Below are 142,675 nucleotides of genomic sequence, written 5' to 3'. Positions count from 1 at the left end.
AATCAGTACATTCAAACTATCGGAAGTATTCACTGTGTGTTGAGGAAGGATGTCTCCTCAATCAGGGGTTTGAAACCAAGGACTTTGAATCTCAAGTCATGATGTTATATATTAATAATACTTATATCTTAAACTGAAAGCGAAGATTGTGGGTCTGGAAGATGATTTCCAATGAATTGGGTCTGTGGTAAAGGATGAAAGATGTCATTTCTGACATTGTTCTTTGAAACATTCCTGCAACTGTTTTGAAATCCATCTGAAAAGAGAAGCCAAATCAAGATGGACTGGTACAGTACAGTAGTCCACATCAGCAGAGTACTCAGTGTCTTTGCTTGTATTCCTCAGTGATGCACCTTGAACTCAAAACCGTTTGAGTAATACAAACTGTGTTAGTACAAGCTGGTCATTCTTTTGTAGGGACATCCTATAACGTACCATTAAAATAGTGACTTTAAAGCATAAACTACACATGCCACCAGATTAACTCTAATCTCTTGGCCTGTAAGCATTTAGTGCTATGATATGATTTAACATTAATCGGGCCAAATGCCATGCTGTTGTTACATTTGATTACGTAAAGTTTTCTCTACGTCTTTAATGGACACTACAATTTACAGTACCAGTCAAAAGTTGAATTGAATGGGAGCATGTGTCCAAACTTTTGACTGATACTGTATATTTGACTAGATATTACATTTTAAATTACATACATTTTATCTCAGGAGTTGTAGATTGCACTGTGCAGTTGCCAGGTAACTGCATACTGGATATGGAGTGACAGAGTGAAACAATGGCTACTTTCCGAAGGAATATTAAGGACATCAAACCACTCTTCTCATCAACTAAAATGTCATACTGTACATATTAAGGGTAATTGTGATCATAGCGAAACTCAATCATTCATCTTGAAGTAATTTTTGCAAGCATTAGGAGAATTGCAAATTGCAAATTTGGGCCAAATATGCAGAGAATTGTGATAGACATTATACAGTATATCACTACATTACAGATTTCAGTGTACTTGCACTGCAATCGTTTAACTTACAAAAGTGTGTTAGACGTTTCTTTAATACTGTACTGGTGGTTTCATTATTGACAAAGAAGGTTCTCTGCGTCAGGACCAATCTTATTCCAGTATATCTCTGATGGGATTATGTGCTATCCAGACCCAGTCAGTGGTAGCCCTTCAGTAGGACTTGGTTTTGTAGCCCCCGTAAATTCACTCAGCTTGAGGCATCATTGGCACGCCTTCCCGCCTGCTCGCTGACACCCTCTCTCTCTCTCTCTCTCTCTCTCTCTCTCTCTCTCTCTCTCTCTCTCTCTCTCTCCCTCTCTTTCTCTGTCTCTCTTTTCTCTCTCTCTCTCCATAGTCACACCTCTCTGTAATTTGTCTCTTTGGTAGGCATTATGTGTTCTCTGCTATTCTCTCATCAACTCCCTTCTCTCTCTCTCTCTCTCTCTCTCTCTCTCTCTCTCTCTCTCTCTCACACTCTCTCTCTCTCTCTCTCTCTCTCTCTCTCTCTCTCTCTCTCTCTCTCTCTCTCTCTCTCTCTCTCTCTCTCTCTCTCTCTCTCTCTCTCTCTCTCTATCTCTCAATCTCCTTAGTACTGATGTTTTGACTGCCAGGCTGCTGGGCTCCACCTTCCTTTTTTTTCTGGGTCAAGTGCAAAATGAAATACAGTGTGGACCTAGTCAGAGATGCGCCAAAGCTGGTTTCTATGGTAACAGTGAGCCTGTATTTAGTGCAGTTGTTCGCAAGGCCTGGTTCGCTGTTTTCCACCAGGCAGGCGGATGCAGTGAAGACCGTCCCCAAGGGTCCGGGGCAGAAAGTGGGGCAGCATATCCCATCACTGAGCATCCAACTAAGTCTCATCGCTTGGAAAAAAGGATAATGTCGTGAATTCCCTGTCTTATTGTTTACACTGAACACATTGAGACAACAGGCTACTGTGAACCAGTCATGATGAAACATTTAATAGAAACATGTAGAAACAAGTTATCACAGGACTGTTGACATCCTCAATTACAATTATGACCCAAACTCATAAGAGAGTTCCTATAGGCATTGTTGTATTGCTGGGCTTGGCCATTGTAGTAGTAAAGTACTGTATCTTGTAATAAACCAGTAATAAAACTTTCAAAAAAGCTTTTCCACCACTGAAGTAGCATTAAGTGGACATGCTGTTGTTCCATGAATCCTCTTTGACTTGTCCAGGAGATTCCTAGAAAATAAAGTCAGTGAGTAATTTATGAGAAGTGAATTTGTTGCAGAGTAATCTACTAGTGGGGAGTTTGAGGCCAGAGCAGTAGGACTGAGAATAAAACCACCTCCAGACTGCAGAGATGCTGTTAATCAGCGCTGCATTCCCCTCAGACACTCTGTTACAGAATATTTATGTTGATTGTATTTAGACCCCCCCCTCCCCTCCTCCTCTCAAACCATCCAGTTTCTTCTGTCGTTAATTAAAAGTGTGTAGAGAGACTGAAGTCTCGGCTCTCCTAAAACATGTGGTAGTTTCCCCATCGGGCTCTGGTGATGTCACAGACAACTGGGACATCAGTTAATACACAAAAGCCACAATTCCATTCTCTCACCGTGACACAAACACATTCCTGACCTCAGCTGCCATGTCAATTAGTGTGTTTAACTATGGCTGAGAGACTAACTTGGTATGCTTTGATATGGACCTGGTCTAAAGACATTGAACACGCCACACCGTAATTACAGTTGGAACAACGCGGCTCTTGAAGAGTGATGAAGTTGGTGTAGATTAGGGTTGGGAAAAAGGTGCTTTTTGAGACACAATTCCACTGGACCAAAATAGCTGACTAAGAACGTAAGATGTTCAAGTTCACAGCCTAAACTAATTAAATTGTGAACTGAAGACTGCTTCTGTGTTAAAGGTTGCTTGTTATAGCCTAAACTACATTCATGTAATGTACCTGTAGGTTACCCAAAAACAAGCCTGACATAAAACGATTTTTATGTTTGTCAGTTTTGATCAAATTATCGTAAGAAAAGAACTATTAACACACTTTTCTGTTTGTTGCCTGTTTCCTTAGTCATTTATAAACAATGACACAATTAACTGATTAGACCTTCATTTTGAGGTTTGGGCGCAGCTGTGAAATCAGGTACACATTTCAAATGCTGAAACTGTCAGGGACCGTGAAGGTTTCCTTTCGAGACACCAAGTAGTCCCACGTGTTTTAAAACTGGTGTCGGAACGTGGCAAAGAATCTTGATTCTGTCGCAGACAGATGCCAAGTCGATCTCTTTTATTTTCATCAGACAGGGAAGACTCCGTAGACAGGATATAAATTCAAAAACAGACTGTCAAGACAAGTCATCTCCAGAGATGTTGGCGTATAGAATATTATAGTGACACTCACACCCTCAAAACACCTGTCTGAAAGTTTTATCTCTTAGGGTAGTTCAAAAGAGAAAACACTTGACGGACATTGTTTATTAACCCAACACTGTAGAAGATAACAATATTAATATATGAGTGAAGGTTTTTTGGCGTGTCCTGCTGATTTATGTCAGGATAGAATTTCCTTTTTGCTTGTCGTCTAAAAAACAACAGCAAAATCAAGACGATTTATAATTACTGTTTTTGTTTGTTTTATTTGGATCCCCATTAGCTCCAGCATAAACTGAAGCTAATCTTCCTGGGGTCCTACAATCTATCTCATTCAGTTCTTGAAAATAACACCTGTATGCACTTGCATTGCATAATGACACCAAGGAGCTAGTCTATGGAGGTGAATCTTTATGAGAAGGTAGGTGTGTTGACGATGTGGGTGGGGAGGTTTGCCCTTAGCGATGAGCAATAAAAGCATCAACAAAACGCACAATATTGTCAAAGCTGGCAGATTTCCAAAGGTTTTAGTGCTACTGAGTAGGATGTTTTTAGTCTGGAAAAAAACATTCTTTTGTAGGAGTGGTTGGATTTATTAAGCGTCGAGTCTTTTCAGGTTTAAGTCCCATAGTCAGTTATATTGGAGCATAAGCTCAAACAGCAACCCATCCAGAGAGTAAATTAAGCCTGATAAATTCCCACCACAGGCGGTTCAGTTGAATGCACAGGTCACTAAGACAGTTTCTCAGGGCCATATTAAAGCCAGATGATTTCCCCCAGTTCCAACTCATCCTGTAACCAGTGGTTTGTGTGGTGGGTCATGGTTGTATTTGCGGTTGTATTCCCTCTCTGAGAGCCATCTCAGGATGGACGCTGTTGTTAGGAGGATGTGACAAGCTCCAGGGCTGTTTCCCTGACAGCCTCCTGTCAACGTAATGAGGCCCCTGGTTCCATTATATAAGGAGCAAGGATGTCAAAAATAGCTCTCAATTACTTTATGAGCTGTTTTTGATCTGTAGTCTTTATATGTTGGAAGGTGGAAAAATACAATTAAATGTGTTCTCAATTCAATATTTCAATGTTTGTTGCAGGATAAAAACATTTGGAAAAGCTAACGATTAATATATGATGAAGAATTCTTTAGATTGGGAATGTTCCTTTGATGAAAAAAGCATTTAGCAAAAAGCCAGCATTTGATCTGAGTCTACAGTACATCTGAAAAGTCTTGTAAAGAGCCTCATTGAACTGTGAATGGCGCCTGGTGACAGGGGCCATGCTAGATGCCTGCTGTCTGGGTTATCAATCTCTGACAGCCCACTGCTCTCTGATGCCTGCTGCCGTCACAGGAGCATGCATCACGCACTTGTCAAACCACCTCTTCCGCTCTCCTCCACCCACCCTGAGTCTCTGCATGCCAGTGACACAGTCCCACCACCAGCACTACCACACACACACACACACACACCATTTCCATTATGGTGACAAATCCTGCCTGATCTGGTATCCATCTGTGAGTCATGGGGCCGGCATGCTGCGCGAGTCAACGTCCCCCATCATCTGCCTTTCACAGATGGATAGGCAGGCCCTCCAGGGGGCTGTCTGGTGGCCCCGTGGCCAGGCCCGGGGCCCCGCTGTTATGGTTGAGGACAGAGGCACACAGCCCGAGCCCTGGGGTGCAGGGGCCAGCCCCTCTACAATGGTGCCAGGTTAATGAGAGGGAGCTCGGCTCTCTGCTTAATCCATTAACCTCTGAGCTCGCCCCACACACCTCCTGTTCTGCACGGCTGGCTGGATTTCCTTACTGATCCCATTCTTCAAGTATATGCATATCCTATCTTCCCACCCTGGCTCCTTACAGTGTGTGTTCCCGTGATGGGATTAACTGCAATGACTACAATCTGAGACCTGGCTTTGAACTCAATGTGCTGAGTCTCCTTTCACTGTTTATTCCCAGAAGGGATGAAGCCTGGCTGGGGTTTCATAGTTAGCACAGTCTATCACCCAAATGGAAATGATGACAGCGTAATGACAAACAACGCTGTGTCTCTCCCTCTCTGTCTACCTCAGAGCTCGCTCTGCTGCCTGTGTTTCGTAATGCAAATAGCTATTACCAAGGATTTTATTTGTTGTACGTGTTAGATGGACTGCTTTTGTGGTGCGCTAATTGAGAGATTCATGGCAACCAACCGGACGACCTATGTAACAGTCTTTGAACGTATCGTTAGTGGGTCCTGGCGCTTACAGGAGTTAAAGAAAACAGATTTTCTCCCTCATATAATTGAAATCATATTTAAAAAGTCAAACGCTTCGGCTTCTATTTGTCTGTTTTCTCAGACAGTTGTGCTACTGTCCTGTTTGTAATTTGTGATTGCCAGTGACTAAGGTAGCTTATTGTCAAGCTCCTTTACCCCTCATAATCGAATCAATGTGGAACAATTGACCTTGACAGACTAGAAATCCTTTCACCTTTGTCCGCCTAGCTCTCATGATGCAACAGGGACATTACAAAGCTTTTTCATTGCTGTCTCTCTCATTCCTCCAGGGGCCATTAACAATCAACCGTCCCTTTTCTCTATATATCCCTGCTTGTCTGGTCGCTGTGTTCAAAAGCATGAAAATGCCTTTACAGAGAATACAGAGATTGTGTTGCATCACCGAAAATAAAGGTGTTGTTTATTATCACTAGCAGGGGGATGCAATTGACTGTAGCTAACCAGTCATTACCAAAAATAATTAATGCTTACAATACACTCTGTATATGCTGTTAATATATCATGGGGGAAACATGGAAGAATTAAACATTTGTTTTTCTATAAAGACAATTCTCCCTGTTTTATGTTTAGTCATTGTTGGCGGAAAATACTGATCTAAGTATCAATTACACAAAGACCAAGAGCGGGTATTTATCATTCAATATTAGACCAAGATCACATAGACTTTGGTCTTTCGTTTTGTTGATGAAAAATATTTGTATTGCTTTATACTAATATAGAATCCATCTACATTATGTGACTCTGTGATTGGGTTTGGGGAAGGGGGTGTTGGGCAGAAACAGGCCCGGGCCCTCAGACATGGATGAACGAGCAGCTGAATCCACAGCTACATGTTACATCCCTCTCATGTTGCTGCTCTGAGGAGACGAGTGGGTAAAGAAGAGAGAGTGCTGCTGCTCAGCCACTGCGCCACATCATGGTTGGATAACAGCTTTGTGAGCTATAGGTGATCTGCAATGTTTAATTGGACGAAAGCAGCATTGCTCGGAGAATAGAGACTGCTGTAAGTACAGCAGTACAGGGACCTCCATTAGCTAGCTGAGTCATGGGTCTCCATTATCTTAGCTGTGAGTTGGAGTCTGTTGCCTGGATGACTGCAGCATTAAAATATACTCAAGCAGGTTGAATTGTGATTCATCATCATTGTGTTTATGTAGCCTGGAGACGATGTGTGAAGGCTGCCTACTTCTCTAGGTCCTTACATTTATTTCAATTGGGAAGTCAGTGCCGAAGATTTCAGAATCTCAAATTGTGTCCATAAAGTAAAAATTCTTCATGGGTAAAAATATTGAGATTCTTTTTGGGTGTTCAGAATGTGAAGGAGACTGTTGTGTAGGCGACGGTACCTCAGGGAGTCTCTGCTTTTATCTGAATGAAAATCTGCTTTTGTTGTGGAACCGTGGTTATAAGCACAAGGTTGTATCGCAGGTAGTTCCAAGATGACTTGAAGGTGCTGTACAGCAAAGTAGGCAGGGGCACGCCACTGAGAGTGTTAAGCGAAATGTAGTGTGACATATTTCTGGAACAAACCCTAGCATCGGTTGATAACATACATGCACTCCATAATCACTAGCTTCAGTGACCCTTACTACGCATAGGAAAGTACAGGCTACATCCATAAATATTACAGCCACAGGAGCCAGTAGCAAGGTTCAAACAGAAGTCTCAGTTGTTATGGAGCTTCAAAGCTTTCACCATAATCTGTGTTTTTTTCCATGTGAAACAGGTCACCATATCTGTGATAATTTTTTTGCAGTCATGTTAGGTTTTATCTTTATGTTTTATGACATATTTTCATTCACAAGCATATAAGATACTCAGAGCCATTACGGAATTTGGGCATCCATGGTAACTAACTGTTATTCATTCTACAGAGAGAGTTGTGCTGAGGATGTTAGGCATTAAAGAGTTGTGTTTTTCATGGGATTATCTGTGAGGGAGGACTGTCGTATTCAGACAGAGCTGGCTGGCACTGTGAGATCTCCCTCCAATCCAAGTAGAACACTTCTCCAGGCATGCAAAACATGCAGGCTTAAGTCACATAATCCCTTCCGATATCTGCTAGAATGTCAATATGCTGACAAGAACACTCACGGTGCAATGTATTTGCATGCTTATACTATTTAGTGACACTTCAAATAGCAGTCTTTTGTTGTCACTGGGAAAGGTGAGAATTCTTAGGGCATTGACTGTTTTCTTTAGTGTTATTTTAACGTTTTATGCAATGCTATACTATATTTTAAACAACAGCAACCAATGTTTTATTGGCAGCTGACTTCAGCACTAATAATAGCTTATGGGAGAGAAAGATCCTCAACACTTCTCTTCCCTCTACACACACGCAGTGTTTGTCCAGGGCCTGAAGATATTGAGGCAAATAATTGGAAACACAAAACAGACCAGAGAGCATCTCAAAGGCTAAGCAAACAATGGTGCTTCTTCCACAATCGGGGTCTCGGCTGAAATGAGACTATGACTGTGGTTTATAACCGGAGGTTCCTGTCGAGTTCCTGTCATGGTAGTTTCCAGGGTGTATGCCATTGGAATAAATAAGTAAATTTAACTTCGGAGGACAATGACAAGTTTGGGAAACTTTATTTACTTACTCGGGTGTTTAATGTATGCAATGAACTTTGAATGTGCTGTTTTGTGACACAATACTTTGCTCTTTCTCTCTATACTGTATGTAAACAATCTTTTCAAGATATCTTGACAGAATCTGTTAAATTTTTGGGGTTTCATCCTTTACTATCACATTATGTCCAGGACACCGTATGGGGATAATCCTAGTGCACCTCTGAAATAGTTTCAAAACCAGAAATCCCATCAAATCTTCCTAACGCATCCCAGATTAAGGTTGATCCTTCAGGTCACTTGACAAAACGGAACAGAATCAGATGGGATGATATAAATGGAAGTTACTTGTGCCTCTTCTTGGTTTCAAAGACCTTAGCCAGGCACTCCAGCATAATCAATACTGCTGTAGCCTCCCAGATGTAGCACCCTCTAATGCTTTCTTATACTTGTTTACCCCTGCATTAAGAACCAGCATTAACTTTGTTATGACATAGGACTTAGCTGCGGCATATCAGCGCATTATAGAGGCAATAGACACTGCAGATGGAAAGATAGAAAGAGAGAAATGGAGAGAGCGAGAGAGAGAGAGAGAGAGAGAGAGAGAGAGAGAGTGAGAGAGAGAGAGAGATACATAAAGAGAGTAGAATAAGAAAGAGAGAGAGAGAGAAAGAAATAGACCGAATAGAGACTGGAAAAGAGGGGTAAATAGGGAATAAGAGAGTTTTGGAAGTGGGTAAGAAGTGCTGTGTTAGAACAAACTTATCCTTCATGGACACTGTCTTTCATACCTACTGATTATTTATGTGGTGCCCGTAAATGTGCTGAGCACAGCTAAGTGTATAAATAGGAGCGTGGTCATCATCATAGCCAGCAGCTCACATGGGAAAGGAAGGGGAAAGGGCACATTATCAGAGCATCAGATCATGAGCAGCTGAGACCATCTACACTGATTCATCAGGAACCGAGGGAGACTCTCTCAGACACACGTGCAGTCTGCATGTTATAAAGCTTAGCGTAGGCATCCTCTGTAGTCACTAGAGCGCTGTGTTTTGTGTTTTCCTAGTGCGTAATCATTCAAATGAATGAATGGGTGATTCATCTAATTCCATATTTTACTTGGTTCAGTGCCTGATGTATATGGGAGAGTATTTGGGTCAACTCAGACTTGCAAATCCAACTAATTTGTTATCATTCTAAATAACCAGAGAATCCGAACATTTATTAGAGCATACATTATTTGATCAGATATTCTAAGCCTGCATGTTTTACCTCTCAGTGTCATCTGTCTAAACAAGGGGCAAGTCACTCCAGTGCAGTCATCAGACCAGTAACATTTGCAACAGTAGTCTGAAAGTTTTCATTTCAAAGCGGTGGTTTGGTTTGGTCTTAATGGTTTGTTTGGTTACCCAGAGAACATTTAACCATTTTAAATGAGAAGATATATTAATCTATTAATATGTCAATTATCTATTTACCAAGGACTCATTTATTAATAGAAACCAGGGTGTGATACATTATACATGTATCACATTGCATGTTCCTTCTTTTCATGCTTCATCCTCTGCCTATCTGCTATGACTTCTCCTTGGCAGACTACAGTGCATGCCAGCACAGTCGGCTACTCTGGGGTTTTTGTCTGTCTCTGGAGCGGGTGTATCTCTGGAGGTCACATTGGCCACCCCAGAGCTATGGGGACCGCCAGTCTGCCAACTGTGGAGGCATGCTTGCGAAGCCATATGTTACCAGTTAAGACACAGCCAGTGGAGGCTGTGCTGCAACCACACTGACTGGTATCTAATGAAAACCATGTCATGGTCGACTGCCTTTGTTTTTAATGATGCAGCAAAATGAGGAACATTGGAGTAGACAACAGTAACTCTGTGATCAAACCTTCAAACCTTCAACCTTCATGCAGAGCATTTATAGTGGCATTTCTGAATTCTGTGGTATTCTAGTAATGCAAATACATATTTTACAGTCCATGACTATTACTCCAGGAGAGAATTTAAAGCTTCATATAAAAGCAATAGATTCAGGGGGTATTTTATAGGGATCAATAGGTTGGTCTGGACTCTTCCCTCCATTCTCTATCTGACTAGTCCAGGCCACCACAGGCCAAGATCAAATATGTTCTTTTCATTATAGAGGGCCATGTCCGGGCCATGGGTGCTGCCCTTGTAATGTTTGTGTTAGCCTTGTGGCAAGTGAGTTGCTGGGAAGACAGATGGGCTGTTTACAAAGGTTCTTCCCACATCGACGTGGACATGGACTTAAACATGTCTCCTATCTCTTCATTTAGAATTCTAGAACTTGTTTGGACAAGGAAGGGATAACAACAGTATTGACAATGCTGGTTCCTCTGTCGGGTACGGTTGATGAAGAACAATATCTGTTGAAGAGGCGATACGCCAAAACACCTCAATACCACCATAGGTTATCCAGTGGCACGCCTGTCCCTCAATATTTGAACAGATACTGTACAGATGATACTGTTGCCAGGCTTCCTGTGCACACAAAGTGGATCTATTCTCTTCAAGCTTCAGTGGAACAAGAAACACAACTATCTTTCTGTCCTGAATTAGGGTAAAAGTTGCCTGTGAGCGTTTAGAACCCAAACAAGCTGGGGTTCCATGAGGTAAACCGAACCACCAGCCATGTGATGTCATAGCAAGCTAACTAATCATTAGCCATGTAAATCCTCCTCCGCACGGAAAGAAAATGTTACGGTGTAAGGTTTAAGCCTATGCACATTTGATTTTCTGTGCAACTTATCACCTGAAAGTGTATGTCTTCTTTTCAGCAGCCATTTGTTACTACCAAGTTAGATGCATTCAAGCATCGTTAGAGTGCTGATGAGTAACAGTTGATGTTTTGAACCAAAGCACTAGTGGTATTTTCTTGGTGATGTAAGGTGTTGTAAATGGTTATTTTCCTCCCACTACCAGCCCCCTTCTCCTGTTTCCTCCAAGGTCATTGTGATTTGTTCCACAGTTGGGAGAGCAAAACGCCTTGGAACCAGTGTAGCCATACTAATGCAGATTTACGAAACCATTTAATGACACAGTTTTTGCAAATAGACCCATGAACATCTATAGTCTGATGTTTTGTTACATAAGACTCTTGACATCTTGACAAGTGTTGTATAAAGTATGTATGGGGTGCGCATGTGAAATGGTAGTTATATAGGATTACTGTTGGCATGAAATCCACAGATGTTTCTGGTGAAAAGAACATCAATTGATTTCTTAAGCTTTTGTTGCTGCAGGGCTCATGGATGGGGGTGGAATATTCCTGTAAAATGATGCATGCATGCTTTAATTTGCCACATCATTGTCTTGGGTCAGTTTCATGTTAGCAAATGGGCATTCATTATTTATTTTTTACTGTATTATAATTCTGCTGCACACGTCTTCATCATCATGGGCCAGCATGTTGATTGTCTGCATTGCAATCGACCTGGACAGTGGATACGAGAAACAGGACACTCAGCATACAAGAGTGCCCATCTTATGAGTTCCAATCTGATCGATTTGCAGGGTGCAAACATGAGCAAAAAGATACAAATAAATAACGACAGGAGACTGTCCTTGTGGGTATAATGGATGGCTTCTGAAGGCCTGAAGGACGTCCTCGACTCTGCCTAATGTCACTGTTAGTCTGATTGACGGGTTAGTTTCCTGTCTTAAGAAAGAGTCAGAGGTAGGATTTGGTTGGTCAATCAGTAATGATTGGACACAGAGCTGGTATTTTTATGGCAGGTGCTGATAAGAGAACTGTTGAGATCATAATCAAGATTGCTGCTTTGCCAATTAAATGTGATAAAGGAGAAGGGGAGCGATGCCTGAGCTATCACTATCCATATGAAAGTGAGAAAGGAAAAAGTCCTTGTTTTTTATCTCACATACCTTCATTATGGGTCTTAGAGAGCTACGGGATCCCTCTCAACCATACACTGGAAAGGCAGGCATTGAAGACAGCCGAGGTTCAGATTCTCTTGATAGTAACAGCAAAAAGGTTAAACTAGGAGTTTTGTAGAAATAGATGTTTCAAAAGATTATGAATGAAATATTTATGAATTTTTTTATGTATGGTTTCCCACTGTCTTATATTATACTAATATATTTACTGAGATCTAACACTATTGGTTCAGTTTGTAAAATGTAAAATTATTTAAATGTGTTTATATTTATTCAGAGGAGGGTTTTGTCGAAACTCAATTCCACAGAAGATCAAATGTCAACTTAATTTGTATTGGGGTTGGGATGGAATAAAAGATTGAACTTTAAATTGAACCCTTCTACTGATGGTGGTGTCTGCTCTCTGGGTTCTTTGTTCCCTCAAATGAAGTTCAGTCAAGACACTCTCATATTAGATTTGAGCATTTATTGATAACCATGACATGGACATAGGTTTGGCTTTGGCAGAGTGAATGATGTAAAGGAAGCACTCGCTGCCTCCTGAATGCGACACATACATACATGAAATATGATGCAGGGAGCAATAGAGATATTATCCCCCTGAAAGATAGAACAAACAGACAGCATGGGGGAGAAGGGGACGGTGGAGGGCGGCAGCAGCACTGATCATACAGCAACCGGGGGTGAGTGTGTACGTATCCGTGCGGCCTTTTAAGGCCGTCTCATCGGACGTGGCCCAATGGGCTCTTGCTGGCTAACACAGGTGTGGTAATGAGCGGAGGACGTGCGCTGCCCGAGTGCCATGCCTGAACTAGCTCCCCTCATGTGTGACTGTTTGTTGTTTTCTACAGGCAGGCTGCTTTGAAGCTAATACTTTGAGAGGCTGAGAAGAGAAGACATCCTGGTGAGTGCTCCCTTCGTAATTAAAAACAATTCCTTATTTACACACAGTACAGGACATAATATAGGCTTGCACTGGAGATGGTATACACATGGTTATGAAAAACCATGCATAACTGTGTGATTGCACTGTATGAGTGATTTTAATAACCTGTTTTGACTAAGTATGCATGACTGTAGTTCAGCGGATACCTGCATTGAAAAAACATGTTCCCTCTTTCCCTTTTCAGACGAAATGTTTATATAAAGGCATTATGCACACACACGCACACACACACACACGCACGCGCACACACACACACACACACACACACACACACGCAGACACACACACACACATTCACTCATACACACAGACACATACAGGAGTTCCACACAGTGACACATTCCTCGTTCCTAGTCCTGCTATTAGGCAGCATTTGTTATCCCCTCACATAGTCAGGGCAGGGCAGGGCTAGCGGCTGCCTGGCGCCACGCCTGTTTGCCTCCCAGCCTGCGCAGTGGGACTCCGCTCCATTATCAGAGCCTCAGCCCCGCCACCCTGCAGCAAACCAGCATCCTCTGCTCCTGCAGATTTAATTTCTTATCTCGATAGGGAAAACAGCCCCTCTGATGAACAGCAGAAAACACCCTGGGCAGTAGTGTACACAGCACTGCAATGCATACCCTAGATGGGCTGATAAACTTATGAACAGGGAAATCACTAATACTCCTCTCAGGACTAGGGGGAGGGTAATAGATATTCTGAGGGATTTTGCTGTATAAATTATCATACTGGGAAGGAAACCTCTCTCACACATTAATCCAAGAGAAGATGCACCCGAAAGCGATGTGTCATAAGGGTCTGTCATGACGTATTGGAACCATAAACAGTTTCCTAAGTAGATGAATATCTGTAATGTGTGGCTCGTGTGTCCTCTCTCTATCTCGAGACAAGCGGAGTAGGCGTTGTGTTATTGATTGTCAGCGGTTGAAGGGGAGACAGGCAATACTTTTAAAAGAGGATTAGTGAGGTCCCTTACCCATAGTGCTTTAAGTCACAAGGTATGTCCATGCCAACATAAGACATACTTTACAATGGCTTACTGTGGCTTACAGTGCAGCATGGCCAGTTGGATGAGAGAGCTTTGTGGTCGTGTTTCATATTTTGGATGACAAATGTATTCAGAAATGCTTCGGTGGAACAAAATATGCAAGCTCTGTGCCACGAGTCTGCTGTGGCAAATTTGTCTTTCCTGGTTTTTGATTCATTTTAATTGTATTACCACTCAAAGGTTTGGAGCAGAATCAAAGGCAAACATTTGTTGCGGTTCAATTCAATCACAGGTATCTTTTATCTGACTTATTTTTTTGACTTATTTTGTTTTGTTCGTTTTTGCTCACAGCTTCATCAATGTCATCCCCGGCCGGAGGAAAAGTAATTGTGTGTCAGATTCTGGAGGCCTTAAAACATTATGTGAGCAGGAAGTTGTACAACCCGATACACCTTAGCTTAATTAGTTTTTGTGAGTATGTAAGGGCACCAGTTGGTAAAATTACATGAACAGTCATTGGGTATTCTATCATGATTACAACAGCAAGCTTGGAAAGGGGATGTCAGAAGCAATGCATTCACTGTGCTTGAGGCCTCAAGAATTATTCATAAAAACGATAAAACTTAAATGAGGTGAATTCCTATGTTTATAAAGGGAAGGTTATCTTGTGAAAGCCTAACAGAATTATGCACCAAATCACAATGGGAGCTCATTGTGTGAACACACAATGTCAATAAACATAATGGCCCACCTGCTCCCTGTGACTCTCCCACCCTTACCACCATGGTATATGTTTGCACAAGGGAGGGGTACATATTTAAATATTCCATAAACTGACATTGTCAGCTAATATGACAACTAGTCTTCTCTATGCCTTCTTGTAAAAAAAAAAAAATTACCCAATGATAACATTGTACACGGTAAGACTTTGACAAATTCGAAAAATCTTAACTAGGTGAAACAAGTGATTAACTCGCAGCTGAATTATTTTTAATTAGATGTAAAACCATTCTTTGATATAATTGAAACATCAATGAAAAAACGATGTCATATGCTGATGCACAGAAAAAGAGATGAGTTTTAGTATTTTCTCCTTCCGGTAAAGAATTACCTTTCTGGTAAGTGACAACTCAAAGCTTCGTCTTGGAGATTTTATTAAGATAACTATGAAAGTGGATAAGCTGGTCATTCAAAATGAGATCACTTTATCCACACGTGTCTTGAGAAAGTGATTATGGTGTCTTTTGGTGATGAATTGAGTGTAGGAAATGAGACCGACACCTCTGACACCTTATTATGTCTTACTGTGACTCGATAGTGATGGCGTTTGAGCACCAACTCGACGCACTGTAACAGAGGCTTCCAGACCAGGCTAATAGAATTTGTTTTCTGATTCATCTTTCTCAGTGGGCTGATCCTAATTTATCTGTTGTTTTTGTCATGCATCTCTGTCGTTGCGAATCCAACAGTGTAATGCAGCTCTGCGTGGAAGAAGCGGTTTTAACCAAAGACGCAGATATGTTCCAGACAATGTGCTACGTGTTACTATGTAATCAAGATATAACATTAGTAAACACAAACAATTATTTTTTATTGGATACCTTATAAGGGTCACTCACTGTACCTTTTGAAAACAGTATGTTTGTTTTTCTTTCACCAGTAAATGGTACGCATTCTGCCTTATTTGGTGCACCCTGAGTTGACGTGTGAACGTTTTGGATTTCTTGGGTGAACTTTGGTGTAGAAAGGAATCAGGTTGTTCAGTTTTGTTTGTAACCAAACACGTAAGTAACAAGGAAAACAAAGCAAAACATATTTGGGTGAGATTACTCTGGTCACACTTTTTGTTGGCAGCTTTTCATATTACAACCAAAAACTAACTCGAAAAGCCATTTTTCTAGGATGATAATTTAACAAGAATATATCGCATTTGAATCTTTGCCATTTTGTTTCAATATGAATTACAACTCACCAATGAATGTCAAACAACAGCCATGTTACTGGCACAAAGGAGTTAACTTTTGAAAATGTGTGGACTTCATGAATGAATCCCCATTATTTCAATGACATGCATGTCTGCAACGCACTGGGGGACCTGTGTGTAGAACAAATTACAAGAAAGCACTGTGATAACAACGTTATTCACGGAAGATCATTCATAATATGGCTGCAAATGCTGACTATTTCTATAAACTATCACACTTGAGGATTACAATATTGTAAAATATTCTTCAATTTGGACTTCACAACCAGCCCTGCCAGTTCATTTAAATACATTGAGTCAGTGGACTGTTCTCAGTACAATAATCTACAGCAGCTACAGGCCCTATTAAAAGTAAACAGAACTGATACAAAGTCAATAGTCTGTTGAGGTCAATTTAACTGAATGAATTCATTTCAAGCACCTTTTACCTGCTCCTACCTTTTCTTAAACAGGCACTCCATCACAGCAGCCATAATTTGTTGAAATTATGTGCTTCTTTGGACTTATTTTCCACGTGTCAGTGCCTCGCCTTGCGCTTCAAGACGCATCCTGAACCGACATCATTCCCTCCTGATAAGTCTCGTTTGTCATCATTAAAGGGAACAGAATTAACCATTTTGTCCGAGTTTGGTTCATAATCCGGAGACAGTCATAGAATGGATACCCCATAAAATCCTTAGTGTCTTGGACAACCATCATACTCACCCAGTGGTTAACTCAGTGGATAATATACAGTAGGAGCTTATTGGTTCTCTGTAATGGAGAAGTACAGTCAGCTGACCCTAAAGATTTGTAGTTCATTAGTTCATGACTAATAGCAAAAGGGACACATTCTTACTCAACATAAAATGCTTTTCATTCTGAGCTTTTGTGTGCGTTTCTGGAAAATATCAGATAAACAGCCAGTTCATACAACAGATAGACTAATTCTACGGTATGTTATTTCTCTCTGTGAGATTTCACAAAATTCACAAAATTCATAAGGACCCAATTATGCAAATTCTAATCTACCTGGCTTTTCCAGACCTTAAAATGGACCTCCAATAAGAGGTTGTTCTGTAGATTGCTGAGGGAAAGGTCTGAGGCAGTTAAGATGAAAAGGTATTAAAAGCTGCTTTAGGAAGAGCTTTTAAACTTCGCAATCTTTGTGGTCTGTTCAAAGGCTTTGTGGCTCTCATGCACAAACCAGACCAAGGGTTACACGACCGATGGGTATGTCACCAGTCATTCAGTGCTGTGTAATGCTTTTGAGCAGTTGGAAAGAGAGACTGTAGGTACTGTAGACTGTGGTGTTTCTGTGGTGTATCAAGCTCCAGGATCGGATTGTTCACAATCCCTGAGATTTGTTTTTGGAGCTAGACAAGGACCAGACAAGGCCCAGGTAGGACAAAAGACAGGAAATGGCTGCAGTCAGCAAGACAGGAACCTGCTATATTGGCGAGGATGTGAGTAGCATGCTAAAGTTACAGTGTTATTTTATCTGTGCAGTGACGCTGTAATTAAGGGGAGATGGTCTGCATTACAAGTGAGAGGTGTGTTATTCCACTGTGTAGGAATTGCCAAACAAAATGTAATCGATTATAATTACCGTTTGTAATGGATGGCTCGCTTTATAAACCATTGTTGTTCCCACGTAAGCAGTGGCAACATCACATTTTATCTGTGGTGGGCATGAGGGACACCTAAAGACGATTACAAGCGGTGCTTGTTCTTTGATGACACTGTGGAAGATTCCTACTGTGAAGGCTTGTCAGACTGGGATCCCTTGAGACTGGGTTGTTGGCACCTGCAAGACATTTGCCAAGTGTTTTCCCTGATTAAGAGCCCAACAGTGGTTAGTGCTTACTGGTTCCTGACTCCGGCAATGCTGCTGTACTGACACCAGGAACCACTGACAGTTGCATTCATTTGAAAACACATGTCGGGGGGGGGGGGGGGGGGAAACAAATCCAGAATAAAGTGAAGTCAATCTGATACACATGCAAATGAGCAGAACAAACACAACAGGGTGAATCTGTCCACTAGAGACACGGTGCTCCCGAGTAGAAATAAAGGATTCTTAATGTGCTGCGGAACAAGGGGCATCATAAATGATTCAGGGCCTCTCTGATGGCTGCCTATTTACTGTAAGGCTGCTTTCATCGGCTGGACACATTCCTGCCTCCCTGTTTCTCCATAGTCTTGACAGCTTTAAAATGGCAGCAAAATGCACGTGTCCACTGACTGGAACTCTGTCTTGACTCTAATGTTTAAGGTGCACACTACACACTGCCTATATCAGGCATGCTGCATGTAGCCTCTAATAGCAAATGGAATGGGAGTATAAATGTGAGGAGGTGAATAATGGAAGGGGGATTATTGCTGCAGCATGTAAATAACAAGAGAGTTCCAGCCACTCACTAGCTATGGTGCAAGTAGAGGACGACAGATAACAGTTCAGCACTCAAGTATAATGTTATTCTTTTCTCCTTGAAGGACGTTTTCCCTCACACTGGCATATCTTCCTGTCTCTTCTCTTTCATTCCCGGGCCAGAGTGAGAATTGTGCTGAGTGTCAAGTTTTAGCAATGACAATGGTTCTGTTTCTCTCAAGACTCCCAAGATTTTTTGAGGGCTGAAGTTCTCTCACATCATAGTTTGGCTTTCTTGGAAAATGTTGAGTTCTACTAAGTGCTGGGGGGCTTCAGTTTGGGACTGGTTGGCAATTGGTAGTGAGCAGGTGGCCCATTTGCACAAGCTGAATCATTGACTCAGCAGCAACACTTCCAATGCCTGACTTGTGTTTCAGACTGTGAGAAGAGATGGATGTGTACTTCATGATACAACTCTATGACGAAGTAAAGTCTCCAACTTTTGGAACTCAAATACATTCCCGGCGTGCACACCTTTCAAATAGTACGTTTTTCTATCCTTTTAAGGAATAAATCAATCTCTTGTAGAGATGGAAGTAATATCGTTTAAGATTAGAATTTCTCAGCCGTGGAAATAAATAGATTTCAGTTTTTTAGAGGCTACAACATAATGTCACAACAGGATTGTTTGATTTCCCAGGTGACAATTTGACAGTGGATGTGAATGAGTTTAACTCCCAGTTGACTCAGTTGTGTGGCTTGTTAAATTAAATAAACATTTGCTTTCGGAAAGCTTCCAACCTTCCATTTTCCTGATTTCTATACAACCACATGTATGCAACTGAACAAAACGGTGTTAGGTAAAGAAATGTTCTAAAAAGTTCACAATAATGCTCGCAGTGTCTTAACTAACTTAACTTTCATTGTGCGAGTAGTCCGAGTGTATGTTTGTGCGAGTAGTCCTAGTGTATGTTTACAATCTTGTTTGTCAACATGATATCTGGAATAACATGGAATCAGCAGAGGAGGATCCAAACTGAGGTGAAGTCCACTCACTTTCAGCTGTTAGCCCAAAACACAGATCAATCATTTCTGTAATCACTTTGCCACTGTGACGTTTTAAATTCTGTTACCAAAGACTTGTAGGGTGAGGAAGGCGCGTCCGTCACTCATTTCCCTGTAGGCTTAGCACTCAACAATATTATCTGTACTGGCGTCTGATATAATAGAATAGAATGATATCCCTTTCAAATCAAAAAAGCTAAATTGCAAATTGCATTTACTGTAAGAAGGCACCAAATCCAAAAATCGATCGACCTCGCCCTAATCTCTTTTCTGAAAACCCTTTCATTGACAACTTAACAAATGCCTGCTCAAAATTGCAGGGTTCCTTCACTGGTAATTTGCCACGCACCAGAGCCCCCTTTAGAATGAGCATGTCATGCTGAAACCTGCTGCTAACAGAGCAGAACCGGGTTTCTGCATCTGGGTCTGAGACTGATTAAAATCCTAGCCCGTGTCACGTTACCTCATGTCCTCTCCTTTTGGGAAATATATTGGAGCGAGCTGACCTTTCATCAGATATGCATGGCAGACTTGGGTGTTTAGACTTAAAGAACCAGGGACGTTAGGTTCAATTAATCAAATGAACGCGGGTACTGCAACCGTTACCTCCCGGATACTTCATTACCGTCACCAGCTGTCAGCATCTTCTCCCGCAGCATCTTACTTGGCTGCATGTGGCCCTGACCTCTGACCTCTCGGCACTGGCAGGTAGATTACAATAGGAGGGCCCATCTGCCGTATTACTCAGGCCTTGTGAGTGGAGCAGTCGAGTGAGAAATGGTCAAATTAATTTCTGAGTTATTGAAAAGTAACATGCCTCTTTAGAGCAGAACTCACCATAGCCTACTTTACTCTTCAGGAAGGCAGTGAAGTGAGAGTAACTTGGGACTAGCTTGTCTTCCTCTCAGGCTCTTCCAGTCTGCACGCACCAGGAAACGCCTGTGAAACGTGTTGGAGCAGGAATACTGTAACTAGATGCTTTGGGACTTGTGCCAACCCATTATCAAATACAAGAATGCAAAGCAGACAGTTGTGATACTGTTAAGAGCTCTTACAGAGTCTGAAGCCCTTTCATCTCTTGAATTAACATTCACAATGTAAAGGATCCTTGAAATTATGCATGTCGTGTTATACTGTCTATAGGATTCTGAAAAGGCCCATGAAGTCTTCAGGGCTTGGGAGCAAACATATTATGATTTAGCACATCCCCAAGTCGGTGAAAACCCCTGATACCATGCAATTCACATTGGTTTTGGACACTTGAAATAATACATTTCATCTGGATGAAGCACATATTTCCCCATCGCTTTTCAAGGGGATCATTGAAAGGCTTCCAAAGAGTGATTGCCATTTTGTATAGTTCTCCTGTGTGGTATTTCTACTGGAGAACCAATAAACATATTCAAGGAGATCCACTTTAACATTTCATGAAGTCCCATGGTGTGTCACCAAAGGTGAGTTCCAGCTTGTGCTACAAGCCCAGTGTTGGTGCCTGGCTCGCCCGTGCATGGTACACATGTTTACAGCAGCTCAGCTATACCTGCAGGACCTTGAGTAAGGAGTTCTGCAGAGATATCATTGAGTTCATTGCAGTGTGATATTCCAAGTATATCAATAATACATAGAGAGATAAGTGTGCCTGAGTGCATTGGATCAGGAGTGGGGATACAACTGTGTTCTGACAAAGAGGTTAGTTGTTGTGATACCCGGAAAACATTCTGTGCGCACACAGCCACAAATAGAGCACATTTTGATGTATACAGACACATTGGTTATGCATCCCATATGGTAAAAGTAAAACTCAAAGATTGTCTGCCGGCTTGCAACCTGACGTGTAGTGCCATGCACAACACAATGAGCAGATGTAATGACATTTTGTTTTATTTTTCCAAGCCAGTTGTTTTGTGTGTTTATTTGTTCCTTCTGTTGTTGCTAAACTAATTGTGGCTGGACGTTAAATGGAAATACGAAGCAACTGTGACAAACATGAAAGTTCCAACGGCCCAATTAATCTTAGAGGAATGCACCCCTTTTCAAGCTATTTTTTTTATTGTTTTCTGTATTTATTCATACCCTAAAAAATGTTGCCATATTAGGACACTTAGGGAGGCAGATGATTATTTTCTTTGTAGTGCATCTTGTCCAGTGTAATTAATTGTTGATGTTAAGGAGAAAGCCTCTTGAATAACAGAAGCATTGCTGTTTTTCTCCTGACATCAATTGCGCACATGAGCTACATGTTATGCACTTTTGGAATCAAGAATGTAGAAGAACAATAACTATACTTTTATTAGGCAGTAAATCACACTCTCCTTTTTCCTTTTTCAATGGTGTTTACCTTGTAACGTGAAATAGTCTTAAAACATATTTGTTTTCAAACCACCTTTGCAGCACTTGTTCGACAATATCATGAAGCACTGGAGGAGTTAAACTGAGGTGGAAGAAATTCATAATGGTAGTGATAAATAACCAAACTTGAGAACAACAAATACAAGGCAGCAGAGATGCTACTAATTCTTTGCTGTAGTGAGCAAAGATGTAGGCAGGGAACAAGAAAATAGATCTAAATTGGCTCTTTTGGTGTATTGCAAATTAGAGGATCAAATCTCTGTTCTTTTTAGTCAGTTCATTCCTCTTGTCTTGACAGAAATAAACCTTATATGCTCTTGTGAAGGGAAAAAAAATCCCAATAAATGAAGAAATGGGACTCCAAATTACAGAGCCCATAAATATCTTACAGCCGCAACAGAAGTTGCGGCCTTTCATGAAGACAGGAAATGAGAAACGTGTTTTTCAACCTAGTTTGTTTTAGGAGCCGGGGGGTGGGGGAGCGGATGTTGGGCATATTCTGTTTTCACCAGAACTTACAGCCTGACAGCTTGACAGGCCTGAAGGAGCACAGGAGCAGGTCTTACTGGGTTTTACGGATGGTGAACACAGAGGAATATCTGGCTTCGTCAGCCACAAGGGATTCATCGATAGCTCCGGTCTGTGTTCACAGGCAAGTTGTCACATTCATTTGGTAGAGCACGGCCACGCTGCGAGGAAGAATACAGTAGAGTGTACATTGTACTATGAAAGATTAGAGAGGAGAGGAGAGGACAGGAGAGGAGGGGGGAGGCGCCTTAAAATAACTTGTCCTTCTGTGGAAAACCTGAAAGTCACTTCCTTACTGATCCGCTCTGTCTATGAGCTAGGACTTATAAGTCCTTCTCATTGATCCATGCCGGGGGATTACTTGAGGAATGCTTTCATACTTACACTACATATTTCATACCATAGCAGTTTTTAATTATTCAGTTAATTTAATGAAAATGTTCAACCAATCAAAGGTGTCTCTGTTTCCCAGCCCGTGTTTCCATGCTAAAAGAATGCTATGTAACTGGATATGTTTAATACTATCCAGTACTATACAAATAGTGCCGTTTTAATCTCTATACATGTATTTCTGAAAACAGCAGTGTTATGGGTGCTCTATGTTATACATAGACATTCAGATGTGAGATAATTCCTTGTAACATGCAGGTCTTTTTTCGTTGCTTATAATGAAGCTCTTGAAGAGAATGCAGGTCACTACAGCACCATTAATGGCTATCTGTGATTGAATGATTAGAAAATAAACATCTACACAGTAAATCATGATGCATTTACTCCCAGAAACAAATATATTTTCCTCAAAATGGAAGCATCACACCATGTGATTACATAGGCCGTCACTGAACCACAAAATCACTTAGTTATTGTTGAAGCACAATTGTATCGTCAGGTTGGAGCTCAATCTTCCAAATAAGGAAATCATAAAGCTTTGTGCATTGTATCAAGTCGCTCTGGATAAGAGCGTCTGTAAAAAAAAAAAAAGACTAAATGTATCAGAGCGGTGATGGCCAATTAGACCATGCTGGAGGAATCTGAATGTGTTTTATATTTACTGAGAACAGATTGCTCGCCAATGCAGTGTAACAGACAGTACATCTAGACAGCAAGGCCACATAGAGCCTGGGAAAGGTTTCTGTGAATCAACCCCCCTCCCTCTATGTGAACTCATCAGATCGTTCTCATTCGCTCAACCATCAGCGAATACAAATTTGAATTGTACGATGAATCTAATTTCATACGGCTCTTCATCTTGACCTATTTTGAATTTATGGTGTTTGGCGCTTCACTTCTTGCTGAGTTAATGGAATGCAAAGGGAATGTTAAGTAAAGCAGGCCTCGATTTTTTTTTTCTGGGGGAGAGAGCATAGTGGAGAATAATATAACTGCACTGTCCAATAAATTTGCTTCATTAGTTCGGGATAATAGGAGTTGATTGCAGAAATGGGGCTCATTTATTGAGAACAATAGAAAGCATATTGGTGAGACAGATCTGTTCTGTGTGGAGGTTGCCATTCCTTACATTAGTCCTTGTTATCAATACGCTAAGGGTACAGCCATCCACTGAGATGTCTCATTCTTAATGATCCGTACAAACCTAATTAAGAGCTCATAATTCTGTTAGAAATATCTAAGATCCCCCCGATTCGTTTTTTGTTATATTGGATGGGTACAAACATCTCTTACTTAGTGATTCCCAGTGTCCCAGGTATCATGGACCGAGCGAGGAGCTCTACAACCAACCACTGTCTGACTCAAATGTTCACAAAACCTCCCAGTTGTAAAGATTATACACGTAATCTGTTGGAAATTACAAAAGCATCTTCAGGGAATTAAGCAAATGTAAAATATAATCCTTTCAAGGAATTTGTTTTAACATCAAAATGCTGTTTTATTTTATTCAGAAAGGCAGGAGTGTTAATCACTAAAATACTGTGTTTTTAAGTTTGTAACTCACCCAGGGAATAACCTTACTGTAAACTAGGCAAAGAGTCATTTTGGAGGCATGTTCAATCATGTGCCAATTTACAAGGCCAAAAAAGCAATGCTTGGAGAATTCTTCAGAGTACACTTTTAAATCTGAAAACACAACAGGTTAAATCTTGATCAGAATCCAAATCCTTGCCCTTAAATTCCACATGTCATGTCGCAAGGGTCTCTTCTCACAACACAAAAATCAAACATAACTGTAAAGTTGATCTTATATAAACATTAAACCTACTGCTGCAATGATCCACTCAACTGCCAGTTGTTTTGGATTAGCACCATGAAAAGATGGCTGATGTTGACAAGTATTTCGTACAATATTTTTTTCAAGGGCAGTGGGGCTGATAAATATTATACAAACTCTTCAACTCAAGAGGCAGCCAATTCACTTGGAAGAACTAACTGTTTTCCATAATAACAGTGCATGACACTACAACCTTTTCACCATACTTTACACATAAAGAACAACCTTGTCTCAGAATTGTGTCTGCCTTGAGCCTCCTCTTCAAAACCCTGGACTCAACATGAGATTCATGAGTATTGACTTGCTTGCACACTGGGCATTTATCTGAGACCTGACCACTTGTGCCAAAGGTTGGTAAAAGCTAATAAAAAGCTAATTAGCCAATCAAACCACCTATACAAGCAATTTGGCCTGAACACATCTTCCACTATCCCAAGTAAAGAACTCAGATAGCAGACTTTCTGTTGGGATCCTGCAATTAATTAGTGACTGTGATCTAGGTTATTACTACAGGTACCACTTTTATCATAATGGTTGCTTGCCTTGGCTAATCCTCTCATTCGTCAGGAATGGTTGTCTGGAAACTGGAATTGAACACCTCAGATAACATGTAGCATTCTGCCACAGGGAAATAATCAGGAGGTGTTGATTGAAATGATTAAAAAATCACTTAAACAGGTTTTTAGTATTTTAACAGATTGGACCTAATATCAGTGGCATCCTCTCAAAATGCTGACAAATTTGCATCATTAGTCTGAAGCCCTATTTGTTTGTTGTAATTAAACATTGATAGAGGTCACATTATATAACAGAATATCATTAATACTTAATGTGATTGATGTCCTGTCACATTTTGTGATGCGGTTGCACAAACATTAATCTGCAGTCAGACATGATGAGTAATAGAGACTAAACGTGTAGTAACTGCCCCTTTGAAATGGCGTCGCTATGACGGCGTGGTGAAGCTTGCCTTTAAAGCTGATACGACTAGAAGGCTATTGTACACCACTCCACGACACCACCATTTCCCGATCAAATAGCTCAGTCTGTCCACTGCTGAGTCACATAATGACTTTGAGAGTGTCCTTACAGGAGCTTGTTACAGCTCGAGCAGCTTCATTGCTTGTCTTCATTCCAGGCAGTCATCAGTGCAGTTAGAGAGAGGAGACACCTGCTGAAATATGACATTCTCACCAGGACCTTTATTCCACTGTGGCCATTCTAAAATAATTAAAGTCTGTGATTAATACACAATGTTCCACGCCTGGCTATTGTGGAATTGATTTCCCATATTGCTAGGGTTGGTTCATGGGGAAGGGCCTATTATACATGATGGCAAGCTTAGGGCTTACCGATACCTGGATAGGATAGCTCTCAGGGTAGAGACGATATGCAGTACTGTATGCATTGAGTGAAGCCTATAATTGATTTGAACTCAGAGGCATGTTTTTGTCTCCTACAATGAGGTCAGCAGGATCTGATGCAATAAGATGCCTGAAGGGGTTAGCAGTACTTCCCTCCTGTAGGACAAGCCAATCTCCCAGTGGAGAAAAACAGCAGAGGCCAGTATTCTTTTCAGGTATAATGCAACATGCATCGTAGCATGTAAATGTTCCAGTCGTACATCAACGTCTTTGATCTGAATACCAGATTACATTTACAGTTACATTTGTGGAATGCATACATTTTCATCAGAATTCATTCATTATTATGCTTATTTTATGCAAAAACCACCCTTCAAAGATGTGAACAAAAAAGCATGGTTCGTAAAAGAGATGTCTGTTCATTCATTGCTTGTTACTTTTTAGTTGAAAAAAAAGGAAGAGCAAATCCCATTAAACTTATTTTCTTACCTGCCTGGTCAGGCTGTTTTCCTGACACTCCTATGCCAACCTCGGTGCGATTGACAGTAGAAATGTAACAACTTAAGGAAAAGTGAAGACAGACTCCAGCGTGTTGTCATATCAGAGTAGTCTAAGCAGCAGGGCTGGCGGAGGAGGAGAGCCAACAACTGTCTCTCTCTAATGACGCCTTTGTCTCACTCCCAGAGACAGGAATCACAGTGATGGATAATGACTTGACAGAATCTGTCCTTGGGCCAATGTTGCCCAGCGTTGACTTATTATTTATCTTTTCCCTTCATGTGAGGAGCTGGAGGGAGAAGCTGAAAGGTGACAACTTGGGTCTGGGAGAGGGGGAAAGGAAGAAGGAAGCTCCGGACTATTCAGTGTAGTGAGGTCAGCAAGACCACACAGAGCCAACATCTTGCCACACCTGAAGAGTGATTCAATCACATCAGCCAAACCTAATCAGCCCTTGTGACACCCTCAGTATGCTGATTATCCACCAAATGCCGATGCAAAGGAACCATAGAATTGGGGGGGGGGGGACCTCCCCAATCCCAGCCCATTTGTGTCATGTTTGTTACTTTGTTTTAATGTTGTGTCGACTGAAATCTTGATTCTAGTAACTACAGAAGAACCAAAAATGCAAAAATTTTGACTTGACTGAGATCCCGCAGAATCAGTCACATGCAGCACAGCTGCGCTTTGATTCAGATTCTTCAAATGGACCTTTGGCGCGAACAGGCCTCAATCTCATTGATCAACCCCTGATCAAACGTAACTTTGGCTAACACTCTTTCCTCCCAGACATGGCATTGGCGTGAGCTCTGTTATGATTTGTAAGGATGCAATTATTGGCTGTACAATTTATGTCTTTCGTTAAGTTAAACCATTTTATTCTGTTCATTGAAACCAATCTCTCATATCAAACCCATAAGCTAACTTGTTCATAAGATCTGTTTACCTTACTTGAATACATTTATTGTAAAGATATTTTGAGGTGCGTCTTCACAAATGTTACGATTGCTTCTACACTTGAACTAATGAACTAATGAACTAATTCCTAAAGATGAGACTGATTATTAAATATTAAATATAGGATTCCCTAATGTCCTAAATCAATATTAGGGTGGTGCCCACGAAAATGTATGATAAATTATTTCTGTTAAAGTATTTCTATTTGAACACGAGGAAACCCCTCAACATCAGAAAATGTGGGCTTGAGATGTGCAGCTTGCTTGTCCTGAGTCGACCCTGGACTTATCAGCACTGGCCAGGTGATGGACCTGAGGTTACCAGACTCAGATAAAACTGCAGAATCACTTGTTAAGCCTTGTGAAAAATCCAAGGACATCTTGTTCGAATCTTAATTACAACTTTGTTCCTTTCCCAAGGCCTGCACTTGCTCCATCTTTTAGACTAGCAGGCTGTTAAAGACTGCCACAAGATTCAAAAAAATGATCTCAATCAGGGTATCATAATAGGGATCTATCCATCATTCTTATAGTTCCTCTACACAATACTTCCACCAGAAAAATACATATGGGTTAAGGTCATGGTTAAGGTCATATTTTCTGTGTCCCCTTATCATCGGCTCCAAGTAGAACTGGACTGAAAAAAGGAAGAAAGGTTTCACTATGAAAGAGCTTCCATCATTAATACTTTATTGGATGGATGAATTGCCAGAAGTGACAACCTTAGAACACCTTACCGAAAACAAATAGGTGTAGGAGAACTTGAGTGGAGAATTCTGTTTTCATGCATGAGGACTCTGCACAGACGAATGAGAGTGATATGGTAATCTCTGTAGCACTGCATGCAGCCTCCCCATTGGTCAGGATGTGTGGCTTCAGCTTGTTTGAATTTTTTTTGTGACAAGTGCGAAACTGAAGACATGTGACCTTGCCTGAAAATTGTTGTTGAAGAACCGATACAAAGAGAAAGGAAAATTGAGAAAAACATGGACAAGATTACTCCTGAATTAATCACTGTCCATGGACGTGTTTCTTGTACAAAGATTGTAGAATGACTTTGGGGATTTATTCATCCTGATTTTCTTCCTAAAATTCATCAAGAGTGAGGAATTTGGTGTGTTTTGTTGCATAAAGATAACTTCCAAAGCTCTGTCAAAATATGATTAATTTTTCATAATGCTCCTCTTTACACTTTGTTCTTCCTCAGCTACAACGATGCAATGAAATATTCATGATAGGATACACAGTCAGTGTCTCCAACTCAGTTTTCTCTCTAATGTATTTCCTGCTGTTTGTGCTTTCTTCTGTTGTTTTATAATCAGATCAGTGTTCATATCTCACCCAAAGCTGCCAAGTGGAAAAGCAGCTAGCTATCAGTCAATTAGATTATGAATGTATGAATGCTCTTCTTTGGAGTGCAATCCTCCCCAAAGAATATTGATAATCTTAAAAAAAAAAGCTGTCCTCAAATAATCTGTTCAGTCAAGCGTTTTTCCATTGGCGTAGCTCCAATTTCGTATAGTATTTTTCAAGCTTCGGTTAAACTATGTGATATTTTCTGCAGAACAAACTAAACTTCACCTCTGCCCTCCTGGCCTCTAGGTGGAGCTGTTCTTCTGATGCAGGCATCTTCCTCCGTGTGTCGTCGCTGTCAGTGGGTCAGGATCCCCATGTGAGTTCTACGATGGAAACCAGGGCCTGAAATCTGGTGAGTATGGTGTGAGACCCTCCCTAGTCTGTTTTCCGACCCACTGCATATTGACTTGACTAGCTGCATCTGTTGTTCTCTCACCCGGGGCAAAATTCACTGTTGTGAAGCAATGGAGAGGAGGAGGGGCAAGTGTTTCAGGCTTGCAGATGCAAAATTATGTAGATCACTGGCACTTGGAAACAGCTGGCCATTTGGCGCCAAAAAACTGCAACAAATAAATACATTACAAACTAAAGAAAGAGTCCTTCAGAGCCACCAGTGAGTAACCAATTATTCCAATGGCCCGTTCTGCATCAGTAATTAAGCCAAAGAAACACCATCGAGTTCCCCTCTTTCCAAAACAAACCCCCAAACAAAGCAGAGATGGGAAGCCATAGTGATCCACTAAATAACATGTAATTTGAGGCGATTAATTAAAAACAAAATACACAAGAGGATACAGGGTAATCATCTGTGCTGTGTCTTCAGAGTGAAGCCAATCTACAGCCCTGCTGGTGTGCTTTGAATTATACAGCTACCTGTATCCCCCCCCTAACATCTGTCATCTGTAGCTGGACCATACTTATTGCCTGGAAATGTCAGCACACTATATCTACAGGGTCAAATAAATGATGATGCAGAGCTACTGTGTTGCCGGCACCAGTGTTGGCTAAGGGCTTTGTGTAAAGAAAAGGTGTGTGTGATTCCCACAGGGGGTGGTGGGCATGGTGGATTTCCCTGCGTCTCACTAAACCCCTGTGGTCAGGACCCCTGTGGTTTCTGTGGTCAGGGGGGTCGCACAGTGCTTGGAACAGAGAAATATGATGTCTTCCTCATGTGTGCCTTTGCTCAAAGGGAATGAGAAGGCAATGCTAATTACACAGCTAGTAATACTGAGCCTAGCTCAGCTGTTATCCCCTCTCCATCCCCCCAGCCCTCCATCCCTTCTTCCCACCTGCTGACGAGCAGAGTCTGCAGTAGTCATGCGTTCTGCATCACTATGCATATTTCCTGCACCTCAGGACGTTGTGATCTGTCTGTTGAGCGCCATAAAAATAATGCACATGCTTTAATTAGCAGTAGCAAACGAATGCTAGAATACCCTTTGCTGTCACGTGGAAGCAATTTCCATTTTTGGAATTTGGAACATTTCTTTTTTTGTCAATTCACATTTTTTTATAACACGTGTGTTACTGTAAAAGAATGTGCTACAGCTGTTCTTTTGGCTGCAATTTAATAAATTGTCTGGGGTGCAAGTGATAACAAGATACCTAACAAGATGGCCCGTTGCAGTTCATCTTTATGTACATAAATCTCGTGCTCATAAATTAGATTTTACAGTAAGTGTCAGTAAGCAAGCAGTAAATACATAAGTTTAATCAGGAATCTGGGGGAAGGGAGGCCATGATGGAGGTTAACTTGAGTGATCTTCCCTCAAATATTCAAAATGCAAATGAGCACAGCACAGGATTCATCGCCGTGGAACTCAACCCTCCTCCCCCATCTAGCTTTGTGGTAGACTCTCCTTTCACAGTCATCTGAGCTGCTGCCTCAATGATTCCTAGAATACCAAGTACCAGAGCTAGAGAGAGAGAGAGAGAGAGAGAGAGAGAGAGAGAGAGAGAGAGAGAGAGAGAGAGACAGAGGGAGACAGAGAGAAGGAGAAAGAGATGGACGAAGAGAAAGGGACAGAAAGATATTCTGTAAAGTGGCAGCGAGAGAGAGAGAAGTGAGGGAGAGAGAGAGAGAGAGAGAGAGAGAGAGAGAGAGAGAGAGAGAAGGAGAGAGAGAGAGAGAGAGAGAGAGAGAGAGCGAGAGAGAGAGAGAGAGAGAGAGAGAGAGGGAAAGAAAGAGAGAGACAGAGGGAGACAGAGAGAAAGAGAGAGAGATGGACAAAGAGAAAGGGACAGAAAGAGTTTCTGTAAAGTGACAGCAAGAGAGAGGGAAGGAGTGAGGAAGAGAGAGAGAGATAGGGAGAGGGAGAGAGAGAGAAAGAGAGAGAGAGAGAGGGAGGGCATTATAACGTGGTGTGGAGCAGAGCAGCTTTAGGCCTAATCAGGGGGGGGGGGTCAGTTTTACCATGCCAAGACAACGTGTCGGAGCGCAGTCCCTGTGATTGGTGCACTACTCAAGCACAAAACGACACCATATGGTCAACCATATTACACTGATTCACAGGGATTACAAACTGGAAGTACTGTAATTTGGTGAGATGTGTAACAGAAACAAGTCAAACAAGATACCGGATTCTTATTAGAGAGATGGTGCATCACAGTCACACCGACGTACAAATACCATCGATCAAACAATTCAAGCGACAGACAATGTAGACATGGGTATGCCAGGGTGTCGCCTGAGTTACGCGCTTGACCTGACTTCTGGTTATTTTCTCTTCCATCCCCTGTCACTCGTACTCTGCATCTCACCGTGAACATGGATGCAGGGAATTCGTGTGAGCGCATGTAGACGTGACTCACTGAGAGCATGGTCGGACAACTGACTCACTCTGTTCATAGGCTTCACCCCTTGTTCTTTGTTGACAGTTTGTTGTTGTTTCTGTTGAGTTTGTCTTGACTTCTCGAAGACAAGCATGACTCATTTGTTATCATATTCCAACAGGAGCAGTCTTTTCCACACAAACACTTCAGAAAAGTAATTGATCAAAGATATGTTCAATGAGACAGAACACTGCTGAGCTCATTCTCCCCACCCAGTTGTCAGCAGTGTGTTTGACTGTGTTCAGACTCCCGGCTAAACACTCAAGCACTTTGACTGACCCCAAGAAGCACCAAAATATGAATGGCATGTTTTCACACTAGTTTATACCTTTCTGTTTCAGTGAAACTAGACAATAGGCAGTAATCGAATAAACACAATTTTCTTCAGAGTGAACTGAGCAGGAAAATCTTCAAAGGAGCACGACTTCTCTTTTTTTTGTGGTCGGATCAAATAGCCGACCTCTCAAAAGCATTTGAGTCTCAATTGACTTTTGTTCACGCTTTCACTGTCAACAGATAGGCTGTTTATTCGTCACGACAAGATTTTTAAATGGCTCCTTCGGCTCCGTTGAAAGGCACCTGTGGCCAGCTGTGCAAAGAGATGTGCCCACTTCGTTCTTCTCCTCACTCCGCACAATTTAAAATACTCTCTGACACGTAGGGGTGCGATGAGTTGCGCAGCATGCAGGCTAATATCTGAGCCACGCAGAGTTGGCATCCATCTGTGCATCAAAGTAAACAAGGCCATGATACGAACCTTCCTCTTTTATATGGCTTACCACACACAGGGTGTGGAAACGCGCCACGTGACCGCGTGCTGACGAGCAACTGGTTGCAAGCCTGCCTTCCTCCATTGTCTGGCATACGGGGGGGGGGGGGGGGGGAGAGGATGGGTGCCCCCAAAGAGGGCTGGCACATCTCATCCTGCTTCCATCTGCCTGCATGCCTGGCAATGCAACCCTGCCTGCACCACTTCAAATTATGCTCACGTCCAAGCTGTTACTGTAATTTGCATTGGCTCGTGGGTAGGGAAGGGGGGCGGGGGGGTGCGGGAGGGAGAGAGGCACGGAGGGAGGAGGAGGAACACCACATGAAGCAGGGCTGATATAAGTGGCCCTGGCAGCACAATGAGCTTGCTTGGGCTTAGCTTTATGGATGGCGAGAAAAATCAGGCCTGTATTAAAGTGTAATGATGTCACAGAGCAAGTTGCTTTTCTGTTGAAGATTAAGGCGGGAGCATAGGGTGTTGAATTACAGAAACACAGTGTTTGAAAATGGGGTATTGAAGTGAATTTCTGGATTAACCCTGACTGAAAATGTGATTACCAGGCTGCCTAGTGTTCTGAGTGGATGCAGCAAAACCTGAGTCACATACGATGGCGCATTGGAATCTCTCTCCAATCATGGTCTGTCGTTTGTAAGTTAATAACCGTGTAGCCGCGCTGCTCTTTCTACTGTTTGTCTCGTCTCCAACAGCAACATCCAATCAAAATCCTCACATGCACTGTAGTGTTGTCCTCTGACTAATATTGGTGTGATAATGGGAAGTGTAGCTTCAGGGGAAATTCTGAAAGTGCGGTCATAGCAGCTCCCCACGATGCCCTGAGACACCAGGAATAGTACGTTTACCTCAGGCAAAAAGACTGATTCTTATTTGCCTCGGCTGTTGCGAATCCTCCGTCACCAAGACTGTTAACTGCAGTCCGCTCTGAGCGTGCTTGAGAAACACAGAGAACCCAGCCAAGCCCACCTTAGCCATGTGTACAAAAGGGCTTTATGTACAAGCGATTATATATCCCAAACAAACACCTACTTTCTGAGAACTGACAACATTTTGCTGAGAAGGATCTATCATAGAACACACTCTACGGAAGAGTTTGAATGTATGCCTACATTCAGCACAGATATAACTGGACTCAGACATCATTGCTGTAAGATCTGGCAAAACTTGTTTTTGGAGCTCAATTCAATCCATGTACTCTGACCTTACTTTCAGTGTATCAAAATGAACGGACATTTCCGACAAGACAAAAAGCCCAATAGAGACGGATTATTTTATAGTGTAGGAGAGTCTGGGAACTCCTATGTTCTTCTGGAACAACATATCCAGCTCCATGAGTACCTAGCAATGTCTACCAAAGGCTTTTCATCTTTTAATTATGGTGTCGAAAAATAAAACCTCGTCATTTTGTCCATAACAACAACAAACCGCTGTTCCATTAAAACAGGTCCAATTTTAAATGGACCATTTCAGTTGTGTTTGTCCCCTGAGGCCTGGCCGTGTGGCGCAAAGTGATTTTCCACAGTAGCAAAGGTTTAATGTCCGGTCTGTAGCCATGTTCTGGTGGTGCTCGGACACAGGGACTTCTCTAATGCACAGCAAACAAACCGACTGAAAACACTGACGGAATGTCACTCCACAAGAAAGGTGATTAAAGCTGTTTTTGAGCCAGCTTTGACTGTCTTAGCGATCAAGCTATAGCACTAGTACTGAAGTACAAAGCACAACAATTTACCTCAAAGGACACAGGAAGGTCCTGTGAATTCCAGTCTATGAGGAAGATGTGAACATATGCTGTAGCTCAATGCATTGTTTCGTCGTATACTGCATCTTTGAAGACTATCTGATAATGAACAATGAAATATTTGAGTTCCTAAATTCTTAAATGCTCAGTGGAGAGAAGCCCATGCATATCACATCCATTCAATTGTCTATTTAATTCAAATAATGACATAATTGGCCAAAAAGCGATTAGTATAATGTCTTTCTACAGAGCTTTGCAATGTAGAAAATCACATTGTTCCTTGGACTGCAAACTGTTGTGTAAGAGTGTGTGTATATTATCACACTCAAATGGTTAACTTATTTTTTCTAAAGGAACACAGTTTAAACACATAACATGACTCAATGTTGTTCTTATTTACTGCAGCAGTCAATACTAAAGCCCATTAAACAATCCTAAAGGAACACAGTTTAAACACATAACATGACTCAATGTTGTTCTTATTTACTGCACCAGTCAATACTGAAGCCCAATAAACAATCCTAGTAATGTGACATAACTTTCTGTTTTACTCCACACATTACAGTAATCCGGGCTCTTGGTTCTATAGAGTGACCTCTGATTCTACAAAGGATTGATCTGCAGTGGCTTCGAGATTGACTACCGTTTAAAGACATGATATGGTTATCATAAGAAAATTACACTACCCATTAAAACAGTGGTTTTGGTGAGACTACCAATTAAACCAGAGCATAGTGATTAGTCAGGTTTACCAAGATAACAGTTAAATACCAACGCACCTGCTATAAAAACTGCATTTGATCCAACTTTCTATTCATATGGCTCCCAGCCTCTGACAGTAAGCCTTCACTTAACAAGAGATACAAAACTATTTAGTTTAGTTTTAACGTGATTGCCGTCCAAATGTTCTCATTACAATGTTTTGTATAAAACTTTTAAATGCCTTAATTTCCCATTCGGACCACAGGAGATGGGAAAGTTCTCGTAGCACCGCTAAGTTGGGCAGGTGGCCATCTCAAGTAAAAGGACTGTGTATTGTCCTGATTATTCTACTAATTATGGGAGCTAACAGGGAGAACACAGTCAGAGGATTTTTGGCTCAGCAGTAGCAATTCATGCATAATGTGGTTTGGCTTCAAAAACACCACATCCAATAATTCTATTATGCATCGTCTTGTCTTTTCGATTACCGAGACCATCCCCATGAATAATGTCATGGACCTAATTAAGCTTCAGGCAAAAGGAATGTTGCTGTGGTTGTAAACATGTTTATCTGGATGCAATTTGTTAAGCTTTGCTTTACAGTAAGGGGTCTCGACGTAAAGCAAGATATTAAACATTCAAAAGCAGAAAAAAGGGTCATAAAGGGATGGACATGGTCAGCAACAATACAGAGGAAGGCTGTGGTGTTTAGATTACGCTCAATTGGCACTAAGGGGCCCAAAGTGTAGCAATAAAACATCCACGCGCCATTACACCAGCACCACCTGCCTGAACCTACAGACAAGATGGACCCACACTATCATGTTTACACCAAATTCTGACCTTAACCATCTGTGTCGCAGCAAGTCAACTGATCTATCTTCAATCTTCTATCATCAACTTTTGGTGACCCTGTGCAATCTTTGCTGACAGTAGAGGCCCCTGGCGTGGTTTTCTGCTGTTTTAGTCCATTTGCTTCAAGGTTCAATGTGTTGTGCATTCAGAGATGCCCTTCTGCATACCTCAGTTGTGATAAGTTCTCTGACCTCTGCCAGTCATTTTCATCCAGAGAACCACTCACTGTTCATTTTCTCTTTTTCCAACCATTCTCTGTAACCCATGGAGACGATGATGAAAATTCCGGGGGATCAGCAGTTTCTGAAACATTCAAACATGCTCGTTTGGCACCAACAATGATGCCACATTCAAAGTTAATTCAATCAAATGTGTTCCCCATTCTGATGCTTGGTTTGAAGATCATCTTGTCTATGTCTACATAGATGCATTGAGCTGCTGCCATGTGATTGGCTGAATAGATGTTTGCCCTAACAAGAAGTTGAAGAAGTGTACCTAGTAAAGTGGCCGGTGAGTCTATGTGTGAATCACCCACTGAAACTTTGATCAAATAGACATTCCTCTAAAAAATGACTTACCCCTAGCAATGATCTCTGAATCTTCTCTGCCATTTTCAGGAATAGCATGTTGTGCACTAAAATCTCTGGACCTAGTTAGTAATCTTCAAATTTTCCTTACAAAGTTGTAGAGGGGTCGTAATTGAAAAGATAAGACACATCAGTCTGCATCCCAATATTTGCATGCGGACATAATTATAAAATGCAAATGTCCTCTGTTTACCAAGGTATTTTGCTTTGACAAGACGGGACCAAAAGTCCCCAGGGCGGTGGAGCTCCACACAGTTTGGCTGAGATGGAGCTGACTCCGATGAACTCAGCCTGTCAATAATTATGCCGGCTTCTTGACGAGAGTCGCAGTGGAGCAGCCAACAGTTCACTGCCGGCACTGTCTAATTGGAATTTACTCTTGCTTGACAGTCGCACCGAGAAAAGAAAAGGAGCATTGCATGCACGTCAAGATGGCCTTTGCTAAACCATGGATATGACATCGCATTCCAGAAAGACAGATATAATTGACCCTTTACAATGTTATATTCAAATTCTGGCCAAATGACCAATCATTTATATACATTTGAAAAATGTTGTCAGCAGAGAATGTTTTTAATGTGCAAGCGTGTTTAAAATAGAAGCAATGACTTTCTTGCTTGCAAGTGGAAATTGCTCACGAGAGTATTTTCACTATTATTCTTAGTTTTAACACCACCATTGTATTAATAATTTAACATTGTATTATATTACACTGTGAGATCGTAGTGTCATTGACATGGTATCTCATTCTGTGTTACTGATGGATAGTGTTATAAAATAGTCTGCACCCTGTGTACTACCAGTAGAGCAGTAGATAATGCTGTTCTGACCAGAACGCAGGGTAACTACTTATTGGTGAAAAGCTTGTGAATTGCAGCACTCAGTACTTGCAGTACTCAAGTTTACCTAAGAAAGTACATGAATTTAATGGACTACTACGTAAAAGTACCTTGTCAGCTAGAATTGTGTGTCCTAAAATGAAAGTGTAATTTAGTTTGCAGATGTCTCCGTCAATAATTGTTTAAATATGAACATTTGCTCTTCAAGATATCAACACGTGGATTGTGTATGTTAAATTGTGTTAGGAAAAACAACATGAACGATTCATTAATTAGCTGAGCCTGTAATTAATAGTTAATATGTGGATATAATTAAAAGGATTACTAGGCAAACTTAAGCTTTATCTAATAGTGGTCTTTCTGACTGATGCTCTCAAGGTTGTGCTGATTTGTTTTAGGCTGTAATACTGCTGTAAATTGGCCAAAGATAGTAGGCTTAAACTCCAGCTCTTATCTTGTCTCCACAGGAATGAACATGTATCCCAAACTGATTCATAAGCCAGCAATCACTAATTTAACAAGAGGCTCTTAACTGAATAATGGAGGTCAAAGTCAGATTTAACAATAATAGAATAATGGAAAATGTTTATGCAGTACAAAGAACAAAAATACCCAGCAAGACATTTAAACACAGACAGAATAACCTTAAGTGGTATTCCTCAAATTAGTTTCTAAATGCCAATACATTGTTTATTCTTTACAAGTCTTTACACTCTGCCACAGTGTGGTTTTAAGTGGGTGGCTGTTATAAAGCCGTGTAAATGTTCTTTATCTTTAACTCAATTAGGATTGAAACTTCGTTTTTCAGACAGCTTAACATCTTAATGCAATTCAAAGACCTACATTCTACTCCAGAGTTGCCTGGCAACAAACTTTTTTTTCCTTCCTCACCGGAGATGCAGAGAGATCAATAGAGTATCCTCAACGGTGATGGCAGGAAATGCTCTAGCACAGATGGCCCTCAGAGATTCTATGAGTTTTGTGGCCTAGTTACCATTTGAATGCTAACACAATAACTGGAAGATAATATTGAATGAAAATTAAACAGTAGGCCTACTGGGTGATAAAAAACTGCTGGCACATTGCACAAAATATTCTGGTATTTATTGGTTTAAAAAAGCGGTTCGTTACGGCTGTGAACCCATTATGTAAGATCTGTGGCATGAGTAAGAATAAGATTAGCTTTCATATTCTACTTTATAAATGTAATGTCCCCAGCGTCTTAAAGGGTCACATTGTGAGAATTAATTTACTTAAGGCAGCCACACTGATCTGCCAACAATAAAGGGGCTTTGCTAAATAACATTATAAGAAGTAAAACTATTTGGTGGTGTTTTGAAATGTCCTCTCACAGAATCACCCCCTGGTGTGACATTTCTGAATGTGTAAAGAATTTCTAACCTTGTGCCAGTATGACAGAACTTTGAAAATGGCACAGCCTAAGACAAGCCTGAGACATAAGTACACTAATATTTTACATGTTTAAGCTGAAGTCTCTAATTTCTAATTAGACGTGTGTGTACTGAGTACACATAAAATAAAATAAAATCTAAAGACTTATATTGCTATTGAAAGGAAGAAACGTAGGACTCAATCCTGATAACTAGTGTTAGGAATGAACATCTGGACAGTTGGTATTTCCATCATTTATCTGAACATACTGTTGTAAGGATGTGTTTCCCACAGATAAAGTCAGTTGTCATCATATGTCCTCAGTTTATCACCTCAATGGATGTTCTGATAAACATCAAGAGTTAATGCGTCAGTCACAAAAGATGGATGCCAAGGAAACCTGGATCTACTGGCAATATGGCAGACATCAACGAATGTTTTCCATCAGGATTTAGTGGTTATTACACCCAAGGATGTCTTTCCACACCTGTCAGTGCAGACTTATGCTCTCGGAGAACTGAAATCAATACCGCTAAATGGGTATCACAGAATCGTAGCATTCCCTCAACACTTCTTGCCCTATAATACATACCTCCATCTGAGGGGTTCAGGACTAGGTTGCTATCCCTTATGTTTTTCACCTTCACTTTTTGTTGCTGTGATTTACTTGACAGACTCATGTCTAATTTTGCGGTACAATTCGGAAGCATAAGGAGAGCACGGAGCATGAAAAGGTCATACAGATCCTCGAGCACAGAAGTGCCCTTTCCCCCTCTAATTCTCTGTGCTGATGTGAAATATCAGAACCGGAAAAATACAAAACCCACAGCGTATGATGGAAATGCGCATGACATATTAGCTTAATGTCGGAAACTATGCGGTGATCATTCAGCACATTACAGGGTTCAGTACTGATATAGCCTAGTGGTACATTACCCTGGTGTAAACCCATTCGGGGGTTGTTTTAGTCACTAGAAATGATAAAGAGACTGGGGGTCCATTGCAACACTGCCTTTCATCATCCCACACCATTATTTGCAAAACCTCTGTGTCTTACTGTGATTGATGCCCCTGCTGATATTTTCAATAATCCTGGTGGGTGCATCAATTTTTGTATCATAGTCCATATGCACATTTCTTTTTTTTTTATCTTGAAAGGGGTCTATTTTTGACATGTCTGTCTCTGTTTCTCTCCCGCCTCTGTGTTCAGGATTTGGAAGCTGATAGACCATGGAGCGGCTGCTTCTGTGTGTGCTGCTTGGAGCAGCCTTGGTGGAGGGCTATAGCTGCCCAGGCCGCTGTATCTGCCAGCACCTCTCTCCCACCCTGACCCTGCTCTGTGCCAAGACAGGCTTGCTCTTCGTGCCGCCCGCCATCGACCGCAAGACGGTGGAGCTGCGTCTCACAGACAACTTCATCACGATCATCCGCAATAAAGACTTTTTGAACATGACCAGCCTGGTCCACCTCACCCTGTCCAGGAACACCATCAGCCAGATCACCCCCCATGCCTTCGGGGGCCTCCGGGCCCTGAGAGCTCTTCACATGGATGGCAACCGCCTCAGTGTCATAAGGAGCGACCACTTCAAAGGCCTGGTCAACCTGCGTCACCTCATACTGGGAAACAACCAGATCCACCATGTGGCCCCCACCTCTTTCGACGAATTTGTGTCCACCATCGAGGATCTGGATCTGTCCAACAACAACCTGAGATCCCTACCCTGGGAGGCAATCGCCCGGATGGCCAACATCAACACCCTCACGCTGGACCACAACCTGATAGACCACATTGGAGCTGGGACCTTTACCCTCCTCACCAAGCTGGTGCGGCTGGACATGACCTCCAACCGGCTGCAGAAGCTGCCTCCGGACAGTCTGTTCCAGCACGCCCAGGTGCTGTCCGACACCCAGGGCTCCAACCCATCCTCCCTGGCCGTAAGCTTCGGAGGGAACCCTCTCCACTGCAACTGTGAGCTGCTGTGGCTGCGGAGACTGACCCGGGAGGACGACTTGGAGACTTGCGCCTCACCAGACAACCTCATGGACAAGTACTTCTGGTCCATACAGGAGGACGAGTTCATGTGCGAGCCCCCTCTGATTACCAAGCACCTGGCTTCTAAACCCTATGTCATGGAGGGTCAAGGTGTCACCCTCAAGTGTAAAGCTATGGGAGACCCTGACCCTGCCATCCACTGGCGCTCCCCCGACGGCAAGCTGGTCCACAACAACTCGCGTACCATCCTGTATGACAACGGCACCCTGGAGATCCTGATCACCACCTTGAAAGACAGCGGCGCTTTCAACTGCGTGGCCTCCAACGCCGCCGGCATCGCCACGGCCGCCGTGGAGATCAACATGATCCCGCTGCCTCTGTTTGTCAACAACACGGGCCACATGCGCGAGGCCGATCCCGGCCTGTCCGACATCACCACCTCCTCCAAGTCTGTTAACGACACCAAGGGTCACGACAAGCACCAGGACAAGAGGGTGGTGGTGGCTGAGCTCACCTCTTCCACGGCTGTGATCCGGTGGCCGTCGGAGCGCCACATCCCCGGTATAAGGATGTACCAGATCCAGTATAACAGCACTGCAGACGACACCCTGGTGTACAGGTGAGGATCGGTGAAAGGGTGGCAAAAGGGGGGGGGGGGGGGGGAGAGGGTTATGGAGGAGGAAGGTCGGAGGAGAGGGGGGAGGAAGAGGAGAGATGGAGGTGCTGGGATGATGGCGGTGGAGAGGAGGAGGTGGATGAGGGGGGTCGGAGGAGAGGGGAGCCATCTGGTAGGCCCATCTGCTATGTGAAGTGGCAGTCCATTACAATGGATCCATGGCTCCCACCGCTACATAGGTGCAGTATGATTAAGTAGGCAACACAAAGTAAGAAGATGAGAGTAAGAGTTGACTGTTAAACTAAATGAATGTTACCGTCATTTTATTTCACTGCCTAATGAAGGACAGACATGAAGGATCCACATATAAAACCAGGAGATTTGATTGTTTGACGAATCAGCGTATGTTGTGGGGGTGTTTAACAACTATTGTTTTGTCAGGTTGCAGTCCTGTCTGAAAGTGGTTAGCTCCTTAGATCACAAGGACCTCATGTTGGTCTTCTGGTAGACACTGAGGCTTAATATTGGGCCTGGACTCTGCTGAAGACACCTGTTTATCTGGTAGAGGATTGGGCGAACTTCCCTCATACATCCAGGCAACCTCACCCACATCTATCATTATCAGTACATAAACAGGGATTAATCCTTCTCTGACACATGCTGTTTCATAACATGTAATTAATTATGCATTGTGACTTGTGATGCATGTCTGTGCAATTATTGAGTGTCAACCCTAGTTAGCCATAACACACTAAGAGGTGATGAGATTTGCTTGAGCGCTAATTAAGTTGTTAACCACAGAATAATCCAATGACAGTTGGGCTGCATAGATGAAGAAAAACCTAGGTTCCCTTATGCAAATGAGCTGATGCCAATACCCACATTCAGTAAAAAAAGGAAAAAAAAGCATTCAAGCATTCAATGTGACTCAAAGTGCATTGCTATGACATTGAACAAGTGTCTTGTTAAGTTTTCTGGGGCATTATTGGTCAAGTCTTGTATTGACTAATTGACTTTGCTATTCTTATCAGATTTCATGACTTTGCTATTCTTCTCACAGAGTTTCTCCACTGTATGTTTCTCACATCTTGCTTAAGTCTTAACCTAAAAGTGTGGTTTGGACTTTAGGTAATAGTTTATTACCTACAAGTGAGAAGCATCAAAGCCTTCCTTCAGGGTTTTCACACTTCTGATTATATTAACACAGATGCCAGCCCCAAGACAATGGCTTTATCCTTCATGTTCAAAGACGAGTGTTTGCCTTGTAATCTTGCAAATGCCAATGTTGTTTTGACCTCAGAATATTCACACAACATCAAGCTTGCTTTCGCACCATGTGGCATATGGGCATTTCGCCAAAGGCCTGCCATGTCCTTCCCTGCAGATGTGGTGACACATACATAGTGATGACCCTGCTACCTTATTTGTCACCTTGTTATTTAACATTTGCCATCATAGCAAACAAACAAGCTGCAGGGGTAATTTCTCACATTCACCTTTTAACTTTGTCTACTGTAAGTCATCTGTCAGCAGGCTTGTCTCCTCTACTTGCTGCACAAATATACGTGATCTTTCAGGCGTCACTGCAGTTTATTATAACTGTTTGATCTTATTTTCTCCATGCCTTCCCTCTGTCTCTCTCTCTCTCCGCAGGATGATCCCGTCCACCAGCAAGACCTTCCTGATTAACGACTTGGCCGCGGGGCGGGAATACGACCTGTGTGTGCTGGCGGTGTACGATGACGGCATCACCTCATTAACGGCCACTCGTGTGGTGGGCTGCGTCCAGTTTCACACCGCCAGTGAGGTCAGCCAGTGCCGTTTCATCCACAGCCAGTTCCTGGGAGGCACCATGATCATTATCATCGGTGGGATCATTGTGGCTTCGGTGCTGGTGTTCATCATCATCCTTATGATTCGCTACAAGGCCTACAGCGGTCCCGAGGACGGCAAGACCAAGGTCAGCCTCAGCATGCACTCCCAGACCAACGGCAGCCAGCACAGACTCCAACGCTCCACCTCGAAACAGCCTTCTGAGGAGGATCGCCGCGATGCCAAGGAGTGCATGGCCCTGGTGCTCCGGGTGGACAGCGAGAAGAGGGAGGACCCTGGGGCTACCACAGCCATCCTGGAGGTGGAGCTGCCTCCACTGACCAAGGAGAGGATGAAGAGGAGGACCAGCCTGGACACTCAGCAGCGCTCCGGCCCCCCCTCTGAGGACACGCAGACGGACAGCAGCCTGACGGGCTCCACCATGTCCCTGTGTCTGATCGGCCCCAACGCCGGCACCAAGGAGGCCCCCAGGCTCAAGGACAAGAAGGGTGCCCTCGCCAACATGGGGCTTCTCCCTAACGAGCTTGCACGAACTAGGCACAGGTTCTCCTTCGACGGGGGGGATTATTCCATATTTCAGAGCCACAGCTACCCCCGCAGAGCAAGGACGAGGAGGCACAAGTCAACCAACCAGCTCAACATGGAATCGTCGCCACTCGCCAACCGCAGAGTCACTTTCAGCAGCACGGAGTGGATGCTTGAGAGCACGGTCTGAGGGAAACAGTCTGGCCAATCTGGCAGTTACACACACACACACACACACAGAGACACAGACACACACAGACACGTAAACACATATTGACACCTCAGACATTTCTCAAACACACTACACACTACCGCACACTGACTGTTGGTGAGTTGAAGGAGAACAACAGTCTCCTGTCCTCCTGCCTCTCCTCCTCTTGCCCCCAGAGGTTGTTGGCCATGTCATTTGTTTATGCAGCAGTGCCTTATTCTAAAATATGTACGAATGGAGGATGCTGCTCACTTCAGTCATAAACCTTCTTTTCTGTCTTTGGTCTCTGCTATTTGGCAGGGAGCCTTCTGTCCCTTTTTTATGACATGTTAAGGGGCGTGGCTAAAGGATGTGACTGTTTTCCTTTTATTGTTCAAAAACAACAACACACTGTAAAGCGAACGGCCAGGTACCCTGTATGTTGATCATCCTTTTTGTTATTTCAAAGACTTTTGCACAGAAGACACGAGATACAAGGACAAGTATCACACCAGTCTATACAATAAATAAAAAGATACTAGCTATACACATGCCGATTTCAAATGTTAGCATAGAGAGGATGGCCCTGCCAGATCTATGGAATCCTCCTTGCTGGTTGGACTGTATGATATTTCTAGGTATTGTTCCTGATGTGAGTGTATGATATTAATCGGTATTGTATCTGGCTGGTCTAGATAAAAAGACAACAAAAAATACATATATAAGTATATTAAAACATTGGTGTATGTGTACTAACTATGTAAGTAAGTAAGTCATATGTGACATGACTTTTTACAAAGCATTGGCTTGTTGGCCACGGGTTTTTACATTAAAAACTTGTGTCATTGAACTTTTCCCTACTTAGTATGTCGGGGTTTGGACCACTTAGCCTTCACCAGAGGGTATTAAATTTTTTGTGTGGGTTAACTGTACTGCGTGTCTATTGTCCTTTTCTTACGATCCCATTAATGCCACGATTGGTTCATACTTAGTATTTTACATAAAGTCTTTCTGACATTTGGTATCAAGGATGCTGTGAATCACCCTTGTGAAATATACCACTCTTGTTAAGCAACTGGCTTGGATGAGCGTTTGGGATTTAGAAGCCTGCTCTTCGTACTCCAAGGTGACATCCACTAGGTGGAGACAGTGAGCTATAACACGGCAGTCAGGCAAAGCATTTGGAACGGCAGGCTTACTAAAATGAAAGATTATCCAAAGGTTGATGTGAGATTTTTTTTAAATAAACTACTCCAACGAAACATCCTGTACTGAGGAAAGCAAAACACGCATGATGACTACGAATAAGACCACGAAGCCCCAGGTTTAAGGGTAGAAAATGTAATCCAGTTTCTGTCTTACAAAGCGATGTCACATTCTGTATGCCAATACATGAACGCCCGATTTCAGATGCTCAGGCACTTCGCTCAACATTCCCCATATCAAATCTACGGTAAGCACCACTGCTACAACTGCTGGAGGGCCATGCTATATCAGGGCTGACAATTTCATGGCCTCAAGTCTGACTTCTCGAAGACATAAGGATTGTGACATGGCTGTTCATCACCACAAGACTATACTGTTTGGATCTGGATATCAGTCCCATATTTCACCTAGATTACAATCACCTAGCAGATTTTACAACCAGACAAAAAGATGAATGAGGTACCATTGTCTTTATAATGGATTGATGTGAAAAACAATAAATGAAGCAGTTAAAAAATACATTTTATTTAACAGATGTGCCGTTCTAAACTGACATACCCTGATTGTAATAAAATACGTTTAAAATATAAATACAAAAAATAATACATTTATAAAACGTAAAAACCTGCCCTTATTGGTACAGAAATGTCACCATATTTTCATAATGTTTGGGATATGATGGTAAACTTCAAATTCAACAGCTCCGTGTGAAAGCATAATCCAGAATCCAGAATCAATAGAACTCTCTGGAGCAGAGGAGGCTGATGACATGGTATGCATCCATCTTTGTGCAGGCATGTAAGCCCCAGTAGTTCCCTATCGGCCCGCTGTGTTTGAGGCCTCTGAGAGGTATCGCTGTAAACAAAGCGCCCATGGGATGGACAACACAGGACTGTACAAAACAGAACAAAGTACAAGACAGAACAGTGCTGTGAAAGGGATAATGACACTCCATGGTTTCTCCAGTCAGAGCCTGGGCTGGTTGAAAGCTCAGCTACAGAACATGAGGCAGAGCATGTTCAACAGAAGGGGGTATTGGGGACAAGGTGAAATCTTGAGAAGAATAGAAAACAGGGACCTGGCATTATCATAAGGGTAATCTGGCCTCCGATCTAGTATTATTTTTTTTTTACAGATGCTGTACCACAACTGATTCACCCAGAAACAGAAGGAGATGAGAGGAAACAGACGAGGGCGCTTCTCAGAGCAGGCAGGTGCCAAAAAACCAGATCATTCATCAGAACTCCCCTCTGATCTCTCCTCGTTTGGAGCTTTCCAGTTTTTTCTTCTCTTCTTGTGCATCTCTAGTCCTGGTTGAGAGCCCCTGTCAGAGTTCCTCTGACGTTTGCCATGGATCTGAGTCCTCCCCCCTTCCTCCTCTCCATCACTGTCCTCTGAGCTGCTCTCCTCCTCTCTCCCTCTGCTCCTCTCCCTCCTCTTCCTCCTGGGTTTGCTCTTACTACTTTTCCTCTTCTGCTTTTTTGTGGCGTCGGCGCTTCCCTCGTCCCTGGACTCGTTCCCCGACGAGTCCACTCTCTTCCGCTTCCCATCTCTCTTCTTCTTCTTTTTCTTCTTCTTCGAGGATTTCTTGGAGTTTTTCGACTTGTCTGTCTCCGAGGTCAACTTGGACTTTTTCTTTTTACGATGCTTATTATTCTTGTCACCTGCACCACCTTCTCTGAGAAGACAAAGCAAAGGGTCAGAAAGTGAACAACCAGACGTGTGCGCATCAAAAACACATTACTGTCCTACGACTGCGTTCAACCTGTCATGATAATGACAATTTTCCCAGTGATGTAATAAAAGAATGATACAGACAAAGCACATAAAAGCGTTAAATTTTAACTGATCAAACAGCATCTTAACAGGCTTGGTCCTGTGGATTACCCTTCTATCCGGAACTCCTCTGGATACAACTCCTTGAAACCACTGTGTCCCCATCTAGGATGACAACACCATATTCATTATTAGCATTCTCATTTATTTCAGGGACAATGCACACCAATCAACAGCAAAACTGTAAGTGAGCCAGAGTGGCTAATTTTCATCTGCTGTCCCCGGACCAATGATATTCTCTGTCAGCACCTGCACAACTACTCTGATTAGCATCACTCTCCACCCACTGCTTCTCCTTTACTCGAGCTCTAGGGACCAAACGTTTAGATCTGGTAAATCACTGCTGAGTAGTAGGACTCTGGGAATTTTAAATACTTCACACAGCTCTTAAGAGGAGGATAAAGATAGCAGGCTTACCTGTCAGGATCGTTGGCTTCAAACTCGTAGAGTTTGCGCGTCCAGTAGCGAGCCTCACGCTCGTTGTGGCCTGAGCTACGGTCCTGGCTCCCAGAACGAGCTCTGGATTCACTCCCAATACGATCACAATGCATGTGGCCCCTGAAATACAAGACAACTTTCAAACAAAACTTATTCGGAAGTACTTGAAATATAGTTATGAAATATGGGTTAGGGTTGTTCATCAGTAGGGTTGTTGTTCATCAGTATTTAAATAGATGAACACGTCTTCAAGTGAAGTTTATTTGCTATTTGTAACAAGAAACAGTCCATTGGAATTATTAGGTCCTGCTCCTCTTGCCAATCCAGGTAACCTATCAACCCATGATAAATAGAATGTGGGCATATAATTCAGCGGGAGCATGTCAGGGGTGATGGGTGGTGGGATTTTGGTAGGGGAGGGTCTGGTAGGGGAGCAGAATGAAGGTGATCCGAACATCCTAGGGCAAGATCAGTAACAAACCTGTGTCCATCCAGAACTGGCATCTGTTTGTGGCATGATGTCTTCTCCATGTCTCTCATCTTCCACATCTCTGACTCCTCCTGGATCTGAAAAACAACAATAACTGACACAGCAGCGCTTGCAACACCGACTCGTGTGGCTGTGGGAGATATAAAACATACCTTATTGTGGGCATCGGTATGACGGATTACATTACGGAGTAGAACCTTCCCCATCGGTTCTCGGGCCATGATGACACCTTCAGAGAGAATATTAAGTGTCCTAATGCGTACAGCAGTGCTCTGACATTGAGTTAGTTAGCTACAAAGTAGATAGCTTCGTTAAGGTTAAGCTTAAGCCAAGGGAGCAATGGAAAGACTGCAAAGCTAAGTAAGCCAATGTGTTTGTCAACCATAGTGTATGGACAATAACAAGCTCTGTGTAAAAGTCGCATGTGTTATACAAAGGATATTAGAGTGTGTGTAATGGTAAAAGTAAACCTTACCTTTTATTATATGGGTGGTATTGGCGACCAAAAAAAAGTAACAGCAAATTTGAAACTAGCTAGCAACTGGCTAACTGCTAGAACACAGTCGGCTTCCGTTCTGGAATGATGTGCGGAAAAGGATATCCCGCCTAGGATTAATGACGTAAGAGACATTTGCTTGGTCAGTAAATCTGTCTGTCATACTGAGTATCAACAAGACATTAAACCAGTGCCTTTTCATGGCTCTGCATTACACAATTTTGAATAATATAAAGGCTAGCATTTTATTATATCACGTATTTTTTTATCCCTAACAAATGGTGTTTCTTACACCGGCATATGTATGACGGATTGATGGAATTTATAATGGATATGGGTAAAGTGCTTTAATGGCAATAACAAAGATTGACTGAGGCATATGGCGAAGTGTCCTAGAAAATATCTTAAATAAAATGTCAAAAATGTATGATTCTTTTTTGTTGTTAGTAAGCTAAACGCAGCCTTGAACCCCATAAAAAACATCTTTATGCAACAACGATGAAAGAAAGGGGACAAAAATTGGAAGATGTAAAAGTGTTGAGAAACCGGTTATGTTTATTTCTTGAAAAGCTGCCTTATAGGTATATGATACTGCAATTTTAACTCCTCTTCTCTTGTACAAAAGAGTAAACACGTATCATTAGCATTCCTTGTCACAGTGAGTCTTTTGTTTAAAGCGCTTGTCATGCAAACCAAGAGGACTGATTGTTTCCCATAACTTTGTCCAAGTTGTTGTCTTGTGTGGTAAATGTAGGTCCTATACATAAAATACCAACAACTGAAACTTTTATATAAAAACGTAGCATAAACACATTGTATCATAAAATATTGTGACACTAAAAGTATATACAAATGTTCTACCAGAAAAGCTTTATAAAGCTATCAATACATTCTCTGGTAGTTTTCCATAGATGTTATGAATGTATAGCATTACCCCCTCTCACATGCTTCCACTTGTTCTGTGGCACCATGCAAACCTGTAATTTAGTTTCAAACTAAAATAGCTAAGTCAGTCTGTGGGAAACTACAAACGGAATAAATAGAATTACTCAATCCAGCTTCTTATCCCAATAATACAGCCCAGTATAGGAGATATGCATGGTTGCAGCTACAGTATACAGACCCCCTCCTTGGGCTGGTGAGAGGGGAGACTAAAGGGGGGAGGTAGAAAGAAGATTGTGGGAGGGGGAGGGTAGGCACACACAGACACACACACACACACTCAGACAGAGTCTAATATCTTCACTCACTGAAGGAACAATCAAGTAAAAATCCTATTTGGCTGAGAAAGAGAGAGGGGGGAAAAGAGGGGGAGAAACAGAGAACACAAGACTGGGAGGGAGAGAAAAGATATGCATGGTATCTGCATCAGTTCTCCTCCAGAAGGAACAAAAACATTGTGTTCGTGAATGGGAGCTGGTGAGCTCAGCCACAGGGGGAGTGTACTGTGAAAAACCAGGCAGTATTCAGCCGCTGGTCAGAGACTGAACACCAATCCTCTGTCTCCTGCCATCGACTGGGATTCAGTCTGGATTTCCATTGGGCTGCTCCATGGAGTGATTTAGGAAGAGGAGTCCAGGTCTGTGGATGAGGATTTGAGATATTTTCTGTAGGGAAATGCTGGTTGAGGGGATTTGAACACGCTGCCTCTGATTGAACACAGAGTGCAACGTGGAGACTGTGCTGGGGAGTGTTGGCAGTGCTGCTGCACCCTGTGTTGCTAGGGCAGCTTGGTGATATGTGTCTGACGGAGAAGCAGGGCATCACCCAGATGCAGGGCACCGGCTGTGTGGGAGGTTAAAAGTGCAGCCAACAGCATGGGAGCCAAACAGATGAAATGGTAAGACATGAATTTACAACACACACTCAATCATTTGGTAAACATTGCTGTGTCCATCTGTCTTAGAAATGTGGTGGTCAATAATGTATCCCAGAGCATGTATGATGATGCCAGTTATGTTATATCTGCAATAGCCTCCAATAGGCTACTCAGACAACTCATGTAGATACTATATTATTAGACCAAGGTTGTGTTAAAAAAAAATCTATGAATTAGCCATGTTGACTTTGTCTGGATTTTTACCAATGCTTAGAGCTACAAATGTCAGTGGCCTAATGTGAGAGTGGTTAATAGTCATCAGAGCAATGTATTTTGTCTGTGAATGCTCTGTCGGTGTGGGTGTGTCCCTGGCGTTTAGATAGAGGGGCATCCTAGCATCTCTGTGGCTAGCTAGCTACGTGAGCAGGATGCTTGCAATCGCCTAGCAACGATGAACTACGGTATTTAGCAATGTCGTGATACTTTGCTGATCAGATAGCGCTGCATATTGACATGGATCACCGTGATAAAGATGCAATTGTATAATCACGTGACATGTAAGTGTCAACATGCATTAGGCTACGTATAGTGTTATGGTTCAGAACAATGTCCCCCTTCTGCCAAAACTGCGTGCACTTTATTCAAAACCATTCAAAATAATGTTATTATAGTGTACAAATGTAGCAACAAATCCAACTATCCATATCAAGGGTCTTTCTAAATAATGACTCCATTCAGTTCCAGTGTAATAGTCAAGTCGTTATTTTACTGCATAAAACATGCACTTTGCACATGAAATGTGTTGGAATGAAGTTTATCTCCTGCTAATCTAGTAATCTTGTGCTCGTCTCCACTGTGGTTTATCCCCCTACTCTCATATGTTGTTTATGTGATCAAAAAATACCAGCATGCTGCAGAAAGCCTGAGCAAAAGCAAAAGCAATTTACATGTCAGAACTGTTTAAATAAGGACACCCTGGGAATAAATTAGCAGAAGGGCGTTCTTATGACATACTGTGACTGCCTGAAGTTGTGATGACAAAATTACATTGAATCAGTGTTTGTTTTATAATCACAGTAGATGAGATAGACAATTAGACAGGTTATAAAACTATATTTTACCTTTCCCATTATCAACTCAAGCATGTCTAAAAGGTACCTTCCTTCCTCACACATGTTTTCCAGTTGGTTGATATTTTCCTCTTGAGACAAAGAAAGACAAGACAGAGTCACAGTGGTATTCCATTTCCCTGGTTCACAGTAATTGTAAAGAAGGGATCAAGTTAAGACAGCACCCAGGGCTTCTCTCCTATAATAACCAAACAGCAAGGTATTACTGACACAAAGGAACAAACTATGCCAGGACAGGTATTGAGTTTCCTCCTGTCTTCTATTCGGTTATGTAATACTATGAACACATGTGTCCCCAACAGTAAATAAGTCATTAATCTGGGCTACGACGTCAATCTCTTTACTTAAGTCAACATTATTTATCAAAACAAATACAGCCAACTAGCCATCTGCCTTGCTTTTCTCCAGGAGACGTTCTTCAGCAAAGAAGACTCCTCCCATTCATTTTGGACGCCTTAGGGACCGAGTTAGACTAGTGCAGGGTTGTATGGCTTTGTCCTGGCATATTATTTAACAACACAGAAGCATGGCTGTTTTTACAACGATACAAAGGAGAGAGAGGAATTCCCCCTTAGAGAACCATGTCTAACGCTGTAGGTCACAGGTCACATATGGCTGGCTCTGATTTCCACAGACACATGCAAGTGCTGGGAAGGCACTCCACACACACAAATGTCGGAATACACAGACTCAGCTGAATCTGCAGGAGAAAAGACCATTCACAGACTATAAAAACAGTCTGTTCTTAAATAATACATCTCAAGAGAGACAAAATATCTTGAGAATGTCTTGATTGAAAAATCGAATAGAATGTTGGATAATTTCCTGCCTCTTTCTTCATAGTGTATTTTACTTGTTACTAGATCTCTAAGTATTTTCCAGAATATCTTTTTTGCTTATGTTGTCAATCAGAATGAATGATATTGCCGTTGCCATTGGCCTTAAAATCCAAATATTATTTAGTCCAGATGGGGTTGGTGTGTCTTACACTGCATACAGAACAGATGAAGAATTTTTACAGAAGAACCATTCATGTACATTTGACTTTGTCCATTCATCTGTTACCAGAGCAGCAGACTTAGTTGTGTCTGTGATTACCCACCTTCTGTTCCAGCCTCAGCTCTGCCAGCCCTGCACACTCCCCTAAAGAAGAGTATATCATCGCTCATTCCTCAGACACCCCTAAAGAAGCATTTATCAACACTCAGCCTGAAGACCACAAGGAGCCTGGAGACAACAAATCGGAGTTGACAGAGAGGAAACCTGATACCGGTTGGTTAGCGGCACATCTATTCTGTTGTAGATAGAGGGTTTTTCCCCCCCCCATTTTCGTGTACTGCATCTCTGCCATCTGCCGTCGTGCCCAGTGTCTGTGTGTTGTGGCTCTCCAGGGGAGGTGTCACTCTGTGGCCTGTGCCCAGCCCCAGGGCATGATGGGAGCGAGGAAGAGAGATCCTGGGAGGAGCAGCTAGATGCCCACCAGGAACAGTTGGAGAAGGAGATGCAGGAAGCCAGGAGGATGGTGTTCCGCCTGCAGGTACTGCTACACAAACACACCAATATGTATGGCAACACTTTAGATGAGCTCACCAAATTCATAATTTATTAACCAATTTGTTACCTATTAGTTAACGGTTTGTTCACCATTAGTTATTTATTGTTTATACAAATTGTATCATTATTAAAGCATTTGTTCACACAGTTTGGGTTAGGGTTTGGGTTTAGGGCTAGGGTTTAGGTTTAGGGTTTAAGTTTTGGTTAGGGTTTAGCTTTACTAATGCTTTACTAATGATACATTTTGTATGAACAACAAACTAATGGTGAACAAACCATTAACAAATAAGTAACAAATTGGTTAATAAATTATTAATTTGGTGAGCTCATCTAAAGTGTTACCATATGAATATTAAGACTTTATACTGTATGTGGTATAATATACAGAGAATAAGAATGCACAACCTTGTGAGCAACTGCATTCAATGTAACAGTCAGTGGTAGAGTCAGTTGTTCGCAGATTACAGCTAAACCAAGAATACAATGCGATTGTGATTAATCTTGGTATTAAGGAGCTAATAGCCTACCAGTATCAATGAGTTCTTTAATCTATTACAGGCAAAGCTAGATTTGGCAGACAGCTCTGGAATTATCAGCCTATTTTTGATGTCGTTTTAAATGATCAGGTTTTTTGATCCACTACATTGGATGGTGTTGATTGTGACCATTTGGTATCCATACTATTGTGTACATATGGCTCAGAGATTATGTGGTAGGGATCCCACGGTAGTGAAGGGATTCTGTACAGGAGTTAGTTCCAGGAAGCCCCATGCCCCACTCTTCAACAATTGATAATGAACACATATGGTCCACAACAGCTTAGAGTCTAATGTCCACTTCATGTTTGCAGCCTTTGATGAACGTTTAGGTAAGGGTGTGGCTGTATCTTTTCAATAGGGTTTCCTAATTGATTTGCTCTGTCTTTCTGTTTGTCTCTGTGAGTATGTTTAAAGGGCTGGCAGTGTGTTGTACTTATCAGGGATCTCTCTCATCTTTGCTTGGTATGAAATGTATTTTATCGTCAGGGGTCTGATCTATGTGTGTGTGTGCGTGTCTGTATGCGCTTGTGTGTCTCCAGACTTTGCTGCTGCACGGCTCTCTCCCTGAGGAAGACCAGGAAGGCACCGTGAGCTTTGGAGACAGCCGGACTAACACGGAACAGCAGCTGGTACACCTACCCGGCCTCTCTCCATTCACCCTACATCGCAACATCTTGTTTGCTACTCTCTGTGATTCATCGGTGTCAGACCTTGTCAAGCCTTAACGTTTTCACTGTCATTACTGCCAGGGACACAATCAGAAGAGCATAAATGAATCTATCTTATCTGCTTAGCCTGCTGTCGTGCTGGCTCACTGCCTCCTTATAAGCCCTGACATCTCTCTTTTCTCTCATTATGCTGCTCATATCCCCTCTTGTCGAAGGTTTTAATACGCAGTCGTCTGGACCAAAGCATGGAGGAGGCCCTTGATCTCAAGGTACAGTCAAGATGTTCAATAATTGCATTGTATGTGGATGAGCTGCCAGATAGTATGAGTCTGATGGAAATCTACTGTAGAGTACACTAACTGGATCATCTTTGTCTGTCTGCCTGCCTGCCTGCCTGCCTGCCTGCCTGCCTGCCTGCCTGCCTGCCTGTCTGTCTGTCTGTCTGTCTGTCTGTCTGTCTGTCTGTCTGTCTGCCTGTCTGTCTGTCTGTCTGTCTGTCTGTCTGTCTCCAGAGGGAGCTTCTGAGGCACAAGCAGGAAGCGCGCCACCTCCAGGCCATTAAAGTAAGCCCTGACAAACGAGCCGCCTATCTTTGTGATTTCTAAGGATTTCAGCAGCTATTGAGTTCTAGTCAGCTCTGAACAAAAAAGACAAGCTCTTCCAGCTTTCATCGGGGGGCCTTTCTTTGAGTGAGTCCTCCCTAGAGAACAGGCTCTTTTCAAAGCGTTCAAAGCTTCTCGCTGCTGTGAAGGAGTACAGTACAGGACAGAATGTGTCTGCTTGAGTGCGAAGCAACAGCGGTGGTGCTCGGTGTGTGCTGGGCGTCCAGTCAGCCTAGGTGTGTTCGATGTGTCCCCCCCTTCATCAGGATGCTATGCAGCAGCGGATGGCAGTGCAGGAGGACTCTGTTCTGCAGCTGAAACAGGAGCTACTGAGGTGCAGCATGGCCCGAGAACAACTGGAGGGAGAGAACGTGAGTTACAGCTGTCACTGTGGACTGTTACTGTAGACTGGAGGAGACCTTCACTGCAGACTGTTGTTGTTGACTGTTAGACTGTTACTGTAGACTGTTACTATAGATTATTACTGTAGACTGTTACTGTATACTAGATGGCTTCAATAAAAGGTTAGACTGTTACTGTTAATGTCGACTTCCTACATACAAGGTAAATGTTTGCGTTGTGACCTTTGAAAGATTACATGCAGCTATTTCCCATCGCACATTAGATATACATGTGTGTCAATATTTGCAGGAAGAGTTGAAACGGAAGCTGAGTGATCGAAACAGGCTACTCAGTGAATATGAGGTAAACCACAGGAAGTTATGTTCAGGCTCATTCATACATACCGTATATACAAGTTCATTATTTTCAGGCTCATTCAGACATGCAACGTTCTTCACCACAGTCCTTATCGTGATTTGTCTATTTAATCAGCAGCAGATTGGGAAGAAGGAGCGATTACTACAGCACCATAAGCAGGAGGAGGCTCAGCACAACACGAATGAAAATAGCCACAGAAGGGTAAGAAGCAGATACTGCCACCATGGCACAATAAATACATACACCTACATTTCAATATATATGCTAATGGTGTTGTTTTAGCATGGAAATAACTGTATGTATGCAAGCTGAGATGGTATTTGTTCTTGTGGTGTTGCAGTCCTCCAGGAGTGAGAACCATGGATACAGTCACTCAGTAGGGCCTTCTCCTCCCTCAACCTTTCAGCATGGAGAGGTAAGCCCAGGAGACAAACAGGAAGATTGAGTGCTGTACTTATGGTAATCACAGCCCTGTTGAATTGAAGTGAAATCTAAAATAAAGGGTTATTCAGACTTGTTGTCCATGTCAACAAGTGAAAGGAAACTTGAGATGTCTGCTGAAGTAAATGTGTATGGCTATGGCCACACTGTGCCTGTCTATTAGACTTCATGGAGACTTAATGGAGCCCATGTCCGTAATATGATCAACAACTGCCAGCATCAGCTATCCATGCAGTGTGTGTGTGTGTATGTGTCCTGTGTGTGTGTATGTATGTTACCAGGGTGATGAGCTACAGCTAGTGAGGGAGGCCCTGCGCAGTTTGAGGGACAGCTTCTCCGGCCATGACCCTCAGCATCACACCCTGGATACACTGGAGCAGGGCGTGGCAAGTCTCATGGACCGTCTACACACCCTGGACCCACAGCGCAGACAGGACCGAGAGGTACCAAACGTACACACACACCTCAACTATCACATGATAATCCTACAATGAAAATGTGATATAAGGTTTTGTAAATGTGTTGTTTTTTGCCTACTGTGAATGACTTGGTTTTCATTCAAGCCTGCTCAGTCTTCAGTATTTGTTCTCCTACAGGGCAAGTTCAAATCCCCAGGACGGCGGGCCAACCACACAGACAGAGATTCCTGGCCGCCCAGCTCCAGTAAGAAGCAGACTGCTCGCTAGTAATCTTAATTTTGCCATTCTTTCACTACAGCTAATTGTCTTATTAAGATGAATAATTTAATAGTGTATCTCATTAACATGGACATTTATGAGGGGGCATGGTTGGCTTTGATGTGGAGCCTGTTTGGGATTTGTCTCTCTGTGTCCAGAAATAGCTCACTCTCACAGTAGCCCTGGGCTGGACTCCTCAGTGTCTACTAAAGTGCTCTACTTCACTGACCGCTCTCTCACACCTTTCCTGGTCAACATTCCCAAAAGGTAGGACCCCAGATGCCCTTTCTAAATCCACATGTACATCCATATGCATTTAGACTTGTGTCTGCATGCTGTCTACTGATAGGTTAAATGGATGTTGTTAATTACCTGCGTTGATCGGTGGGTGTGAACTGTGTCTTTGCAGTGGGCCTGTTTTCTATCCACACAGGTTAGAGTAAAGGAATGGATTTATATTGTTGAGAATGTGCATGTGTGTGGATATCACCATCTGAAAGACTGTGCGGTGCCGACAGGCTAGGAGAAGTGACACTGGGGGACTTCAAGGCAGCGGTGGACCGCCAGGGCAGCTTCAGATACCACTTCAAAGCCCTTGACCCAGAGTTTGGAACTGTGAAAGAGGAGGTAGGCTTTGAAAGCCGCACAGCAAATTCTTGACTTGTGAAGTGATGGGAGTCATATAAATTGGAAAGGACTGAATAACCAAAGTAGAATAAACTCTTAGAAAGTGTAATGGTCTGTAATGGAACGATTTCAGCCAAGGATGGTAGAATCAGGATTCACTGCTGAGCTCGTTGGTATTCAGTGTCTATCAGGGTGTTGGTGAATTTAATTTTGAAGTCTCCAACTGACTAGTTTGGTGCTTTTGCTGGGGGGGTTGTGTGTCAGGTGTTCCAGGATGGGGCCGCGGTGCCGGGCTGGGAGGGGAAGATAGTAGCCTGGGTGGAGGAGGACCATGGAGAGAGACGGTAGAGAGCCCCTGGAGACAAGCTCAACGATGACCACTGGACCACAATGCCATAAAACCCTCTCAGTATTCAGCAGCTCATCTAAGGTGTCAAGCACTTCATTCATACATTGGGACCAATCTATTCATGACAGTTTTGAAATCCAACCATACTTTCCAAAATGGCTCTTTCCTATGGATTATGAAACGTTTTACACACGAGTTGTAGACTGCCAAACATAAATGGAGTTGTTCAGAGACAATTTTGATGTTTTAATAAACATGAAGTACTGCATGACTACCGACTTGGTATCAGTTTATCCCCATGCATGCAATAAACTGACTACAGTGCCAAAACACAGAGAAAACCTGACTGTCATAGATATGGTAATGTCCCGTCAATCAAAGTTCAAAAGGCGCAGCTTGGGAGGATGCGTGACTGAGTGTTTTGAGCCGCGTAGGACTCCTAACGGGAACTCCATTCCTTTTGGTCAATTTCCTGTGAGGGATCTAGAGTAACTGTGTTACACGTCTGTGCCAGCTCCACAATTCTATTTTCCCAGTCACAGCAGGGATAGCTCCCCACCTGGTGAGGCCTGTCTGGGAGGGTGATGGCCGGGCAGACAGTGGCTGATTAAATGTTTGTATATGGAGGGCGTAATGTATTCAGAGCACAGTCGCTTTCAGAGTCAGTCTCCTCGTCTTCTTGTTGAACGTGGCGGAGGCACTGTCCTCGTTCACGGCCTCAGGGAGCTCCAGGTGTAGATGATACACATCCTCCACCTCCAAAACAACGTCATCCTACAGGACAATAACCACAGTGCAACGCACTATTAGACACAGCCGTTAAGACCTTATACTCCATAGAGAGTGAAAGGGACTGAAACATGATAGATTAGACCAGTGGTTCTTAACCCTGTCCTCAGGGAACCCCTGTCCTGCATGTTTTTGGATGTTTCCCTGCTCCAACACACCTGATTCAAATAAATGGGTCGTTATTTAGTTATGCAGAAGCCTGTTAACGACCATTCATTTGAATCAGGTGTGTTGAAGCAGGAAAACATCTAAAACATGTAGGGCAGAGGGTCCCTGAAGACCAGGGTTGAAGACCTCTGATCAAAAACATGCAGGACAGGGATTCCCTGAGGACAGGGTTGAGAATCACTGGATTAGACCAAGCTATTTACACTAAAAGAGCTCCAATATTTAATTGACGTGTCCTAGGTACGTGTGTTTTGGGGGCCGACAGACCTGGGAGATGTTAAGCTGGCACTCTGCCATGGAGTGAACCCGGGGAAGCTCCACGCTGAGCTCCACCCTTCGAGAGATGCCCTGGGGGTCAGAAGTCACGCTGAGGTGGTACTTGGGCTCCTGAGGCTGGGCTGCCTCAGAGCTGGAGATCACCTGGATGAAGTTCTTCTTCTGCTTGTGGTCTGCAGGCTCTGAGGTGAGCTGGACTGACGGGTTTGCCTCACCCTCGCCAACACGCAAAGAGGAGATCTGCTGAAGGAGGGAGGCGGGGCTCTTCAATGCTGTGACAGAGGAGGGGAACAGTGAGACAGTTTCTCTCCAAAAAAACAACTGATGGATACTACCATAATAGCAAACCAAAATGGACACAAAAGCTAGACAGACTGGTAACAAACAGCGACAACAAAAAAGAAAACCAGTTGATTCCGAGAGCTGCCTTCTCCCTACTAGCGTGTGTCTGTGAGGGGGCGGTGGGTGAGGAGCACTGCTGTGGCGAGGCCAGGCGCCGGCGCATGTCCTCCAGCTTGCCCTTCAGCCTGCTGCTAGCCACGGTGTGGTGCTGGGCCAGACGCAAGCCATGCTGCTGCTGGGTGAAGCTCAGGGCCAGCAGGTGGATCTGGTCCTTCTCTCTCCTGTCCTTCTGAGTGGCCTGGAGCACCACGGGGCTGAACGCCACGTCCACAACGCTGTACTCCTCTACAGCCAGAGAAAAACAACACAGCAGCAGTGTGTGAGATGCCGTCCAATTCGAGCCCTTCCGTTAAGTGGAAGCCCATGGGCAACCCTTCTTATGGTAATAAAAATGGTAGTTCTGAAGGGTTCTTAACAGTAATGAACTGGCCCAACCGATTTTGCCTCTGCACCTGGTTTTAATTGAGTTTGATTAGGCCTAATTTGAGAGCGACAACACAACAACAACACAACAGCGACTCTGAGGTACTATCTGTACCTCCATCGTCAGAGTGTATCTCCAGGCATCCTCCGCACACGGGCACCGGCTTGCTGTGGTCTTCCAGAGGGGCAGCAGGGACGCGTCTCCACCCACACACGTTTACATACAACAAACCTCTCTTCGGCTCCTGATATTATGAAAACAATATAAGTCTGTTAAGCCTTCACACATCCACATTAGGATCTAAGAACTCACCCAATCAATGCCCAAATAGAAACAGACATCGGACAAGACACTATACTGACCCCAGACCACCAATTGTACAAGAAACTGGTATTCTAAGTTAAAAGTCAAAGTTGACGACAGATATCGATACTAGATATAGCCATGTCTAGTAGATTTCATGAGCGTCTTTCCAGACAGCCTACCAGTATTTCAGTGCGCAGGCAGGAATCAGGTTCGGGTGGAGAGTAGAAATCTGCGCCATCCTTCATCTGGCGCCGAACGAACATCTGGTACCTCTCGGGGTCATTCTGTGACATGTCATCTAACAAGGACCAGAACTGGTTGACCTGTTGCAGAACGTCTTTGGAACACCCTTGCGATGACATTCTGAAGAAGAAAAACTTTTTTGGTGTTCAATGAAGTAGTAACCGTAGCCAAGAGAAGTAGACAAAGTTGACTTTTTGCTGACTATACAGCACGTAGGTTACAGTAGCTACTACTACTGTACTGTCGCTAGCTCTAGCTATCCTAACTAGCCTAATGCTCTCAACATATTCACTGCAGTGCAATGTATACTGTAGTTAACTAGCTAGTGTAGTTACAACCTCATACACCTCAGTAGCTCTATATGCGCTAGCTACCTTTTTCAATGATTGCAAAAACAACAGCCCACAATCCACAGAAAACCCTTCTGATCCCTGAGAAAATTAGCTAACTTTTGTTGTAGGTTCCCTGTTAGTAACAGGCTGTTACTATAGAAACAAGATGCGGAGGAGCGCAAAATCGCCACCTACTGGAAGAAAGTGGGCTTGCACGGGACCATGCCGTTCATAATATGGGAATGAAGAAATATAAAGAGGCAATCGATAATAATGATTTATTTTCATTACAGGACAAATATATGGTATGAATATATTACCATTTAAATGTTTCGTGACAAACATGTATAGTAAAAAAAGATTGCTGTATACTTGTGCATACTATTGTCATTATATGCAGGTAACATGACAGTTTGAAACAGGATAAATGCTATGTTTCTGAGTCTTCCTGGTTTAAAGCTTTTTTTCCATTTCTATCATCTGCTCACTCAGTAACTCTGAAAGAAAGGAAACATAAAGGAAAGGTTTCAGTGATACAATGCAACTTACGAGTCTTTTTTCAACAAAACAATCTATCAGAACCTGACATCTGGTGTCCTAAATCCACTCCTAAGTAGTCTTAATAGTCTAGTCAAAATATATTTCAAACTTGTTTTCATATTCTGCTCACTGTACCTCAATCATGTCATAGATCCACCCTAGGAACTCAGATACTTTGGTGTAGACGCCTGGGTGGTTGGGCTCAGCACACCCCATTCCCCAGCTGACCACCCCCAGCAGCCTCCACACGCTATCTTCCTGACACACCAGAGGACCCCCGCTGTCCCCCTGGGAGGAAGAAGAAGACAGAGGGGGCGGCATGTTACTTCTCACCGCTAGCCTAATTGGTATGGAGCTAGCTGGCACATCTTCATATCTCTGGTTCTGTGTGTCACACATTACTTTCGCCCTCCTAATCTCTCTCTCTCTTTTGGGCCCTTCACTCTGAGCTGACCTGACATGCATCCACCTTTCCCTCCGTGTATCCAGCGCAGAGCATCCGAGGGCTGATTTCTCCATTGTACATACATGAGCTGTTACATTTCTTGGTACTGATCAGTGGAACTGGGGCTTCTTTCAGAGTGTCAGGAATATTAACTGAAAACGAGAGGACGCCAAGTTAGCATTTGTACCCATCAATGTGTTTTCAATTAATTCAATTCAATTTCATTGACACGTCAGTGTGCAGAAAAGGACTGGAGGAAAGTGTTGTACCATCATCGGGCTGTGTGTAGCCCCATCCAGAGATCCAGCACTGTGTTCCTCCAGGGAGATCATGGTCATACTGTGGCAGGCACACTGGCCGGATGGTGTCTAGAGGTTGAAAGAACAATATGCTGAATGTTACGAAACCTGTTTAAAGCTGATTTTACTGAAATTGGAAGCTGATTTGGAACTGATGACTGTAATCATAATGGCTGAGTGTTCCGCTGAGCGGCGAGGCTGCAGGCCGCATACAGAGTGAGCCATAAGGCTCGAATTGACCTGAGAAATTCAACGGGGTCCGCAGTTTCATCAGAGCAATGTCATTGTCATGGCTCCTGTGATTGTAATTCTTGTTGTAGATTATCTTCTCCACGGCGTATCCAGTGTACTGAGGCATTTTGGCCGAACTGCGTGTGACAATACCTGCATAGACCACCCAGCTAGACACCTGAGGAAGCCGATAACTGGAACACGACGAAGAAAGAGGATATCAGTAAAGAGCAATCATTCTTCCATCGTACATTAGTTTGGTCCAGGCATTTCTAACGTCACAGAACTGTGAACACTGCCACATGACCCTCCTGTCACAAGGTCACTGGGGTGAGGGGGTCTTACTTGTGTACGCAGTGTGCGGCCGTCACCACCCACTGGCGGGTGATGATGGACCCACCACAGGTGTGACGGTTGCTGTAGTAGAGGCTGACTTGCCATGGCCACCTGCCCAGCGTGGCTTCAGCTCCGCCAATTATCCTTGGCAGCTTAGCTCGCGTCCCACACTCTACAAAAACACAGGAAACGACAGTTGTCCACGAGGTTTTGACAGGCGGGTTATTATTGGGAGTTTTCAAAGCTCCAGACTTACCAAAACACTGCAGAGCGATCACTTTCCCTGTGATGCAGCTTGCCCTGAATGAAAATGAATGAGACAATTAGATGTGATTAATTCACCATCCCCCTTCATTTTCCCTGCATCATTATGTGCAGTATGTCCTTAGTCTGCTGCCTTACCTAAGCTGCCATATGCTTTCCAGACTGTGCTTGTGTTCCGAAGTAATCTGGATGAAGCCATCCGTGTAGTTTGGCCCAATATCAGTTAAGTTCACTCCTTTATGCTTGGTAAGTCTGTAAAGAGAACACAGTCTCTTTCAAGGTGTAAAAGTAATTCAAGACCCTATGGGCTATGAAGCCAGAGAAATGCACAAAGCATTAACAGAACATAAAACAACCCTTCATTTTCTGCGGCCAATTAAGCTTGTGGCTGGTGGGCAGGTTGTGGTCAGTCAATGGGGGTGCTCAGCTGAGGGGTATGGAGGAAGAGATATTGGAAACCAAGGACAGTCAGACCAACCTCAGGTATCCCAGCTGGCGACAGACCAACGTCCCCAAGGACACGTTCCATCTCTCGTAGCACACAGGCAGCCATGTGGCCTGTTTCTCCAGCTGGATCTCCAACAAGGAGTTTTCTGGGCTGATCCTGTAAAAGACTGAACCTAATTGATTGAAAATCCCTCCAGATGCCAACTGGAATACATAAACTGTAATAAACAAACCTCGTGTTTGAGAGGGACATGATAAGTAGCCATGGCTGTAATATTCATGCTAATGTAGTCAATATAAACATCTGATTATGGGATGTTTGGTTGTCAGTCAATAGCTACGGTCTCTGGAGCGACCAGGATACAGAGGTTGCAGGTATTCATGAATAATAATTGAATTGAACTATGTTGTCCTGCTGTAACCTTTACAGATGATAATTATTAACCACAAGTGCAATTCATGAAGAGGACAACTATTTAGATGTTACTGTGTTCTGCCTGGCAACAGCGTCTTCGTCCTATCACAATGAGGCATGTGTGAAGGTGGTGAAGATATTGAGGGTGGGGATCACTGACCTTTCCTAGGGTCGCTCACAGGAATGTCCTCAGTCACGTTACAGAAAGCCGTGTCTTTTGTGTCCCCCAGTCCGGACTGGCTTTGAGAAGAGGTGGGCTTCAACAGCAGTCTCACTAGAGGATGACAGAGATATTATCACTCAGTCGGATTCCATGCAGACTCCATGATTTATGGCCGGAAGCTGAAACACATTTACCATCCTTTTAGTATTCCCTATAAATGCAGTTATACAGTATAATATCCCACGAGTGAGAATCTCTGGCAAATGTCTGGATTTCTAATATGCACTTGACAACTTGGTATTGTCTTTCATCTTGAGCTTTCAGTGAGTCCCTGAGTCTCTAGTAACTATTTAAGTCATTTCTCCATTTCTTTGATTCAGCCACAGGCAGTGTCTTACCCAGAAACCAGACTCCTACAGCCAGGCCTCCAAGGAGTCCCACCACGCACACAGCTGCCAGGAATCTCAGAAGTCTGTGGGCTGACACCAAAGCACCACTCTGATTGAAACAGTGATTTCCCTCCAATAAGGTACAGAAACTGGTAAATCATCCCCAGGCCATCAGTGAACCATAGGGGCTTACCATAGTTGGTGTTAGGAATCCACTTTAGCCAGGCATGGTAGACCTTGGCCTCTCTAGCCCCTCCCACTTCTGTCTTCTGTTGGTGGAAAGGATGACTGACAGCCGCAGGATTCTCAATCACAGATAATGTGTCTCCATCAAGACTCTGGAACAAACACAATGACTGCATTTCATCCTCTGTTCAGATAATAAGTTCTTCCTGTCAGTTGTCATGAACATTAAACCACCCATCTGCCAGCCCGTCTTCTGTAGATGTCCGTCTGCATGTATATCATCGATTTAATTAGAGCAGAAACAGCCATACCCAGGGGAAGGTCCAGTCCAGGTGTTTGGAATTGGAATCGCAGGTGTGTAAACACATGTAGATGTCACAGGTGAGCCGGTGTACAAAGCACAATGTATCATTCATTCCCCAAAGTAATTGGTCACAGAGCGTTATTCCATGTCTTCAAGACATACAGTGCAGGCATTGCCACTTACAGACTTGATACCAAACATGATAACACTAATATACGTGTCTGTAACTCATGTAAATTACATTGTTAAGAGAAAAAGTTAAATATATCCAATTATATTTTGAACAAGCAACCATTCTATCAGTTTAATAATTGCAATGCAGAGCCAAATGGTGAGGAAAACATAGGATCAAATCAACAAAACCCCTGTAATACCAGCCGGTGAACGAGTGGCTGGGGAAGTTTAATATGAACAGGTCATTGTTTAAATAAAAACACCGGGTTGGTTTCCAGACATGTTATTCTTCTAACTATTCAGTGTTGGGTGTTGCAATCAAATGAAACACTCACAATGCTACTTTGGATGGAAATGTATGACATAGATCTGCAGCTTAGTCAGAATCAGTGCATCATAGGATGAGCCAAAATAACTACAGTCACAAGTGTAAACAACTTCTTTTTTTTTTATGAATTGAGTGTGAAGGTGAGAGAAAAGAAAGGTGTTGTTATCTACATTTCCATATGCACAGTATGTATAAACGTAACATATATTCGCATGCCGTCTTACCATTTTCTTCTTGTGTACAGTCCAGAGGAGAACGATGCTTGTCAGATCTCATCGGAGAGCCTGTGTTAAGGCCAGAGTAGAAGCTGTCTGCTCCCAGCTGGCGGAACGTTTACTGTTGAACAGAATGCAACTCTGGATGGATTTTCCCCTCACAAAGAGACAATGAGGTCAGCAATGGTGCAAAGAATGAACCTGTTGTTGTTGCTAAGGGGGTCATGGGGCCTGTAGAGGCTGGCTCAACCTGGGCTTTTTTGGAGGGGGGAAAGGGGGACATCTCCAGAGATAACCTCCTCAAGCCAGGCACTGATAGGACCGTGGTTGCTAGGTAACACCTTTACCTGTGCCAACGGAGTGTCCACTTTCTCCGATGGAACTTTATTAGCTGACCATTTGGAGGCTCTGAGCAAAGGTCATTATTACAAATTGTTGAAAAGCCTCATGTCACATCAGTCCCAGTGATTTAGTATCCACAAGAATCCTCCCTCAGCCGGTCAATCAAAAACAAAATGAAAAGTGTTCACTGAGCCTGCCGACAGATAAGAATTTCTTTTCATGAAAGACACTCACAGTATTTGTTAATCATACTTTATTTCAGATTGCTCATTACATTATAGGCTGACTGCTAAGGATGAGAGTATATGGTAAATTAGTTGGGAACATTATTTGCCAAGGGTCTCAGTATGGATAGCAAAGAGCTAACAAGAATATTGTATACACAGTATTGTAAAAAATAGTGCAGACAACTGAAAAAACAATTTGAGATTAAAGTCAGGGTTTTCAGACTGTTTAAACTGTGCGAATCTAAGTACCTTTATGTTGTGTCTGGGGACCATGACTCTTGCTCACCTTTTAGAATACTGAACATCAAGGTCTAACAATGGCATGATCAATTTGAATGAATCTTCCCGGGCTATGTTCACCTGTACAGAGGCTACCTTTGAATGATTCTATCTCTCCTGTTCCTGGTAGGGGATTAAGCTGTTTAGACCAGGTGAGAGGATCAATGACAAGGAGAACATTCTGTACCGTATCCAGAGTAACCAGGTAGCATCCCAATAAAAAGCTGGATCTCTCTGGCTCATCTGACACCTGTCACAGTAAATGATTTCAAAGTGAAAAGCATCAAAATGAATCATGCCGAAAAAATATCTCACAATTCACAACAGTGGGCTGAGACTCAGACTATTGACTGAGTCTGGGTTTGATCTCCAGATGGTATTAAATTGACTCTTTTTTGCGTTTTCTATGATGGAGATATGTTTCCCCCTGCTGGTGAAATATAAAATTAAGGTTGGGAGTTTATTTAAAATGCATTCAATTACACAACTTACATACCATTACAAAAAAGAATACATAGAAATAATATTTTAAAATGCAAGTCATATAAAGAACTCATTCTTCCCAAGTTGAATTAGCTTAGTTTTACAGTCATTTGTAGCTGAGCTGCGGACAAACAGCTCACCCGTTGGACACTGGGTTCTCTCTTCTGGGATCACGCTGTAGGATCTCCTGACAGAAGTAGTGTCTGTGCCCAGCTGTGGCCTCTCACGCGTGTCTTTCAACAGCCTCTTCTGACTGGAAGATCTTTGCCTGTCTCTGAAGGTTTTATCACAAGTCTTGTGATGAGAGCCACAGACAGATTCATCCAGTGTCTTATATAACTCCTGGTGCTGTTCCCAAATAACCTCATCCTTTGTGTAGGAGGTCTTCACACGGAAGGCAGCCCCTAGGAAAATATACATATTCATGTGAAATATGCTAATAAACCCATCAAATTATTGCGCACTGCTTTCATGATGGAATAATGCATCAGCATGAGAAGATAATTAGTTTATTATTTCAAGTACTATATGTATACAGTAAATATATACATTACGTATATGCATATAACTTGAGTTATTTCGAAGTCGAAGCTACTTATTCAAACGCAAGATAAACACGAGCTGATTTTTCAATGTGTAAGTTCTAGAGGGCCCCCGCACACACCTGAGTTGTTGGCTGAGCCCTCCACCATGACCACAATCTCAAAGGTCTCCTGGCGCGAGGAGAGGCTTCTGAGAGGACTGGCCTCATCAATGACATGCTCAATGCTCTGAGGCTCCAGGGTGAAGAGCCTGGCTCCTGCTGAGTTTGGCCCTAGATCCATCTCTCTCTGCTCCACAGGGATGAACTCGCCCTCCTTGGTGCGGCGAGATCGGATCAGCTTTGCTCTTATCTCTGCGACCAGCATGTGTGTCTTCTTCACAGTTCTAACGTCAAACATCAGGCACAGTCTGCCATCCCTCTCCCTGGCCACACAGTGTTGACTGAACAGCAGAGAAGGGAGTTTTCTTTTGGGCTTTGACAACTTGGCTAAAATGCAGCCCAGCATAAGGGCGTTCAAGACCGACTCAAGAATAGACTGAGTCATCGCGAGAACGATGCCATCAATGCAGTTGGAGGTGGCACCTCGGGGACCGTGGCCCTCGGTGATGGAGCTGTCCATAGAGACAGACAAGGCAGAGTGGAAGCTGTTAACCCTGTCAAAGCAGGGCACCCACTGTGGGTCCTGTGTGTGCGCTATGTTGCCACGCAACCACGCATCCAAGAAGTAGACCAGAGCAAAAGCTGTCCACATGACAATGTAGCACAGGCTGAAGATACAGAAGACCCACCTAGACTTGAGGTCCACCAGGGTGCTGATAAGATCCCATTTGAAGCTGCTTTTCTCCTTTAAACTGTAAACGGCGTCACGGCACTTGCCGTCCTTGGTAAAATAGCGCAGGTACGGATGGCCACTTGAACAGCTCGAGCGTCTTGAGTCTCCTCTGGTCTGGGTAAAGGAGGAGGCTTTTGTGTGTGTGATCCTGTTTCTCCCAGATCTGGAACTTCTGTTAACCCCAGAGTTGGTGGAACAGCTCCCAGAGCTCCTGCCCTGGGCTCCTGCATGCTTAGATAGGTAGATCCTCTGGCCCACTGGCAATGGGCTCTGTCTACTGTAGGAGCGAGGCCGCCCCAGCCCCGGCCTCTGCCCCAGTCTGGGGGACAGGTGCAGTTTGGGATTGTGGCGGACAGGCATGGTGTCATAGTGACCCCTTCTGGTGGTTTGGGAGTTTTTTCTCACATCAGAAAAATACACTCTAGTTTCCACCTGCAATGTAGACATGAACACTGTTATTACAACAGAAGTCACTTTCATAGAAAAGTCATTTTCTATCGATCCTTTGATATTCTTTTTTAAGTGAACCAGCAGTCATTTCGAGCTGAACTGCCTGCTTCAGTCCCACCGAGGGCTGGTATGGGCTGTGACGACGTGAGGCTCTGGGTTTCAGGTTCCTCCTGGGGAAGGCTGGGATGCCGTAGCTACCATGTTCACAGAGAGCCATGCTGCTGGAGACCACTGTAGGAAACATGACTGGACAAGAGTCGTTCATCACAATCTTTTCAATCACACCTGTCGTGTTATTCCACATCACCAGGTTTGAAGTGCTCTTGTGCCCGTATTAGGATGTGCTGCTGTTCCTTTTGTGTGTGTTGTTGCATTGAGTACATTTGACAGAATGAAGGAAGAGATAACAACTGCTAGCTGGTGTCTTCTTTCTGTGTAGACTAATGACTCTGAGAGTGGGTCGGGGAAACTGCAGTCCAGATGGTAAGTAATGTGGTCTGCACTATATGCCCCCCCCCCCTCCCCCCCACAGTCCCTCTAATTAAACTGAAGAGATTACATTAGAACTGGTGCTGCCTTAATCTGCTTCCTGACTGAACACAACCCTGGATTGAGGGAGATTACGGATAGGATAATTATATTTGCACTTTTCAATCAAAATGCAGAAAATGTTTGTTGTTGTAAAACCTGTTGTTTTGTTGTTGTAAAAACAGCTCTAAACGAGTGTGTTGGGCTGATTGGATTCTGATGGAGATCCACAGATGAAACAGTATATTGTAAGTCTTCTAGTTTCACTAAAATATTACTTTGAGAAGTTGTTATAACACTGTATTGTGGGTAGAGATGTAGGTGTGTGCTTAATCCAATATAATTCATATAAATTCAAAACGTTCAAACGCAAACCATGCATGGTGCATAAAAATCCATCTGGATATTTAAAGTTTGATCAGATCTCGGTAGGCAACTGGATGAAAAACACAATGACAATACAGTAACAGTCTAGGTTAGTTTATCCTCATCCACAACTCAAACACATACACTTCAACAAGACGTACAAAGTGAATAGAAACAGAAGGCCTACCTGCTACCGGGGAGATTGTCCGTGCTTTTTCCGAGAGTGGCTGTCATTCTGATGTCACACGGAGCAGCCAGTGTACATGCCGCAGGGGGGAGGGCAGACGAGCCGGGAAACACATCCTTCTCCACATCTGTAGCGGCACGCCAGCTGTGCATATGGCGGCGTGCCACCTTGGGTCACCATGGTGTCTGGCGGGACGCCAGCCGGTTGCTGCCAGCGCGCGATGACAAGTGAAAATTCAAACTACTTAAACTTGTAATTGTGTGTGGCGTGAGCCACTAAAGCATGCGCAGCTCTAGCAGCAGGACCTAAACATCTTAAATTAGATTAAATTAGAATTACTAGTGAGTTGCTCCACGTGAAACGTTCTGTTTAATTGTCCTATAGAATAAAAAAATATAAACAAGTAGGCTACAGTGACCCTAGCTCTTGAACATGCTATTTTTTCTCGGTAAATTAGGCAAAATGACAATCCCTCCAAAAGAGTTAATCATTTTATTTCATTTTTTTCATCATGCCACAGAACACTGACGCGTACAAAGACTCGTGCCTGAATCCACACTGAGAGAAACACTTGCACACAGTGTTACAAAGCTGTAATGAAGAGGATTTTTACTGCACAGACATGGCAAGAAGAACAACCCTGATTGGACACCAGGTCAAGCACTGAGCTGGCGCTGAGGTAGACAGACAGAGACATACAGTATCTATATAAACGGTTATCACCTGTAGTTCACGACAAATAAAACGACATTTGTTTTGTAACACTATAAGAAAGACAAACGAAAAACCTTTCGAGAACAGAAGAAAAAGTGCTCTGTTCCTTTTGGTCCACCGTGGAAATCGATCTTTAGTGCATGAACACAGTAGAGACAGTAGTACAGTGCTTGCTGATTTTCAACGCTGTTATGGCACTGAGTGTTGGCCAAGATAACGCTAAGATGCAGAAAATCTCGTCAAGTATAAAACTAATTAAGAATATTATTACAGTGACTACGTTCATGGTGTTTTTTTCTAAATAATGAAATAATCCACAAAAAAATTATTTTGAAAAATACTGTATTTTTTTTTTCATATATCTGCAGCATAATATCAGAGTCTCTATGAGCATTTTGCTTTTTAAGACAATGTTAAACTACATGATTTATAGCATGGCAGTAATATTCAGTCGTTCACTAACACCCAGAAACATCAATCAGCACAACAAACTGTATTCATGTATTCAAGCACATGTATGCACACTTTATAAAAGAGGCACAAGGGGGGGATCTTACTCAAATCAGAGACTTATAAAACACAACAAAGATGTTTTTTGAAATCATAACAAATGTAAACAAATTGCAAATCACAGTAATACAAAAATACACCATTTTAAAAACGGAGAGGCCCTTGTTAGACTCTCATTTAGGAATTAGATACAATTACATTTTGTACATTACACCAACAAACACAACAAATGACAATAACCTGCTTATAGTGATTCATTTTGAGAATCATTTTTTCACGTTTAGTAAAAAAGGAAACACCTATGACATTTTCTTTTATTTCCTCCCCTAGAAAATTCGGATTCTGTGATTTCAAACACATCTACAACTTTCAAGATAAAAAAAAGATTCACTTTGAGGGTCTTGTCTTTTGAACACCAAAGCCAGACAACCATATAAATCCATTTTATAAATGAACTGTGCTAACATCTCTAAATGCTTGATCTACCTACTGAAAAGGACTTAGAGCTACGAATGACGTGAATAAAAACATAATTAAAAAAGAAGTAGGCCAAAACTAAGACGCGCTGCTATTGCCTCTGTGCAAAAGTGACGGTTGACGAGGTAGCAGTTATTCTACAACCACCCTTGAGCAGTTGGGTGACAAACTCAACACCTATTTGGTAACAAAACGTACTTTAACACAAAACAATGTTACCGCTTAATGCAAAACAAATCAGCATGAAGAGACTACCTGATAGGTAATAGCCTATAGAACTCAATATAAACAAATTACAACTTATAGTGCTTTTGTTTAGTCTCAAATGCTGTTTTTAATACTGCAAACCAAATGATTTATCAGAAAGTTGTTGTGATCCAGGAAGCTTCGACGTTCATCCTCTGTCCCTTAAGCAAATGAAACATTCCATCTTTCCGAGCAGAAAAAAACATTTAAATCGATTACAGAATGTGAGGGTTTACGCTTCCTAAGGTTAAGCACGGCTCCTTAAAACCACCAAAGGAGTTCAAAAAAGGAACAGCAAAATTCCCAAATCACTGAAGAAAAGACAACCCAAGTCATATCAAGCTCATGAGGTCAAAACATTGCGGCCATTCAAGTAAAAAAAACATGCAAAAAATAACAATCCAAAAACCAAGTTGAAATGTCACAGGAAAATAAGACAGGAAATGTTTCAATACACGTTTCAACCAGTCAATTCTTGGAGGAACTGCATTCAACTTCAATCCCTTGCAGCAACTTACTTTGCTTTCAAGTTCAACATTCTCACTCCCCTGCTACACCTGCTCCGGTTTGACCATCACAATGACCTAAACCACTTATGCAATTAAACTGAATGTTTCTTTAAGGAAGGACTAGAGTGTGTGAATGCGTGTATGTGTGGTGTGTGCAAGTGTGTACCTGTGCATAAGTGTGTGTGCATCCTTACACATGCAACTGTGTGAGTGTGTGTGTGTGTGTGTGTGCGTGCGACAAAGAGTGTACACATGTCCTCGTGCGCGTGTGTGCGTGTGTGTGTGTGTATATAAAGTTGTCCAAGTCCCGCTCAGACGTAGCAGACGTATAGATAAGTCTTCTCGATGCGCCAGTCTGAAGGTACCTCCTCAGGCCTGTGGCCCTTGATGTGCTTCTGCATGGCAGCCAGACTGGGGCAGAAGTCCTGGCACACGGTGCACTGGTAAGGGGAGGCTCCGTTGTGCGTTCGCAGGTGTTTGATCATGGCAGAGTAGTCACGTGATCGCTGGTGACACAGCTTACACTCAAACGGCTTTTCACCTGAAAACCCACAGTAGACGAGGCGACGCTCACACGATGCGTTCATTCACTATCAAGCCAAAATAAACTGTGTGTGTGTGTGTGTTTGTGTGTTTGTGTAGGTGTGAGGTGTGTGGAGGCATGTGTGTTCTCACCAGTGTGTACTCGGTAGTGTGTCTCCAGCTGGTGTTTGAGGCTGAACCTTTTCCCACAGCCGTTACACTCGTACGGCTTCTCCCCGGTGTGGATCCGCTTGTGGCCCCTCAGCGTGCCGTCGTCGCGGAAACAGCTCCCACAGAACTCACACTCGAACGGGTGGTCACCTAATGAAACAGATACGGCACAGTCATCACAGCAGTATCTAACACAAAGGACACACACACACACACAACATTGTTAGTTTAATTAGCAAGTTAAAACATGCATTACAGTGTCTGTAATTGGACACTGAATAGACTCTCTCATTCCAGTCAGCACAGTGGGTAGTCTGTGGCCACAGGGACTGAGCTGGAGGTGTAAACCACCCATTATCATGATGAATTCTTATTAAAGTTGCTGTTGTGACTTGGTATAAAAGGTACAAATATAGATAGAGTTACACAAGTCAAACAGACTCAAGGCCACCAAGGGTAGCGGGCAGGCGAAGAATAATGAGATTTCATACAATACTAATGCTACGACACGAGTGCCTCCCCAGGGCTGGCTGCTTATAGCTAATAAAGCTGCCCCAGCCATGGTGCTCTCCATACAGTAGTAAATCTATTTCCTGCTCCTTCTCCGGCTGAGGCTTTGACTCATCTCCAATGACCTATGTGTCTCATTATCTCAGTGTCCACAGCAACAGCCAAGTCAGTGGATACACTGCTCTTCTCATTACGCCAACCGCCCCCCCCCACCCCCACCCCCCTCCACCCCCCCCACCACCACCCACATCCCCCCGACACAGAACAGATGACATTTACAAAATGTTACTTCCAAGCAGTCTGCGATATAAACAAGACATGCAGTGATGGCCAAACTCCCTGCACTGTCTCTTCATATCAATTATGCATTTCTGCTGTCTAGACATCAAGCAGTCCTGACAAGTGAGGGTGTTATTTTAAGGTAATGGAGAAAGAGGACATCTTCTCAGTAAATATTTTGTTTCCCTCCTTGGGCACTAGCAGGCTTGGCTTCAGTAGGACAGACAGACAAGTCATTTCCATTTGCTTTCCCCTTCGATATTTATTTCCTTTCACTGTTATGTGGAGTGAACCACAGTCAAAGTGACAGGCATGAATCGCTGACGCCTTAAGGCTGTCTGAGAACCCAAAATATAAACAGGATAAAATTGCTTAAAATATACACTGGCCATAACTTCAATGCTGGCATCAGTAAAGACAGTCAGTCAGAGAAAAACCAAATGTAAGCGTGAGAAAATGAACATTTAATAATATAATGAGGTATATTTTACAGTTATCTGACAAGTGAATGTTGTAACAAACAGAAATAAATTGTTCAGATTAGTTAGTTAATAGGGGTGTTGATTGTGTGATTACAAGGGCGAGGAAGTTAATCATGATGAGAATGAAAATAACAACTATGCTACATGTGATGAAGTGGACGATAATGACAATGTGACAATGGGCATGATGCTGAAGATGAATTTGTCCCAACAGTACCTGTGTGTGAACGCAGGTGGCGTTTCAGCGTGGTGTGGCTGGGGAAGGGCCTGTCACAGTGGCTGCAGATGTAGCTGTGCATGCCTGCATGGACCTCCATGTGCTGCTGCAAGGCCTTCTGGGCCGGGAACCGCTTTGCACACAGCAGACAGAACACCGCCATGTCTGTCCCTGGAGACAGAACAACACACAGACAGAGAGGCAGGAGCACAGTTATTTCAGTCCCATATACAGACAGCCGGGGCCCTAAGTGGGGGGAAACTGGGTCACTTCAACTTTCTGTGAGTCCTCTGAGGAGAAAGCTTCCTTCAAAGAGCAAGTACTTCTACCTCCACCAACTCTCCCGGAAGCCCTGAGGCACTTTCAGTTTGACTTCAGAAAATATCATGGGTAGTAGGAGTCATTGTCGTATTGACTCTTGGATTCCAAGCTAACTGTGTTTTGTGTAAGAATTTCCCAACTCAAGTCTTGCACATTATTTCACAGAAAACAGAACACAGAACAGAGAAGGGTGGACCTGTCAATCTCAGTAATCAATGTCTTCTCTCCAGGCTGTTAGAAGTGTAATTATTCCCCTCATTCCCCATCAAGAGTCAGCCCCAGCCTGTGAAGTCCTCTTTCTCTGTGCAACCAGAGCCCTAGATAGCAGCTCCACCCTAAATGATGCCTACACTATGTGCTACGTGCAGAATGTTAAGTAGCGGTATCAAGCCATTAAAGGCAGGACTGCAGGAAAAAACACAATCCTTTTAATCCCGCGTGTGACCTGGCATCACTTTAGGGCTGCTTTCCTGTTGCAGCGGGTGTGGAGAGGAATACAGATAGGAAGACACAGGCTAGTTTTACTCAACAGTCAGGGAAGTATAGACCGTATTTGGTACAAACACACAAGGTACCTGTTATTAAGACCACATCTTGGATCTCTAATTAAAGCCTCATTAGAATGCATCTGTTGTCAGGTCATCAACTCCAGAGACAATGACGTGTGTGTGTCCTGTCGAGCAGGGCTCTAACGCAAGCCGTTATCATCTGCTTTTTTCTCTGGCAGCTCAGGTTCCGAGTCATTTACAACGCTAGCAGGTCCCGCTGATCCCAACTCGGATTCAATCAGACATCTCCAGTGGAGCATCATTAGTAAACACCGAGCTGTGCCACAACCTCATTGGGATTCAAGTGGGGTGGCTGTGTCGCATTTAAAATGCAGTCTGATGAGGTCCACTAAATCAAATCATTTGTTACTGTTATTGAAGTGCCTTGAGGCAACTGGCAATTAAATTGGAATTAGTGCAGGGAAAGGGATACAGCACGCTCATACTAAGAAGGAAGAGTGTCAGGCAGTGTTGCAGGTTCAATCAAGTTAACAGACGAAGGTATTCAGCGTAAGTGATCTAATTCACAATTTCACTCAGGAATACAAACCATACAATATCCTGGCGATTTGTTGTTGTCCGATCCACACGTCAAAATCAACGAGGGTTTGTCTGAGTTATTATGAGAGAAATAAGCAGCACCGGGAAATCCACTCTGAGCGAGATATCTGATTACTCCCTATCTCTTTGATTCTACTTTGAATCTACACAGCTTGCTCCTGTATTAGTGGAGTTCTGTCAAACAGCACTAATACAATGGAGAATTTCTGCTCATTAACAAAAGCGAGGATGAGAGACATTCTCCTCTTCAAACAATGCTGCTGAGAGAAATAGTCTCCTGGAATGCATTGCACCTGTTCAGTAGATTTTTTCCAGTGGTCAGGCCATACAAAGGACACACAATGTGACTCAGACCCTCATTGACCTGGCCATTAGTCACAGGCTTCTCCTGATACTCCTACACTCCTAGGCTTTGTGCCTTGGCCTAATGACCAGAGCCCCTTCTCACCCACGGAGCACAATGTTTCACCAGGAGATAAAAGGTCCCTCTTCCCTTGACAACACCACATGTCCACTGACCAAGCAGGAGAGCTGCCTACCGTCTCCTTGTCTGAGATGACTGGGGATTTCACAGGGGAGTCACAGCTCAACCAGCCCTTTGGCGAAGCTCCCCAGCCCCGTCTGAATAATAATTTCTCTTAAAAGGCTAAAGATGTTTAAGGCGCACATAATTCATTCTCTGCTTTGTATGGAGCAGCGCTGCTCTCTGCAGGTGTCAGTGCTCACTACCACCAGCAGGGGGAGTGCTTTCTTTACACTGCAAACCTCTAAGCTGCTGAAGAATAAGAGCTCAAATTACTACTCGGCTCACAATCCCTTCACAGTCATTACCTTCTTGGAATACAGCTACTTTAGAATGGTCTGGTTTTCATAGCACAGCACTGTCTACTACTAATAATCAGACATTTCTTGTGTGTTAAAATATCCAACACAGATTTCTACACCATTAACTTCTACTGCAGTTTTAGGCAGATGAGGTATCTGGTGACAATAACTGTGACAGTAGTTTGCCATAACAACTGATACAAAGGCCCGCACAGCAGGCACCTATACCTATTATTCAACACGATTCTAAACACTAAGCTTCAGAGGTCAAAGAGCAGCCTCCGTGGCACTTTGTTAAGTTACCCACTGTCTGCACCAGCGAGCACTCATAACTTTAGGGAACAAAAACAGCATTTGCTGTTGCAGCTTTTTCCAGTAGGGCTTTACTCCTGTAGAGAACCCTTTCAGTGAGAGAGCAGGACCTCCGGTTGGGATGTCACTGCCCCCTGCTTTCTCACCCTTAAACAGACAATGGGGATTGGATCTGGTCTTAAGGCAAAAGAATGACCTCTTGACCCCATGCCCTCAATAGGGTAAATACCATGTAATCAGGGGTATTCCTCAGAGTCTGGTTGGCTGACTAGGCATTGCACTCTATGGACAAATCTAAGGGTGGGAACCAGGGGGAGTGGCTCTCAGGACACACAGACAATGTGCTCAGTGTACACATCGGCGAAACTTCCCCACGCTGGGGTTTCAATAGACCAGTTGGACTGTAGCATATGTGTTATTTCAGCACGTCTTGGGGTGATAAAGTAGCCTGAGGTAGGTCAGGATGGTGGCGGACGTGGTTGTAGCTTCCGTCTTTTCTCCGGTCGGATCAGAGAGCGTGGCGGTGTGTTGGGGTCCGTCCTCACACCCTCACACCCTAACGTGAGGACGGGACCTCTCACGCTGCTTAACAGACAAAACCGTGTCTCTAGGCAACCAGATTAGATCCTGGCCCAGCTCAGGGTGAAGTGTTTGGGCTTAATCCCTTCATTCACAAATAAGCGAAGCCTGTTCCTTTTCAAAACACACACAATGGTTTTCCCACCCTGAGAATCTCAGAGTAAACTAACTGCAAATTGAACAAGGAATCACATTCAGTGATTTAATTCAGATCTCTGCAAAGTCCTCCGTCTTGGGTTTAGGGTTAAAAAAGAAATCCAGTTTAACAGACTGAATTAGTAACATGTGTTTGAATATGTCTCCCTACAAAACTGTAGAACTCAACACAATCGCACAAACCAACCACTGAAGATAGTTCTTTCACAGCCGTCTGACAGAGGGAGGGGGGGTAGGTGCGCTTAAAAAGATTTTCAATCTAATCAAGTGAGTTGCCCTTAGCTTGGGCCACTAGGTTTGTGTGTCAAGGAAATCCTAAGTTATTAAGCCTAAGGCATCAAACAGATCTTTTGAAAAAGGGTCCTTATGTCCTCGGAGTGCCATGAACACTCTTGAAAGTGTTCGTCGCATGGCTTGTGACGTATTCCAGAACGCAGTGACACACAAGCCACTTAGCTCCATCCCAGACTCCGGCTCAGGCACTGGGATCAAAGCTCTGCCTCATGGGCAGCTCTGTACAGAATGCCAGCGATCTCACATGACCTAGTTAAAGTCGTGTACATTATGCCCCCGCTCCAGACTCCGTGTGACCCTGCAGGATTCAGCCCAGTGTGTCAGGGAGTCTGCTCTCTGCAGCCGTGGTGACGGGCACATCACGTCACCACGAGCAACCGCGCCACCACAGCCCCATACAGTACCTGAGGTGACCCCGGGCTCTGATCACAAGAACACTAATCTACCGGAGTGAGAAACAGCCCACTCAATAATGAATGCAACAAGAGATACGTTGCTAGTGTTTAACCACTATTCCATGAACCGGTTCATCGAGGTTGCATGCTGTTCCAGATCAGCTATCCTGATGCATTTCTGCATATTTTCGACTCCCCTATGTTGAGTTTCAGTCTGTTTGGGGGCCCATGAGAGGAGAGCGGGCTGTGCACTCAACCACTAGGGGCCAGCAGCACAATAGACAGGGAGGGTCCGCATCACAGAGACATTCAATTAAGGCTCTGGAATGATTATGGGGTTTTAACAGTCGTACTGGGGGGACAGTGGGCTACAGTACTGTGCTGTAATGACCATGCCATTGTCACTGCCCTGTAAAATAGAGGGTTTCATTTCCAATGGGTTCTGTACCTGAAAATAGACAACGTAGACAAAGGGAGCTTTCAAAGCGCCAAATGTCACCGAGTTTAATAAAAGCTTAGTATTTATTAAGGTTTTGGAGTGGAGGAAAAGAGGGTTCTGTGAGTGAGATTTGCAGCTGCGTGTTAGCAGAGAGAGACCGCCTCTCTCAGGGCCCTCTCTCCTGCGGGCAAGATGGCTGAACTATTACCCAGAAGGTTCTCTAGCATATCCAGTCTGCGATGGTGATCTGCTTCCAAATCCTGGGCTTTCCCAAAAGGGCTTCAACCAGATAACAGTATCCTAAAGCTCCGACAGGGCTCGGTGAAACAGGCTCTTTGTTAGCCGAGAGATCCTGAGACAGCTCCATTCTTATATTTTCGGCGCTCACAAGTAGGTCAGAGCGGAGACTATGACAGGGCGGTGGCGGGGAGTAAACAGAGCCACATGATGTTGTTTTCCTTTCCCTCTGCTGTGCTGGCATCCAGTGCCACCAACCATTCCCCGTGCTCTCAGCAACTCCCCTCTGCTAAGCCTCTCACCCATCCCCAAACACACACAAGCCCCCTAACCCCTTCTCCCTAACCCCCTCCCCCACCCCTTCACCATCAGTCTTTGATCTTAAACCCCTGCCAACCCCCGGTCATTCACCTTTGATATATCCACAGAGCTAAACACACAGGGACTGTAAAACTAGCGAGCTATTCCGCCAGTTAGCTGTACAGACAGACAGACAGGTCTTTCTCAAGTAGGGTTATTTCCCCTGTTAGGCAGGCTGACCACTGTGCTGCAGCTGCTTGGGCCTGGCACGGGCTCCCCTGTCAGAAGGAAGCACATTTATCTCCCTGGTACAGCAGACAAAAAACAAGCCAACCTGTCACTATCAAACCCACGTAGCTCGGTGACAGCAGAAGTTTACATTTAGCAGAGGCAAGTAGGGTGAAGTGCCTTGCCCAAGGACACAACGTCATTTTATGGCACGACAGGGAATCGATCCAAGAACCTTCTGTCTTTCTACAGACGTTTACCAGAAACATGTGAATCGTACTTTCTGTTGACCAAGCTGCCAATGACCGCAAATATAACTCATACTGCTGTTCTGGTGTCCTTAACTGGCCCTGGCTGAATAGTGACAGCAACAAGGTCACGCGTCACATCAGGCCAAGCTGAGATCATGACAAAATAAGGGAGCGATGCCCTCCTGTACCCTGCACTTGATATGCTGCCAAACTGAAACCGAGCTGTAGATGTTTACAACTCAAGGAGAACAGATAGAAACTTCTGGGCATCGTTAACACCCCTCCATGTCCACACACGTTAATTATTCATACTGTGTGTGCCTGCAGTTACAGTTACATGCCAACGCTCCTGAAGGTTATCAGATTTCTTTAACAGTAGCAGAAAAGGTGTGGATTCAGACACAGGGCATGTGTGGTGTAAGGCAAATAGATGTTTTGCTGAACTGATCTGGAAAAACTTTTAAATATTGAACTGTGATGACTGGCCTCTGCTGCAGCTAGTGGTGTCGAGGCTGAATTCTGGCTTGGATGACATTTACAGGCAGCTTTGATTTCAGCTTGATCTGAACAGCCTCAATAAAACATCCTCAGTTGGCAGGCAGATTATCCAGGTGGGTTGGTTTCAGCCTTGTTCGAGGGTGTGTATAGTCTCTTTTTTGAAGCTACGGAAAACAGGATTTTCACAATTTCTCGCTGTGAAACCGCTCCCAAACACAGCAGGTTCCTCTGGGTTGTTGACATCTGCGCCGGGGGCCAGGAGTAAATGACCTTTGCCACACTCACACACACACAGAGACAGGGAGCATGGCATATCCATGACGGCGTAATGTACCGGGAAAGAGGGGGGGCGAGGTTGGCCCAGTGTGTCAGGTTTGCCATGGCTGTGGCAACGCTGGCATGCGCTCACGCTGGATGCCAGGAGATATTAGTGCAGGAAACATGAGAAGGCCCCTCCCCTCAGCCCTGATAAATTATGGAGTTTCATGACAGGGACAGTTTAACCTAGCCAGCATGACAAGGAGGTTTTGGCCCAAATGTTTTAATTCAGCGTTTGTGTGTGTATATGCGGGTATGTGTGTGTGTGTGTGTGTGTGTGTGCAGTTGAGCTTAGACAGTACCTGTGTGTGTCTGTCTGTGGGCCTCCAGAGCATCTTCGGCAGAGAACGTGGCTCCGCACTGATCGCACACAAGAGCCTCTGCTCCAGCTGCAAGAGAAACAGTCATGTGTTACTGTCATAAACAAACACTGGGCATGTGGGCAGACAGTTTGTTGAGCTGCGCTCCTGTGCCTGATTAGGGATTAAGCTATGAAAAAAACCCAGTCCAAAATGACAGACAAACTGCTGTTTCTAAACACTCAGCTGATCGTAAGATACCAGCAGATAATGTTAGTCCAATATTCTGCTTATCTGTGCTGAGTTGGAAGCAGATTGTGATATCCCCTATAAACAACATGTGTACAGAGGTCTTAAGGCTTGAGATACCAAATGCCGCAGCTGGCATTAAAGAAGGCGTATGTGGTTCCAGCGCCAAAATCCCAGACTAAGACCATCAAAGCTTCCTTCTTCACAATCAATCTACATTAACTTCATTGGCGGAGGTGAAAAAAAAAACGGCTCTATTTAAAGATCCCTGCGGACCCCCGCTCGTCTGCAAGCACTTTGGCTTCTCACTGTTACGTAAGGAGGCACAGACAGTACAAAAAAAAAAAAAAAACACAGAACCCACCGGAAAAACACAAGTCGGGCCAAACATAGGCGCCAGACAACAAGCCATGGCCTCCTCTCTTTCCCCGGTGAGGAGGCGAGCTGAAGAGTTTTATTTACCCTGCCCTGTTATCAGTCTGCGAACAGTGAACAGACTGTCTGCCGGAGAGGCCACGGAAGGACTGGCTGTACTCTCCACAGCAGACGCTCCCCGCCTGCGGCGCATGCCTTTATCTGAAAACACTCTCCAGTCAACACTCCCTACGCTGCACCCGCATGTACACCGAGCAGCACTCCGCCGGGCTCACCTCTGGAATGCCCTTGTCTCCACTGATGGAGCCCTCCGCTCGCACAAGGATGCTGACAACAACTCGGGATGGGAAGAGGAGATTGACTCCTTCCAGAGGCTGGTTGGAACTGGGGCTGCCGCTCGGGGGTAGGGTGTGTAAGTGGGTGTGTGGATCTGCTTACGCACACACACACACACACACAAGCCCTCACTAAAACATGGGCATGGATGGTTGCGTTAGAGGGTGCCCACCAATGCCAGCATGCACGCAGTCACGCACGTACGCACACCGACACACATACATGCACACGGGCGCTCACACACACATTCACACACGCGCGCGTGCACACACACACACGTTCTAACAGACTCCCACAGCTGTTTGAATGTGGGTTGGCTCTCACAGAGATGTAAATCGGTTGCAGATCCATACTGGCCCAGGGCTCATTCACTGATCTATTTTCTGCTCAGCTGGCTTTAAATGAAGTTAAAATGACTCATTAAAACGCCCACAAGCTTTGGGAACTCTGTGCACTACAGCCTAAATGCAGTCCTCTTTCAACTCTTCCCACCTCCCCATACAGACGTTGAACCAAAGTGCCCCATACTCCACAACAGTGCCTTCAGGGACTCCTCCAACAGATTTCTGTTTTCAAATTCCCATCTCCACAGAAATGTCAAACCGGTGTTACTGTGTTGTCTAGACTAACGTTGCGTTCTTTGAAAAACTTGACTGAAAGTCGCATGTTGGAGGTAAAAGATTACAATGTATTTTCCAGTGTGTGTGTGTGTGTGTGTCTGTGGTGTTTTGTGAGGATTGTTTGATTAGAGGGGAAGAAAACATAGTGCATTGTCTTGTGCAGTCAAAGGCACAGAGTGTGCTCTCATCCATAAACCATCAAACTGTCTCAGACGCGGCTGCAATCGTCCTCCATCAAAACACTTTGTCTGGCATACCAAAATAAGAGCCAGCATTGAGCTGAATACCAAATCAGCCCATTAGAGCAATGGAGCACTCGCTCCTTAGCAACCAGCAGGATCTAAGGCTGCTATATAGTGCAACACACCACGACAAAGAACAAAAATTCAAATCTTCATGTTGCATGTGGAGGGGCGACATACTTTTGTTGTGTATTCAAATTAGAGCAAAGGTACTCTCGGAAAACACGTTGAATTAAAGCCTGGAGTGTTCCGTTGCTCAGAGCGACAGTATGGCTAAGAGACAAGCCCAGGGACACCGAGGAGATGTCACAGACAACAGATATCAGGAGAGCTGCGATTTTGTTTGTAAGGATCATGTTGACTGACAAGACATCTCTCTTCTGTCTGCAGTGTCATGCCTGAAGACTCAGCAGAGATGGAGAGAGGGAAGCAGAGAGAGGGAAGCAGAGAGAGGGAGGCAGAGAGAGGGAAGCAGAGAGAGGGAAGCAGAGAGAGGGAGGCAGAGAGAGGGAGGCAGAGAGAAGGGGGGAGAGGAGTAGACAAGAAAGAGAGAGGGGCAGAGGGAGAGGGTGAAACAGACAGAGACAGAGAGAGAGAGAGAGATAGAGAGAGAGAGAGAAAGAGAGAGAGGGAGAAGATGAGAGCAAAGGGAGCCCAGTTTAGTCCATCCTCATATTCCAACTGGGATTTCTGTTTGTGTTTTAGTTTCATATGTACCATTCCCCCCTCCCCCCACTCCCTCCTCCTCCTCCTGCTCTATTTTGGATAAAGTGGCTGGGAGAGCAGTCAGGTCTGATTAAGTCTGCGTTTGGGTACAGTGTGTTCCTGGACACACATCTGCGAGCGAGCCATCACACACGCTTCGGAACACTGGCAGAACACCCAGGCCTGCCGGCAGCTGATGATGTCATCACTCAGAAGGGGCAGAGCTGGCGAGCTGCCAGGCTCTCCAAAAAAACACAGAAATATTCTACCCAGAGAGAAACAGAGAGCAGGAGACAGAGAGCAGGAGACAGAGAGAGAGACAGAGAGAGAGAGAGAGAGAGAGAGAGAGAGAGAGAGAGAGAGAGAGAGAGAGAGAGAGAGAGAGAGAGAGAGAGAGAGCGAGAGAGAGGAGACATCTTCGTCTGTCTACCTCTCTCTCTAACTAAGGATGTGAAACAGACTCAGATACAGGAGACAGGCACAGGAACCACACATACCCCACAGACAGGATACAGAACCCTCTTTCCTGTGGACCCGTTTAGCACCTGGGCCTCAATGTCCTTTCTAATCCAAACCAGTAACTTGCATCAATAATATACCGTTTAATGGTTGTGTGTCATGGGGATTCATGGCTTCCAGTGATTACCTGTGTGGGACAGCATGTGCATCCTGAGCCGCACACTGTCCATGAAGCATTTCCCACAGTATTCACAGGCATGGCCGCTCTCCCCGCTGTGCAGCAACCTGTAGTCGGAAGAGGATCAGGTTTAGGGCAGACAACTGACAGAGACGATGGGTGAAGACAACTGACCACAAAGATGGAAGGGTTGCAGATCAAGTGGTATGGTCCAAAGTATCTCTGTCTACTCTCTATTTCTGTCCTCGTACGGAACAGCGTGAATCCATTCCAGGCTCTCAAAACACAGTTTCATTAAAGTAAGAGGCCCTTAGAGCCTGAATAACACTGCATGAATGCTAAAAGAACACAGACAAAAGGATATCTGGCTAAATTCAACCAATGCATGCACTTGCCTCCAACCAATGAGCACACACAGTCTGGGGATGCGCAAACACTCAGTGACACACTCACCATCCAGACAGACATAAACACACACACACTCATACACACACATACATACATACATACACACACTCACCATCCAGACAGACATAAACACGGACACACACACAGACAAACAAACACAAACAGACTGAGGCAGGCAGACCGACATGTGTGCACGCCTACATACACTCACATGAACACACACACACTCACATTTACCTCCCTTAGCTGCTACATGAGAAAATATGACTCGCTGCTCTGCCTGCAGCCAAACCCATCGTATCATATCACACACAGCCAACCGTGCAATGCATCTGTACTGTTATCCTCAGATTCCTCTTTGTAACAGTAGGCCACTCAGGAGCCTGACCACAGTCACAGCAAATACATTTGACCAATCGAATAATTATACCAGAATTCATGACAGCCTAATTATATTATTATATAAAATGCTATATAGTATATAAACAAAGTCAACTCTTTTTCATTGTGGTGCGTTCCTTGGCCCATCCTCCGACAGAATATCATCTAACAATAATCCTCCAACTGTGGACCTCGGAGATTCTTGAAGACAATCAATCCTAATTATTACCTCAGATTGGTAAAAGACCGGTTTACATTGAGCTCTGTGGCAAGAGAAAGTCCTCTCCTGACATTCAAAATGTCAATCTAGCTCAGGTGGACGGTCATTGGCAAGATGTCCCACAGGGTCCCACCTCATTATGACTGTCTGAGCCACCAAAGGAAGCGTTCCCAAGCCTGGACGTCTGCCAGTCTCCATGAGTGGGCAACAAGGAGCTCCACATCTCCAGCTGGACGCTCTGGCTCATCAGGCAGTATGAAACGCTGGATTGGTTCGAGTCTGAAATGTCAGCTCCAGTATATGAGTGGGCAGACAGGGTGAGAGGATAGGGTGACTGAGCAATGGGACTTGATGTCACTTGTGTTGGAGATAAGCAAGCATGGGGCCTAATGCCTCCCACAAAGGTCAGAGGTCTTCATGGATGAACACAACAGAAGGTTCAAGACAAAAGACTGAAACAGAAAAGAAAAACTAGAACAGGCCAATGGTTGGTTTACATGTACACTGTGCAGAGCTGCTCTGCTTTGTGAACTGACATCCTTAACCAGGCTGAGTGGAGCTGTCTCTAAGGTTCCGTTTGAGAAGAGTCTCTCTCACTGACAAAGGAATGCACAGAAATTGGTCAGAGAGAGGGTCGTTGGTCAACACTTTATTTAAAAAATGATCTGATAACAAATGCAGCTGTGCACCAATGTGACACCTATGGCTGGTGTAAATAAAGAGCTCCCAAAGAGCCTGTTCACACCTCTCCTCAGGCCTCACTGTTGAGAGTCAGCACAGGTGTCTCCTCAAACTAATGGACATATTAGCTGGGTCTGCGCCCGGCCTGATTGCTTTGAGGTGTTTTATTATGATAATACAATTCTGATGAATCAAAAGAACATCCACCCTTTTCATCAAGAGGAGTTCATTAAAACGTCCACAATCCTGGACTCAGCAGGTTAACATGGACTCTCGCCCCCAACCTCAAATCCAATTTCCCACATTGAGGAGTCGAGCACCAAACTGGTGGGAGACACCTGTTGCCTTGGCTTACTGACATGGGCTTGCACACAAGTCGTATCTCCTTTAGTTGCAGTTGAGAGACACGCTCCGCTGCTATCGGCAGAACACAACAACAACAACAACAACAACAGTGTCAAAAGCAGCAGGACATGTGACAGAGACGGGGGAGAATGAGGGCTTTTACCTGTGCTGCTCCATGGCCTCCCTGCTGTGCAGCTGCAGGCCACAGTCCCCACAGGGCTGGGCCTCGGCCTGCCCCTCGCGCCTCATCCCCGCTGCAAACTGGCCCAGCCTGCTGAGCAGCTCCCTGTGGAGCAGGCCCTGGGGCAGCAGACCCCCATAGGCCCTCATGTCCAGGGACATGGCCAGGGATGGGGACATTGAGACGGGCACCGGCACCATCCCCTCCCCTATGTGATTGGGGGCCATGGAGTAGAGCGAGGCCAGGTGTTTCTCGGCCAAGCCGGGGAGGCTCTCCAGGGCACTGCCTGCCGACGGGACTCCCTCCTCCTGACCTGAGTGGAGCTCTCGGGCGCTGGTGATCACGCTGCCTCTGAGGGGGGTCCCGGGGCTCTGCTCTCTGGGCTGGTCGGACTCGAAGCCCCCTTCTCCATCTCTGGAGGATCTGCTTCCGTAGCTGTTGGCCTCGTCCACCTGCATGTCCTCGGTCTTGATGCTCTTGGTCAGGGTAGAGGAGGGACTGCGGCCCAGATCGAAGCTCTTCTGCTGGGAGAGCTCGCTGCCCTCCCGGCTGGCCTCTGCATCCGGCCGTGTGGAGCCTGCTCCTGGGGGATCTGACCCGGGGGAAGCTGGCTCGGCCATGTGGTAAAGTGTCAGGTACGGCCCCGACGGACTGCAGCCTTTCTCCTGTTTGGAATGCTTCTTGGAGTTCAGCATGTTCCTCCAGTGTCTGGCCCTGCTGTGGTCGCCCTCAGCCGGGATCTGGTTCCTGCCTCCCGCTTCCTGGTTCTCCTCTGACTGGATGGTCTCCAACACCTTCAGGCACTGTTCCTCCAGATACTCGATCTCCAGGATCTCAGCAGCGTACAGCAGATCATCCAGGTCTTCCACCGTGGCCTGCAGGGAGGCCGTGTATGCGTACTCTAAGATCTGCTGGAAGGTCTTGGGCGACAGGAAGTCCAGAGCGTAGCGCAGGCTGCTACGGTGGAACAAGATCTCAAACATCTTGCTGGTGCAGGCTAGGATGGAGCGGTGAGCCGGGAACTCCTGGCCATCCACGGTGATGATGACATCACAGAGGGTGCCCGTCAGACGCATCTCATTGGCCCTCTGCAGGAGTGTACTGGGGTGGGTGGGGTTGTGGAGTTGGAGCATGCCCATGGTAGACGTATCCTCTATGCCTCCAACCACCTTGGAGCCCACGCATGAGGTGTGACTCTCCCACCTGCCTTCAATGTGTGTGTGAGTCTGCAGAGGTGGAGAAGGAGGAGCAGAGGGGAGATATAAATATTAGTTGTAATTAGCTTACACCGATGATGCTTATGCAATTGCCATTAAGTCAACATATATTTTTTTTATTATATCTTGACAGTATATTCCTAGAGTTTGAAAATGATTATGAAATGTCATTATTATAATACAATTTGTTACAAGCTATATAAAGGTTATATATATTGTCTGTTATATACATGTATATATATATATATATATATATATATATATATATATATATATATATATATATATATATATATATATATATATATATATATATATATATATATATATATATATATATATATATACACATATGATTCAGATTGTTTAAATTAATCCAAAAGGACGTTTTAAAACGTCTAACGAAAGAACAGGATGCACATTACATCACAATAAGACTTATGATGCACGTGCCACTGTCTATTTTCCGGTCTGCTTATGAGTTGCCATGTCAAGGCTAGGCAATGAAGTCTTCAACTTGTCATCAGATAAAAGCCATCATGACATCAATTGCACAGGGGGAAAATAATGTGTGCAGGCAGGCAACAGGTTACCGCCTGATTTCGGAGTATGCAGCTGGCTACAGTCTACGCGCTCTGATGCGTCTATAGTCTTCTGGTGGGATGCGTTAAAACCTAAGCGGGCACAGCTCTACCACTAATGGTTCCGAATTGACTTCCGTTTTCAATTTGAAATAAATACTTTAGATAACATGTATAATACGTGACGAATAGTGCAAAGATTAATGCAATGCATTATTCTGTGTCGTTTGTGGCCCATGTCTGAGGGTGGTGACCGCTCCTGACGGACAACGTCCAATGGTCACTATTCAAAATGTAGTAGATGAATGTACAACTTCAGTTTTGCACAATACGTTTGTAAAACATATCCCACAGTGCAAACTCACAGTCCAGTTGCCTGAGACTAATAGTCTATATACCTTGAATGGTATAGGCAATGGATCAACATTAGACTGATCCCTCAACACTGAGCGCATCAGGTGCAGAACGCGCTCCCATCATAAATCCCAAATTCTCACAGTCAATTTGAAACTGTTGTGACAAAAAAAAAAAAACGTGGATTATATGACAACAACCAACGGGTAGAGGGAATATTTTTGGCCAGCCTTTTGAATTTTTCAGTTTTTAGCTCCTTGATTAAACTACTGGGTGCGCAAAAACTTCAGCGTGTGCGATGTATTAAATTACAGTGCTTATCTGACATGTTGTGCGTAACAATAGCGATATCAAAGCATTTTACGCAATAAATCATAAATCAATGGCCAACATCGTAATTTAAACACAACATTGTAGACTGTATAGCGGGATCCATATATTCGCGTCTTATATCATTCAATTGTAAAAGAGCATTGCGATTCATTTGTAAAAACTTTAAGCTACTACTGCTTACCTTAATTGCCCCGTGTCTTCCGTCTATTTCTTTATCATTCAGGCAACATCATGGTAAGGCAGTTCACAGTACCCGCTCCGGACGCCCTCCTGCTCCGAATAAGCAAATCATCACCCGCGCGGCGTCAGAGCTTTGAATGATTGTCCTGTGTTCCAGGGCGCTCTCTGAGCTGCAAACAGAGACATCTACAGGGCAGCTGTCGGCACGACCTGGGTTTAGGAGGGAGGGGTTTTAGTAAGTCCTGTTCTGTTTAGATGCTTTGTCAAATTTATGGACGACATCAGCAGAAGAGCAGAACTTAAGTTACTTCACTTGTAGAATGTTAAAATCATTACCAGACATATTTTATGTGAAAGCCAAGCTTATGACATTCCTACACGGTTTTGCCGATGTGGCAAGATAGTGAGACTCCTGTAACGAGTCTTTGTTTAATTATCTCATTTAAGCCAACATGCGTGCAGCCACGTTCTCCAGTACCAAATATAACGCGCTGTATGCCCTCGCAAAAACTATTTTCATGAAAATCCACGTTGTAATCTCATCTTGTTTCCTTATTCACAAGAAATACAAACATTGTATACGAGTCTTGTTTATCTATGATTCTTACTAATTATAACCTACTATCTCAGAGCAGCTGGACCATTGATATTGAGATTTTACGAGTGAAGAACACTGACCAGCAGGATATGTATTGAATTTTATGCCATCTAGCGCAGACAAATATGTACTGCATCTGACTGATTCACAATAGACATAGACCTTCAAGCACACGTGAGTTTTCAAAACCTTGTTTTATTTTGTAAATGGGTTAGTACTCAGACTGTACACCACTGAGAGATTTTCTGAGTTGAACCCAGAAAAAAAGAGTATCTTTGCCAGGGGGTGGGATGGTAACGCAGCACCTTCGAATAATTCAACAGGTGATGTTCAATTATCCAGTTACATTAAAGTTCCAAGGGCTTGACCTTATTTTACATCACCTTTGGCATTTACAACATATTCAGGATTCAATAAAAATAAAAATCAGAGAACCATCCCACCCCCTGTCCATGGTATCATCCTCAGTACAGGCAAACACTGTCAGTGACTGCTTTTGTACAAAATCAATGTCAACTCTGAAACAGATTTTTAGAACACTTGAACCACAACAGGGGAAGAAAAAAACGAAACTCCATTAGCCTGAACAGGCTTTGAGTTCACAGAGAATTCATAAATTAGCTTCACCATGGTCAACATAGGTATCTGGGCTGAAGTTACATGTTATTAAGGTTTAATTGAATTCATGCCAAGACTCAAAACACATCTCCCCTGCACTACGGGTTATTATAAATAGTGCTATGATGGGAGACTTTGACAACATTACACACTAGACTTTCTTTTAATCCGTTTCTTGTATCATCATTTTTAATACACTACAGCATATAAAAAGGCATTTTTTTCACGACAAAGCTATGCAGATATTATTGAAACTGATGACAAGACAATCAATTGACACAGTCACAGTGCACAAGCTTGCAGTCATGAGTGGAAAAGAAGATTGCTCCAGATTTACAGAGTACCAAAAAAATGCCTTTTTTTTTTAAAGATTTGTGTTAAAAACACGATTGAATGGATGATAGAGAGAAGCACGGCATCTGCCTCCTCCAGATGACAAGATACTCATCATAGTCGATGCTAAAAGAATGGAGTGCTATACATCAAGTTAATGATGACATTCACTTTGATCTGGGTTCTTCAACCCTTGTCCATGAGAACCACGGGCTCTGCTGAGGTTCCACATTTCTCTGCCAACACTCGGAACACTTTGTTCTACAGGTAAGATAGCTGCTCCACATGTCTCTTTCCTCGGGGGATATAAGGACTTCACGGGGGACCGGAGTGAGACTGACCAGTATGTGTACCTGCAAGTTCTGCATCGCAAAGCTTAGCAGGCCAAGAGATGCCCATCTGATCCTATGTTGTCTAACAGGAGGTCAGTGTTTGAAACCCAACCCCACTGTACATTATACAAAGTACAGTGTTCATGGCCACACCCTTTTTGAGAGTAATCAAATCAATACACGTGTTTTGATAGCTAGCTACATGACAACAATCTGGATGTTTAAAACCACCCACCGCCTTAACAGACAAGAGAAAAATATTGAACATTACAACAATTTGTAAATCTGACATGCAAACACACTATTCTATTAGACTAGCCCTCAAATTATTGAAGATAAAAAAATACAAATAATTTTACATTTGAACGATGTAACATGAAAATAATAAAATAACATCTATATAGAGTCAATCTCTTAATATATATCATGTATAATCCAATGTTTAAGTGCAACCAGACTTCAAACAATTACCACTAACTCAGTGTAGTAAAAAAAAGAAGAAAAAAATAGTCTCTTAAAAATGCTTCATGTGATTTGAAATTAAACATAAAATAGTGTTCTTTAGTATTTCATGGGTGAAGCAAACTGTAATGGAATGATAAACTAAACTGAAACACAGCACAATCAGATTGTGCTGCGATGATTCTCATGCTCGTCTACGTGTGCTGGAGATGCAGTTAAGGGCACTGGAAATCAAAACCGGCAGAGTTTCTGCTCCTGCAGCCACGAGGAACGCCAGCACCTCGCCCTCCCATCATGCTTTGCTCTCGCTGGCGTTTAGACGTGCGATGTCGTTGAGTTCTCCTGTCACCTCTGACAGGGCTGTCTTCGTGTCCGCCTCCTCTTTAGTCTTTTCCTCGCATATCATCTTCCTGGAACGGAGAAAAGTTGTGTAGTCAACCCTCACCTCCATTAGCCAGTAACAGACCAGCAGAAACAAACATGTAGTTCCTGTACACTACAATAATGAGTCAGCAGTTAGTTCCTGAGAATCCTGAGTTTGTTGCCATGTCGACTATGTCCTGTTAGGGAGGAGACTGAGCCTGTCTGAGGCAGAATGGGAGAGATAACCCCACATGTGACAGGAGCCTTAAGGCCTGATCCTGCCTCCTCCCTCGGGCCCACAGCCCTGCTGATGGCCCCAGCTGGACCTCCTCTTCTTCCTCCTCTCTCTAGTTAAGCTGCAGAATCAGTGAGAGTGGCCAACAGACATGACCACCATTACCACAACAGAGAAGAAGGGGTCACACTACAATACTGCGCAACTACCAATAGACTGTGGACACGCACACACACACACACACACACTCACACGCACGCATACACACTCAGAATAACTACAGGGACTTGCACTAGCGCTCTATAACACCAATGCACGAACACACTTCACTACAAATGACCCACAATAATACAAATTCCTTTTCTGTGAGCGATGGCAAGATGCGGAGTGAATGGGCATACGGTCAGACGCGCGCGCACACACACACAGACACACACAGACAAACACACACACACAGAAGGAGATAAACCTCTAGAGGGCGCCATACTCGTTGTGGACTGCAGCCTTGGCCAGAGTCTCAGGGTCCTCCAGAGGCAGGAGGTCAGCTCCGTCTCCGTTGGCCAGGGAGGGGGCAGGGACAGGATCGCTCCCCAGCCTAGAGAGCTCTGCTAGGGCCAGGGAGGGGCTCAGCACACCACTTAGCTCTAAGTCATTGTCTGGGGCCCTGGGCTCTGGGGTCGCGGGCGGACAGGCGGTCAGAGTGGAAGCTAGCATGTCGTAGGAGGAGGAGATGGGTGTGGGGGTGGCGGAGGGCACCGCTTGGGCATGGATGGGGACTTTAGGGACAAGTGTGGGTGCAGCTACAGGGGTGGGGGTGAGGATGTCTGAAGCATCAGCGGCAGGTGTCATGCTATCAAGGAAGCCGGGGGAAATGATGTCAGCGTCCAGGAAGGTTGGGGTGTTACCGCTGGTGGTAGTGAGGGCAGTGAGAGCTGGGGTCAGGATATCTCCGATCGTAGGTGGTCCAGCGCTGGTGTCCTGGACACCAGGGGCTGGTGGATCAGGGGTAGAGGTGAGCAGGCTGGTGGACAGGGCTGTAGGTGGAGCTGGGGTAGGTTTAGTGGAGCTGGGGGTAAGAAGTGCTTCAGGGGCAGGAGATGTATTCACGGGGGCCAGGGGAGAGGGTTTGTTGGTGTTCAGGGTGGGAGAGGAGGAGGGGGGGTCAGTGGCGAGGGCAGACGGGGGGGGGCTGGCCCTGGGAGTGGGAGGCGTGGCCAGTAGTTTGGGAGAGTTGCGGCGCTTGGGGGGGATTGGTATCGGGGACCTTGGAGGTTTGGGGCTGTCAGAGGCAGTCACAGCAGGGGCACCTCTGACCTCAGGCTGGGGGGCTCCGTCTCCCAGCAACGGGGATGCTTTGGCTGGGACGTCGGAGGAGGTCTCCCGGGCGGGGGCCGAGGGCGCGGCCGTGGCAGAGGTGAGGGTGGGGGCAGAACGAATGGGGCCTGGGGAAGGGGATGTGGGTGGGGCTGGGGCAGAGGAACGGCTGTGGGCTGGTGTAGAGGCTGTGGGTTGGGGTGGGGCTGGGGCAGAGAAACGGCTGTGGGCTGGTGTAGAGGCTGTGGGTTGGGGTGGGGCTGGGGCAGAGGAACGGCTGTGGGCTGGAGCTGGTGTAGAGGCTGTGGGTTGGGGTGGGGCTGGGGCAGAGGAACGGCTGTGGACTGGGGCTGGTGTTGGGGCTGCGGGCTGGGGTGGGTCAGCATGGGTGGGGGCCGGGGCAGAGGCCGGGGCAGGAGAGGGGTCGCTAGCCGGGGCTGAGAAGCTGCAGGTGAGGGTGGTGGTCTCGCTAGAGGGGCTGTCCAGGGTGGGGTCAAAGGTGTCGGCGGTGGGCGTGTCAGAGTTGGTGGCTACGGAGGAGAGCGTGTCCAGGACCAGGGCCGCGGCAGCGTGAGCGGCCAGCCTGAGGGAGCAAGGGGAGAGAGCAGAGACACACACACTAGACACCCGGCTGACTGACACACAGCAGGGCTGACTGACACACAGCAGGGCTGGCCGGGGCAGGCAAGCCCAGTTAGGCTGGGGAGGCGTGCCATGCAGACAGACAAAACACAGAGAGCAGCCCGAAACATCGACTAGCACAGACGAAAACACACACACAAGGTAACCATGCAGTGAGTGAACACACAGCGGAACTACATCCCATGCTTCCACCACCATAGACTTCACAGAGGACCTACAGTCCTGTAGGCAAAGATAACCGTCTAGAAACAACTAGAGCACCAAGCATCACCGCCTGAAAGGGTTGAACAGTACCAGTGACTGTTAGCTAATCCAGCACCAGGTTGACTAGCACTATTTTGAGGATGTATCTCAGTGATACTACCATAAATGACCTACGCAGGAGGACATAAGCCCTGCTCGTGTCTTTGACTGGTATTGATTCAACCTTCACACACAATAAATCATCTCCCAAAGCTGCGAAAGAAAAATTGGTTTAACAACACATTCCCTCGCCCTCCCCTGAAAACGAAGCGAAAAAGAGTAGCTTTACAACAGAAAGCTTCACATGAGCTCAAGACAGAGGACCCCACTTCAGAATCACTTCTTTTACCGTCACAAACAGTAACGTGACATAAACAACTTGACATCCCACACTGACAAGCTGTGCTTTAGATGTCAGAATCAAGAATTTGGATACAACGCAACAACAAAAAACGCCTGAACCGGATTGGTTGGGATGTGGGCTTGTGATTCTTCAAAAGGGAAGTGTCCTGTACCAGCTCAGACATGTACCGTGTACGGTCAGTACCAGCCTATACACACTCTGGCTCTGTGAGGGGCGTGGTCTCGTTGGGTTCCGTGGGCCCGCCCGCGTTGTGATTGGCCGTGCATTCGTCTTCCGTCCTCACCTCCACGATGGGCTCTTTGGACTCGTCTTTCCTGTGGAGGAAAAGCATTCTGGGATCAGCCTTCCTGTACGCATCTATGACACCAGTCACAGGACAGTAGCCGTGTTAGGGTACTGTACAAAAAAAAACTTGTTTTATTGGTAGAGTTATTGGGGTCGGGGAGGTCGTTCGAAATGTTTTTCACAATTTTTAACTTAAACACGTTGTCGTGTGGAATGAGAGTGTGGATGAACGGGGGTGGGGTGGGGGGGCCCTCACATGAAGGCTGCCTTGCCGCCCTCCAGGCTGCTGTCCTTGGCCGTGGAGCCCGGCTTGCCGCACAGACACATGATCAGGCCACACTTGTTGATGAAGAAGCAGCTGACGTCCACGGCCAGCAGCAGCAGCAGCACGGCCACGAGGAGGACGCCGGCGATGATGCCCGTCGACAGCGCTGCCTCGTCGCCCAGGTCTGCTGGAGAGGAGGGGAACAGGCGGTGAATCAGCCGCGCCGGGGGCACACCTGCGCTGACCTCTCACGTGGTCACGAGAACTCTATGCCGTTGGACAAACATGATTTTGTGGAATGAACAACTCACCTGGCATGTACAATGACCCTGTCTGCGTCTACCCAGCAGTAAATACACGTGCTGAGCAGAACAGCGCGCCAATCAATAGCTCACCGCTACCAAACAGTGTGTGTGCTAAATGCACTCAAATAAACATATTGATCTTTTCTGCCATTTCAGATGTTTTGAAACAGGCATTGCCAGGTCTGACCTTTACACAAAGACAGATCAATTTACAGATAGATGTATTAAACCAACTTTATTAATATTAGACACCCACCTGCCACCACTCCAAACAGCAATAATACAATAACAATAAAACCTGAGGGAAGGTTTTGGACCATATTAACGCTTTTGTAAACAGCACTTTAAATGCCCCCGCCTCCTCCCCCTCTCCCCCTCCCCACCAGTGTGTATACAACTGGGTCATTTCTGATGTTTGAGTGGCCTTTTATCTCCAAGTCAGAGAGAGAGAGAGACAGAGAGAGACAGAGAGACAGTAAGAGAGACAGAGACAGACAGAGAGAAACAGAGAGAGACAGAGAGAGAGACAGAGAGAGAGTCAGAGAGAGACAGAGAGATAGACATAGAGTCAGAGAGACAGAGACAGAGAGAGACAGAGAGAGAGAGTCAGAGAAAGACAGAGAGAGAGAGAGACAAAGAGAGACAGAGAGAGAGTCAGAGAGGGAGAGAGAGAGAGACATAGAGTCAGAGAGAGCGAGTCAGAGAGTAGAGTCTGTGTAGAGACCTTCAGGACACACCCTTCATCTACCACCAGGACGGCTCCTGCCTCCTGGCTCATGCTGGGGAGATCTCTGCCACAGGGCTAGGGAGCGCCACACTCAGCATGCATTCCACACATCAGCACGCATCAAGAACATCAGCTGCAGATGTGTCAAACACGTCAGCTGGCACAAGGGGATGGAATTCCACACGACCAATACTCCTTTATTAAAACACACGCACTGACACGCATATAAACATCACAATGATTTGGGTACAGTCTAATCCTGGGGCGTTAATGTTCAATATTACATATTTGGTTCTGGTTAGAAGCCTTATACGGTTGCTCGTTTAATAATTCATGTTAAAAAAATCTTTACATCTGGTACATTTCCATTGAGTGAGTGCAACAAAAAAAAAAATGATGTAACATCCTTTACAGCATGGAAACGCACACGTCTGTCACTCACCTGTCACAAGTCGAGTGTTGCTCTACAACAAATACCTCATACCCGGGTCACTACACTAGCGTTCATTACTGTAAACCCCAGCACTGTTCAGTAGTCTAGTGCTGATGCTAGCGGTGCTGCACCGCATCGCCCCCCCCACTTCTGCAGCACACAGAGGAAGCTTTTATGTTCAGTAGGTCAGTGATGTTCCCGAGCTACCCTCCCCATACCCTGTCCCAGACAGGACGACGTGGTGACAGAAGGCGTCCGGAGAGAGAGACAGACAGCCGGGTCGGAGCAAGGCGACCTCTGTGTGTGGGGTGTGTGTGGGGGTGAACTATGAGAGCAGGAGCGTGGTCAGTAAGGACATGATGAGAGCGCTCAGGGTGGAAGTCACCGCGGAGCAGCCCTGGGAAGCTGGGGGGTGGGGGGCACCACGCCCACCGTGACACGCACATGGGCGCAAGAGGAAGGTGTTTTGAAAAGTGATGGGGACAAAGGTCATGTGGTCCACCCGTGTCCAAGCCCCGCCAAGACAACAGGAACGAGAGAGAGAAGAAGAGGAAAGGGGAGGGAGGGAGAGAGAGAGAAAAAGAGAGAGAGAAAACGAGGGAAGGAAGTCGGGGTAAATGAAAACAATGGACACAGAGAGAAAGAGGGCGGGAAAATAGAAAAGAGGGGGGAGAGAAAAGAGAAAATATGTCAAGTTTGAAAACAAAACAAAAAAAGAACAGAGGACAAATTGGAGAGAATTGGAAAAAAAAGCAAAACTTCACAACAGTAAAGCAAAAGCACAGCACAAGTGAGAGGAGTAACAGCAGATATGATCAAGAGGATTACAGGACTGTTGTGAGTACATGAGGGATAACTCGTGTACATAAGTAAGAGTGTGTGTTTGACAGAGGAAGTGTGTTTGTGTGTGTGTGTGAGAGAACGTAACTGAGTGACGTGTGTGTGCGTGTGCGTGTAACTGTGAGTGAGCGAGCAAGAGTGAATGAGTGAGCGAGTGAGAGACAAGTAAGTCAAAGAAAAACAAAGCGAGGGAAGGAGTGAGAGAAGGAGAGAGCCCTGCGGGTATTAGATCAAAGCCCCCTGTCTCACCTGGGGACAAGCTGGAGGAGTGCACTGCAGCAGAGCAGCTATGTGTGGCTCTACTGGTTGGGCGAGGGATGGGGATGTGAGTTGGCCCTGCTATGTTACAGGAAAGCTCCATTCATCAAAGGCTGCTGCGTGGGTACAGGCTGCTTCCACAGGGCCCAGCTAGCTACGTACGGCTTTGCACCTGCAGTTCTGGATGCAGGTCAGCACCCCCTCTCTGCAGGTACGGGAGCCTGGAAGAAGCCTGTTTGAACCCTGAGACAATAACTCATACTCGTACAGAGGGCCGGGTGCAGCTCTGCCGTTAATCTCCAAAAGCCAGATTCAATCGTCGTTTTCGCAAAAAAAAGGAACGCATAAAAAAAGGGAAAAAGAGAGAGAGTCAACCCTCTGTGTTTGGAGTGTGAGCCTCGTCGCCTCAGCGTCCCCCACCGCAGGTCAGACAGCACGCCAAAACGGACACGGAGACGTTTCCAAAAAAACGCCGCGTGCCCCTCTGATGGGAGGCCGCAGGAGGGACGTACCTGGGATGGCCGCTGGCTCGGGGTCGGTCCGCACCGTCAGGACCCCGGGCTGGGACTTCCCCTGGAGGTTCTCGGCCACCACCAGCACCTCGTACTCCGTGTTCCAGTCCAGGCTGGTGAGGACCACGTAGTCGCTCCCGCTGGGCATCCTCATCTCAGGCTTCCACTCTGACAGCTGCTTCTGGAGACACAGACGCCCCCACAGCCTCCGTCAGCGAGGCTCCCACACGGAGCTGCAATCCACTTTCCACTCATTCCTGGAGCGGACCTTTTTATCAGGAGCGACGTGACAAAGTGCACACACTGCGGTGAGTGCAGTGGATAATGAAAGATCACCAATGGAGCGTTCCAGCAGTTAAACAGTGGTTAGTGCCGAGAGTTACAGAGTTAGAACTGCAACACCTCCGGTAATACCCTGTGTGGATGGCCGTTGCTTGACATGTCTGGACGTGTCCCCCTGTGTTCTCCAGGCCGTCCTACTTACTGGTTTGAAGCGGACCAGGTAGTGTGTGATGGGCGAGCCCCCGTCGTCCTGCTTGGTCCACTTCACTTTGAGGGAGTTGCCTTTGGGCTGCAGTATGCCCTCCAGCTTAGGAGGGTTGGGCTCCCCTGCAGGTGGACAGCAGCGTTAGTACATTTACATTTAGTCATTGAGCAGACGCTCTTATCCAGAGCGACTTACAGTAACAGGGACATTCTCCCCCGAGGCAAGTAGGGTGAAGTGCCTTGCCCAAGGACACAACGTCAATTGGCACGACCGGACTGACTTCCCTATGGCCACCTGACTTCACTATAGCCAACTGACTCCCTACTATAGTAGAATCACTGGGACAGGAGTCGGACACCGTTGAAGTCTGGCACTGTGTAAATACACTTCCTGTAACCTCCTGCTACCTCAGAAAAAAAAAAAAAGAAGAAAATTCTGTCAAAAATACACAGAAGTGTTTATTTGTTGTTCATTTTTCAATCTCAAGCCTGAATCCCTCATCAAACAAGGCGCATGCAACAGCTGTGAGAAAACCGTTTGTAGTTCCTCTGAACTTTTAACGCTGGTATTCTTGACCTATTTAAGCCTAATAAGCAGCCTATGTTTATCTGATCTAATTACACGCGGGCCTGACTACTGTGGAAGAACAAAGAGGTTCTGCATAGTAATTATACATGCAAGGAGCCACCACTAGGGGGTGTATTCCCACTCCAGAGAGGTGGAGATGAGCGCCGTGAGGACAGACTGAAGACAACATGGCCTAACGACGAGCAGGCCTCAGAGCGTGTGTCCCATAGACACAGCACCTCAGCAAAACACGCTCAGACTGAAGACTCTGTGTTAGTCAGACTGAAGACTCTGTGTTAGTCAGACTGAAGACTCTGTGTTAGTCAGACTGAAGACTCGGTGTTAGTCAGACTGAAAACTCTGTGTTAGTCAGACTGAAAACTCTGTGTTAGTCAGACTGAAAACTCTGTGTTAGTCAGACTGAAAACTCTGTGTTAGTCAGACTGAAAACTTGGTGTTAGTCAGGAGAGGCGCAGTTCTGATGTTAGATGTGTGTAATGATTCAATTCAATTCGCTTCATTAATCCAGAAGGCAGTTCAAGACTGCATCTGAGGAACATGGAGAGCCTGGTCAGGTACAGCAGATGGAAAGCTTGTATGCTATCTGGAAAAGAGACAAAAGCTAGTCTTCATTTGGGCTAAAACCTTCTAGAAGAGCTATGACTGTGTGTGCTGTGATTTATCCTGCATTGTTAAAGCTGTTAAACAGGGAGGGCTTCTTAGGAGACAGTTGGAGCTGCGACAACAAAGCATGCTCTCCACTAACTCTCTGTGATAACTCGGAGCCTGGCATACACAGTGCAGACAATCGGCTATACATAACTGCAGAGTGCCTAGCATGTGGATGAATGTGGTGAGTTGGAGCTAGTTTAAGGGTTAGGATGTGAGAAGCAGCTTTTAGTATCGAGGCTGTGATTCTTCAGAACAAAGAGTTACCTTCTGTGGGTCAGACGAGATCACCAGCACCATGCAAGCCACATAACAGTCACATGAAACGGACGCGTGTGATTGGTTGAAAGGAAAGCGGAAGAGGTAACATGAAAGATACAAAAATAGACAAGATAAAACAACGACAGAAAAAGCAGTTTTAAAGACATCAAAAGAAAATGACAAATGAATCAGATTTACAGAAACAGAAAACCACACAGAATCCAGGAGGGGGAACAACAGACATGGTTCCTCTGCAAGAAGTTGACAAGTGAGACTTATACCAGGATATCTTATCTACATTTTAATTTAACTCAGTCCTGGGCTCGGCATGGTCTTAAATGAGCCCTTGTCTGTCAACTCAGGACAGAGGAAACTGCAGTATTTCCAATCAAGACAGTATTCAAAACACTCTCAGGAGAGAAGGGCACGTTTTAGAAACACTGTTGGTCTTCTAAATACTGTAGTATTGGTAATACTATGAGCCATGTTCAGTTAATGGGGGCTTTTGTTGGACAATCTAATGACACTGAAAAAACACGGTCCACAACGAGGTGTGGTTCACAGCACAACAGAAGAAGCAAAGCCACCTAGAAGACAAAGGAGCCAGGGCCAGTACAGGAAGCAACAGGGGGGGGAGACTGGGTGATCTATTCTTCCTGAAAAAGGAATCCAAACACATTTACTAGCTACCAACTACCATCTATCACCTCCGAAGTCCTCCCAACAAACCTGTTTTCTCGGTGAAAAAATTAAAAATGCCATCTGGGGGATATAAAAAGAACAGATGTCAGACTGAAGAGGAGAGGAGAGAGGTGATGTGTTTAGGGAGGAGGAGTACAGGGAGGGTTCAGGGTCGCCAGAGCTGAGGAAAAGGCTTCTGAGGCCCCCAGTAAGACACCCAGCTGAGGACAGGAGAGGCCCGCACATGAGCACCACGCAAACTAGGCTTGGGACAGGGGGTGACGGGACAGGGGGTGGTGGGACAGGGGGTGGTGGGACGGGGGGTGGTGGGACAGGGGGTGGTGGGACGGGGGGTGATGGGACAGGGGGTGGTGGGACAGGGGGTGGTGGGACAGGGGGTGGTGGGACGGGGGGTGATGGGACAGGGGGTGGTGGGACGGGGGGTGGTGGGAAAGGGGATGATGGGACACTTACTTGTGTAAGAATAACCTGAGTGGTCCACAGAAGGGGGAAAAAATTTAATTAAAGAGATGACAGAAAATATATGAACATAACATGAGAAAACAAATGTGTGTATAGACAAAAAAAAGGGGGACACACACAACTGAAAATAGCGATCAAAACATACTTCTACATAATCCTTGTCGGTATCTTATCAACTTCTCAAGGCCATTTTGGCATATTCCGCTAAGAAAAAGACAACCAGCAGGTGGCGATCTAACTTAAGGAGGCAGGGAAAGCATTAGCAGAGAGGTGGATATCCTGGTAGCAGGGGGGATCTCCAGCCAGACTATGCAGTCCATCTCAAACACAAACAATATGGTAACGGTACAAAACAAAGAATGATGGGGGAACCATGAAGAACAAAGACACAGGAGAGCCTCCTCTGTCCTCAGGAGATGTTTACAAAGAGGACCAGGTGTGTGCTTGGATTGGGGTTGTCAAGGCGGGGTGTGACAGAGAGGTAGGTGTGACAGACGTGTTGTGATGTGACGGTGCGAGTGTGTTTGTGTGCGACTTACGAACAGGCTCCGTCTTGAAGACCACAGCGGGGCTGCTGTCACCTTCTCCCTTGCCGTTGACGGCCGATATCTTCACCTCATAGTTGGTCTCTGGCTTCAGGCCTGTGATCGTCACGTCAGTCAAAGCACCTGGGAAGACCCATTCAATATCTCACTCTGACGGGACATGATAACGCCACACCTGCTCCACTGCTGACACACAACTGGTAAAGACTCCTGCTGCTCTGGCACCAACAAGACTTTAATGTACAGAATCACCTCTGAGATCCTCTCTAGACCAGACACTACCCAGTCCACCCTAGACCCACCTCTCTGGACCTCATAGACCTGACACTACCCAGTCCACCCTAGACCCACCTCTCTGGACCTCATAGATCTAACACCACCCAGTCCACCCCAGACCCACCTCTCTGGACCTCATAGACCTGACACCACCCAGTCCACCCTAGACCCACCTCTCTGGACCTCATAGACCTGACACTACCCAGTCCACCCTAGACCCACCTCTCTGGACCTCATAGACCTGACACTACCCAGTCCACCCTAGACCCACCTCTCTGGACCTCATAGACCTGACACTACCCAGTCCACCCCAGACCCACCTCTCTGGACCTCATAGACCTGACACTACCCAGTCCACCCCAGACTCACCTCTCTGGACCTCATAGACCAGACACTACCCAGTCCACCCTAGACCCACCTCTCTGGACCTCATAGACCTGACACTACCCAGTCCACCCTAGACCCACCTCTCTGGACCTCATAGACCTGACACTACCCAGTCCACCCTAGACCCACCTCTCTGGACCTCATAGACCTGACACTACCCAGTCCACCCTAGACCCACCTCTCTGGACCTCATAGACCTGACACTACCCAGTCCACCCTAGACCCACCTCTCTGGACCTCATAGACCTGACACTACCCAGTCCACCCCAGACTCACCTCTCTGGACCTCATAGACCTGACACTACCCAGTCCACCCCAGACCCACCTCTCTGGACCTCATAGACCAGACACTACCCAGTCCACCCTAGACCCACCTCTCTGGACCTCATAGACCTGACACTACCCAGTCCACCCCAGACTCACCTCTCTGGACCTCATAGACCTGACACTACCCAGTCCACCCCAGACTCACCTCTCTGGACCTCATAGACCTGACACTACCCAGTCCACCCCAGACTCACCTCTCTGGACCTCATAGACCTGACACTACCCAGTCCACCCCAGACTCACCTCTCTGGACCTCGTAGACCCGGTGCACCCAGCTCCCCCGGCTCATGGGCTTCCACTCGGCACGGTAGCGCAGGATGGGCACCCCTCCGGAGGCTTCGGGCTCCTGGAACAGCACCCTGGCCGAGCTGGAGAAGGGCTCCACCTGTCCGACGGAGGGGGCAGATGGCACGTCTGGGGGGGAGGGGAAAGGCAGAGTACAGTGATCAGAGTACAGTGATCTGAGGTTAGTAAGTGGATTGAGGGGGGGGGGGGGGGGGGGGGACCACAGCTGATTCTAGTTGTCTATAATCAGCATCAATCTGGTCTCCGGGGTTGTTAACTCAAGTGTTTTATTTCCTGCCTTACCAAATTTTTTCACCAAACTGGGGGGAAATGAAGAGGGCTCCAGTCGCCCAAACACAGCTGTGTGTGAGGGCGTGTCTGTGTGCGCGTGATGGGCCATGGACAGTGGAGCCCTTACCGGCCTGAATGAGGAGGAACTCCTTGGACTCAGTGCCCATCTCATTGGAGGCGGAGCAGTTGTAGCTCCCAAAGTCGTTCTCCGACTCTGGGGTGACCTGCGGAGGCAGAAGCACCAGCGTGTGTGAGGACGCGGGGAGAGTAGGAGCTCTAAAACGCCAGCCTAGGTGACTGGGAGTTTTGTTCTGCTGGTGTTTGTCCATCCGGAGGCTTCTATTTTTATTCCACCCTCCCATCGTTCCCGCAGTTGAATTATTGATTGGAACCGGAGAGTTTTACCACAATGGAACTATGGGAAAACCCTGACAATCCAGCGCAAACATATGAAATCTTTATGGCTTGAGGTAAGGGTTATTTTGGTCCGAGTGCCTACGTAAGCGTGTGCACCCGGTCTGCGAGTGTGTGGCGTGTGTGTGTGCACGTGTGAGTGTGTATGCGTGTGCCTGAGGTGTGTGCCCACCTCCAAGAAGCTGGCTGAAGGGCCGCTGTAGACCTTGATGTTGGTGGTGTTGAGGTTGGGCAGCTGCAGGCCGTCTCTCAGCCACAGTAAGGACACCTGGCTGGGGTGGGCCAGCACCTCACAGCTCAGGTTGGCTGGGTTCCCCTCCCAGGTGTACACGGCGACCGAGCCGTTGATCTTAGGGGAGTCTGAGCAGGACCACGTCCAGGAGAACAACAACCATGTGTCACGTGAGGAGAGAGAACATGCAGCGGCAGTCGGAAGTCAGTGATTTTTCAAACAAAGAAGTCAAGGATTTGTCCAACAAACTAAATTAATCTCAAATTTATCAACAACAAAAACACAACACAGATTTATAAAACAAAAACGGAAAAAAATCACAGATTCATCAAACAAAAAAAAGGTCAACGATTCACCAAAACAATACAAGTCAGTAAATGCTGGATGTGGCAGTTGAAGGTGGGCGGGGTCTTACAGCGTATTTCCAGGTATGCGTGCCGGGCGTCCTCCCCGATGGAGCTGCGGGCCGTGCAGAGGTACAGGCCTGCGTCCGTGTACTCGGCCTTCTTCAAGGTGAGGGAGGAGAGGCGGGCGTCGCTCCTCACCATCACGTTCCCGTCCAGGCTCTGGAGGGGAGGGCAGACCCTGTCAGACACGCAACCCTAACCCTAACCCTGTCAGACACGCAACCCTAACCTTGCAGCACCGGGACCCTGCAGCACCGGGGCCCTGCAGCACCGGGGCCCTGCAGCACCGGGGCCCTGCAGCACCGGGGCCCTGCAGCACCGGGACCCTGCAGCACCGGGGCCCTGCAGCACCGGGGCCCTGCAGCACCGGGCCCTGCAGCACCGGGGCCCTGCAGCACTGGGACCCTGCAGCACCGGGGCCCTGCAGCACCGGGGCCCTGCAGCACCGGGGCCCAAACACCCCACATCAACCCCTCTGGCCTCCTGACCCCGGAGCCATAACATCCTCACACACCACTCTGAACAATAGTGGATCATTGAGGACTGATGCGCTGTAATTAACTGTGTTCTCTGATAAGGTGAGTCTTATCACTGGTAAGGTGTGTGTGTGTGTGTGTGAGTGTTAAACGTGGACAACCCTACACACATACAGCCGGTGCTGTAGAAGAGGTAGAGACATGATAGCCAGAGAAAACATCAGGTGGTCTCTTAGTGTGAGACTGAAGAGAGATATGTACAGTGGGAGAGACACAGCATCAATAATGGAAGAGGCAGATAGAAACTATCAAGAGATTTTCACAATGGCTGTGCAGGGAGTTGGAGGATGAAGACAGTTAAAAGTTCTCTATTTAGGTCACCAGTTGTGAAGGGTGTCTGAGCCTGTCGCACGAGTCGACATGCCGAGCTCACACTTTTATAACAGCTCAGAGGTCTTCCCGGGGGGTTGATTTATTTGGCATTAAATCCGACTGTCCATTAATAAAATATTGTGTTGAATTATTTCTCCGCTCCACCAAGCACTTGGCATTGTGCATACATGCCAGGTATGACACGGACGCCCCTAGGACGCCGCAGCTTTCCCCAGTGCCGCGGCTTCCACCACGACACGTTCATGCTGATGACGCATTTGACGAATTCTGAGAGGGAAGCTACAAAGTTATACGAGGGAAACTAGAGAGTTCTTCCTGGGGACCGGGAGGGAGATGAAGGATGACTGCCACCACACTCAGGGGCTTGCCAATTAAAACGCTTTTTTTGTTTGTTTGTGGCAGAAACGACGCTCATAAGATGCTGTCTCCTTATGATACCTGCCTTAACTACAGTCTAAAGGGGCTGGGAATTTCTCTTCAAGTAGCGTTTGCGCGGACGCTGACACGGGGGGTCTGTCTGGGTCTCACGGGCTCAAATCCTCCCAGTGTTTCTCTTTCAAGTCGATTCTGCTTCCCTCCTTCGGGTACTCCTATTATTTGCATGTCTTTGATCCAGCAGACATGCCAAGCATGCCACCTACGCTCCCAGCTCCGGAACAGACCGCGTGAGGAGGGCCTGGGCAGGGGAGTCCTGGTTAGAGAACACCTCATTACTTTGCATCCTAACTCGATGGAAGCAGAGTGTCTGCGGCATGGATTACGGCCAAGGCGAGTGGGGCCGGGGGAAACTCTTACATAACGCCCCTTTTCATTCTCTCCGATGCCCCCTCTTGGTCTTCCACAAACACTGACGAGGCTCATGACGTCACCGCCGGCCAGAGTCTGGAGAGGGCGTCATCACGCATTGTCACTGCTTCACCTGGGCGGGGGAGCGACCACTGACAGCCCTCGTTGAGTCGAGTCAGGTCTAGGTGTGTTTGAGTGCAAGTGCTGGTGAGCCCACACCGCTCAGATGGTGGACAGCGACCTTATTCTATTAGATAGCGGGGATGTGAGGTCAAGGGGTCGCTACAGATCTCCATGGCTACAAGCAGACAGTGTTACCAGGGGGTGAATACACGCCCAAGATACACAATCTCATGTTCGACGGGGGGGTGGGGGGGTGGGGGGGGGGAATATCGCTGTTGATGTGCAACATGAGATATCTGATTCATTAAAGTTTTATAACTTCAACAAGAAAGCGCTATGAATTATTCAAAAGGGTGGCGGCGTCTATTGAGAACATCTAGGCGATTTTAGGACAGCTTGATCATTTGAGTAGACCCTTATTCCCTGGAAGGAATGGAAACATCGCATCATTCAGCAGTGTGTGAAACCTGGAAACAGACGAGGGGGGAGGGAAATCATTTTTTCAGGGCTTTGGGAAAGGAGGGAGGGAACAAAAACGTCTCCCGGTTCTCAGCGTGCCAGCCTCTCGCCTCTCTAATGAACCCAACAGAACTCCGAGGAGAGGAACCTCGGGTGGTTTCCATGACTACTGCAGCAGCAGAGGAAGGTGTTGCAGGACAAGAAAGAAGGAAGTAAAGAGAGAGAAAGAGAGAGAGGAAGAGAGAGGAGCGTGCGTGCGTGTTCCAGCAGGTGGGCATGCGTGAGGGTGGACAGCGGGAGCTATACCTTGTGCTGCTCGGGTCGAGTCCACGAGGCCTGTAGGGGGGGGAGCAGAGACAAAACAACAGACAGGCAAAGCAGACCTTAGACAGGAGTCTTCATCCAGACGCAGCTGGGTTCAACGAGCTAGTAATCCACAGGGCATGCAACTGTCTGGCTGCAGGCGGAGCGAGTACCTGTTGTAGTCCGTGGCTTTAAACGAGCTACCGCTAAATGAACATGCATGGCGGTCAAACAAAAAGTAAAAACAGCTACCAGACTATGTTGCATTCATATGCAGATGTTCTAGAGATTCATATGATTAGCATGAGAATGGCAACAATGAGGATGTAGCCGTGCCGCTTGGCACGAGCTTTCATTCAGAGCATCTTTGATGCACTTTCTGTAGGCGTCGTCACATGCCTCTAATTAGTCTTTCAGATTTCAGGCACGTCGAAAGTAAATATATCCAGTCACAATCCAACTATTCTAACACTGATGAGGGATTTAAGGCTTTATATATTAAATCCAGAAATGCGGCCTTTCATGTATGACATCCAGTAGCCGGCATGATAAAGAAGACTACCCAGTTACATGGCTGGATTGCAGGAAGAATAAAAGTAAATCAGATCTACATTAAGCCTCATCTTCCAACCTGCTTACGTTCTCCCATTTAAGGCTTTTATACTGTAAAGGAATCCGTGTGAAAATCCACTCAATAAATATTCATTAACGTTACCTTTATGATAACGAAGAACTCACTGGCAAAAACAAAAAAGCAACGACTAGCTATCCACCTTTGGCTTTGAGAGGTAGACTCAATAGGCTACGGTTAAATCTTCACACACCTGCTGAAATGGTGTTTTAGAAGGTGGGTTTTCTGCCAGCTAGACTGAGTGCCCCGTGGAGGATGAGATACAGGAGTCAGGAATGGGATGAGGGAAGGATGATGAGCAGAGCGGGGCACTGAAGCAACACAAGCAAAACCAGAAACGACCCCCGCGAAGAAAAAAAAAAAAAGCGAGCAGCAGTCTCCCAACCCGCTGGGATCCATCGCCAACAGAAGCCTGTCCCTCTCGACACGTGAACAAAGTCATGTTCTATATTCCTACCGCGCCGTGCTCCCCTCGCTTGGAGACGGCAGAGAGCCAGACACACAGGGTTGAATGAATCAGCCTGTCTTCACACGGTGCTAACACGGCGTCTGAGCAGGACCGCGGGGTCCGGGGCTCCAGCGCTTCCCCGCGTCACTGACATCCTGACCTCTCTCTCTCTGGTGGTGTGAGGCGACTCCCTCTTCAACCGCCCGTCCTGTGGCATCTGTGGGTGAGGCCCCGGCCGTGCGTGCGTGTGTGGCCTCCATTTAGCCTGGTCACGGAGAGGTCACGCTGAGATAGGAATCTCTTTCTCAATGAGCGGTGGGTCATGCTAGCGGCTGGGGTAGCTGTTACAGCCCGGGAGTGAGTGTTGGCAACAGAGTGCCTGGTTGTAATGCTAATTTCCGGTGCTCGCTGGGGTGAGACCAGGCTGTAGGCAGGGGGTCGGGGAGGAGGTGGCGAAGGAGCCCCCACCCCTGTGAAAGACGTTGTGCTCGTGATCACGGAACAGCAGTGGGGATGCCTGTCCCGCAGGGAGGAGGATGGGCTGCTGACCAATTATCACGCCAGCAGCTTGGCAAACGGGCAGGCGGGCAGGAACAGGCAGTAACAGTCGAGTCTGACACAGCCGCTGCATGGCTGTGATTGAGTTGACGAGTGTCGACGTCAAAAAACAACAACGTCTGTTTTAGACGACGGGTAAATCAACGGGCAAATGACACGAGGATGGAGAGAGCGGTAAACAAGGCACGTTTCACAGGGTTCACAGTTCAGCCTAGATAGCCAGGAGAGCACACAGGGGCAACAGGGTTTGGGCCATTTAATGAACTCTGACCGGCCGCTGCGTGGAAAAATGTCTGTCATCAATCCTGACGAGCGGACCAGTTCCACGCCTGAGAACAAACCAGCTTTTCTGCAGATAAGAAACCCCAGAGTCATGCCTCGCTCTGGCGTCGAGGCACAGAGATGGGCATTGTTTCTATGGACAACAAGAGCCTCTTCACAATACAGCACAGCTCTCAGAGGAGCAGGCCCTCACCTAGCCTGGCTGCCAACCCAACTTAGCCCCGCCCACAACAAAAATTTGGTCGGGAAGTTGGGTCTGGAGGGGCTCGTATTGGGGACAAACTATATAAAACCAGGATCTGGGCGGACCAATGAAATTGTCAGGGCGGGCTTTATACGATGATGGACAGATGATCAACAGTAACGTAATCAACAACGTCACAAAAGAGTGCTTGGGTTGAATTTGCTGTCAATAAACAACATCTTACGTTGCTCTGATTGGTTGTAGGTCTATCCAATTGAGCGAAGAGGCATTTGTTTTACGAGGTCGGTTGAAACATAGCCCCATAGTCACAGCCCAACGGAGAGTTATCAGACTCATATTCTGACTAGAATTATGAGTATGACAACGTCAGGCTAGCCCTCACCTACTGCAGAGAGCATCCTTCTGGTTTCATGTCCATGGCCACCGATGGTTCACACAAAAGGACAGCCTCGTTTCACAACACTTCATCCGTCACTCGACATTAGTCATGTCATCGTCGGCTCTACATCGAGACACCATCCTCTGCATGACTTGGGAACAAATCAAGTGAGAATCGATTCATTTTGTTCGCAAGAACTTCGGCTTTCACAGCAACAGAACATTGGCTGGCAAAACCTAGTGTTCCAGCTGAATGTTTAATATGTATTCAAATAAGCAAAGCCTTCATTATGTAGATAACGTGTGAAGCACGAGAAAACGAGTTTATTTGCATTTTGGTTATTAAACAGACTCTCCACAACCAACTGCACTCGACTCCCTGTGCATTCACTGTGGAAAAAGTTAATGTAACTTTCCTTGACAACAAAAAATACCACTGATTGCAGTCCCAAGTGGAGCAACAGTAGGGTACTAGAATGTACTTACATAATCACAAATCCAACCACATGGACACCCCACATAGAAATCCTTCAAAAATGCTTTTTAACGCTTCTAATCTAACGGGCTTCTTCACTGTGTCTTTGTAGTATGGTACGGTAATCTCCTTTCCAACAAGGCCAGCGTCATTGTACTATCGCCTGTGTCTGTCGCTCACACACGACAAGCGTTCCACTGTGAGCCTGTTAGCCACACGTTCGCGTCTGGGTGCTTCAGAATAGAAACAAGTCTCTTTTCCAGAGAAGCCTCTTTCACCTGTGACGGACGCCTGCCTCTGAGGTCAGGCCGGACAGGAGTGGGCGGGGAACGCCCAGGTGGCTGTGATGACGCTAATCCTTCACAGCTTTCAGATGGAATTTTGAGTATGACTGTTTCAAGGGAGTACACTGGTGCCATCTGGCCGAGGGGAGAGGAGACAGAGAGAGGGAGACAGAGACGCAGACAGAGAGGGAGACAAAGAGAGGGAGACAGAGAGAGGGAGAGAGACAGACAGAGGGAGACAGAGAGGGAGACAGAGAGAGGGAGAAAAAGAGAGGGAGACAGAGAGAGGGAGAGAGACAGACAGAGGGAGACAGAGAGGGAGACAGAGAGAGGGAGAGAGACAGACAGAGGGAGACAGAGAGGGAGACAGAGAGAGGGAGAGAGACAGACAGAGGGAGACAGAGAGGGAGACAGAGACAGACAGAGGGAGACAGAGAGAGACAGAGAGGGAGACAGAGAGAGGGAGACAAAGAGAGGGAGACAGAGAGAGGGAGACAGAGAGAGGGAGAAAAAGAGAGGGAGACAGAGAGAGGGAGACAGAGAGAGGGAGACAGAGAGAGGGAGACAGAGAGAGACGGAGAGAAGGAGACAGAGAGGGAGACAGAGAGAGGGAGAAAGAGAGGGAGACAGAGAGAGGGAGACAGAGAGAGGGAGAAAAAGAGAGGGAGACAGAGAGAGGGAGACAGAGAGAGGGAGACAGAGAGAGGGAGACAGAGAGAGACGGAGAGAAGGAGACAGAGAGGGAGACAGAGAGAGGGAGACAGAGAGAGAGAGACAGAGAGAGACAGAGAGAGACAGAGAAAGAGAGAGACAGAGAGAGAGAGACATAGAGAGGGAGACAGAGAGAGGGAGAAAAAGAGAGGGAGACAGAGAGAGGGAGACAGAGAGAGACGGAGAGAAGGAGACAGAGAGGGAGACAGAGAGAGGGAGACAGAGAGAGACGGAGAGAAGGAGACAGAGAGGGAGACAGAGAGAGGGAGACAGAGAGAGGGAGACAGAGAGAGAGAGACAGAGAGAGACAGAGAGAGACAGAGAAAGAGAGAGACAGAGAGAGAGAGACATAGAGAGGGAGACAGAGAGAGAGAGACAGAGAGAGACAGAGAGAGACAGAGAAAGAGAGAGACAGAGAGAGAGAGACATAGAGAGGGAGACAGAGAGAGATAGGCAGCAACAAAACAGCACAGCAGAGGAACACGCCCACCATGCAAGCACACGGGTGCTGGGCAGACATGCACGACAATATCCAGCATCGCCAGATCCAGGAAGGAGGAAAGCCGTCAATATCATGCTAAGAGCCAGCTCAGCACAGGCAGTCTTCACCGAAACAACTTTTCCCAACGGCTGAACAGGCCTTTTTTCATCTCTCGTAACTTCCCAAGCTATATACCCACTTGAAACCGAGGCTGCGATGAGCATGGTTCGAGAGAAACGGCACAACAGGAGAGCTTCAAACAATTAATAGCCATTTGCTATTCACACTCGCGCCGCCTTGGGAACAGACGCTCCACGCACACCATCAACAATGGAACCACAACGTCTGCTGATGGTGTGGCGCCGTCTCCCTTGTGTGCCGCATGTGTACATTACTCATGCTGCTCTCGTCTGAACGACAGTCAAATCCAGGCTGCCGATCATCTCTACACCCGCGCCGGGGGGGGGGGGGGGGGGGGGGGGGGCAGACACAGGCGTTTTGCTTTTGGCTTCAGCCTCGACCCCATGACGATGACGGATGACAGGAGAGGCGATGAGACAGAGGATGGGTGGACGGACAGAGAGCGAGGGCATGGAGCAGGCGTCCTCGCGTCTCCCCAAGGCGGGGGGGGGCGCAGGTGATGGAGGAACGACAACACCGAAACGAGGAGGTCCTCTCTTGATGAGCACCATCACTTACACGGTTTCCCCTGACCTCTGTGGACAGGCCGGGGGAAGACCCCACGTTGTAAACACACCGATAAACACTGTGTTTAAAGGACCCAGAATCAGGCGATAATTGGAAGGCATGCAACTTTTAAATTGAATTCACAAACCCTGATAAGATCATATCTGAGGATTTTCCAATAAATTCTGACTCAAGGGCAGAGTAGAAAATTCAATAAAAAAAGGCTTATTTGATTCCATCAGGGTTTTGGGGCAAATAGAATCGCATACATAATTTGTTCCATAAATTGTTTTTTTGTTTTTGTTTTTTTGTACATTTCTGTGCCACGCTGATGTCATACCTGATAGATCCTGTTTGGATGTTCCTGTAAAGGAGAGAATGTTGTATATGAAACGGACCTTAGAGGCTCCGCCCACACTTCTCCCAGAACTCCCAGCTTCTTCCTCCTCCTACTGGCCTAGATTCCACTAGCCTAGCACAGTACAGCAGGCTGCAGTGCATGAAGATTAAGGGCATACAGGTGACTGTGTGGTGGTTAGCAAGAGCGTACACAGCAGCACAGGGTGCTGGGGGGAATACTGGGCCTAAGGCCAGGAGGTAACTAGCTCGTGCTCGCTACCATTCCATCCTAAGGGTGTGTTCTGTCATCTGAACATGACTGGTCCACTGGCTAAATGAGACCATGGCCTACACCCCCCCACTCCCAGCCCCAGCGCCAGCCCCAGCCCCAGCCCCAGCCTCAGTGTCTCTACCTGCTCCTCCTCCTTGAAGACCCGCTTGCTGGAGCTCCAGTTGATGGTGGGGGTGGGGTCACCTGACGCCTCGCAGGTCAGAGTCACCTGCTCCTGCATCTCTGACGCGGTTTGGTTCACCAGGTAGGTGATCCTGGGCTTCACTGGGAACACACACACACACACATTATAAATCCCATATGTCCCTCCATGCCCCTGGGCAGACCCAGTTCAAGTGGATCTGAAGTGGGGGCTCTCACCGAACACGCGCAGGCTGAGTTCCTGCTCCACCTCCCCGGCCTTGTTCTTGGCGATGCAGGTGTACTCTCCCTCGTCCAGCTTGGCCACGTCCATGAGAGTCATCTCGGAGCCGTCGTCGTTGAAGCTGTACTTCTCCCCTGCTTCCAGAACTTTTCCGTTCCTGAGATAGGCCAGTGAGGAGGCAGGCAGCGGGCATACAGAGGTCATTAGTCTCGTGATGGCAATCAGCTCTCCTAAAAACCACACAGGCCGGAATCCAAGACACAGACAAATACGTCTGCCACAGCGCTTGTGTGGCTTTTCATAAATGAAATCGTTCACCCTCAACGTAGTTTTCAAACTGTGAAGTGGGCCAGCACCACGTTCTCACATTGTGGACAAATGAACTCCCTCCTAACTTCAAGTTTCAGTGTGAACCTGAAGAACTCTCCTCATCCAATGTTGGGTGTTTTCACCCAGTCTGAAACCAAGACTACTCTTGAAAGCCATTTATTTCTTGACAAGACCGATGACCCTTGAAGTCAAGGTTTAGGCTCAGATAATTGCATTGTGGTCTCGAGAGTGATGGGGAGGGGGAGAGAGAATGGAAGGGTAGAGGAGATAGCAGGGCGGGGGGTGGTTCCATTCCAATGAAGACGTGATCCTAGACCCTTCAAGGTATCGACTCTCAGGTGTCACACACAGTTCGCGTCTCTCTTGCCCTCTTCTTATCATTTAAACACTACTCAGAGGACGTGAGGGCAGCATGAAAAACCACTATGGTGGAGCAGGAAGAGTCCTGCCAGTCAGAGTGAGGGCTTCATGGCTCAGTATCTGTGTGTGTATGTGTGTGTGTCTGTTTGTGTGTGTGTCTGCTCACCTTGCCCAGGACACCATGGGCTCTGGGAAGCCGTCGGCAGCACAAGACAACATCGCCGTCTGGCCAGCGTCGGCCGTGGCATTCACTTCAGACTGCCACACCCTGATGGACGGGGCCACTGGAGAGGAGGAGGGGGAAAAAACTCAACTCTGAACGACAACGACAAATCTAACCGGGACGAAATCCTGACAGAGGTGACACATGTTTCCAGCGAGCTGAGTGTTTAGCTGTGGGGGTTCAAGAGAGATGGCGCACGCTGACTGACCGTTGACGACAACCTTGATGATCCGGAAATCGATCTCTCCCCGGGCCATGAGACGTCCCTCGCAGGTGTACGTGCCCTCGTCAGTCTTCTTGATCCCCCGGATCTGCAGGTGGTTGTTGCTCAGGATCTTAAACCGAACTGTACAGAGGAAGGTTTGAATTCAGCACGTCAGACGAGCTGTGATTTATGGGCGGCAAATGGGCAATCCCGGGGACAAGACTCAAAACTTGCACTCGTCAGTGTGATTCATAAAGCTGTAAAAGTGTTTTTACAGTCACCCATTCACACCCATCACTTATCGTTTGTCGGGAAAGAATTCAGACAGAGAGGAGTCTGGCAGCAGGGAGACGAGTGGGCAGACACGTCTGGGTGTAAATGGGCGACAACACTAGGAGGGGGTGGAAACAGAACGACGTCTCCCCCCGGAGTGTGTGTGTGTGTGGGGGGGGGGGGGCGGGGGGAGGGGGCTTACCATCCTTCTCCATTTGGATCTTGGCCCCTTTATGTTTCCAGATGACGGTGGGGGGCGGGGTGCTGATGACATCACAGACGAGGCTGGCGCTGTCTCCTTCGTTGAACTCCTGGGGGGACGGAGCATTCTGGAAGGTGATCTTCTCTAGAGAGGGCGACAAGCAACACGTTCACTCAGCAAAGGCACGAGGACAAACAAAACGGAACTGATGTCGCGTTTTTTTTTCTTCATACATGCTAATATCTTTCGCTACACCGCGATTTCTAATGGCTTCCGCTGCAAACACTGGGATACTCAGTCATAAAGGATTTCTCTGATGGACGTTTCCTGATGGTAGGCAATCAAGAGAAATAAAACCCATTACTCAGAAGAAGTGCACAACAGACAGGGTCATTAGTTCCTGCTCTAATAGACTTCAGAGGGTTTATTGGAGTGATGAAAAATCCATCTTCCCCAGAAAATGAAAAGAAAGATGTGTTGCCCTCCAGCCATCGACACAATCCACTGTTTCCTGCTCTTTACTGAAAAGAACATAACGAGCACATCCCCAGGTTAGGACCCAGACATCCTCGTATGATCATTTGAAGCTATTACTGCGGCCAGACCGCCCTCTGGCATCCATCCCATAACACCACGTGAGAAGCGTTCGACGGGGACTCACGGTAGATCTTGACGTTGACCGTGGACTCGGCCTGCTGGTCCCCGTTGGTGGCGACGCACTTGTACGTCCCGGCGTTGTCCACGCCGGCCCTGTAGAGCGTGAGCGTGCACGACGACTCGTCGTTGCGGGTCACGGTGACGTCCGGCCGGTTGCTCTCGATGCGGTCGCCGCTGGGAGAGAACCAGTCGATCTTCTCGGCCTCTCCGACCACTGTAAACACACACAGGTCGCTCGGTCTGTGAGCCGACGGCTGGGGAAAATCCCTCGAGTCCCAGCAGGAAACAGACACTCAGTACTGGCTCCGTTAGTAAAGTGCTCTTAGCACCTGATCTCCAGAGGTCATGATGTCATGAGGTGGCATCCTGTAATGTTTGAAGGGGAAGGGGGGGGGGGGGGGGGGGGTATGTTTCTAGAATACTGATGCAGACACTCTATACAGCAGTGTCAAAAGAGGGCCTCTAGTATTACGTGTCCCAGACAAGGTGAGCATTTCCTTGTTCCTGTCGTGACCTGACATCTGTGGTTGCCAAAACATCTGACAACAGGAAAGTGTATAGTAGATACTCATGAATACTCATGAACTAAGTACGCAGCATGACTCAAGGTGTGCCTTTTCTTGTATCTGTGGTGTTGCTGTTGTGTTGTTTAACAGCAATGAGTTTCTTGGCTGTTAATGTGATGTAAAAAGAAGGTTAACAAGCGGAGAGTCGAACAGTCACGGGTACAGGAGATCTAGCTTCCTGCCCTGTCACTGTGAGTGATCAGCCATCTCTGCCTCCCGCATTAGACATGCTGACGAGGGGGAAATAGTGTTGGCGTTGTATTTTGACGAGATGTTTAATATTGCAAGGAGGCGCTTGGTCAAAGTGGACACGGCAGTGTTCCAGCTGGTGAGCTTACCTTCGCACAGGAAGAACTTCGACTCCCCGACACTGATCTCTCCCTGCCTGGGGGTGATCTGTACATCCAGAGCCACTGAGGACAGAGAGAGAGAGAGAGAGAGAGAGAGAGAGAGAGAGAGAGAGAGAGAGAGAGGGAGAGAGGGAGAGAGAGAGCGAGAGAGAGAGAGAGAGAGAGAGAGAGAGAGAGAGAGAGAGAGAGAGAGAGAGAGAGAGAGAGACATCAATAGTACATTTACAGTAAGTAGCTAATAAGCCACCGGGTGAGCCTGTGAGTCAGGGAGGGAGAACATATCGTTAATGACACTGGTATCGTGTCAGGGTTTATGTCTGCATCCCTGCTTAGATGTATAATTCAGGGCCTTTGCTCGTTCTGCTCAGTACCTTCCATTAAATCCTTGCAGCACTGTCCTTATCTACGCTGCTAGCTCAGCAGTCAGCCATTATGAGACCCAGCAGAGCTGCCACTGCTAATAATCACGTGGATTATTTCAATCATGTGATACTCTGGCCTGCTTACATAGTGTCTGACGTGACACTTTAGACAACGTTGCTTGAATGTAGCCTAATTCAACAAAACTGTAGACATGATCTACCATGAATATGCAACCGCACACTGCGAGTTACACAGGTATAGTACAGTAGAATTATGTCAGCCCGGATGTCAGCCTGTCTACCAGCCTGGCTGTCAGCCTGCGGTCATGAATATCTGGAAGCATCGATACTAGTGAGCTGACCGCAGGTAATATGGCTCTCAATAATGATGCAAGAAAGCAAAAGCAGCAGCAATCTGGAAGATTCTATCAGTACCTCGAACAGAAATTGACTCAATTACTCAACGAACCTGCTCAGACATCCCTGGCAGACTGACTGAGGGTTAGCAGAATATAACTGGACAGACACCATTTACTCTGTACTGAACAAGCATTTGGCACATTAGACCCCAAAAGACCCAAGGGCAAGAAACATATTTTTTAGATGTTCTCATGCCAGAGTGGAGCAAAGAAAATCTCTATTCAGACAGTATATTCATCTAGCCTTGATTGTGAGACCTTTCCTCTTCGATTGTGTCAGAGGTGATTGATGTGAGATGTAGCCTACTATTCACACAGTCATATTCATCATCACCAAAGACACAACACTCTGAAAACTGTGTTTCTCATTCATAACTGCCAAAGCTGTTCCGATACCATCGAATAAGATAAATACATCTCCAAACAGAAGTTTGGAGCCATACATCATATTAAAAGAAAAGTCATTGATGAAAACAACACAGGCCTGACAGAATTCAGAACTTCAATTGAGAAACACTTGGCTATATCCAGTCTCAATGTGAATCTGCTCCATACAAAAAAAACATGCAAGTGAAAATGACCCAGGTTCCTGCAGCTCAGCATGAAACTAACATCTTAACCCACTTGGATGACGCGCACACAGCCATAACACCACCCCATTTTCATTGACAGCGTGGAAGCAACAAATCAGTGAAAGTCTGCTCGTTCAAATGCACGTCTGAGTATTTCTGGTTCACAGAATGAATGCAGCCTGCTCCCACACATCTTCCACCCACCCGCCCGCCCGCCCACTGGCGACTGGAAGACAGGGCCTGGGGGCTGGAGCTCAAACACACACGGCTCTGCACCGCCGTTGGTCCGTACTGAAAGGCCTGCAGCTATTTATTTTACTCATACAAAGACACAAAATGCTGTTATTGTTCTAATAAGGGGATAATCCACTCAGTGGCCCAGCACTGTCATCTCAGAGAGATTGTTTACACCAACAGAACCAAGAACCGCCTCTGAATTCTTTACTCGTTTATGGCAGGCCAGTCATAGGCAAAGGTCATCACAAACACGTAACTTTACCATGAGCTTAATGCCAGTAATTAACCATGACTGTTTAGCTTCTAATGGAGATCTGCTCTGTAATCCTTGCCTTGTGATATCTGTGCGCAAACATCAAAGCTTCATATGACCAGCACAGTATTGCCCAGGTCGGGATAGATTAACTCACCCTGTCTAGTTTCGTGCCACGGGTCCCGTCAAAACAAAGACAGAAACACAGATGTGCATTTGCTCCCCGGGTATGTGGAGGATTACCTTGAATGTGGCAGTCTAATTGCTCAGTGTACCATTACAGAAATAGATCACGAAGTCAAGCTTGGGCTCTCTGGGCAACAGTTTTTATGGATTAGGAGTCAATTTCCAAAAGCTCCCCACAAGAGAAGGATCTGATTTCGTAGAGAGAGATTGGACCAGTCTCCAGTAAACGGAGAAGCAATGTTGGTGTAAAGCCATCTCTGATTTTGATAACTTGAGACGAACGTGAGATTGGAAGAGGCAAGGCAATCATTTGTTTACTGGAGACAGAGCCAGCTTTAAAGGTGCTTCATAGATGTCTATCTTTATACCTCTGAACAGTCAGCTCACACACAAACACACACACACACACACACACCACATAAAGATAGACTATGACAGTCTTCTGGCCTCAGCAGTTCTATTCAGGAATGCTCCAGACAAGCCCATTTCACCCTCCCCTATTGAGTTTTTGTTCCAGAAATAAGGTCACCACAGTACTACCACGACACTGTCTACATTAGGCTACAACCATCTCCGTAGAAACAACTGAGTCTTGTACTTTGTATGTTTTGCAGAAAGGCAAAAGGCTGTAGGATGTCAAAACATCAAAGAGGCGTTACAAATTACGAGGATGCTTGACTTCGGTCATTATGAATTAAAGGCAAAATGTAATTTAAAAATTAGTAACAATTGTAATAATCATTTACCAACTGTATATATCAATATCTTGATATTTATTAATTTTTCTATACTTTTCAGTGTTCGTTGGTTTGGTGACCCACCTGTATTACCCTAGCAGACCACTAGTTGGGAATCGCTCCTATGTCTTCCCCCCTCTCTCTCTCTCTCTCTCTCTCTCTCTCTCTCTCTCCTCTGCCTTTCATATTAATCTTATACTTTCACTGTCCAATAAAGCATGAAAAAGATGAAAACATACATTCAAAAGAATGAAATGTATCCAAGTAAAGACAGTGTGGGGATTGCATATATTTGCTGGCCAAGTAACCCACCCATGGATAGTATCCTGTTTGGTCCCCTTTCAGTTCCCCAGTGAAGGTCTTCCCTCCAGCATGTCTCTGAACACCCCCAGTGGAGGGGAACCGAGCAGCTTGTCCAATCTGCCATGCGAGCCAAACCCCATCCTCATTAATGCTCAACCACTGCATTATATTTCATCTAATAAAAGCTGCAACTGAAAGCGACCGCTTCCAGGCTTATTCAAGCGAATCCTTTTTCATCTCCTACTGCACAAGACTCTGGCAAGCAGGCAGATGACAGGCCGATGAAGGTCCCTGAGGAATATCCACCAAGCTCTCTAAAACACATACTATCATCCCCTTCGCTGCTAATGAACACAGCACAGGGAGAGATTCTACATATCTCTCACACCTGCTCAGTCTGAATTCCCACAAATTGGGAATCCTCCAACAATTAAACACCTCTTAACTGGAAACACTAATTGGTCCTCGCACATCCCTCCCAGAGTTCCGGAGCCTCGGGCTGTGTACTGGAGACGGTCATGAACTGCCCTGGGTGCACTAATTGTTCTCCTACCGTCAGATCTCTTCATATTAACCAGGAAGAGGAGTCGGCAGGACAAGTCCTCTAAGAGGGCGAGAGAGAACTGTAAGGCAGAGGACGCCTAGCCAAGCAGCATTAATTACTCAGGGATAGGCTGAGGGATTTACAGTGTGCTATAATCTTAATAGGAATCCTCCCATCCATAGACAACAAGGTCAGTTTGTTGAGCCAGTCTGAAGAACGGGAGATCTATAGAGATTTCAACCAGTGCCAGCAGTTTAATATACACATCCTCTTAGTCGCACTTAACAGGGAGAGAGTGAAAAAGAGAGAGAAAGAAGGAGGAGGAGAGACATTATTTGAATAGGCCTGATTAGAATTGCTGCGGTGGTGCTCGTCGTTCCATAATCCCAAAGCTCCTTGGTGGCATTCATTCTAAGGAAGACATCTGCCATCAACACACAAATGAATAATTCTGATTATGATGTAAAAGAAAAAAAAACAACAAGAAAAACTATTCTTTATTTTTGATCAGACAATGTTTACAGCCTCTTCATGATTAAGGAAGCATCCAAACAAGAGGCTAGCCAAGGGATACATTGAGAGTTATAGCCCTCAGGATGCATCGCAAATGAATCGCTCTCTGGTTGAATGCAGTGTATCACTTTCAGATGCACCGATAAAAAACGTCGGCACAGCCAGCACTGTTAGGCAGAGAACACTTAAGTTAGAGGGGGGACTGACAGATTTGGATCCATCCTCATCCTACCCCAGGTGACAGCTGGCAGTCTCAATAATTCAACGCAAAAAGAGAAGGAGAAAAAAGAAAAAACCCTGCCGCATCATTCCCAGTGAGTTAAAGAAAGGATCCGCATGCCTGGCTTGTGAGGCTCTGTGCTAGGGATTATTCAGCCAAGCACGGACACTCTCATACGTCTCCTTCCCCCATAGCCCCAGTGACGGAGGGTGAAGTTCCACCCAAGGGTGCCTTTACTCTTTCCTTATGTTTGTGTTTTACGAGAAGCCTGGAGGAGAAGCTTGTTTTTTTTACCAGAACCCTGCAGGAAACCCAGCATTCCCTGCAGGGTTCCCCGCGTTGCTTAGGAGAGCAGGACGCCAGAGTATGGTAATGATGGCGTCCTCCGTCTTCTGGGGCTCACGGGCTCCGGTGGAACGTCCTCATGCAGCCTCCCTTCCTCCAATCATACCTCTCTCTCTCCCGGAGGGCTTTGCTCCGCACGCTGACATTTCGGCTCGTCTCTCAGCTTCCTGCAGGAACACACTGGCTTTCGCAACAAGTGTTGGAAATCACTAATGGGATGTAATGAGTCAGGGTGCAGCACAGAGGAGAAGGTCAATTTATGCAGACGTTGGCCTCGTTTTCCCATCCTCTACGGTGGCTCGAGCGCCTCTGCCGCTCCCGGATGTTGCTGAGATTCTGCACCAAACCTTCTCCTCGACACAAGCACTGTTCTGGGACTGTGCTTGTTAGAAGAGAGGCAGGGAGGCTAAGTGGCCAGGACTATGGGTTCAACACAAATCCTGGTCTTTATAACATTTACAAATGATAGCTGTGCTTTGGAGTCAAAGATTAAAGGGATTAAAGTTTACATGTACACACACACACACACATTCATTCTCTAACACACACACAGAAAATAGATTTCAAGTGTGGTTCCAAGGAGTTTAGTGTACCAGTGCAGGTCAATTGCCCACTATTTGTGTCCATTACTATCCTTTAAATTTAACCAGGGTGTCTTTAAATAAAAGATTGAATCACTGCGCCAATCTCCTGGGCTTAAAATAAATTTAAGCCACCAAGAGCTAATCTGACAGTAGTTGGCCTGGCTGCATCCAGAGCGCTTTGTTTAAAGAGCCAGTCAGTGTTGGAGCATTAGCTTGCTGATCATGCCTCTCAACCACAGTTATACTCACTGCTACCAGTTGCTATGGAAACGTGTTACCCAGCCTCCCTCTCTCTCTCTTCTCCCCCAGGTTCACTCCTCCCTCACTCTCTCTCTCTCTCCCTCTCTTTGCTCTCTCTGCTTCACTCCTCCCTCCCTCGCCACAACTGTGCTCTGATAGGATGCAGGGGCACGGCCTCCAAGGAGTGGATTAAAATGTAAGGGGTGTCGATACTGCACACATGGACCGCTCGCACACACACACACGCGCGCACACACACACACATAGATTGAACCTCAGGGTCGAACATCGGGATCCTGTTGATCAGAGAAAGCTCTGGTCTATTCCTCTGGATATTTAATGGACTACGTGTGATCATTCATTTTCAAGTTACACGTTTACAGAGCTACTTCTTACAGCTCAATGTGGTTCTGCTTCATGCTACAGTGCAGCCTGCCAAACCATTCTATACATCGGTATCTGCCAGGTTCAAAAATGTTGGTTTCCTGACAGATGGTCTTAAATCTACAGTTCAGTTCTACTCCTGTATAAGGAGCACTGTACTGCACACATTCAACTGTTTAACCAACAATACTTTTGTTTCAACACGCTTTATTGTTTTCTCAGCATTATGTAGATTATATCTTACAATGGTAATAAACATTGTAATAACAACATTAACTACCATGTCAAAATCCAAATTAAAAACATTGTAGCCACATGTGAATAGTTGTGTATTAAAAATGGTACTAACCTAACTGTATATATTACATATATGTGTAAGAAGGCACAAATAGGGAAGTCTAGTCTAATTGGTATGTGGATGTTTCCCCTGGAAAACCCAGCCTGTCCTATCATACCTAAGTTTCAATTGTGTAGTAACTATTTAATAGTGTGTAGTAACTATTTAATAGTTAACTAGTAAGTATTTAATAACATGTTCACTTAAGTGGACTACATAGCAGTTGTTTCTACATATATATATATATATATATATATATATATATATATATATGTATGTATGTATATATATACATATATATTGCAATGTAGGTGACATGGTAGTTAACATGACCTAGCCGAAATGTAAAGTGTTACATAAAAAGAACCGCTGTGAAAAAATGTGTATCATACTAAACATCAAAGACAAAATCCTATTGCATTCTTTTTGTCTTTTTATTACAAAGCATCCACAGCCCTAGTTGCTCAGTGTGAGATACAATCCCTGTAACAGGTATTTGTCCAATAAACTCATCCACGTATTTGCAGATTAAACACAATGCACAATATTGCAATAGAGCTGTCAGCTGACAGCCTACTCTGCTTGCAGTGTTCTGAGTGTACCCTAAGTGAACACGGGCGTTAAACAGCACTGGCGTAACGGCATATTTATGAGTTACATAAGAGCTCTGTGCACATTAGTATGAAGAAAAGAAGGTCAGAGCAAAAATCCAAACGTGGATGAGGCAGAAGGGATGATTCTGTTTCCCCTCTGATCTATGTGCTTGTTCCTAAGAGCCATCGTCATAACCACATCACCTGAACACATCAAGACCTCACGTCTTAGCGGACGTGTCCTGTACCATAAACATCCTGGAAACATCCCGCTCCTGAGACGGTTTGTGTACGTGCAAACAATAAAGAGAAGGGGATGCTTCCTGCCGCCCGTGTGCCTGCTTAATGTTGGGCTGGGTATTCTTCTCCTCATTGGCGAACATTAGCAGTGACCCAATGAGCACAACCCAGAGCAGTGTGTGCAGCATGTATCCAATGAAATCCGCTCGTGTTCCAGCAGTGTAGAGTGAGAGCCCCGCAGCATCTGCCTCTGCTGTGTGGCAGCACAACGCAAACCCAGAGAGTCGGAGAGGAGCGCGTCTGCGGCCCATCACGCCTCGCTGTGCTCCCTCCGTAATGAGACGCCATTTAGATGGCTGAGCACTAGGTCTGGGAAGCAGGCAGATGCTGGGAGGCAGGGGAGGGTGGAAGGCAGGGGAAGCAAAGAGATGGAGAGAAACAGGGAGGCAGGGGAGGATGGAAGGCAGGGGAGGCAAAGAGATGGAGAAAAATAGAGAGGCAGGGAAGGCACTCGATGAAGACAAGGAGGGAAATTCTCTGGGAGAAAAACAGAACACCCAATCTTCCACAATTCTTCATTCCATCCTGCTAAGTTGCTCCAGGGCATTTGGGGCCTATGTCTCTTATCAATAAATCATGGTGGAAATGGTTGGGTTGGGGCCGAGGGTTGAGCACGTGGGCGGCTGCAGGCACCAACACCTAAGCCCTTATTTTCGGGAGTGGAAAGCCAGCATGGGGATGGGGGGAGCAGGTGCTCTGAAGCGAGCAAACGGAACCAAACACCCCCCCCCCACCCAAGTTCGCTTTTGTTCAATTGACTCCTGCAGTCATTTGCAGACTACGAAAACAGAGCTGTGGCTGACATGAAATGCATGACTAGTGAAGGGAACGGATTGACTCCTAGGTGTGAGATTTCTGGTTTGCTGTTTCATAATCCTGTTCAGCGTCAAAGCACAGAGCCGTCTGAGTGGCTGGGTGACATTTACAAATATTGAGATGTCAACATGTTTGTGTGAACCGGCTGAGTCACCAAAGTCTGTTGGGCTTTGAGAACGCAAGAGAAGAGACTCATTCCTGGCAATTAATCACAGTGGCGCCCCCCCCCCCCCCTCCATCTCTTTCACTCTGTTCGAGTCACGACAAACTCACATGGCAAAACACAGCAGCCTACGCAACAGTTGCCCTGCTCGCGGACAGAGAACGAGGCCTGGCCATTAAGGCACCAAAAAAAAAAAAAAAAAAGAGAGATCCAGCCATTACTGCTCTACAAAATAAGTGGTTAGTCATGCACCACCTTTGCTGATTACTGTAATACCAGAGAGAGACAGAGGGAGAAAAGGGGGAGAAGAGACAAGGACCACTCAGCCACAAGCTGCTTGCGACTCCAGTGATCCCCAGGCCTGGCAGAGGCTCACACATCTCTCTGTGTGTCCATTCAGCACGGGAGCCTGGGCGAGCCGGATAAGCCAGCCTGAGCCTCCACCAGGGGGGGTGGGGGTGAGGTGAGGTGGGAGTGGGGTGGGGTGTGGTGGGGTGGGAGTGGGGTCGGGTGGGATGGGGTGGGAGTGGGGTGGGAGTGGGGTGGGAGTGGGGTCGGGTGGGGTGGGGTGGGGTGGGATGGGGTGAGGTGGGGTGGGGTGGGGTGGGGTGGGGTGGGGCCGGGGTGGGGTGGAGTGGGGTGGGGTGGGGTGGAGTGGGGTGGGTCGATGGGAGGGAGAGCACCAATCCAGACAGACCCAGACAGGCAGCTCTAGGACGTGAGAGGACCCTGCATCTCGGCACTCATAATGGGGGTGGAGCAGAGGTCTTCAGCCCTGGTCCTCAGGGACCCCCTGTCCTGCACGTTTTAGATGTTTCCTTACTCCAACACACCTGATAGGACAATAACAAGGTTTGTTGTTCATGGTTTTTACCCCCACTTTGTTCCTCTACTGTCGCCGCTTCTCTCCAATTTGAGTCTTCAACTGTCCCACTGAGCTGACGGAAAAGGTATTCAGATTGTGAGATGATTCACTGACTTAGTCAAACATGCTCATTCCCTTACGTAACTGCATAGGCGTTTTCAAAAAGAGACCAGGTGAATTTCAGAACAGTGCATGAATCAGCAAGGGAATGGATTCTAGATGATTGGCAAAGTTGGAAATGTAGCAGTGCCCTTTAAGTAGAGACCCCCCGCAGAGGCCGAATGTCTGCCAGTGGAGCACACATCAGTACTTTGGGGATCATTACCACCACAACTCATACACTATGAACACAACCATTGATTTGATGGTCCTCAACAGATTGGCAATCAAAATCTCTCAGGAGAGAACCATCTGGCTTTTCGATTTCAGATGATAAAAAAAAAGAAAAGAGAAAGAGTGAGGGAGAAAAAAAGAATGAAAAAAATGAAGAGATATTTCCTTTCCATGTCAATCCTGTTGGGACGGTTTCTTTGTTTTAATAACATTGGGATTTTCACGCAAGCAATCCCTTGCTATGCAGTGAACCTCCTTAGGTTGCCCCATAATCCACCAAATACTATTCGGATGTGTGTGGAATGCATAAAGCATCAGTGTCAAATATGGATTTCAGATCCGACACCTACCGTAGCTCCTGCATTAGCGTGCTCCCCTTGCCAGTGAGCAGGGCCAGGGTGAGAGTCTCACCTCAGGGAGAGAAGCTCCATCTCCACAGTCACACAGGAGTCCCTCCTTAATGAGATCCATTCATCTTTGTGAACTATGGATCGGTAAGGCAGGAAATCCCCCTGGGACTGGCCGTACGATCAACCTCTCATTCCACCCTCGCCCAGCTCTTGTGAGGTTCCTTCCTTTACACAGCGCTAAGACTTTATTGCACGGCACCCTTATTAAAAGACCACAGTTGAAAATGAGCTAACCCAGGAATTATGATAGTTCTCTAGTGGAAATTATGTTCAGTGAAAGAAGCGATGAACGCGATCTCTGTCCCTTAGCGAGAGAGTAAGAGATAGGCCTATAATTAGTCATTTGATAATATTTGCTCTGCAGGCTATGAAAAAATTGTCATAGGATTTACTTAATTCCCATACTAAAATGGGGTAATGAAAAGGTTTATTACGTGACAACTCTCCATGCAAAAGCCTATACCCAGGAGCTGTTTTAGTCCTGTAGCACATGACTAGTATGATCCTGCGGCATGTTAGCATGCTGTGTTAATCAAGGCTGTCCCTGACGTTGGTCATTAATCCACGCCACTTTTAATTATGCTAATACTTCCAACAGCAGGACATGTGTGCTCTTGGGCAACTCCGTCAGACTCTTCCCAAATGTGTTTCCGATGTGACAGACGAACTAACTGAGGCCCTGGTAGAACTTTGATCAGCCTACAGTAAGAGCTGAGTTACTGTCCAGTCCAAGTCAAACCAACAAGTTCTATCGTGTTAAGTTGGGCTCAGGAACTACAGGTACAGTACTGTCTCATGTCCTCGACAGACAGGTTGGGGAAACAGATCAGGGAGTATGTGATTATAGGCTGGGGATTATATTACAGTACTGTATGTGTGATAGGGTCAAGTGACAGCCCATAATAGACGCGCTACCAACATCCTGGCAGGGCAATTAAATGACTGTTATGCATTTTCAGATAAATAAGACAGGGCACCAACAATACGGCGGGTATGCGGGATTGTCCTTGATGAAAAGAATCGTCTCGTGTGTCAAGTATACTGTAATGGAGTACTGAGGTCACATGAGGTAGAAGGTTCTAATCCCGCTGTGTGTGTGTAGAAAAAGGCAGACCGGTCCTGCGGGGACATATTGAACTGCTCCCTTTAGTGAAGCCAGCAAACAGATGGCGTGCCTATACTCTATCCCAGCCCCTTAAGATCAGCGCGGCGCTCTACAGAGGGCTTCTCCTGGTCAGGATTACGCTATTGAGCAGTATTACAACAGGGTCCCTGCCTGTCTTGGTCCTTAAACCCTGGATTGTGCACGTGTGCGGTGGCTGAGCCTGAAACCCTGAGGTTTCCTAGATGCAGTGGAATCTCACGGACACTCGTCTTTTAAAAATGGCTAGCAACAGGTTCTGTAGGGGACCCCCAAACACTATTCACTGGACTCTGCAGCCCAGATACACAGGCTAGGCGTGGATCTGGTGTTAGAGGCTACGAAGAGGGACAGATGGCACACAGACACCCCGTCACACGCTACGAGATACAATACACCTTGCTGGCCAATCACAAGCAGGGTGATAAAAATAAACCGGGAACAAGGCTATCCCCCAGAGAGTTGAACAGTATATTCCACTGCTTGCAAGTGTCTCCTGTGAGATCAATACACACCGCTCAACAGTACTGCGCATTTAAACACTGAGGATTCCCATCCTGAGAGGAATAGAACGTTCCGGCTGTTGGTCCGACACCATTTAATAATAAATATATTTAATCACAGCCAATTGGTAGAATACTGTAATAACCAGATTATTATCAAATGATTAGGGTGTATTCACTTGACTTGTGCTAAGGATCACTATACAAAAGGAAGCTCTAGGATCCTCTTAGCTATGGCTGATAACTCTAGACTGTAGAGTGTAGAGTCTAGACAGTATGAATATAAGCCAGGTTCAGAAACCAACACAATCACCATGGAAATTGTGATATTTCCCCAAATGCAATGAATTTTCACATTTGCATTTAGTCATTTAGCAGACGCTCTTATCCAGCTCAACATACAGTAAGTACAGGGACATTCCCCCCGGGGCAAGTAGGGTGAAGTGCCTTGCCCAAGGACACAACCTCAATTGGCATGGTCGGGAATCGACCTGGCAACCTGCAGATTACTAGCCCGATTCCCTAACCGCTCAGCCATCTGACTCCCTCATGTTGATTGAAATGAAGACTCTAGGGACAGCTAGCAGGCTACTCAAGCAAACAGGACAAGCAGAGCGTGTATGTCTCCGATCTGTTTTATACCATCCAATATGAAAAGTATTTCAGTTGGACTTTGAAGTTGTCATTGCCGTTTGGAACTCTGAAGAGCAGCTTTCAGATCCAACAGTCTGAACTCACCTTAATCTCTATTTCACAGCTCTTCACGCATAGAGACAAAATACCCCCCCCCCCCCCCCAAAGCTAAGGATTAAATTAACTCTGCATTAACCAGACGGACAATCTTGTAGTCATACCAACTCAAGCCCTGGACTGCATTGTACCTGAGAAGCACAGGAACAGAAATGTACAACGTTCCTCTCATCTTTCTCACATCCATATTCCACTTTTGAGGCATGAATCATGTCCACACAGCGTTACACAGACAGCTGATATACAAGTCAGGAGCTGGGCTTCCGTAAGGCCATTTATCTTTTGGTTAGAGGGTGTCATTTTCTGGAATATAAAAAATATGGCTTTACTTCATGTGGGTTATTTTGCGAGGGGACAGTTTACCCTCCAACTCACCTCACAGGCAGTCATTGTTTGAACAGAGGGAAAATCTTCAACCACAACATCACTACAGAATCTAGCTAATTAAATATTTTCCCCACAAAATATTTTGAATCGAATATCACAAAAACATAAATTTTCATCAAATGTAAAGCTTTGCGTCCTGGTAACGTTTGAACAGAAAACACATTTGCAACAGATGACATGTTTTTTTATTTTATTCAAGCCACATTGATTTTTAAGAGGCGAGACATCTCAATCCATATGGTCATATTGAGATAGGAATACAATCATGCAACACTTTTGCAATGTCATCATAAAGTCACCAGACAGCGAACCAGAGTTGACCCTGTTCAGTCAGAATGTGTTTCGCCACGTTTTATCATGGGCGGCCAGGCAGAATGAGACGCACTACGCTACCCTCGGCCACGGCTCTCAACAACAAGTCTGACGCACTTCCTGTTTCTCCTGCCCTCCCTCCCTCCTAGAGAGAGGGGTGGTCCTGATGTAGGGATCTCCCATGGCAACGGATGCCGGGACTTCCGGAGTGAAGAGGGGCTTTAAACACAGGCTGACGACCCTGAGGCACTTGTAAGACTCAGCTGCTCAAAGCTGCCGTGTAGTCAGTGCCCATAAATAAACTATGGGGGGATAACGGGAAACAACAGTGGACACAGCCTTGGTTACTTAGAAAAACTCTAATGGTGCTCAGCTCCACTGCTCTTTAACAAAAGGCAACCCCCCTCTTGCTCTGGTGGTTTGTTCTATGTGAGCGTATGTTTGTGAAAGATGATTTTCTGCAGATGCCCTGGCTGTCAGCTGTCATCAGCCATGGCACTGCATGGCATCCGTGCAAAGGCTGCACGATGGGGTTCATGACACATCCGGCTTCTTTTGGCCCAGAGAGTAAGAGGGGCTTTCAGGCAGAGCAGGGCAATGAGTCACACACTTAGTGTATGGACCGTTTGGGGAGGAGGGTGAGAGCGAGGCTATGAGAGAGAGACAGAGAGAGAGAGAGAGAGAGAGAGAGAGAGAGAGAGAGAGAGAGAGAGGGAGATAGAGAGGGAGAGAGAGAGGGAGCGAGAGCAAGAGTGTGTGAGAGAGAGAGAGCAGAGCGAGAGAGAGACAGAGAGAGAGAGAGAGAGAGAGAGAGAGAGAGAGAGAGAGAGAGGCTATAGGAAAGCTAGAGAGAGGGTGGGGGGAGATAGAGAGAGAATGTCCTACGGGAAAGCAAGAGAGGGAGGGGGGGAGAGAGTGGCAGAAAGAGGGAGGGAGAGGCTAAGGGACATAGAGTAAAAGGAGGGGCGGAGAGATGAAGAGACAATGAGCAAACAGAGTGGACAGAGGGATGGAGGGGCGGAGAGAAAGAGAGGAGTGGGGCAAAAAGACAGAGGGCTCTAGATAGAATTAGAGATAAACAGAGGGAAAGAAATGAGGGCAGACAAGCCCCGTTGAGCAAAAGCATCACAGTGCATACCCTAATCTGTGATGAGAATCTTCTTGTAGAATTTTCACAAACACAAACATGGCTTAGTCGAATATGAATGTTGCGGGGCCATTTGTCGGGCCTCACTGAAGCAATTGTTACGATGACAGTTTACATTTTAAGGGATCTTTTTTTTTTTTTTTTACCTTTGTACATTTCTGACTCTGATGAGCGAGCAGAGTCAGGATCTAACTGCCACTCAGGATCTAGATTTATCTAAATATCTATCTATTCGAAAATGAGGCAGCATTTCTACCGTCCGGCATGACTCAGATGAGGCGTCACTGTTCAGTTTGGGCCTAATGGCTGCAATCCTGCTGCCAGGCAGAATGAAGAAAGCAGACGTTGCACACAACATGGAGAGGAGGCCCGCCATTTCATAGTAATGGACCTCTCACATTAGAGTCCCCCTCTTACTCCCCGCTACCAATGTAACTTCCCTGTAGCCTCTAACAGCTTTACATCATTCATTTGGGTACAGAAGCCAAACGAGAGGTCGAGTTAAGCAAACAAGGTATTGTGAAGCCAAAACATAATCTCTTCGTCATGGCAGCAAGAACAAAGTCCTCAAAAAGATGAATCCTTCCCCCAAAATCATCATATCCGTCAGAAAGACAATGATTGGGGAGGTGAGCCTACAGAGTAGGCTGCTAAATGGGTCTCCAGCCTCCCCCATTTTCCCTGCTGTGGTGCCTTGCTAACCGGTCTTCTTTTGAGACTCATAAGCAGACAGTTGGCTTGAATAAAACAACGACCAGGTCTGTCACAGCTCTCTTAACAGTCCCAATGTTCCAGAGCTGTTCCTCAGGGGAATAGCAGAGTGGTCAGGCAAACCCGAGGTAGGAGAGGAAGGACCGCTATGCCCTTTTGATCAGACATTCATTATTCATGGAGAACACAACAACAGTGTTGGTTGTGCTTGACAAATAGGATCGCGGCAGAGTGGCTAAACAGTGCGTCGCTGTGTGCCGGTGAAGAGAGCTTGATGAATGAAAAGGGCAGATAATGCATTAGAAAAACCATACCTTTTAACAATTGGCCATTTTTGTACCAAAGTGACGTGTTTTTATGTTTTTTTACCGATGTCTTTGTGCCTGACAGTACTCTAGGTTAGGCCTATATGGCAGTATTATCCTTCTTTTGGCCTACTCTTCTGACAAGTAGTATAGGGCAGGCTTAATGTCGTTATAGAGCTAACCTGATAAATTAAGCAGACCTGATAGGTTAGGGTTCATGTGTCTTCGTACCCTTTAGAATTCCGCACGAGTGACTGGTCCGAAAGGATAATTGAGTTTTAATGTTTAATGTGCAGGCTCTCCTGTGGCTCCTAGCGACATGGTGCTGTGTCACAGACAGCCCTGGCCAACAAATATGATTCTGTTACAATTAACTACTGTCTTGTCCACAAACTGATGTGCACACACTGCGAGGGCCAACACGAGAAACACAAGAAACTCGTTAACGCAAGGAAACTGGCCCACGACACAAGATGACTGACCCTCAGAGAGGAATGCTAGGGGAAAGCACTGGTGTGGATTTGTGTAGACGATGCCTGAGGCACCACCGTCCCTTTCATCTGTGTGTCAGACTCCTGTGTTATGGCCGTGCCCCTGCCATCCTACAGTGCTTTAATAATGGACGCACCATATTGTGCACTGAAGCATGAAAACAAAAGATGGTACTTCTTTACAACACATACAAAATGCATGGCGCTCATCACCATAGAGATGGTGCCATTGGTTTATATTCTATCTCCAATAACACATCGGGAGATAAGCCTTGCAGGCATTAGCTCGAGGAGAAATTAAAACGGTCTCTGCCAGACTTGAGATGGAGACTCGCTGACACACACATGAACACACACAAACACATGGATACTCGCTTCACCCTTGTGGATGAATCCCCTCATAATCACACTGGGGTCCTTTGGGCCTCATTGGAGAGGGTTGTTGTGGAGCAGGCCAGGATCAGATGACTCCTGTAACCCCCCGGATTAGCCGATGGTGGGTGAGACAGGATTAAGTCCAGCACCACACTGGAACATAAGACCCTTAATCATGACACATGCTCTTTTAATTGCGGCATCATAACGAGGGGAGGCCCGTTGGAAAGGAAGCGTGAGGAAGGAGGCGGTAGATGTAACTTGAATGTGATATCCGGGTGTAAGGAACTGGGGAGCAGACTTGGCTGCATATGAGTGAGTCCAGGGATCCACCAGGATGCTTATTACAGAGGATCTGAGCTAGTAGTCAAGTTTCCTGCGAGCTAAAAGCCCCGGGTTGGCTTTTACAAGATGTTTAACCTATTTCCAAGTGCTTATCTAGGCTTATTGCCAGTGATTGTACCAAGCAAAGATAATGCAATTTGGAGTCAAAAGGTGCCATGACGATGTCGACGGTGTTTTAGTCTTGCATCTGCTATATATGAAGCGTCAAAATGCAATCTGGGCAACACTTCCCTCAGCAGACAGCTGCTGCTATGACAAAACGTCGGCAAAGTCAGACAAACTCTGACATGTTTTCCATCGTGCCAGGAGGGAAAACTGTGAGGGGGAACACCTGTACGCGTGAAGGTAGAGAGAATCTATGAAACACCAGCATGAATACAACTTTTAGAACCTTTAACTTAGCATTCCATCCCTATGTAATAATACCCACATGCGGTTCTGTTTTGAAACCTTGTGACTGTCGGTTAGTAGTACCGGTCTGTTGTATCAGTGATGAATCAATGTCAAAGCCAGGTACGCAGGCGGCCAGACTGCAGGTCAGCCTTATGGGACGGATGTCCCTCAAAAAGGTGCCTGGAAGCATCACTGTATTCTGCATTTAGTGTGTGCATGTGTAATGTCATGTTATTCAGTCCCTGAAAGCCAAACATCTCTGCTCTGGTCTATATGAGTCCTGGATCTGTCGGCTCCAGTCAGCATCACAGGGAGAGAGAAGAGAGAGGCAGGCAGGCAGGCGGGACACTCCCACCTTGGACAGTCTCTATTCACCGAGATATCGAAAATAAAAAAGCCCCCAAATCCATGAACAACTCAGGTTTTGTAATGTAGGAAATGGTGATATTAAGGTCTAAATCTTTTTAAAAGAAATTCTGAATTACATGAAGTCTTTGCCAATTATTTTTAAATAGGGTTAGATCAAACATAGTTTCATTAAATTTGTCATAGAAAAAAACCTCTTCGCAAATATTCTGTATGCTTATGACCGTAACCTAATAATGATGATGGATGGTACTGAAGACAAGTTATTCGATGAAAATACTACTTAACAACAATGAACAGTGCTTTTGTCATTCTGCTCTCAAAACTACCCAGTTTTTCTATCTGCTAATGAGCACCTGAGCAATTGTATTAGATCATCATGCAGAAAGGTTTCCAGTAACTTCAGTCTTGATAAATCTCTGAGGAGTACACTTGCCCTTATTGGATTACGCTAGGATGCATTCTTTTCCCCCAAGTGCCCTTGTGTGTTTAACGCTCAAAACATCTGCATAACATATCCTAAACTATCCATTTTCACCATGAAGGGTGTGCAAATGTAAATTGAAAAGCATTGCTACTGCACCTTGGATAGGCCTTATGAAAAAAAAACTGCAGATGCCAATTAACATCTCCCCATCTCTAATTTAACAATCGAGGCATTGGGGAATAACAGTGTTATCCTCATGTGGGAAAACCAACAGCCTTAGCAAACACAAATCCCTTGCAAACGATAGTCCTGGAGACAAGCACCATTATACTAACATAGACCTTATTCATAGCGGAGAGACAAGACATGGCATAACCACAGTTGGGCTACATCCTGACTAGTGTCAAGCACAGCCTCCACCACGGGTGATAGAACCCCCAGCCTGGACTCATAACCGTGAACACATGACATCACACATGAGTCATAATGTGTGTTCTGTGTAGCGGTGGTGCGAGCATTACCATACTGTCTCTTTGACATCGCTAGCAGTAGCCTACAGAATTTCGAATTAACAACACTGTGAACAGGTGCAAGACAGCGATATAAATCATTGCTTATTTCCTTCCTATTGACAATTACAGGGTTAGTCAAACAGATATGGCGTCATCTTGGCCTAGCATCATTTTTCGGGAACCTGCGGTTGCTAGATATTTATACTAGGCCTCTGATGAGGGATATTGATAATTAATTCCTTGATCTTCTTAGTACAGAATCACTGAATAGCCAAGCCTCAACATCAAAATTGAGCAAATTACTGTCAAACGAAACTGACTAGAATTGACTCCCTGTGTACGCCTCTGTAGACGGGATACAAACTTCTTGAGAAGACTTAAACCAAGCAGCAAGGCAAGATGGCCCTACTTACAAAACTATTGGCACTAACGAACTGAGTGTTGGCCAGGAAGAGGCAATAATTGTAAAGCTGCTAGATTTATAGACAACAAAGTGAAATAGTGACATTTTGAAATAATTATGGCGTTATAATAAGGTGATAAATATCTGACAGAAACCACGCACTGTGCCAAATCTATTTTTGCAGAACCTAATGTCTTTCCTCTCCTGCAGTAACCGAAACCGGGGTAATAGGATACTACAGTATACCTGTGGTCGGTAGTCGATGAATGCTTACAGTAGCTAGCAAATAACATTGCGTTTAATCTGGCTGGCACTCCTTATCAAGCTACCTAGCCAGAGCTACTGACTGTACCAAATGAAATATTGTCTTGATGTGATTTTAAATTATTTATATCTATAATATTATGAGCTAATCCCCACATTATTCAGTATACTTAGCTGTTATACTTCGTTTAATAATCGGTTAAAGTGCTGAGATACTTGACAGGAATGATAAGGAACGGGATTAAATGTTGTCCTGGCACCTGAGAAGGGAGCCGAGCGAGCCAGTCCATCAATGAATGGTCGCGAGTCACGATGGTCGTGTGGGACGATGGTTGTCGGAACAGTCGTTACATATTCCCACAATAACCGCAGTGTTTTATCAATTTCTGCCATGCAAAACATGGTTTTATAAATTATCTTAATAAACTTAACCTTACCTGTAGAGCCCACAAGAAGCAAGGCAAAAACGATATCCTTTGAGTGGAGCATTGCAACTCCTTTCATGTATCACGTATTTTTCTATAAAGTGGTCCCTATGGCAAAGCACGCGTTGCTCTTGATGCTTTTCAGAAATAATGCATTCCAATGTATTTATTTTAAATCTGATTAAAAAAAAAGAAATTGCGTAGCTATCCAGCGGGATATCAGTCGCCAAAGGAGCACTGATGCTGAGCGCCAGCACACTGTTCAAAGAGTGAGTGACAAGCTTGAGCCTTTTTACAAACGTAGATTAGTCCGCCCATGCGGACTAATACCACATTTACGTGAAATAGTCCGGTTGGCTGTGTGTAATAGTGGTAGAATGCAAATCCGTCACCAACATGTTCTGAATATATAAATTGTTCACGATTTTTAGGCATTAAACCCACATGGATCACATACTTGAATTTGAATGTACTGCGGAAAAGTGAAAAGTATTATGGTAGGTATTCAAAACAGTGTACAGGTCAGCCCCCCCAAAAACGTTTTGTGGTCAAACATTTGGTCATTTCAAAAACACATTTTAGTTTAGGTTTTTTCTTCAGAAAATTACTGGCACTATGTAGTGTATGCATTAAAATCTTATTCTGCCTTGGTACAAAATTGTATCAGCAGCATCCTCCAAAGTGTCCCATATGTGAACTCAACAGTGTCATTATGTTCAAAAGTAAACATTAAAGCTTTGAGCACATCCTAATCATTAACATCACAAACACTATTGTCACAGGAAACCCTAATTCAATTGTAGGATCAAGTTCTGTGTCATCTCAGAGTTGAAAGATCTTCACATGGATCAGTTTGCTTGAGTTGACGGTGGTGTTAGGAAACAGTGGAACCATTGTCCAGGGAGTTTGTCCTGGGGGGCATAGAAGAGCCCTTTGTGCACCAGTGATATCAATCTGGGGGAGGCGGGGAACTGGAGGAGTCTGCTAGTGTTCACACACATCCACACACACATCCACACACACATCCACACACTCTCAACTACTGTCTTACGCACACACACAAACAACACGTACAGTACACACACTCTTTCTGCCTTTTCATGCTGTCTCTCTCCCTCTTCTCTCTCTTTCAAAACACACACAAACGCACACAAATGTCACACAAATACATTCACAGTGGCATAAATGGTCACTGTGGTCAGACTTGTTATTTCTGTTCTATCTGGATGTCCTGTCTTTATTTGTCAACAGCAATCCCTGTGAGTTTCTTTCAACTTACTGTTAGTTGTAGTTTAATGGACCAATCAATCAATGCATATTGCTGTTGTCTTTAGAAGCTTTGTTTTTCTCCATACTTAAGATGTCATCACACCATGCCTGTGCCATGCTCCATCCACGTCCTCGTTCATCACGCCAGACCACAGGGAGGCCTCAGTCCCCCACAAAGTCACCCAGTGTCTCCCTGACCAACCATTGTGATGCTGGTGCATGTCATCATCATGTTTGGGAAGAATGAAAGAATAGTCCACCTTCACAGTGGTTTACATGACATGCTTACTGTTCAACCACACATGGAGGGTAGGTTTGTTTTCAAACGTTGGTGGGACAGCTTTTATAATGACGAAGGGTGTGTCCATTTTCTACATAAAAATTGTATAATGAGTATAATGAAACCCACACACCCAGAATTATAGTGTACACTAAAACGCCATGTGAAAAGAGCATGAGCAAGTATTTTTTTAATTCTTAATTCGTACTTTCTGGGTTCTCCTTCAGGCAAGGCAGCAGATAATCTACTGAATGTGTGCTGAACCGGTTAGTTCTCATGACACATACAGGATCTATGTCACGCATTGGAGAGGAACATGGTTAAATGTTTCCCATGTAAAACCTGGCTCCATGCATGTTTGTGGAGCTTAACACCATGCTAGTTTGACATGAAATCAATTTATATGCATGAAGAGATACACACAGATCTGGGGTTAACTTCTTTTTAACGGATATGAGATGGCTACTTTGATGCTAGTAGAAAGCTCTGCTTTGAATGTAACATTTCTTTCATTGTAACATTATGATGTTGTCATGCTTTTTGTTACTGTAGAAGGAATACCGCACTCTCACCACACCCTGAACGCTTTCCCTAGGTCAAGTACTTTGTGAGATACTGTTCATTATATGTTATGTAGCCTATGCAGTTGGAAGTAAATTACAATTTGACATTTTGTATGTTTTTTTTTGGTATATCTACTCTATACTGTACCCACAGTTTAACAGAATCAACCAGATGCATGATTATCTCTCTTGAAGGCCACAGTACATCAAATGACAAAACAAATGACAAATTACATTGTCCTCTGTGAGCTGTAAATTAGAACTTTGAAGAAAGCCAAGTGAACCACTGGCTATGCTCGAACACTTGGAGGTCACCTTATCTCTATGGGAAGTCTTTATTTTGCCATTAGATTGAAGCATAGCATTTTAAGTAGATGTACTTTCCTCATTTTGTGAAGACACTCTTCTTTACTCAAAGCATGAGTTGAAGTAGTAGGCTGAGCTTTTAGAGTTTATTGTTAATATATGCTGCCTTCCAGTGGCCAGATTGTTTTACGACATCAAATAGAGAGGCAAGGAGGATGGTAGTTCAAATATTTTCACATGCACCGCTGCTTTGGTAACTATTGGGGGCAGTATCTGCCTTATCTTGAATCCAGCAACACCGTTCATGTATCAGTGTGGATTCAACTTTTGAAACTGTCTTTAAAGACAAGTCAGCTGGACTAATCCTCCCCGTTGTTTTGGAAGCATCATTTTAAACAACTGTCCAGTGTTTTAATATCAAACCCGCCACCTCCGACATCTTAAGTGCAACCACTACCAGCTACGCCAACGAATACTATAGATTCATGGTACCGTAAATAATGGTTTTCTGACACGGTTTACAAGACACGGTTTACAAGTAAGGCTACTTAGTATCCAATATTATCAGTTGCCTCGCGCCATAGTATATTACAATACAACATTTAGCCTACCATGGTCAAAATACATTTAACACGAATTGTCCCCCTTTTTGGATATTTCAATGATATATTGACAGCCAAACTGGAAATGTTCCTGGTTTTTATTTCAATAGCGATCTTGTCACCTTCCTAAATAGGGACATAAGAAAAAGCACAAGGTGTCTGTTTAACTAGAAGAACCAGCAACCTTGTCAAAAACGCATACCACTAGCACTGCACTAGTCAGAATATATTCTGAAACTGTAGACCAAATGTAAATGCATCGGATTGGACAGAACGAAAGTTACACCTATGGATATAGGTGCCGTGGAAGATAAGAAACAAAACCTGTTATGGCTTCAGCCGTTACAATTTCAAAACAACTTCAGAAAAAGTTGTATTATCATGACAATTCATCCCAAGTGTTAAAATGTTTTCTTCATTTGATTTACTAAACACCAAATTCAATTCAAAATAGCATCGCAGTTTACTCATGCTTTACCAAAACTAATGAATTTTTTTGTGACAAATGAATGAAAGAAACTGTGCCGTAAAAAGGCCTATGATTTGGTCTAGTGATTGGCAAACAGAACGAAAATATCCATCCATGGCTCATTCCTTAAATTAAAAAGCAAATGAAAATGTGCATTGCTACTGTTCAATTACCAGTCAGAGCAACATATCATTTTAGTTGTTTGTTTTCCAGCCTACCCTATCAAGAAAGATCTGTTTTGTGAACCAAACACTCACACACAGAAATACAAACACATGCAGACACACACAGAACCATACCAGATGAACAGATATAACAATTTGGCTCTCAATTATTGTGATAGATAACTGAAATATGGATCCAAATTACAATCTGATAATGACATGAAAATGGGTTCTTCGCATCTGTGGTGTTTGAACAGGTGGTGGAAAGCTGGCTTGCATCATAAATCTGTCAGAACATAAGCATCCAACCTGTTCTCCGAATGCTCCCATCCTGATTGATAAGGACATATCTGACATTATTGATTATACTAACAGACAGAACAGAAGATATCATCTCTCTTTTCATGTGAAAATATCATGATGCAACACTCCTAAAAAATGGGGTAATTTGAGTTCAGTATTCCAAGCGTATGTGCGATGACAGTTTGCTTCAGATCTTCATTATTTTTCCTCAGGATGTTGTCTGGAACATGTTGTTTGAATTCATCTCGTATGACAAGTTTATCACATCATCTGCTCCGTTTACACATTCAGCAGTTTGTCATGCTGATTCACCTGGAAGTGTGTATGCACAGATAATCCTTTCTCCTCCATATTCCAACAGAACATTTTACAAATAGTCTACTGGTCATGTATTTCAGTCAGTAAAATAAATACAGATATAAAGATAAATACAGTTTTCTTCTGACTGAGATGGATTGTGAAGTTACTGGTTCATTTGGTTGAATTTGATATTGAGATGATACTTGAGGTATATTGGGGTAACACTGTTGTGCTCTGTTTTGGTTGTATGCAACATTAATGTGTTCAGTTCAGTTGTTCTGTGTAGCAGGCCACCAGATAAACCTCTTCATCCAGTACCTCTCATCCAATGATGTGATATCTTCAATGGTCAAAGACAAGCTTGTGATTACTCATTTATCATATTCCGGGGTATGTCAAAACTTCTGAGTACAATGTGGACTTCAAACAGCATAAGCCAGACTTTGAAGGTATTTTTCTCTCTCTGTTCACTTTTATTGATTGGCTGATATAGTATGTGTGGGCATGGGAGGAGTACAAATCATCACCCACCGCTCTTCCCATTGGCTAGCTTTCAAACCTCATCTCATCCACTTCTTAATTCTTTGAGTGGCGTCATGTTTAGTTGGGACAAAACAAAGAAAGCTCACTCGGAATGTGTGGGAGCACACGGTTTCGTTTCCAACATTCCCTCTTAAAAAAGAAGAATTTAACCCAAGACACTCAACTTAGATGAAGGGCCATAGGAGCCTCAGAGTACGCTTACCTCCAAATGGACAGATTGTTTTACAGACAATACAACGGTAACCCTGATGCTATGTGCCCCAGACTATATACAGTATAATCCAACTATGTACTTACTTTTTGCATGCTCTTTCAAACGACAGTTTAGGAAATGCTAATGACATACATAGTCCACATATCCTCTCATGAGGAAATAATGTCTTTATTCGGTAGATTTCCTGCACTCTGATCAAAGATCTTTGTTTCAAAGGTTGAAATAAAAAGCCTCAGTCAATTCAGCACCCATTATTGAAGCATTAAGGTAGTTGATGCACTGAAAGACTGCTTTCTTTGAAGTGATCCTGTAAATATTTCATGTGTGATCACGTTCTCTTTGGCGTGGAGGGAGATGGTTCTGGACCGAATATTTCAGGTGTCACTTTGGTCTTTGAAGTTAGCTGGCTGCATCATTCAGCTCATTTGTGACTTTTTTACTGGTTGCCTCATCGTGTGCATTTGCACTGCGGGTGTCATCATCATCATGAAAACCGAGATCACTATGATCTTCACCATCATCATCTTCGTAATCATCATTACGTCATCATTGTCACCATCATCATCATCATCACACTGTCATCATCATCATCATCACCACCATCAAACTTTCTTTTAGTTGCACCCTCTAGTGTACGCAGCTGAGGCTATGTTAGATGGCAGAGGTTTAGCATTCAGAACAATCCTCATTAATTCAGTTTCTATCCATTGGTTTTGTCAGTGCTAAATCAAGCATAGTGTTCATATTCCTCTCTGGTAGATTCAATGATCATCGTGGAATAAAAGACAGAACTATTTATAACGTCTTGTCTGGAAGAGACTTTAATTAAGTCAGATTTATGTTAAAACATACAGTTGTACAAAGCCCAACATGAAATGTGTCAGATGAACAATACTACCAACTAATGCATCTCAATTGAATCATGCATGGCTTCATACTGCACATCAATTTCATTGTTTTCTCTTTCACAAAGTCCAATTGTATCCACTGTTAAATTGATGTGTGCTTGCTTGATCACATTTTCTTTGTTAGACAGTGCTGTTCTGTCCTATACACTATTTTGAATATTAGTGCACAGTATTGTTGACCTGCTGTTAACAGCATTTAATTGAGAATAAACCCTTGTCAGGCCTTTTTGGTGAATACTTACAAGAGTATGAGAAAGGTCCACCATATGACCTTCTTGCAGAACTGCCAACACATACTCCTAAGTTCATATTGTTATATTCATATCAACACCGGTTCAATTTCCATGTGAAAGAGCTTTCTGGTGTGACGGAGGAGGGACACATTGTTTTTATCAGAGAAACTTATTAAGGAGGCTTTCAGCAGGCATGTCCTTATCGTTAGCGACCGTGGGTGATAGTCGCTGTGAAATATGGGTAATGGTATGAAGGTCTGAGTGCTGAGACGGTGGTGAATGGACGGATGACGAATTTCACAGATGGATTAATAAAGATATTTTCGTTCAGTCACAATTCAGTTATTCAGATTTAATGATAATTCCCGGTTCCGCTGGGAGTACCTTTGTAATGCACGAATGAGCTGGCATAATTCCTATGAGGATACGAAAATTACATTCAGACAGAAAAAAGGCACTAATAATTTGATAAGAAGAATTTCCACCTGTAACAGAGGAGGGAAATGACATATTCTTAGATAACAACTTTATAAATGTATCTTTTGTTAAACAAACTAATGAGTCATATTAAATAGCAATGCTTTACTACCAAGATTCAGCTGGTAGCTCATTGACCTGATATTATTTACCGTGAAATTTAATTTGTGATTTTGCTAGCCTACTTTTGAGAAAGGTTTGCTTTTACATGACTGAGTAAAAAAAAAATACAAACAATTCCTCAGTCTAAGACTGGACACAGACCCAAATATTTGCATTAAAAACAAATTTCCTTAATTACGTAATAGTTTATTTTGACTGGTTAAATTGGGGTCACCTCTATCTTGGGAACTTGCCTTTCCTACAAGACTTGTCTGCTATAATTAAACTTTTTAATTAGTTAACAAAATCTACATGCATTTTTCCATTGTAGAATAGACAAATCAATGGCTGTAGCTACATACAGCCTCAAAGTTATCTTAAAGTGGAATCTGGTCTAGCAGGAGATACCTGGGCTCCCACTGAGTTGTGGATCAATCCAATGACAGTCCTCTCAGCATAGGTTGACAAACATAAATATAAAAAAAAAACTTGCAAAATGCAAAAATAGAGGGTATCATGTTATGTAAATATGAACAGAACTCAGAGGAAGTGGAATAAAGGATATCTAGGATAGGAGAAAGGAATATCTTCATACTGAGGGGCTGTTGGGTGGAGGGACATACTCTACATCACTCACCCTTAATAGAGAGCGAAAGAGAGAGCGAGAGAGAGCGAGAGAAAGAGAGAGAGAGGGAGAGAGAGGGAGAGAGAGAGAGAGAGAGAGAGAGAGAGAGAGGGAGAGAGAGAGGGAGCGAGAGCGAGAGTGTGTGTGTGAGAGAGAGAGAGAGAGAGAGAGAGAGAGAGAGAGGGGGGGGGGGGTTGAGAAGGGTTGAGAAAGAAAAGAGAGTCAGATGAATGGCGAGTTCCTACTTCTAATAGGCTGAGTCACTTAAGGACCGTGCTGACATGAAAACATAACAAATGAAACAGAATAATTCATGTTGGACCTCATCAATGCTACCACATCTGCTTTCATTGACAAGGAAAAGATCCAATCTCCAAAATACAAAACATACTGACATTGTAATGGTCTTTGATAATGACAGCTAATTTGAGACAGTATTACCTGAGTCTGGATCTATTGTAAATCACTGAGATCAGTTATAGTGATACACAGTGTAGATTCAGTCTGTGTTTGATTGTCTATTTACAATACAAAATTGTAATAGTTAAACACTGTTGTGGATGTGAACAAAGTTTGAAAATGTTAATGTATGCTAAGCAAATTCATATAATCACAGATCTCAGAGTACAGAATTGGGTATGATGTTATAATAATACAGTACATCTCAGAAGGTATTTTGCCAAC

General features: G+C 45.1%; 8 protein-coding genes across 18 annotated transcripts; 2 read left to right on the top strand and 6 right to left on the bottom strand.

The window, feature by feature from the left end:
- The first annotated feature begins 39,702 nt into the window (after positions 1-39,702).
- On the top strand, positions 39,703-43,629 carry lrfn1 (leucine rich repeat and fibronectin type III domain containing 1). Its single transcript, XM_084674372.1, has 2 exons — positions 39,703-41,084; positions 42,735-43,629. Exons 1-2 carry the CDS (start codon positions 39,703-39,705, stop codon positions 43,627-43,629), a joined length of 2,277 nt encoding a protein of 758 aa, XP_084530498.1.
- A 1,715-nt stretch (positions 43,630-45,344) lies between these two features.
- On the bottom strand, positions 45,345-48,195 carry nkapd1 (NKAP domain containing 1). Of its 2 annotated transcripts, XM_084674490.1 has the most exons (6): positions 48,075-48,195; positions 47,752-47,828; positions 47,591-47,676; positions 47,089-47,229; positions 46,723-46,776; positions 45,345-46,513 (listed from the first exon to the last, which is right to left on the bottom strand). In XM_084674490.1, exons 2-6 carry the CDS (start codon positions 47,818-47,820, stop codon positions 46,066-46,068), a joined length of 798 nt encoding a protein of 265 aa, XP_084530616.1. In that variant the 5' UTR covers positions 47,821-47,828; positions 48,075-48,195; the 3' UTR covers positions 45,345-46,065. The 2 variants fall into 2 exon arrangements, with proteins under 2 accessions (XP_084530616.1, XP_084530615.1); XM_084674489.1 differs by having other exon boundaries at positions 47,591-47,828.
- A 1,204-nt stretch (positions 48,196-49,399) lies between these two features.
- On the top strand, positions 49,400-57,492 carry dixdc1a (DIX domain containing 1a). Of its 3 annotated transcripts, XM_084674485.1 has the most exons (16): positions 49,402-49,674; positions 49,759-49,935; positions 52,159-52,316; positions 52,436-52,581; positions 53,677-53,766; positions 54,021-54,074; positions 54,318-54,368; positions 54,674-54,778; positions 55,059-55,112; positions 55,242-55,328; positions 55,468-55,542; positions 55,850-56,011; positions 56,165-56,231; positions 56,404-56,512; positions 56,764-56,872; positions 57,137-57,492. In XM_084674485.1, the coding sequence occupies exons 2-16, from the start codon at positions 49,913-49,915 to the stop codon at positions 57,218-57,220; spliced, it is 1,374 nt and encodes a 457-aa protein (XP_084530611.1). In that variant the 5' UTR covers positions 49,402-49,674; positions 49,759-49,912; the 3' UTR covers positions 57,221-57,492. The 3 variants fall into 3 exon arrangements, with proteins under 3 accessions (XP_084530612.1, XP_084530611.1, XP_084530610.1); XM_084674486.1 differs by having other exon boundaries at positions 49,400-49,935; positions 55,245-55,328; XM_084674484.1 differs by having other exon boundaries at positions 49,402-49,935.
- pih1d2 (PIH1 domain containing 2) lies at positions 57,470-60,349 on the bottom strand. 2 transcript variants are annotated; one of them, XM_084674488.1, is made up of 6 exons: positions 60,204-60,328; positions 59,766-59,963; positions 59,395-59,524; positions 58,893-59,141; positions 58,446-58,726; positions 57,470-57,995 (listed from the first exon to the last, which is right to left on the bottom strand). In XM_084674488.1, exons 2-6 carry the CDS (start codon positions 59,946-59,948, stop codon positions 57,861-57,863), a joined length of 978 nt encoding a protein of 325 aa, XP_084530614.1. In that variant the 5' UTR covers positions 59,949-59,963; positions 60,204-60,328; the 3' UTR covers positions 57,470-57,860. The 2 variants fall into 2 exon arrangements, with proteins under 2 accessions (XP_084530614.1, XP_084530613.1); XM_084674487.1 differs by having other exon boundaries at positions 57,472-57,995; positions 59,766-59,949; positions 60,204-60,349.
- Positions 60,350-60,827: 478 nt separating this feature from the next.
- tmprss5 (transmembrane serine protease 5) lies at positions 60,828-64,244 on the bottom strand. The gene is made up of 12 exons (XM_084674777.1): positions 64,188-64,244; positions 63,884-64,028; positions 63,700-63,780; positions 63,299-63,412; positions 62,755-62,890; positions 62,415-62,528; positions 62,269-62,312; positions 62,022-62,184; positions 61,686-61,870; positions 61,416-61,514; positions 61,156-61,298; positions 60,828-60,989 (listed from the first exon to the last, which is right to left on the bottom strand). The coding sequence occupies exons 1-12, from the start codon at positions 64,242-64,244 to the stop codon at positions 60,828-60,830; spliced, it is 1,443 nt and encodes a 480-aa protein (XP_084530903.1).
- Positions 64,245-65,502: 1,258 nt separating this feature from the next.
- On the bottom strand, positions 65,503-68,449 carry LOC146257670 (G protein-activated inward rectifier potassium channel 3-like). The gene is made up of 2 exons (XM_084674848.1): positions 66,893-68,449; positions 65,503-66,632 (listed from the first exon to the last, which is right to left on the bottom strand). Exons 1-2 carry the CDS (start codon positions 68,082-68,084, stop codon positions 66,286-66,288), a joined length of 1,539 nt encoding a protein of 512 aa, XP_084530974.1. The 5' UTR covers positions 68,085-68,449; the 3' UTR covers positions 65,503-66,285.
- Positions 68,450-69,613: 1,164 nt separating this feature from the next.
- On the bottom strand, positions 69,614-88,574 carry zbtb16b (zinc finger and BTB domain containing 16b). Of its 2 annotated transcripts, XM_084674150.1 has the most exons (9): positions 88,380-88,574; positions 87,910-88,021; positions 85,696-86,939; positions 83,507-83,604; positions 81,045-81,152; positions 80,337-80,423; positions 73,773-73,943; positions 72,267-72,434; positions 69,614-72,132 (listed from the first exon to the last, which is right to left on the bottom strand). In XM_084674150.1, exons 2-9 carry the CDS (start codon positions 87,964-87,966, stop codon positions 71,903-71,905), a joined length of 2,163 nt encoding a protein of 720 aa, XP_084530276.1. In that variant the 5' UTR covers positions 87,967-88,021; positions 88,380-88,574; the 3' UTR covers positions 69,614-71,902. The 2 variants fall into 2 exon arrangements, with proteins under 2 accessions (XP_084530276.1, XP_084530275.1); XM_084674149.1 differs by lacking the exon at positions 81,045-81,152 and having other exon boundaries at positions 88,380-88,572.
- A 577-nt stretch (positions 88,575-89,151) lies between these two features.
- On the bottom strand, positions 89,152-134,897 carry ncam1b (neural cell adhesion molecule 1b). Of its 6 annotated transcripts, none has more exons than XM_084673745.1 (20): positions 134,646-134,897; positions 115,649-115,723; positions 114,749-114,958; positions 114,088-114,231; positions 113,616-113,753; positions 113,351-113,468; positions 112,491-112,651; positions 112,252-112,394; positions 111,840-111,863; positions 106,363-106,392; positions 103,828-103,978; positions 103,353-103,540; positions 102,894-102,990; positions 102,434-102,604; positions 101,195-101,323; positions 97,992-98,116; positions 97,508-97,688; positions 94,424-94,619; positions 94,080-94,196; positions 89,152-91,131 (listed from the first exon to the last, which is right to left on the bottom strand). In XM_084673745.1, exons 1-20 carry the CDS (start codon positions 134,710-134,712, stop codon positions 91,014-91,016), a joined length of 2,583 nt encoding a protein of 860 aa, XP_084529871.1. In that variant the 5' UTR covers positions 134,713-134,897; the 3' UTR covers positions 89,152-91,013. The 6 variants fall into 6 exon arrangements, with proteins under 6 accessions (XP_084529871.1, XP_084529873.1, XP_084529874.1 ...); XM_084673747.1 differs by having other exon boundaries at positions 94,424-94,616; XM_084673750.1 differs by having other exon boundaries at positions 90,993-91,131; positions 94,050-94,196.
- Between the last annotated feature and the right edge of the window lie 7,778 nt (positions 134,898-142,675).

This window comes from Hypomesus nipponensis, chromosome 15 (genome assembly GCF_054491055.1).
Source record: "Hypomesus nipponensis isolate SF chromosome 15, ASM5449105v1, whole genome shotgun sequence".
In the NCBI taxonomy this organism is placed as follows: Eukaryota; Metazoa; Chordata; class Actinopteri; order Osmeriformes; family Osmeridae; genus Hypomesus; species Hypomesus nipponensis.
Note: the sequence above shows the minus strand (reverse complement) of the source record. Positions and strands in the feature narration are given on the sequence as shown.

Coding starts and splice junctions, on each gene's coding strand:
- LOC146257670 (XM_084674848.1), bottom strand. CDS start 68,084: ATGAAAGTGACTTCTGTTGTAATAACAGTGTTCATGTCTACATTGCAG. Junction 66,633..66,892: donor GGGCTCAGCCAACAACTCAG/GTGTGTGCGGGG, acceptor ATATTTTCCTAG/GGGCTGCCTTCCGTGTGAAG.
- zbtb16b (XM_084674150.1), bottom strand. CDS start 87,966: ATGCGCTCAGTGTTGAGGGATCAGTCTAATGTTGATCCATTGCCTATA. Junction 73,944..80,336: donor CCACAGACAGACACACACAG/GTACTGTCTAAG, acceptor TTCTGTCTCCAG/GGACAGACATGGCGGTGTTC. Junction 72,435..73,772: donor CCACCTGCGTTCACACACAG/GTACTGTTGGGA, acceptor CTGTTTCATTAG/GTGACCACCCGTTCGAGTGT.
- tmprss5 (XM_084674777.1), bottom strand. CDS start 64,244: ATGTGTTTACACACCTGCGATTCCAATTCCAAACACCTGGACTGGACC. Junction 62,529..62,754: donor CGCCAGCTGGGATACCTGAG/GTTGGTCTGACT, acceptor TTCTCTTTACAG/ACTTACCAAGCATAAAGGAG. Junction 61,515..61,685: donor GACCCCGTTGAATTTCTCAG/GTCAATTCGAGC, acceptor TTCAACCTCTAG/ACACCATCCGGCCAGTGTGC.
- pih1d2 (XM_084674487.1), bottom strand. CDS start 59,948: ATGTCATCGCAAGGGTGTTCCAAAGACGTTCTGCAACAGGTCAACCAG. Junction 59,525..59,765: donor GCCTGCGCACTGAAATACTG/GTAGGCTGTCTG, acceptor TCATAATATCAG/GAGCCGAAGAGAGGTTTGTT. Junction 57,996..58,445: donor GCCAGCTTAACATCTCCCAG/GTCTGTCGGCCC, acceptor ATTGTCCTGTAG/GATGACGTTGTTTTGGAGGT.
- dixdc1a (XM_084674485.1), top strand. CDS start 49,913: ATGGGAGCCAAACAGATGAAATG. Junction 52,317..52,435: donor AGAGAGGAAACCTGATACCG/GTTGGTTAGCGG, acceptor GTGGCTCTCCAG/GGGAGGTGTCACTCTGTGGC. Junction 55,543..55,849: donor CAACCTTTCAGCATGGAGAG/GTAAGCCCAGGA, acceptor GTATGTTACCAG/GGTGATGAGCTACAGCTAGT.
- lrfn1 (XM_084674372.1), top strand. CDS start 39,703: ATGGAGCGGCTGCTTCTGTGTGTGCTGCTTGGAGCAGCCTTGGTGGAG. Junction 41,085..42,734: donor GACGACACCCTGGTGTACAG/GTGAGGATCGGT, acceptor CTCTCTCCGCAG/GATGATCCCGTCCACCAGCA.
- ncam1b (XM_084673745.1), bottom strand. CDS start 134,712: ATGAAAGGAGTTGCAATGCTCCACTCAAAGGATATCGTTTTTGCCTTG. Junction 103,541..103,827: donor CGCATACCTGGAAATACGCT/GTAAGACCCCGC, acceptor GGTCCTGCTCAG/ACTCCCCTAAGATCAACGGC. Junction 94,197..94,423: donor GGCGGCAAGGCAGCCTTCAT/GTGAGGGCCCCC, acceptor TTTCCTCCACAG/GAAAGACGAGTCCAAAGAGC.
- nkapd1 (XM_084674489.1), bottom strand. CDS start 47,820: ATGGCCCGAGAACCGATGGGGAAGGTTCTACTCCGTAATGTAATCCGT. Junction 47,230..47,590: donor CCAGTTCTGGATGGACACAG/GTTTGTTACTGA, acceptor CTTGTATTTCAG/GGGCCACATGCATTGTGATC. Junction 46,777..47,088: donor GAAGCCAACGATCCTGACAG/GTAAGCCTGCTA, acceptor TTGTCATCCTAG/ATGGGGACACAGTGGTTTCA.